Below are 124,182 nucleotides of genomic sequence, written 5' to 3'. Positions count from 1 at the left end.
TTTTGTGTACCTGGATCCATATACAAATTTTTTGTGGTTTATAGCATAAAAGCAGAACATTGTTTCTTTTCTTAGTTTTCAACCAGCTCTTTTTTCTTTTTTCTTTTTTTTGAGACGGAGTCTTGCTTTGTTGCCCAGGCTAGAGTGCAGTGGCACGATCTCAGCTTACTGCAACCTCTACCTCCTGGGTTCAAGTGATTCTCCTGCCTCATCCTCCCAAGTAGCTGGGACTACAGGCGCACACCACCATGCCCAGCTAATTTTTGTATTTTTAGTAGAGATGGGGTTTTACTATGTTGGCCAGGCTTAGGTGGGCAGATCTCGAACTCCTAACCTTGTGATCTACCCACCTAAGCCTCCCAGGGTGCTGGGATTACAGGCGTGAGCCACCATGCCCAGCCAATTTTCAACTGGCTCATACTTCTTTATAGTGCTTTCCAGCACATAAACTACATATAAATCATTAAATTGGGTGATAACTGTGATAATAGTGTTTCTTGCCTTCTAGAAAATTATTTTATTAACTACATTCAAAACCCAGCATTTCATATGTTCCATCATTAGAAACAGATAGTTCTAGTTAACATAATTGGAGAGTTTCAGGAGAAAGGTTTACATTTTCTGAAACTGTATTTGGTAAGTGACTCAATGTGGTATTTCAGTCTTGTTAGTCACTTAAATGACTGAAGTTTGCAAGGATTTATTGCCAAGTAAAATTTGACCAGAGTGCACTGAGAATAGCTACATAAAGGGAAATCTCTCAAAATTCCTTCTGTTCATTTAATTTGGAGCATATTGTTTAAATCATTTTAAACATATGTAAAAAGTTGGTGAAGCATCAAAAAATCTTCAAGAAACAATTAAAAAATAGAAATTAGCAAACAAGTTTCTTAATGCAAAATTAATAGGGAATAAAAGGTAGCCTGTATTAAAAGCCAGAGGCTTTGCTATAAATACAAGAGTTGAGGAAAACAGTGTGCTTCAATTAAGGACTAAATTATCAAAACTGCATGTTTGTTTGTTTGTTTTTGGAGACGAAGTCTCACTCTGTTGCCCAGGCTGGAGTACAGTGGTGCGATTTTGGCTTACTGCAACCTCTGCCTCCTGGGTTCAAGCGATTCTCGTGCCTCACCATCCTGAGTAGCTGGGACTACAGGTGCACCCCACATGCCCAGTTAATTTTTGTATTTTTAGTAGAGACAGGGTTTCATCATTCGGCCAGGCTGGTCTTGAGCTCCTGACCTCAAGTGATCCACCCGCCTCGGCCTCCCAAAGTGCTGGGATTATACGCATGAGCCACTGTGCCCAGGCTAAAACTACATGTTGATGCTTCTGGTCATTTCCATTATTATCCTTCTTTTGAAATTCAAGTTAGTGCTTTTTAACCAAATAAAAGAACCAGCTCTTGGGATATGTGACTCTGCCTCTGTGTAAAGTGACTGGAATTTTATTAAAACCATGTTTCCACTTCTGAACCCTATAACCATTCCCCTCACAAATTCCCACCCAACACCTGGATTTTAAAGATCCTCTAGTGTCAAGGGAAGCTACAGAGTCTATTAAAGATGCAGTTCTGAACCAATTAATTTTTGTCCTTATAATTTAGAGCATTAAATAGCTAATATATTTAATGGCACTAATTGTTGTTCACGGCTTTCATCATACTTTTAAACAGAATCCAAAGTAATCAAAGGAAAGTAAGTGAAGCTATCCAAAGCCAACTTTGTTTCAGGTGTGTCCCCTGCCCCAAATAGATTTTAGGGCAGAAATAGGAAACTGAGTTTAAAAGCTGCACTGGAGTAGATGGATTCTTCAGCATACTTTTTTTTTTTTTTTTTTTTTTTTTGAGATGGAGTCTCACTTTGTCGCCCAGGCTGGAGTGCAGCGGTGTGATTTCCACTCACTGCAACCTCCACCTCCCAGCTTCAAGTGATTCTTCCGCCTCAGCCTCCCAAGTAGCTGGGATTACAGCATCCACCACCACAGCTGGCTAATTTTTGTATTTTTAGTAGAGACGGGGTTTCACCATGTTGTCCAGGCTTGTCGAACTTCTGACCTCACGTGATCTGCCTGCCTCAGCCTCCCAAAGTGCTAGGATTACAGGTGTGAACCACTGCACCTGGTCAGCATGCATTTTAAATAGTGGCTTAGATTTAGTTTTAAATATTTTGGGGTGAAAGGCAGGAACAGTTCCATTTTTGACATACAGGTTTTCTTTGGGATTGTTTTCAAGTATAGATTCACGTCAGAATGGCTAACTTAACATGGGTTTCTATATTCCCTGGTGTTGCTCCTAACCTGAACTCATAATCAGTTGCCATACTGAGGCAAGAGCACTCAGGGTAAATGTAGTCAAGTTAATTTAAAAGTGATAAAAGTGTTTTTCCATGGTGAAGCCTTCAGTATTTGGCTGAATGTAAAGTATGTTGAAGTGGTAAATTGATGGTAAGTTGTTAATCACTAACCTTGTTTGCACTTTTGTACACTGCTGCTCGCACTAGGATCTTGGTGTGAATTTTCAACTGTTTCACAGTGTATACAGATTATCAAGGATAATTTATACGAAGATGTTTCTGTTTAACTTTGTGTGTTTTACAACAAAGAGCTATAATAGATGGTTAAACGTTTTTGAATTGTGTTTATATGTTATTTTGATTATGTTCTTTTATCTTTTCACCTCCCATGAATTTGAATGTCAGGAAGGGAAAAATAAAATACTAATCTGGTCTTGAAGAACTCTAGTGTCAAGTTCCATTTTTATTATCCAATTATAATTTTCATTTTGTTCATTAGAAATTTCTTGGACTTTGAAAATTACAAAGATTGTAGAACTTTTTCTTAGTGCAAGGATTCTAAGGTACCTTTGCTCAAGTACCAAGGCCTAATTTGTGCGGTAAAACTGAAAACAACTTATGGACAAACTGAAGTAGTACACAATGTGGACTCAGTTGAAATGTGAAAAATAAGACAACCATTTTATCTACATTAAGGTTCTCTAGTATGCACAGAATCTCCTGGAGAGCTTTAAACCACACACACACACACACACACACGCTTAAAAAAATCCTACCAGAGATTGTGATTCAGTAGATCTGGGGGTGGAAGTGGGAGGCAGGAATCTGACTCTTTAACAAGCTTCTCAGTTTTTTTCTTTTCTTTTTTATATACACTCTCTCTTTCTTCTTCCTTCTTTCTCTTTCTGTTTTTTTTTTTTTTTTTTTTTGAGATGAAGTTTTGCTCTTGTTGCCCAGGCTGGAGTACAGTGACACGATCTTGGCTTATTGCAACGTCCACTTCCCAGGTTCAAGTGATTCTCCTGCCTCAGCCTCCCGAGTAGCTGAGACTACAGGCACGTGCCACCACGCCCAGCTAATTTTTGTATTTTTAGCAGAGACGAGGTTTCACCATGTTGGTCAGGATGGTCTCTATCTCTTGACCTCGTGATCCACCCACCTTGGCCTCCCAAAGTGCTAGGATTACAGGTGTGAGCAATCGCATCCGGCCTGTTTTTTTTTTTTTTTTTTTTTTTTTTTTTTTTTTGAGATGGAGTTTTGCTCTTGTTGCCCAGACTGGACTGCAGTGGCGCAATCTCTGCTCACTGCAACCTCTGCCTCCCAGCTTCAAGTGATTCTCCTGTCTCAGCCTCCTGAGTAGCTGGGATTATAAGTGCGTGCCACCATGCTCAGCTAATTTTTTGTATTTTTGGTAGAGATGGGGGTTTCACCATGTTGGCCAGGCTGGTCTTGAACTCCTGACTTCAGGTGATCCACCCACCTCAGCCTCCCAAAGTGCTGGGATTACAGGCATGAGCCACCGCACCTGGACTTCTTTTCTTTCTTTTTCCTTTCCTTCCCTTTCCCTTTCTTCCCTTTCTTTCTTTCTTTTCTTTTTTTTTTTTTTTTTGTGGGGACAGGGTCTCATTATGTTGCCCTTTCCTTTTTTTTTTGAGACAGGGTCTCACTGTGTTGCCCAGGCTGGAGTGCAGTGGCACAATCACGGCTCACTGCAGCCTCGAACTCCGGGGCTCAAGCAGTCCTCCCACCTCAGCTTCTGAATAGGACTACAGGTATGTGCCACTATGCCCAGCTAATTTTTTAATAGAAGCAGGGTCTTGCTATGTTGCCAAGGCTGATCTTGAACTCCTGGCCTCAAGCAGTCCTCCTGCCTCAGCCTCCCAAAGTGCTGGGACTGCAGGTATGAGACATTGCTCCCAGCTTCTACTTGTTAGTTTCAACTCAACAACTGAACTCCTGGCTGAAGGTATCCTCCTACTACAGCCTCCCAAAGTGCTGGGATTACAGGCATCAGCCACCACACCTGGCCTCAGCTTTTTCTGAAGCTGAAGTCTAAATTTTTCATTTAGGAGAAATATTAATATAACAATATTGCTAATAATAAATGATCGTTAGTCAATCAGTGACACAAAAAAGGGTGTAATGATTTTTGGTAAGGATTATCAAGTTAGAGATTTAAATCCAAATATAAAACCTTCCTATAGCCATCCCTTTAACCTTCCCACTAACAATGTACAGCAATGACAACAAGCTTTGTGCTACCTCTTCAATATAATCCATCACAACTCTATTACAGTTGGGCCTATCAGAATATTTACCTATGGAACCAGGCGCAGTGGCTCATGCCTGTAATCCCAGCACTTTGGGAAGCCGAGGCGGGCAGATCAGCTGAGGTCAGGAGTTCAAGACCAGCCTGACCAACACGGAGAAACCCCATCTCTACTACAAATTCAAAATTAGCCGGGCATGGTGGTGCATGCCTGTAATCCCAGCTACTCGGGAGGCTGAGGCAGGAGAATTGATTGAACCCAGAAGGTGGAGGTTGCAGTGAGCCAAGATTGCGCCATTGCACTCCAGCCTGGGTAAAAATAATATTTACCTATGGACCTTTATGTTATTTGTTGAGTTGAAACTAACAAGTAGAAGCTGGGAGCAATGTCTCATACCTGCAGTCCCAGCACTTTGGGAGGCTGAGGCAGGAGGACTGCTTGAGGCCAGGAGTTCAAGATCAGCCTTGGCAACATAGCAAGACCCTGCTTCTATTAAAAAATTAGCTGGGCATAGTGGCACATACCTGTAGTCCTATTCAGAAGCTGAGGTGGAAGGACTGCTTGAGCCCCGGAGTTCGAGGCTGCAGTGAGCCGTGATTGTGCCACTGCACTCTAGCCTGGGCAACACAGTGAGACCTTGTCTCAAAAAAAAGGAAAAAAACTAACAAGTAGATAGAAAGAGTGAATGCACTGAAGGGACCAATGCTTAAAAAAAATCTCTGGGGGCCGGGCGCGGTGGCTCAAGCCTGTAATCCCAGCACTTTGGGAGGCCGAGATGGGCGGATCACAAGGTCAGGAGATCGAGACCATCCTGGCTAAAACGGTGAAACCCCGTCTCTACTAAAAAATACAAAAAACTAGCCGGGTGAGGCGGCGGGCGCCTGTAGTCCCAGCTACTCGGGAGGCTGAGGCAGGAGAATGGCCTGAACCCGGGAGGCAGAGCTTGCAGTGAGCTGAGATCCGGCTACTGCACTCCAGCCTGGGCAACAGAGCAAGACTCCATCTCAAAAAAAAAAAAAAAAAAAAAAAAACAACTCTAGGGCCAGGCGCGGTGGCTCGCGCCTGTAATCCTAGCACTTTGGGAGGCTGAGGCAGGTGGATCATCTGAAGTCAGGAGTTTGAGACCAGCCTGGCCAACATGGTGAAACCCCATCTCTACTAAAAATACAAAAATTAGCCAGGTGTGGTGGCACGCACCTGTAATCCCAGCTACTCGGGAGGCTGAGGCAGAAGAATCACTCAAACCCCCCCGGGTGGAGGTTGCAGTGAGCCAAGATTGGGCCACTGCACTCCAGCCTGGGTGACAGAGAGAAACTCTATCTCAAAGAAAAAAAAAAGGTCTCTGGGCATCGTGGCTCACACCTGTGATCCTAGCACTTTTAGGAGACCAAGACAGGTGGATCCTTGCTTGAGCCCAAGAGTTTGAGACCAGCCTGGGCAACATAGCAAGGTCTCATCTCTACAAAGAACACAAAAATTAGCTGGGCACAGTAACATGTACCTGTAGTCTTAGCTACTCTGGAGGCTGAGTTGGGAGGATCACTTGGGCCCAGGGAAGTCAAGGCCACAATGAACGGTGATTGTGCCATTGCACTCCAGCCTGGGAGACAGAGTGAGACCCTTTCTCAAAAAAATAATAAAGAAAGAAAAAGAAAAAAGAAAGAACAGAGAAAACGAAAAGAAGGTCCAGTTTATTTAGCTCATTTTATTGAATTTAGATACATACATAATTTCAACCAGACTGTCTGATGTTTGTATCAACTAGACTATCCAACATTTGTAACTAATAGTATACAAGTAATGCAGGTGTCACAGCTCCTAGCAGAATTGAAAGGCACTTTGTTGGGAATAGGGAAAATTCCTAGGAAACAATGGAAATGAAGCCCTCTGGGTGGTGACTGCCATCCTCTTAACTGAAAGGTGGGGACAAAAGTTGAGTAGCCTGTTGATTAAAAACAAAGATTCTAGGGCCGGGCGCGGTGGCTCAAGCCTGTAATCCCAGCACTTTGGGAGGCCGAGGCAGGCGGATCATGAGGTCAGGAGATCGAGACCATCCTGGCTGACACGGTGAAACCCCGTCTCTACTAAAAAATACAAAAAACTAGCCAGGCGAGGTGGCGGGCGCCTGTAGTCCCAGCTACTGGGGAGGCTGAGGCAGGAGAATTGCGTGAACCCGGGAGGCGGAGCCTGCAGTGAGCTGAGATCCCGCCACTGCACTCCAGCCTGGGCGGCAGAGCGAGACTCTGTCTCAAAAAAAAAAAAAAAACAAAGATTCTAAAACAAAACAGAGATCCTAAAATAGGCTCTATTTCTGCAGAGTCCCTTACTCACGGTTCAACTGGGGGTTTAGTTAATTGACAAAAGTCAAGGCCTATGTTTATAAAGCCTCTTAATTTATTTAAAATTAGACACCAAGGCTCAATACTTTTCTTGCTACTACTTAGTAAACAAATTAAGTCTTACCTTGGAATGTGGATTTTTATTCTGGGGGCATTATGGAGAACAATTCGAGATTTTTTTTTCCAAGACAGAGTCTCTGTCACCCAGGCTGGACTGCAGCTGCAATCATAGCTAACTGTAGCCTCAACCTCCTGGGGTAAAGGGATCAGCCCACCTCAACCTCCTAAGTAGCTGAGACTACAGGCACACACCACCACATCTGGTTTATATATATATATATATATATATATATATATATATATATATACACACACACACACACACATATATATATTTTTGTTGTTGTTGTTGTTGAGACAGGGTCTCGCTATGTTGCCCAGGCTGGTTTCAAACTCCTAGCCTCAAGCAATCCTCCTGCCTCGGCCTCCCACCCAAAGTGCTAGAATTACAGCATGAGCCATGGCACCTGGCCTAAGATGTGTACTAAGGTCACTGTGACTTCAGTGATGGCAATATGCTACTACAAATAAGCTGATAATGTTATAAAAAGAAACTGAATAGTTTTTTGGCTTGATTGTATTGAAGAGGTTTGGGATAGTGGGTAACAGATTCCTTTAGTCACAAAACTTTGCATGAAGCATGTCATGTGGATGTCATGAGGAAAGATCATTGGAGGTTAGGTAAGGATGGAAGAGAGAGAAGTACTTACTGGGGGATGGGGGGTGCGTAAAATGGAGAATTTTGTTTCTTGGGGGGGGTGTGTGTGTGTGTTGTTTTCGTTTTTTTGAGACAGAGTCTCACTCTGTCGCCCAGGCTGTAGTGTAGTGGTGGGATCTCGACTCCCCGTACCTCTGCTTCCCAGGCTCAAGTGATCCTCCTGCCTCAACCTCCTGAGTAGCTGAGACTATAGGCATACACCACCATGCCTGGCTAATTTTTATATTTTTAGTAGAGATGGGGTTTTGTCCTGTTGGCCAGGCTGGTCTTGAACTCCTGACCTTAAGTGATCCACCTGCCTTGGCCTCCCAGAGTGCTGGGATTACAGGTGTGAGCCACTGTGCCCCACCTATTCCCTGGTTTCTTGAGCTGAAAGGAACTTATTCATTTTTTGAGACAGTCTTGCTCTGTCACCTAGGCTGGAGTGCAGTGGTGCAACCTTGGCTTGCTGCATCCTAGGTCCAAGCAATTCTGTGCCTCAGCCTCCCAAGTAGCTGGCACTACGGGCGTGCACCACCACAACTGGCTAATTTTTGAATTTTTTTTTTTTTAGTAGAGATGGGGTTTCACTATGTTGGCCAAGCTGGTCTCGAACTCCTGACCTCAAGCAATCCACCTGCCTCAGCCTCCCAGAGTGCTGGGATTACAGGTGTGAGCCACCATGCCCAGCCTGTTCCCTGGTTTTTTGAGTTAAAAGGAATTTAATGTGAAATTTGATGGTATTATAGTCTTGTTTCATGTGCGATTAGTAACATCTCAGAAGCTGGAGAGATGGCAAACATTACAAAGTAACAGCACCATTCTTAGGGTTCTCTCCAAGCCCCTGGGTTTGAGTTGAAGTCACTAGACCCATTTCCTGATTTACTAATCAGAAACCAAACCAGATTGATTGTAGTCTGGAGAGAAGCAAGTTGACCTTCTTCCATTCCAGGGACTTCAGTTTTGAGAACTGAGAGTCCAGGAGCCCCTCTTTGGGTGATAGACAGAACAGGTGAGCTCTAGCCCTGTTCTGGGTCCCAGAGAGGGAAAGTAGGTGGGAGCTTGTTTGTGACTAGGGGCTCCATTGTATGAGAACACAACTCTTACAGCTCCTGAAGGAAACCATGTAATGATTTCTTTCCTGACTGCCTGGCAGCAGATGGCAAGGGCATGAAGCTATTTAGAGAACACTCTGAGTTTTTTCCCACCCCAACTTCTATTTAGGGCCAGGCTCAGAATCATGAGTCCCTTGAATCCTCTGGCAGTTGGGTGGCAGTGGAGCCCCTCTTGGATTTACTCAATCTGCCTTCCTCCTTGGAAAAGTGATACCTTGACCCTTCTGATGACCTGGGACTGGATGGCCTTTTTGCCCACTCCTTAGGACAGTGCTGGGCTGGGCAAAATCAAGGGCAAGGTTCCTACTCACAAGATTGTCTCTTTTCTCTGTTTCTCTCACACACAAAACCTTACATAAGGGAAATGATTGGTTATCACCAGGAACTTAACCAATTGTGTTGAAGTGTTGGATTCTGGCTTGGGTGCTTGGTCCCACTTTCTGTCTGCCTGCCTTTTAGTCAGCCACTCAGCAAGCACTTCCTGAACACCTGCCTGCTGGGGGCTGGCATGGCATAAAGAAAATGTGCAGAGATCTGGCCAAGACAGAATGGAAGGCAAAAGGAGAAGGCTTCCACACATTATGGAGGAGGTTTATAGAAAGGAGAACTAGAGCTGAATCTCGGGGTACAAACTGGTTTAGCGGAGAAGGAGCAAGAGGGGATATTCCAAGCAGAGAGATCAGCAAAGACAAAGGTGTGGAGGCAGGAAAGAGCACACAGCAATTTGGGAGCTGGTAGAGCTCAGTGCCTGAAGAGGTGCCACGTGGAGAGTGTCCTAGGAGGCAAGAGTGGAGGGTAAGACCACAGAGCATGAGGCCTGAACTATCTAACACCAATTCCAACACCAACAATTTTATGACATATGGCCATGTTTTCCAAGCCAAGGTAGAAGCCAGTGATCCCCCAGGATAGTCTGCTCATGGGGCCATCAGATTAGGACAGACTATTTGAAGTTGAGACCATCTGGACAGACATGTGTCCTCAAAATGCTGAAATGACTGTTGAGCATGTGTACCAAAATGTGTGGTACTGATGATGGGGAAGATTAAACACAAGATGAAGCTGTTGAAACAGCAGGCACTGCTGCCTACGCACCAAAAGCCTGGCTAGGCCCTGGGGGTGGAGATGGAGACTCACTGTAGAAGACAGCTAGGAGTGGGGAGCCCAGACAGCACCCCTCCCCTCTCTGACACTTCTCTGACACTCTGACCTCCGCCAGTTGCAGTGGTTCATGCCTGTATTCCCAGCACTTTGGGAAGCTGAAGCAGAAGGATCGCTCGAGTCCATGAGGTCACAGCTGCGGTGAGTTACGATTGCACCACTGCACTCCAGCCTGGACGACAGAGTGAGATCAGTCTCAAAAACAAAAAGAAAGAAGGCGGCGGCAGCCAGGCACAGTGGCTCATGCCTGTAATCCCAGCACTCTGGGAAGCCGAGGAGGGTGGATCACTTGAGGTGAGGAGTTCAAGACCAGCCTGGCCAACATGGTGAGACCCCGTCTCTACTAAAAATACAAAAATTAGCTGGGCTTGGTGTCATATGCCTGTAGTCCCAGTTACTTGGGAGGCTGAAGCAGGAGAATGGCTTGAACTCGGGAGGCAGAGGTTGCAGTGAGCTGAGATCATGCCATTGCTCTCCAGCCTGGGTGACAGGGCGAGACTCCGTCTCAAAAAAAAAAAAAAAAAAAGGGAAAAGAAGAAGGCTGGGTGCCGTGGCTCACACAGGTAACCCGAGCGCTTTGGGAGGCCAAAGTTGGGGGAGCACTTTAAGCCAGAAGTTCAAGACCAGCCTGGGCAACATAGCAAGACCTCATCTCTACCAAAAAAAAAAAAAATGCTGGGCATAGTGGTGCACACCTGTGGTCCCAGCTACTGAGGAGGCTGAGGCAGGAGGATTACTTGAGCCTGAGAGGTAGAGGCTGCAGTGAGCCATGATCATGCCACTTCACTCCAACCTAGGCAACAAAGCGAGATTTTGTCTCAAAAAAACAGAAAACAAAACAAAAAAACCTCTGACCTGGGACTGTCTTTGCCTGGACAATGGAGCAGTATGGTGGTTTCATCCATTAAGCTGGAGAAGTGTAATGGATGGAGGAGGGAGAATACCCTGTTTTAACCCCCTAGGAAAATACTGAACTTGAAAAATCAAGTGGGCAGAGTAGCTCAACTGTTACGAAATAGTCCAAAGACTGCCCAGTGAAAGTGAATTGGACTTCATCTATGACTCCAGGACTCAAGAAGACCTGTGAATAGAAATGTCAGGTGTCAAAGAGACATTACAATTGAATTTAAGAAAGACCTTTTTAACACAGCTGTGGGCTGCCTTTCAAATGATGGGCTGTCGTTGGAATTCAAACGGTCTCTCCTAGAGAGGGGAACTCCATGGAACAGTGGTTGGATGAAATGAGCTCTCACACTCTCCCCAAACTCAGAGGTCCTACAAACCACATGAGGCTTTTCAGATGAGGGCCATGAAGGAGTTAAAATTGATGGGGCAAGTTAGTTCCAATCCCATGCCCTTTCTTGATGGGATGGAGGCATTCCTGGAGGGGAGACGAGTCCCTAAGATTTACCCTTTTCTAGAGAGTCCCCTCTGATTCCCGATGCCTCTACAGGGGCATGTCCACTCCTCCTGTGACATTGGCTCACTTGAGACATTTTTTTTTTTGAGACAGGGTCTTACTCTGCTACCCAGGCTGGGGTACAGTGGTATGATCACAGCTCACTGCAGCCTCCTGGACTCAGGCAATCCTCCCACCTCAGCCTCCTGAGTAGCTGGGACTACAGATGCACGCCACCACACCCGGCAAACTTTTGTATCTTTTTGTAGAGATGGGGTTTCGCCAGGTTGCCCAGGCTTCACTTGTGACTCTTACCTGGATGTGGCAGAGATCAGGACCATCCATCAGACCTCCCTCCCAAGCCTCCTAGGATGCTACTTCAGTAAGGAATGGGCATGAATATTCCAGCTGGCATTTAGGGAGCAATGCTTTGATACAAAGCAACAGACACTACAACCAGGCAGGCTCCCAGAGTCCCAAAATAACAGTTCAGAGTATCCACAGGTGAAAGTTTATTTTGCTGAGTCACTTTTCCTCTTTGGCTTCTGCAAACCCTTGGCTGTTCTTCTGAGTTTCATGTTGATCACAACATTCAATCCCTAGCAATGGAAGGTTCCTTTTTTGCAAAAGGGGTAAGGTGAGGGCACAGGAGGGATCTCCTATCCAACTACCTCTAGCCTCTCGGGTTACAAGGTTTCAGGTGTGCAGGATGACCACAGAGCTGACAAGGGGCCTGAGTAACCCACAAGGCTGGGGAGCTGGGTGGTTTTCTCGCCCAGGCAGCTGACTGTCAGATACGTCGCTGGAGCGGCTTCTCTGACCATCAGCTGTTTGCAACCAGCCCCCATCTAGGGGCTGCACCTGGCCAGTCCCAACCCTGACCCCAGACCACAGTTGGGTTTAGGGAGGCCCGTGAAAACTTGTAAACAAACAGGGCTTACTGGCTCAGATTCTGGGAAGTGAGAGTTGGTAGACAAATCCCTCTGGCCTCCTTGCCTCTGGTCAGTCGGCAAGTCTGTGAGTGCTCTGCTGTACCACTGCATCCTGCCCTCCTCTAACACCTTTTGTGGCTCCTCATTTTGTCCACTTCATACCCATGTCCACTTTGAGCCTCTCAGCCACCCTGCATGGTGGGTCCAGCAGGAACTCTCATCCTTATTAGCAAATGAGGAAACTAAGGGACAGAAATACAGGTCAATAATTCTCCATTACCCCAAGGCCCACAAAATTCCATTTCTAGCGGCTTCCTCCTCCGTGGTGGATTCATGGACAAATTCTCTAGACTTGAATGGCCACATGTTGCTTACTGTTCATTGAGAATGGAGGGAAGTGGCCGGGAGCAGTGGCTCACGTCTATAATCCCAGCACTTTGGGAGGCTGAGGTGGGCGGATCACCTGAGGTCAGGAGTTCAAGAATGAAGGGAAGAATAAGGGGGACCACCCACTGAGTACAAACCTCTAGACGCGAGGCAACCCACTTGAGCATTATCCCAAAGACAGAGGCCTCCATCCCTACCAGGGAGGCCTAGCCCCCTTCCAAGCCTGAGGATGGGTGCCTCCTCTTCTCTGCCAGTGCCTCAAGGCCCTGCTCCATGTTTCACCCTGCCACTGTCCCAGCCCGACCTGGCACCTCACCCGATGACCACGCCCATGACTAATCCTGTGCTCCTAACGGCGCCCTCACCTGGTGACAGATGAGTCAGCCGCCACAGTGGTGTTCGGATTGTGCAAAGGTGCCAAGCCGAGTGGATAAAGCTTCTTCCTTTTCTCCTCTGCCCAAGTCTTGTCTGGAGGCTCACCCAGCCCCTTCTGCCAGCCAGCCCCACCTCACCCAGCTGGCTTCAAGTTAAAGGGCCCTGGTGAGACAGGAGAATAGGGAATTAGGGTCACCAAGGGTCAAGGAATAAGCAAAAGAACAGCAGGTGCAGCCAGTTGTAGGTAAGATTAGGCAGCAAACAGGCCACATCCTCACTCCTATGATAACAAGACAGAAATTTCCACTTCAGCCTCTGATTGACCACGGGCCAAGTATCCACTTCAGCTCTGATAAATTGCCGGTCAATCTGTCATAGGGTGTAACCAACTGGAGGCCTCTAAAGGGCAACTAGAGATGTTACCAAATTCTTTTTTTGTTTTTGAGACGGAATCTTGCCTTGTCACTCAGGCTGGATTGCAGTGGCTTGATCTCCACTCACTGCAAACTCTGCCTCCTAGGTTCAATCAATCCTCCCATCTCAGCCTCCAGAGTAGCTGGGACCACAGGCACACCACCATGCTCAACTTTTTCTTTCTTTCTTTTTTTTTTTAAGTAGAGACTGGGTTTCACCATGTTGACCAGACTGGTCTCGAACTCCTGGCCTCAAGTGATCCACCAGCCTGAGCGTCCCAAAGTGCTGGGATTACAGGCGTGAGCTCTAATCCACCAGCCACCAAATTCTTTTAGCTTAATAAAAACCCTAAAGAATATTGCAATGGGGCTCTGGAGCGGCTTGCTCAAGCCTGCTCCCACTCTGTGGAGTGTACTTCTACTTCAGTAAATCGCCTTCATTGCCTCTTTCGTTGCTTTGTTCTTTTGTTTCTTTGTGTGTTTTGTTCAATTCTTTGTTCAATGCATGAGAACCTGGACAACTCACAGTCAAGACCTTCCATCTGGTAACACTGGAAAGCTTTCCTTTGCCCTCTGACCACGGCCCATTCCCACAGGAGATGGACTTCAGAGGTGACAGATATGCTGCAACCTATTCTCCCATTGTACAGATACAGAAGTATCTCCCAAGTAGCTGGGTCCATCGAGTCAGTGGCGAAGAGAAGACTTCTCACCCCTGGGTCAGTCGTAATTTCCTAGAGCAGTGTACAAAAAGTCTTTTAGGGAAGGGTGTTGATTATAATTTCAAAAGAACTTTGAGTTTGAGTTTGAGTTGGGGGACTTAGGGGAGTCACAGATGGTGCTCTAGGAAAAGCAGAGGCCCAACATGAACTCTTTTTTAACAAAACTGTTTTAAAATGGTTTCTTCTGATGGCTGGGCGCGGTGGCTCACGCCTGTAATCCCAGCACTTTGGGAGGCTGAAGCGGGCGGATCACTTGAGGCCAGGAGTTTGAGACCAGCCTGGCCAATGTGGTGAAATCCCGTCTCTACTAAAAATACAAAAATTAGCCGGTTGTGAGTGCCATAATGCCAGCTACTTGTGGGGCTGAGGCATGAGAATCGCTTGAACCCAGGAGGTGGAGGTTACAGTGAGTCAAGGTCGTGCCACTGCACTCTAGCCTGGGTAACAGAGTGAAACTATCTTAAAAAAAAAAAAAAAATCCCCAAAAGTAAAATAAAATGGTTTCTTTTTTTTTTTTTTTTTTTGAGACGGAGTCTCGCTCTGTCACCCAGGCTGGAGTGCAGTGGCCGGATCTCGGCTCACTGCAAGCTCCGCCTCCCAGGTTCACGCCATTCTCCTGCCTCAGCCTCCCGAGTAGCTGGGACTATAGGCGCCCGCCACCTCGCCCGGCTAGTTTTTTGTATTTTTTAGTAGAGACGGGGTTTCACCGTGTTAGCCAGGATGGTCTCGATCTCCTGACCTCGTGATCCGCCCGTCTCAGCCTCCCAAAGTGCTGGGATTACAGGCATGAGCCACTGCACCCGGCCAAAATGGTTTCTTTTGCTTTACATTATGCTTGTTGCAACAAAGCAGTTGGGTGATATTGCATGTAGCAAGGTTTTTTGTTTTTTTATTTCCTATACAGTATTTTGTTTTCTTAAACTGCAGTAAAACAAACAAAAAACCCCCAAAACGCAAAATTCACTCTCCCAGGCCAGGCACTTGTAATCCAGCATTTTGGGATTGCTTGAGCTCAGGGGTTTGAGACCAGCTTGAGCAACATGGCTAGACCCTGGCTCTACTAAACAAAATACAAAAAAAAAAAAGCTGGGCGTGGTAGTGTGTGCCTGTAGTTCTAGCTATTCGGGAGGCTGAGGTGGGAGGAATGCTTGAGCCTGGGGGAGGGCAGAGGTTGCAGTAAACCAAGATCGTGCCACTGTACTCCAGCCTGGATGACAGAATGAGACCCTGTCTCAAAAATTAAAAAAATTTAAAAAAAATTCACCCTCCCAACAATTTCCAAGTGTAAAGTACAATATTGTCAACCACATGCCATTGATGGGCAGCAGAGCTCCGGAACCACCCTCCCATCCTGACTGTGTGCCTGCTAATCAATTCTCTTCCTCCTCCCCGCAGCCCCCGGCAACCACCTTTCTACTTTGTGCTCTATGATTTTGACTACTCTAAGTACCTCCTATAAGTGGAATCATACAGCATTTGTCTTTTTGTGACTGGCTTGTTTTGCTTAGCATTATTTCCTACAGGTTCATCCATGCTGTAGCACAGGACAGGATTTCCTTCTTTTTTAAGGCTGAATAATATTCCATTGTATGTGTATACATTTTCTTTATCCATTCATCTGTCAATGGATATTTAGGTTGCTCCAATCTCTTGGATATTGTGAACAGTGCTCCCACCAATCTGAACTCTTTAGATGTTGAGCTGAGACAGCAAATAAATGGGCTTGTGAGCTCTGGGGGGCAGAGGTCCTTCAAGGACACTATGGAGCTTCTGTTCAACGTTGGATTGGAATGTCAGGTATAAGGGAGGCTGTGGCTGAGTTAAGACAGGACCAGCTGTGTCCTGGGTCACTGGCTGCACCCCCTTTTCCATTGTTCTCGCACTGTAGCTGTGACCATGTTGGGGTTGTTGGGATAGTTTAGGATTTGCCACAGTGTATAAAATATGAAAAACCATGCCCCTGCCTCAGCCGCCTGCCTGGAACACAGTGGAAAGAGGTACCTGAGGCTTCCCACTAGGAATGCCAGGGAAAATACAGGATGCAATATTTGGAAAATGTACTGAGAAACTACTCTCTGAAATTTGAATGTAACTACATGTCCTATATTTTTATTTGCTAAATCTGACAGCCTCCCTCCTACCCACTGAAAGTCTCTCCAGCCAGCAACCAGGGACCCTGTATCCCTACCCACGTTTCCTCAGAATGGGCTGGCGTAGACACTTCTGAGCTCAGGCCTGGCTTGGAGCACTGGGGGCCAAGAAACACTCTGCTACAGTGAGCTTGCCCTTAAGCCACCTGCTTGACTGAACCCCCATCCTTTCTTCCCTCCCTCTGACTCTTGACAGGGGGTCCACCTGAACCCCAAAAGGCTGCCTTGAAGTCCATATTTTATTATCTCTTAAAAAAATTTTTCTTCAGGCAGGTGTGGTGGCTCATGCCTGTAATCCCAGCACTTTGAGAGACTGAGGGCTCAGGTGGGAGGATCACTTGAGCCCAGGAATTCAAGGCTACAGTGAGCTGTGACTGCACCACTGTGCTGTAGCCTAGGCAGTGGAGTGAGACCCTATCTCAAAGAGTGAGACCCTGTCTCTCTTTTTTTTCTGTTTTTTCAGTAGAGATGAGGTCTCACTATGTTGCTCAGGCTGGTCCTGAATTCATGGGCTCAAGCGATCTTCCTGATTCAGCTTCCCAAAGCACTGGTATTAAAACATGAGCCGCCACTCCTGGCCAATCTCCTTTGTATCTTTTTTTTTTTTTTTTTTTTGAGACGGAGTCTTGCTCTGTCTCAGGCTGGAATGTAATGGTGCTATCTCAGCTCACTGCAACCTCTGCTTCCTGGGTTCAAGCGATTCTCCTGCCTCAGCCTCCTGAGTAGCTGAGATTACAGGTGCATGCCACCATGCCCGGCTGATTTCTGTATTTTTAGTGGAGATGGCGTGTCACCACGTTGGCCAGGCTGGTTTCAAACTCTTGACCTTGTGATTCACTTGCCTCGGCTTCCCAAAGTGCTGGGATTACAGGCGTGAACCACCGCACCTGGCCCTCCTCTTTTTTATTCATTATTTTAATTTAATTTTTTTTTCTTTTCTTATCTTTTTGAGACAGGGTAGTTGTAAGGCCACTTGGAGCTACCTGCATTTCCAGCATGGGCCAGAGGTGCTTCTGTGAGTCCTGAAGCTTTCATCTCCAAGAAAAGGTGCCTTTGCTGCCTCCTCTGGACGCTCTTAACACGGTCAGAGGCTGCAAGGAGGACTGAGGCCAGCTCTAGAAGGACCAAGTGCTGTCTCTCTCCACTCTGCTGTGAACTTCCTTCTTTTCTTTGGCAGGGCCTGGGTCTCCTTGGCCACCCACCCAACCTGGGACTGGGCACCCAGCGGACCTCAGCCAATGCTTTATTCTCCCAAGAGGCGCCTCGTCCCTTAACAACCTCCCTGTCACTGAAGCCTAATAGAGAAGACTCTTCTCTGCCCTGGCTGGCAAGGGGGCATGGAGCAGGAGGTGCTGGGGTGCAGGAGCCTCAACAGGGACAGAGGAGGGGGAGGCTGGAGCTCTGCAACCAATGTGGGGTTGGCCCTGGCCCTGTGGGCCTTGCGACGTGCGGTGAGAGGTGCCAGTGCTAGGGCCTAGCGGGCAGCAGGGGGCGCCCCAGACCCTACCTTGCAGGAGTTTGGAGCGACTAAGGGAATTCAGAGAGGGCAATGGAGACCTTCCTCACCCCACAGATTAATACTCTCTCACTAGCAGCACAATCTCAGTGTGTCATTGCACACTGATTTGTGATTATCTACTTGAAGTCTGTCTCCCACTCTGGCCTGGTCTCTGTAAGGGGCATGTTGTCCCCACAGTGTCCTCAGGGCCCTGCAGCAGATGCTCAGTGAGTGCTGAATCAGTATCGCAATATTTGTATGAATGAAAGTGGTCCCCTAGCCTGGGCATGGTGGCTCACGCCTGTAATCCAGCACTTTGGGAGGCCGAGGCAGATGGATCATGAAGTCAGGAGATCGAGACCAGCCTGGCCAGCATGGTGAAACCCCATTTCTACTAAAAATACAAAAAATGAGCCAGGCATGGTGGTGAGCGCCTGTAGTCCCAGCTACTTGGGAGGCTGAGGCAGGAGAATCACTTGACCCCGGGAGGCGGAGGTTGTAGTAAGGAGAGATTGTGCTACTGCACTCCAGCCTGGCCAACAGAGTGAGACTCTGTCACAAAAACAAAAACAAACAAACAAAAATGGTGGTCCCCAAGACCACCCCCCAGCCTCCCATCAGATCCCTGTGCTGATGAGCTGTGAGTCCTGGTGGCAAGAGAACTGGCCCACCACGAGGGAGATGCGACCAGGTCAGTGCCATCCTCCTCCAGTCCTGTGCTCAGGGGCTCTCAGCAGGCAGGGACAGCCAACCTCAAGGGGGAAGCCTAGGAGTGCCAATCAAATGTGAGACTCCTGCCCTCAAGCAGCCACGTAGGCTGGTGCAGAGTCCCAGAGGGACCAGGGCTGGGAATGCAGGGCCAGGCCTGCTCCTCACCTCCTGCCTTCCCTTGGGGAAGTGGGCCAGGTGTTCCTCATGGCTATCTGTCTCTCACTCCATAGGAGCCTGGATGACTCCTGGGCAGCTCAAGGGAAGGCTGAGGGTCTCTAGGGCTCTGCTGCCCAATAGGGTAGCTACTAGCCACATGTGGCTTTGAGCACTTGAAATGTGGCTAGTCTGAATTAAGATGTGCTGTAAGCGTAAAATACACCCTGGATTGTGAAAAGAACGCAAAATCTCTCATTAATAGTTATTTTACATTGATTACATGTTTAAAGACATTTGGATGTAATGGGTTAAATAAAATAATTATTCAAATTCATTTTATCTGTTTTTATTTGTTTGTTCATTTTTTGAAACAGGGTCTTACTCTGTTGCCCAGGCTGTAGTGTAGTGGCGCTATCACGGCCCACTGCAGCCTCGACCTCCCAAACTCAAACAATCCTCCCACCTCAGCCACCTGAGTACCTAGGACTAAAAGTGTGCATCACCACCCCCAGCCAATTAAAAACAAATTTTTTGTAGAGATGGGGTCTTGCCATGTTGCCCAGGCTGGTCTCGAACTCCTGGGCTCAAGCAATCCTCCTGCCTCGGGCTCCCAAAGTGCTGGGATTACAGGCATTAGCCACTATACCTGGGCCTGTTTTTCACTTTTTAAAAATGTGGCTACTAGAATTACAAATGTGACTTGCACTATATTTCTAAAGAACAGTGTTGCCAGGCCAGGCGTGGTGGCTCACTCTTGTAATCCCAGCACTTTGGGAGGCCGAGGTGGGCGGATCATGAGGTCAGGAGTTTGAGACCAGCCTGGTCAATACAGTGAAACCCCGTCTCTACTAAAATTACAAAAATTAGCTGGGTGTGGTGGTGGGTGCCTGTAGTCCCAGCTACTCGGGAGGCTGAGGCAGGAGAATCGCTTGAACCCAGGAGGCGGAGGTTGCAGTGAGCCGAGATTTTGCCACTGCACTCCAGCCTGGGCAACAGAGCTAGACTCTGTCTCAAAAAAAAAAAAAAAGAAAAAGAACAGCATTGCCTCAGACCAACATGTACCCTGAATCCCCCTGCCCTACATTAATCAGCTGGGTTAGGTTCACAGGTGCGATTTTATTTATTTATTTATTTATTTTTTTATTTTTATTTTTTTTGGAGACGGAGTCTCTCTCTGTCGCCCAGGCTGGAGTGCAGTGGCCAGATCTCAGCTCACTGCAAGCTCCGCCTCCCGGGTTTACGCCATTCTCCTGCCTCAGCCTCCCGAGTAGCTGGGACTACAGGCGCCCGCCACCTCGCCCGGCTAGTTTTTTTTGTATTTTTTAGTAGAGACGGGGTTTCACCGTGTTAGCCAGGATGGTCTCGATCTCCTGACCTCGTGATCCGCCCGTCTCGGCCTCCCAAAGTGCTGGGATTACAGGCTTGAGCCACCGCGCCCGGCCTGTTTTTGTTTTTTTTTTGAAGACAAAGTCTTGCGCTGTCTCCTAGGCTGGAGTGCAGTGGCACGATCTTGGCTCACTGCAACCTCTGCCTCCCGGGTTCAAGCAATTCTCCTGCCTCAACCTCTCTATAGTCCCTGTAGCTGGGATTACAGGCATGCATCTCCACACCCGGCTAATTTTTTGTGTTTTTAGTAGAGATGAGGTTTCACCAGTTTGGCCAGGATAGTCTCAAACTCGTGACCTCAAATGATCCACCCACCTTGGCCTCCCAAAGTGCTGGGATTACAGGCATGAGCCACCTCGCCCAGCCGACACAGGTGTGGTTTTAGAGTGAGGGGCAAGCCTGAGTCATTCTTCTGGATCACTGTGGTCCTGCTTTGGGCTGGCTACAGGAGGAGAGAGAGACTGTGGTGCCAAGTCCAGGACAGCTGGGCCACAGGGCTGACAGTCCCTTCCCATGGCCAGGTGGGCTGGTCACCCAGATACCCCCTCAGTCCCAGGGCTGATTTCCTACCGGCATCCTGTGCTGATTCCACAGTTGAGGACGCTGAGCCCTTCCCATTCACAGCTGAGCTGCTGGAGCTGGAGCTGAGAACATCCACAGCCTGTTTGTCCAGGTTCCTGGGATCCCTAACAAGGAGACCTCCCTCCATGGGCATTTGGGGCACACACACACTCCACCCCAAATTTACTTCCAATACCTTGTGCATTGTGGACTCAGAACATTGGATCTGGAGGCACCCTTAGGAACCTACTATCTACTGCTCTGGAGAGGAAATGGGTTCATTCTCTGTGGCAAACAACTAAGTCAGTGGCCCCAGAAGCTAAGATTCTTTGAGTTTTTTTTTTTTTTTTTTTTTGAGACGGAGTCTCTCTCTGTCGCCCAGGCTGGAGTGCAGTGGCCGGATCTCAGCTCACTGCAAGCTCCGCCTCCCGGGTTCACGCCATTCTTCTGCCTCAGCCTCTCGAGTAGCTGGGACTACAGGCGCCTGCCACCTCGCCCGGCTAGTTTTTTGTATTTTTTAGTAGAGACGGGGGTTTCACCGTGTTAGCCAGGATGGTCTCGATCTCCTCACCTCGTGATCCGCCCGTCTCGGCCTCCCAAAGTGCTGGGATTACAGGCTTGAGCCACCGCGCCCGGCCGATTCTTTGAGTTTTAATGTAACCTCTGACCTACACAGCCTTGCTTTGAGCCCTCAGAGAAGGTTCAAGACCCTTCCCTGGTATAGCTTGATCCATCTTCGCATAGGCCAAGCCCTCTGTGAGGAATGACCATCAGCTTCCCTTGGGCTAGCAACAATTTTTTCATTAGGTCTGCATTGCCTGGAGGTTTTAGGGGGACAGGGGCCTGGTGACATGCAGAGTATGCAACCCAGCACACTGGCAGTGAGGTGTCCGGTCAAGACTACTTGTTAAATGAATGAATGAATCACTTCCTCAGAGAAACCCTTCCTGAACCCTCCTACCCCTAGACCAGCCCAGGCCTCTAGGAAAACTCCCAGCTCCCTCACTGCCTGTGTGAGCTACCCCCAGCAAGGACAGCAGCTACATTCCCCACACTCTTTTCAGAGCCTGACTTAGGGTAGGTACTCAGAAAATCATGAATAAAAAACAAACTCAAGCAAAAATCTTCGCCGACCTAGGGACACTCCCTTGAGGCTCCTCCCAAACTTTCCTGTGGTCCCAGACAGGTGGTTGTAGCGGGTGGGGCGTGCAGCAGTCCTGCCTTGGATGCGGAGCTTTACCTCTGAGCACATCTTTGACTTTGGGTGCATCCCTCATCCTCTCAATTCCACAGGAACATATTGAAGATCAAATGAAATACTGCCCTGAGGCTAGGTGCGATGGCTCATGCCTGTAGTATCAGGACTTCAGGAGGCCGAGGAGGATGGATCACTTGGGCCCAGCAATTTGAGACCAGCCTGGGCAACGTGGCGAAATCCCATCTCTACAAAATTACCAAAATCAACCGGGCATGGTGGCACGCACCTGTAGTCCCAGCTACTCAGGAGGCTGAGGTGGGAGGATCACTCGAGCCCAGGATGTCAAGGCTGCAGTGAGTCAAGATTGCACGACTGAACTCCAGCCTCGGCAACAGAGTGAAACCCTGTCTCAAAAAATAATAATAACAATCAAAAATAGAAATACTGCTCTGAAATTATAGCCCTTGGTGTGCACTGAGCATCTTTATTATGATTCCTTAGGAGGTGGCAGCAGATCCCTTGGAAAACTCAGGGATCTTGTGGTTTTGCTGAGCCCACTGTCAGGTGTGTGTGTGGGACTCCCAGGGTTCCCTACCCCATCCAATGCAATGGAGCCTCACACCAGCCAGCACAGAAAACATTGCTTTATTAACTGCGTTTGCCAACACACGAGGAGTGCAAAGGGCTCCCTATGACACAAGCCCTGGTGGGGCTGGGGTCTGGAAGCCCCCATGAGTGAGCAGGACAGGATGGGGCTGGGAACTATGCAGCAGCGGCAACACAGAATCATGCAGGGCACAGCGGGCATTGGCCACACCCAGGTGACCATACATTCTATTGCTCGTTAAGGGTTGCGAACATGGACAATGTACAAAAAGGAGAAATAGGTCTTTGCGTTAATGAAAAATACATTTTTTCTCTACAAAGGAATCTTTTCTAATACAAGAAAATAAATATTGCAACATAAGCCAAAAATAATTTAAAATTGCTCTTTTCAATATATTTTCAATATTTCTCTTGTATATTAACAAATGGCACATCACTTTCTTTGAAACAAAGACAGAAGGTGTCTCCTCCTGTGACATTCATATCATTCCCCCCACCGTCCCCTCAAACTCACGTGGAACACAAAGTGTTTGTGCCTCTGAGGGAGAACGTGGCAGGAGGTGCCTTAAAGAACAACCAAAGGTCTCAGACTCCAGCCCTGGCTCATTGGCCAATGTGGCCAGCGAGGCCAAGAGCATTGGAGAGTGCCCTCCCCAAGGGCTTTGCTACAGAAATCCAGATCATTTTTCAGTGGTTTGCACATGGGCAGAGGTTGGCCACATCTGGCAGTTAGCAAGGAAATGCCAAGTTCAGCCGCTGCCAATGTTTGTTAGAATTGGGCAGTTGAATCTCTAGGAATTGTCCCAGCTAGTCCCATAGTGTGCCATACACAGTACACACAGGCATGCCTGCACGTAGACACACGAGGCGTGGCCTGGCACACCCCCCACAAACAATTCAACATCTTTGTCTGGAAACCTGGGGTGGCTTCTCCAAGGAAGCTGAGGCCCTTACATTGCAAATGCTCACACACTGTCACAAAGTCAGGCTCATTTAATAAAATAAACCCTTCTACCTTTCTTCTTCTCATTTGTCTCAAAATACATTTATGATACATAAAAATACTTTTCTTGCACATTATCCTTTGTCACATGATGAGGGGGAAGGAGGTGGTGGGCGATCAGGTCAGTGAGAAGGGGGATGATAGCCAGAATGAGTTACAGAGCAGCTTCTCCCTCCCTGTGGAGGAGCAGTGCGAGTGGGGAGATGTGGTCAAGAGAAAGGTCCACCTCCGCCTCTGGCCTGGAAAAGGAACCTGCCTTGCTTGGTCTCAGGGGCAGCAAAGCCCTCTACACTGGGGACAGTAGACCGGAAAAAGAGAGAAGCAGCTGTGACTAACGGGGGAAAGGCTGGGAACTCAGGGAGGATGGGTGGCTGGCATCCTTCTCCTTGCAGCCTGGTGGACATCCTGGAGGTGGAGACAGCTACCTGGAGAAGACTGCTCCAGGGCTTGGCCTGGGAGTGAAAGGGCTCCCCAAGTGAAATGCCACCCTCATCTCCTCGCAGCAGCCAGCCAGCCTAACAGACATCCGGGTTCTGCAGGACACAGGCTCAGCGACAGTCCAGTCCAAAGCAATAGCCAATGAAGAAGGAACAGAATCCAGAGGCCAACAACATGAGCAGAGGCTCCTGGAAGAACACCAGCCACCCCGAGGCAAGGGGCCAGACTCGTTGCACCCTCTCCCTAATTCTCCGCCCACCCCTGCCACCAGGGAGGCCCAGTCCCTGCCCCAGGATGGTGTGAAGGGGCAAGGGGCCAAGTGCGGAGACTGCTAGACCCTGGGCTTTCCGGGACCCCTGGCAGTTTGGTTGTTCTTTAAGCTCACCTCTTTGCTTCCTGCAGGGTCAGACTGGGCCATCTGGCACAGACAGGGTTGCAGCCCGAGGTGACCCAAAGCATGGGGAAGGAAGAAGTTCTGTTCAAAGGCAGTAAACAGAGACTGGGGTTGGGACGCTGATGCTGACACTGACTGGTCACTACTACCAAGGCGGGCAGGCAGACTAAACTCTACGGGGTAGCTCATGCCATCCCAACGCCCAGAATCCTTGAAGCCCACCCCACTCCCTCCAAGTCCACCCGGACTAGACACATTTGTCCGATCCTCTGAACTGAGTCGTTATCTTTGTTTCCTGTTTTGCTAAAATTCACATGAAACTGAGTGTCGATGACAATGCCACTGTCGTACCTTGATAGTTTTGGAGTTAGGGGTGGATGAAGGTCAAGCTGTTCCCCATCCTGCTTATTTGCTTTATGTATTTGGGGAGGAGGGAACCACATGGTAAAGACATTTTCCATGCTGGTTTCACTGTCAGTATCTTTCCCCTCTGTGACTCTCAGAGTTTAGGAAAGCTCACAGTGGGCTCAGCCCAGGATCTGAAATCTAACACCCAGGTACACTTCAGCAGCAGAAAAGCATCCTCTTCCGAGCGCTTGGGCTCTTCTCCTTGGGTGTGTGCAATGAACATGTTTCTATACTTTGATGCTAGAGAACTCCATTTTAAAAAAAGTCCAAGTGACAAGTTGTCAGGTCCAGGCTGTGCTGTATTATGGTCAAAATATTCTTTGGCATCCACAGAATGATTCGACTGATTCACTGGACTTTTTGCAAGGTTCTTGTTGGAGAAGTTCTGGCTTTACCAGTGGCGGAAGTGACCCAGGAGTAATTCATCAAAGAAAAAAAAATGTTTTCACGGAATTCCTTTTTTGTTGTTCCCTGAGCTATCACCCTGGGGCCACTCTACTGAAACTCTTCAGAGCAACTACCTGGGACCTAAGGGGGGGGGCGGGAAAGGCAGGACACGGGGGATGGCTGGGCAAGGGGTTAAGGCTCAGGAACAGGGGAACATCCAGCAAGACTTACAACAGCCCCAGCGGCCAACACCGGCCCGCCCTGGGCCCCGGGATCCCACTGCTTGTTGGAAGGAGGAGTTTCCAAAAGGAAACCACGGAAGAAGCTCATCTCTTAGCAGGACTAGGAAACTTGAAAAGGCAAGCGGTCTGGTCTGGTCACCTCTGTCTGAGTGACCAGACTTCGGCCGAGACTGGCCCCAAAGGAAGGAAGGAAGTTGGAGCCCCAGAGTGATTCTCTACAGTGGGCTGGTCTGAGCCCCATGACCCTGTCTGGGCACTGGCCCTCCCTTACAGCCCTCCACCTGCACTGGCAGCTGGCTGTTTGGGAGTCCCCTGAGTAAATGGCACAGCTCAGGAGGGATTCTGGGAACCCCTTCCCAGAGCCGCTGGGCTGGGCACTGGCAGGGGCAGAGCAGCAAGGGAGGGGAGGGTGGCAGGGTGGGCAGGCAGGCCTCAGATGATACGGGCTGATCAGGAACAGCTTTCAGTTCCCCTGGAACCAGCGGGCCCTCTGCACCCCCTCAGTGCTTTCTCATATAAACTCGTTGTGCTTGTGACAGTGAGTAGACTCTGGCTGGGTATTGTTTATTATACTTCCTTGGGGATCGGTGGAGTGCAGCAGGACCCCCCAAATGGACCCCAGTGGAATCTGGGGGCAAGGCGGGGTAGGCCCTGGACTGGCCCAACTGCCATGAAATAATGCCCAAACGACAGTCTGTGTCACCCAGTGGCAGCGGGCTGGAGTCCTGAGCTCTTCTCCACCTTGCCCACTTCTAGCCAGGGGCCCAGCAATACCACGTGGGCAGGGCAGGGATGGTGCACGGGACCTGGCAGGGTCCTGGCGGCCGGAGCCGTGGAAGGAATCCTAACGTCCTAGGCCAGCACAGAGGAAAGACAACAGTGTAGAATTCAAAACTCTCTCTATATTAAAAATAAAACCACGACGGAGTGGCAGCCTCGAGGGTCTGGGACACTCGGCAGAGACTGGAAATGGCAGTTGTGACTGGGCTGAGGCCTTGTTGGGGGACCAGGGCAGGGCCCGGGACAGGGAAGGGGGTGAGTTAGGAGGCCAGTACTCCCATGCGGACCACTTCCTCTGCCCCTGCCTCCCGGGGACCCCGCTGCACCCCACCGTCCTCGGCCTCTACATCTGAGTCGCTCATCTCCCCATCAGAGAAGTAGCCATCAGTCTCAGTGTCAAAATGCAGGCTGACCTTGGGCCTCTCAGCCACAGCTGAAGGTGGTCCCATTCCAGCATCAGGCCTGGCACCCGGCAATCTCCGGGTTACCTTGCTCTCGCGGGGCGGCCGGAGCCGGCCCAAAGGCTTAGGGCTCGCTGCAGGGCCAGGCACTTGGACATCTGAGTCAGCAGCTACTGAGGCTGCCTCGTCCGGGGTCTCAGGGGCCAGTGGTGGGGGGCTTTCAGGGGTGGCTAGGATGGGACAGTCCCCGGCTGTAGGACTGGATGGCAAGTGAGAAGACGTCCGACGTGGTGGCTTCCTGGTAGGTGGCCCTTGACCCCCCTTGCCGCTGCCTGCATCCTGGCCCCAGGTCTTCTTGGGGGCTTTGTCTGGAGTCGTCCGTGAACCAGGCCCGTCCTGCGGCGGTGGTGGTGGTGGTTTCTTCTTGGCAGGCAGGCGGGTGCGGCCTCGGGCCTTCCTAGCAGGGTCGCCAGGTCGCAGCGAGGGGTCCCGCATGAAGCTGAGCAGTGTCTCCTCATCCTGCAGCAGCTCCTCTGACAGCAGCCCCGGAGCAGGGTCCTCGCGATGCCCATTGTTCAGCGGCCACTCGCTCATGGCCATGTTCTCTGCTGTGATCTGCACTGACTGTGCCAGCCAGCTGTTGAAGAAGGTGCCATCGATGGGGAATGAGGTGGACAGGCCTGCTGAGGGGAGAGAGGAGGCAAGTGAGATGCCAGCAGACGCGTGTCCCACCCTTTCAGGAAGCCCGCTGACGCTCCCAGCACACCACCATGCATCTTCTTCTCTCTGCCCCTCTGTGCCAGACCCAGGTGAGCTACCTTTGTCCATCCCTCCTGCCAACACCACCAAAGAGTTGGGACTACTTATACCCTTCTCTCCAGAAGGACGTGCTGCCCTCAAGATGGGCTTCATAATTTGTGGGATGGAGTATAAAATGAAAATATAGGCTCCTTGTTCAAATATTATTAAGAATTTCAAGGTGGAGTGTTATAGCTCTTTTCGTTTGTCTAGCAGGTTTTTTTGGATTTTACCAGAAAGCCTGCCATGGGGAAAAAAATTCAAGGTGGCAGCAGCAGAGCATTAAACCAAGATCAAGGACCCTGTGCAATGGCATAGGTTGCTACCCACGAAGTTGGCCCTGCCCACCACCCCCACTCTGGTGGGGTTGGGGAAGGAGGAATCTGGAGGAAAATGCCCTCAGGCCACCAGAGGGCACTCGGTCTTTATAAGCATTGACTCCCAGAGCTTGCAGCAAAGAGCTTGGATAAAGGGATCAGGCGCGAATAGGGGTAGCAAGCAGTATCCAGTCCCTCCTGGATGTCAGGGGAGAGAGGAGGCAAGTGAGATGCCAGCAGATGTGAGGGAGGCAGATCCTTCCTCCCTTACCGAGGTCTCGGGAAGGGACAGCTGGTGAGACGTGAGACTGGGTTTCCTGTTACACACCCAAGTTATCCCCTTCTTTTTGCGGGAGGGGTGTGAAATGAAGGAACATGGTCTTGCTCTGTCACCCAGGCTAGAGTGCAGTAGCATGATCATGGTGCACTGCAGCCTCAGCCTCATGGGATCAAGTGATCCTCCCAACTCAGCCTCCTGAGAACTGGGAATACAGGCATGCACCACCATGCCTGGGTTGTCCCCTTGTTGAGACAGAGGGACAGAAAGGATGACCTGGGGCCTCTGTCCCAGAGGCAAGGTCTGGAAGGGGACTCCATGATGCTCCCCGAGATCTCTGGAGGAAGCACATGAGGTCCATGAGTCACACTGCTCCCATTAGGCTGCTCTGCCTAACAGGAGGCCTGGGCAGTGGAGGTGATGGGCAGGGCCAGGGCCTGCAGCCACTCCTCTGGGTATCTCTGGGTAGCTCCAGGAAAGTCTGCTGCTGTTACAGGAAGGGCCTATTTAGAGGATTCTGGGAGAGTAAGACAAGGATGGGGCTTTCTGGTAGATCCGCCCCTCCCAGCATGGGGGCTGTCCTGGGGGACTCTGGGAAAATCCAGCCACCAGGATCCAGCCAGGGAAATGACTGGACAGTTCCTGAATGGGCGTGGCCCAGCCTCCATCCAGGTCTACATAAGGGGCATTTCCCAGGATGTCACACGGGGCTCTGAGATCTGTCTCCTTTGTGGGTGGAAGGTGTGTGCACCTGGGCAAGCAAGGGCCTGGTTACCGCTCTTGAGCCTCAGTCTCCTATTCTGTGCAGCTGGCCTTCTGCAGAGCAGAGCTGCAAGTGTGGTGATGGTCAAGCCTGCCCGTGTCTGCAGGCCAGCATGGCCCTCACTCACCCAGCTGCCCCAGGACTGAGTCAGGCCCCGCCTTCACTTTCTCTTTCTTCTCAGTGCTGCCCTTGGAGCCCTCGCAGCCCTTCCTCTTCGAGTCACTCTTCTTGCCCTTTGCTCTCCTCCCAGACCGCTCTGTGTCAGGGAAAGCGAGAGGAGGAGGGATATGGTTATCCTGAGTGGCCTCAGTCAGCACCAAGATCCCTGCGTGGCAGCCCAGGAGTCCTCCATCAGTCAGTGCTCACCCTCCACAGCAAAAAGGTTGGAGCCAGGGGACGGCTGGCATGGTGGGGTGAGCCAATTGTCCACTGTGCCCTGTGGGGGACTTGGGGTGGCCACAGGGCCACAAGGAGAGGCCCTTGCAGGACCTGGACTCTAGTCTGACCCGCACAACCTGCAGCCTTGGGAGAGAGTGTGGGTGGTGGGAAGAATGGCTGGAGGGGAGTCTGGACAGGTCAGGGCCTTGAATGCCAGGCTGAGGAGCTAGACATGTCAGTGGAAGGAACACTATCTGAGGGGTCGAGAGGCTTGGGGTCCATTCCTAACCCCAGGGTCAGCTCCCCTGAACCAGTCTCCTGCATTGGTCTCTTGGTTGGCTTTCAAAGTCAGGCAGTGAACTGGATGGGAGATTCAGGGTGCACCCCTGGCTCCTGTATCCTTTCAGTTCAGGCCAGGCCTCAGTCTCATCTATTTTGGTTTGTTTTGAGACAGAGTCTTGCTCTGTTGCCCATGATGGAGCACAGTAGTACAATCATAGTTTACTGCAGACTTGACCTCCCAGGCTCAAGTGATCCTTTACCCTCAGACTCCTGAGTAGTTGGGACTACAGGTGCACGCCACCACACCTGGCTAATTTTCAAATTTTGTAGAGACAGGATCTTACTATGTTGCCCGGACTGGTCTTGAACTCTTGGGCTCCAGTAATCCTTCCACCTTGGCCTCCCAAAGTGCTGGGATTACAGGTGTGAGCCACTGTGCCTGGCCACATCTGTTTGTTTATTTATTTTTTAGAGACAGAGCCTGGCTCTGTTACCCAGGCTGGAGTGCAGTGGTGTAATCATAGCTCACTTGCAGCCTCAAACTACTGGGCTCAAGCAATCCTCCTACTTTTGCTCCCCCAAGTAGCTAGGAATACAGGCATGTGTCACCATGCTCAGCTAATTTTTGTAATTTTTTTTTGTACAGACAGGTTGGTCTGGAACGCCTGCCTTCAAGGGATTTTCCCACTGTGGACTCCCAAAGTGCTGGGATTTTAGGCATGAGCCACCGTGCCTGGGCAATCTCATCTGTAACATGGCATGTAACCAATGCCCAGACACTCTGGAGGCAGGCTCCTGGAGAGGCTCCCCACTGCTCTCAGGACAGTGTAAGCTCCTCCCCCAGGCTACAAGAAGATCTTGCACATGTGACCCTGGTTACCCATCACCCCTACTTTAGGTGTCTTCCTTCTGCCCGGTGCAGCCATTCCAGCCTCCTTCCAGTTTCTCTGCCAAGACATGCTGTGGCCACTAAGTCTCCAAATACGTTGTTTTCTTGTCCTATCCTTCATCTGATTCAGCTCACAGCCCAAATATCATCTCCACTAGGAGGCCTTTTCTAGCCGCCAAGCCAGACAGCCTCACCAATATGCACACAGCCCATGACCCACCCCAAGCGTCAAGCCTCCCAACAGTGTGAGCAGCAGCTTTGGACAGGGCAAACCAGTCATCTCCAAATGCCCCGCCCTGCCCTGAACAAACAGCTGCCTGTTGTTGACACTCAAGACAAGGAGTTGCAAATGTCCCCAGAACCAATGCGGGGATGTGAACCCTCCAGGCTCTTGACCATGCTTCTGGAATCCTGTGCCTGAGGGCACTGCTCGTGGCTTGCCACCCTCTGCTTCCTCAACTGTGGGTGCCTTGCATGGGCTTCTCCTTCTGCAGCCGATATGTGGCCACAGCCAAGTGCTAGGAGGCCTGAGATGTTGTCGGAGCATCACTGCTTCTGGGAAGACATCCCTGATACTTCTATCCCTGCACTGGCAGCAACTGTAGCCTCTGCGATACCACGTTCCTTTCTCTCTCCAGATGGTGTGTTCCACAAGGGCAGGAACCCTATCCAATCCATGCTCAGCTAATGCTGGCTGAATGAATAAACAGAAGACAGGGGGCCTGGAAAGCTCCAGCAGCCAGGAAGCTGCCACAGTCTTTGGGTACATGGTGAGCTCTGCATGGCCACGACTAGCACCTGAACTTGGCAAGGCTAGATGTTGGGGCCAGAGCGGATGGTGATGCCAAAGCACAATCAGGTCAGCTCAGCTCTCAGGCAGAAGTAGGGGCAGCAGAGGTCCTCAGCCATTTGCTCCAATGGTGGCTCAGCAGCGTTCCTCCCTCCTCTCCACTCCAGGCCCAGCTCAGCTCTGAGGCTGAAGTGGCATTGGCAGACCCAGGCTCAAGGTCTCTCTCCACCCAGCTATTTCTGCTGCATGTAAACCAAACACTGGGGTACCGCTTTGGGGGCTAAGTGTTGCCCTTCTTAACATGTATACGCTCCAGGAAGGGTCCTGTGTCTGGCAATATCCACAATTAACAGATAAGATCAATGTCAGAGCTTCCTTCAGCCTTTGATTGCCAGACCCATTGAACACATGTGACGCCAAGAGAATACGAAGAATAAGAATAAAACAGCGGAAAACACTGCAGATGCAGTGCAAGAATCCTGTTAGGGTCAGACAGAAACAATAGCCAGGTCCTATCACATCTCTGGGGCAGCTGCCTTCTTCGAAACTGACTCCCAGGCACACCAGGGTTCAGGGAAGCTCACCAGCTTCTGGCCCTTCCTGCCTCAGCGCCAGCAGAAAGCCACTAGGCCTTCTTCTCTGTACCTGTTCACATGCAATCAGCTCCTGAACTGCTGTGGCCTAGTCAACCAGAAAGCTCCCTGAGGGCAGGCCTGATGCCCACATTCCAACCTCTGGCTCTTTGCCTAGTGACACACAACCCAGGACCCCGGCAGGCCCCCGTCTGGGCCGACTAATTGGATGGTGAAGGGTAGGGGTGGGGGCCAGTGGCCCCTGGCTCCACGCAGATACCCTACCAGGGTCCCAAGACACACCCTTCTTGGGACCCAGCCCCGCAAGAGAGGGCACACGGAGGTGGCGGTGGCAGGTGGGGAAGGCGCCTACCTCGACACAGATCCTGTTCAATAAGTTTCATCTGCAGGTGGAATATCTGCTCCTGGAGTTTGCAGATGGCGTGTTTCGTTCTCTCGCGCCTTGTCACCATGTAGCACAGATTTCTAACCTGAGAAAACAAGAGAGATTTTCCACCTTACTCACAGGCAACCACCCCAGACCTCCCAGCTCTGGGGACCTTGCTATGGGTAGAGGCAGCGCCGGGGGCACAGGTTACCACCATAGCCTATCCTGCCCAGAACATCTGCAAACCAATTTCCAGACCCTGAGCGCATCCTCAGCCCTGTGCTGCATGTCTCGGACACAAAACCTAAGGCCACACACAGCCTCGGCCCTGTGGTCCCTGGCTGAGCCAGAGCGGCCAGGGGAGGGCATCTGGTTAGATCAGCCCAGCATGCCCACCTTCCTCCTCGGAGTCTTACCTTCCTGGTAAGGTCAGCCACGCTGCCTCCCAAGGCCCTGCCAACATGGTTGCTCTCCTGTATAACCACAGTGCCCGCAGACTCATCAGGGTCTCACCAGGTCACCAACTTCATCCCTCTGCCTCCTGTCCAAGGCCTTTCTTTCCCAGTAAAGAAATTCTTCAGACACAAACGGCATGGCAAAAACTAACATGTGTCCTGAGCCACAAATGGCCCTGGTACTTGCAGCCCGAGAGAACGCCAGCAGAATAGCTTTGAGCAGAAAGGAAGTCCTAACCCAACTGTGCCCAGCCGGCAGCCAACCCATGTCTACCTGCTGCACTGGGACCTGAGCCAGGCTCATGCCATGCTGGCCAAGGCTTCCACATCCACACAGCCACCTTCACACTGCCAGTGACAGAACTCCTCAGCAGAGAGGGCAGAGGCCTCTCTGACTGCCTCAAGGCCAGCTGAGAAGAGCCCCCTGGGGCCTTAGACACCAGCTTCTAAGCTCATGGGACATGGACCCCTCCTACAGGTGGTCCCACAGGAAGCACCTGCAGGATGGACCATGCTGCTGCCTGCCCACCTGGCACCTTACCCTAGTGGGCCATCCCTCCCTGGCTGCTCTCAGGGCAGGCCACACTTCCGGAGCCAAGACCAAGCCCTCTTCCTTGAGACACTTCCTTGCTCTTCAGCACAGGATGGAGACTCCATTATCAGGGACAGTTGGCCAAAGCTGCTCAGCTTGAATTCTGGGTCCCACCAGGGTCTTTCCAGCTGGGACCAGGCTGTTTCTCGTTGGGTTCCATCTTCAAGGCTGAGTTCAGTCTTCATGTCTTTAAGCTAGGGTGACCTCTGGTTCCAGACCCCCTGCCTGTTGGCATAACCATCATTTCTCCCAGTCCGAGGGCAGCCAAGATCAGACCTCTCTTCTGGGTATGGGGATCCTCCTTTCTTTCCTGAGCCCGGCCGTGAAGGATATACCACAAAGGTGGCTCCAGCCTCAGGCCTCCACCCGATGCGCTCTGCACGGACTCTCTGTGGCCTTCCACGCTGGTGTGCGCGCCCTCAGCTCAGACCGTGAGCACCAGGCCATCCACCCCTGAGCCTCAGCTCCACCTATCCCTATGGCCAGTACCACTCCAGGGGGCCACCCTGGGCTGCAACCACCTGGATCCAGCCTGTGAGCCCCGGCTCTAGCCTACCGGGATGGCCCACCTTCCTGTCAAAACCTGGACCTCCTAAAACCACCCTCCAACCAGCCTCCTTCCCCCATACCCTTAAGCACTGGCTATAGCTCTGTGGACTTGCACTGTGTGGGGCCCTGGACTCAAGCGAGCAACGCCGCGGGAGCCCCTTTCTTCTCAGGGTAGGTAGGTGCTGACCAACTACTGACAGGACCAGGTGGCTCTGACCCACACTTAGGGGTGCTGAGCAAGGCGTCTTGGACACACCAGCAGCCAGTGGGAGTGGGAGTTGATCACACGGCGGGGGCAGAGCCTGGGAACGAGGAATCCAGGCTGGGGGGAGGCAGAGCAGAGCCTCATGGCAGGAGTCTGAAGGGAGGAGTGAGGAGTGGTGGGGCTGGCAAGAGAGGAGGGCAGGCGCTGAGGCTTGACTGAGCCAGGCCAAAGGAAGCCAAGGCTGGATTTTCTTTTTTTTTCTTTTGAGACAGGGTCTCGCTCTGTCACTTAGGCTGGAGTGCAGTGGCACGATCTTGGCTCACTGCAAACTCTGCCTCCCGGGTTCAAGCGATTCTCCTGCCTCCGCCTCCCGTGTAGCTGAGATTACAGGCGTCTGCCACCACACCTGGCTAATTTTTGTATTTTCAGTAGAGATGAGGTTTCACCATATTGGCCAGGCTGGTCTCGAACTCCTGACCTCCTGATCCGCCCGCTTTGGACTCCCAAAGTGCTGGGATTACAGGCGTGAGCCACTGAGCTCGGCCCAGGGGTGGATTTTCACAGAGTGGTGAGACACTTCCCTTCTCCCTTCTTCCCTTCTCCCACCTGCAGTGGCTTCTGTACGGGATTGAACAGTGTTCCCCCAAATTCATTTTTACTGGGACCCTCACAACGTGACCTTATTTGGAAATAGGGTCTCTGTAGATATAAATAGTTAAGATGATATCATACTATATTAGGGTGGGCCCTTGATCTACTATGAGTGGAGTCCTGACACAGGGGCCTATAGGGAGAAGGCCATGTGACCTGGCAGAGGCAGAGGCTAGACAGATGTCCGCAGACCAAGGAACAGCAAAGATTCCTGGCAACCACCAGAAGCTGGGAGCACGAAGAGACTCTCCCGCAGAGCCCCCGGCAGGAACTAATCCTGCTGACACCTCAACCTTGGGCTTCCAGCCTCCAGAACCGTGAGGATGAATCTCACCATCCAGCTGGTGGCAGGCAGGCAGGCCTAGGAAACTAACAGGGATGCTGGGCATGAGACGCTGGCAGCCTTTAGAAGGGACTTGGTGTGGAGCTCAAGAGGGAGGGGCAGCCAGCACCCCCACGTGGGGCAAAACTGTGGGCAGCCGTGAAAGACAGTGGAGCCTGAGGCCTCCAGCCCTCGGAGTGAACAGTCAGGGGAGAGCGGTGGATGACCATTGAGGCCAAGGAGCGGCCAGGGAGGGAGGGGGTAAACCGGGACCTCAGTGGGGACCTGGTCAGAGCATCACAGGAAAAGGACTCCAAGACTAAGGGCAGGTCTGATTGTGGCAGCCACTGCTGAGAGGGTCGGGGGATGCAGAGGTAGGCGGGGGAGGCTGCAGGCGGCCCAGGTGGCAGGCTCTGGGATGTGGCGGAAATCCGGCCAGAGTGGGCAGCAAGGATGCAAATACCATGAGGGACGACAGGAAAGGAGAGATGGGGGTGGCAGCAGAGGAACCCACGACTAGAGGGAAATAGGGAGGGAGGATTCGCTTTTGAAGATGAGAGAGGGTTGAACAGATTCAAATGTTGGTGGAAAAGGACCCACAGAAAGGAAGAAGAAAAGACAGACTTGTGAGCTGCAGGTGTGGGACAGAAAAAAGACCTCTGTGGGGGAAGGAAGACAGGAGGGAAGGGAAGAGAATGGACCGAGAGTCTGGGCTGGCAGAAGTTAGGGGCCCTGGTGTGAGGACAGAGGGGAGGCTGTCCTGAGGGAGGCAGGGCCCAGCACGTGGGCAGCAGGGATGAGGTGGGGTGTGCGGCAGGGATTGCCCTGCTCAGCGCTGTGGAATTTCTCCTCATGGAGGGAGTGGCTCTCAGTGGGTGAGGCTCTGCCAGGGGTCTGGCCTCAGCGAGGGACAAGGGTTGGGGCATAGCAGGCCAGTGCCAAACAGGGAGTGAGTGAAGAAAGCAGGACAGAGAAGGGTGGAGGGCCTGGGAGACAAGTGAGCAGGGAGAGCAGGAGACTGCAGGCAGGGAGGAGGAAGTGGCGATTTTTGGGTTACTGACCTGGGAACAGCTGGAGGTGGTGACTGGGCTTGGGTGAGGCAGGGGCACTAATGGGTTGGGGGAGCTCTGGAGATGGGAGGCACAGAGGCAGAAGAGCCAGATGTCTGGAGGCTGGAGCTGCCCAGGACAAGGATGGCTTTGGTGGGAGGCCAAGCGGGCCACCATCCAGGCACTGAGGCCAGGACCCACTTCCTGCTGAGTCTTTCCCTCCTTGGGAAGTTGTCCCATGTCATCCTCTGGGCAGGTGTGTGTCTTAGAGCTGCCTCCACCTCTCAGCCTCCTCCTCAGGCCAGGTCAGGCTCCCAAATAAACTCCTGGTGACCAGAGCCAGAGCTACAAGCAGCAAGTCCCTGCACAGCCTGCTTGTCAGCGTGGTTGCTAGGGGACACCAGCCGGCACTTGTCGGGCTGATTAACAGTGCTGCAATTTTTTTTTTTTGTCAGCTGTAAATAACTCTAGGAGGCTGCAGTGGCCATGCCTGCCGAGCGTCCGCTGGGGCCAAGGCCCAACGCTGAAATTTTAGGAAAGCACATCTGGTTGACCATAAAATGGGATTTCATGCTGGCCGCAGCCCCGGCTCCCGTTTCTCTCAGCAAAACCCCTGCCTGGCTGAGGAGGAACAAATCGATCTGGGAGGATGCTGGGTTCCCAGGCCCTAGCACTGGGCCTGCCCTGTGGGTCCTCTGTGGAGCCTACCCTCAGAGCGCATGGGCTGGCCTCCCTTCTTCTAAGAGCCAAATGCTGAGGGGCCAGGACAGTAGCAACAATCACGGCCAACAATGGAGGGCACTGTGCTAAGCTCTGTCCCCCACACGCACTGTGACACCAAGGTCAGTCTGATCCTTATTCCCATTTTACAGACAAAGAAACTGAAACTCAGAGAAGTAGAAACCGAAACAAAGAAGGCACAGAGCTGGGAGTGCAGGAACTGGATGCAAAGTCAGGCTACCAAGGCCTCGACCTCAAGCCCTGCCCCATCTTCCGATGATTCCTGCCCAGGCTGGCGTAGTGCTCAGTTACAGGCTGGGTACTCCCGGCGCTGCACTGGGCCATGGTCCGAGACTGGGCCTGCTGGCCAGGCCACCAACCACCACGGGCCTTTGCAGAAAGCCTCCCCCGTGGCAGGGTTCCTGTCGCTGTTCATTCACCCAAGTTGCAAATGTGTGACCTGGAGAGGCCTTGAGGCTGGGCCGCCGATGGGGGTCAGCCTGGCTCATGGTTGTCCCTCCTCGGCCCTGCCAGGGCTGTGCATGCCCCTGCCCTCATCGAAGCTGGTGCCCGCCAGTCCAGCTTGGTGGCTGCTCAAGAAGCAGCATTTGACAGGGTCCCCTGAGCCATAAGAGGCTGCACATACTTCAAAATTGGCCCTGCTTCCTCTTCCCAGAGGAGGAGTGGGATGGTTCACACCTGACTACTCTGGAGTGCTGTGGCCCCCACTGGAGGGGTCTGTGCAGCAGCTCTCATTTTCCGGAACCCCAGAGCCTGCCAACCTCAGCCCCAGGCCCCACCTGAACCAGCCGAGACTGGGGTGGGAAGATTAGGGAGCTGATAAGGGGAAGCTTTTGCCCAGGAAATTTACAGAATAGAGAATAAGCCAACAACTCCTTTTCTGCCCCTGACTGAGGTCCAAATTCAAGCTCAAAACCCCTGGGATGGAGTTTCTCTAAGGCTTCCTGTTGTTCGTCTCTCCGAGCCCGTTTCCTCATCTGCTCAGCAAGGCTGGGAGGATCTTCCTCAAGTCTCTTTTTCCAGGATGATGACTACATAAATGAGTCAGATCTTGACCTCCCTGGACAACCCAGCCAGGAACAGACACGGGGGCTGACCAGCACAGAACAGGGAGGTCAGTTCTGAGGGGATGTTTGGGAAACAGTAGGAGTAAAAGCAGGTGTTTCCGCTGGAGATCCAGCAGGTGGAGACGTGGTAGCCTGAAGAAGACTCTGGAAGCAGCTTCGGTCTCAGAAGGTCTTACACCTGATGCCCCTGCCACATGTGACAGGAGGCTGGGCTGGCCAGGAGGTGGTGGCTGCAATGTAGATGGCCTTGCCCTCTGTCCTGGCTAGAGCCAGGGACATCTGGTTCCTCCCACCCCCACCTCTTCCTTCTGGCCTGGTGGCAAGCTGGCTGCCAGGCAGTGAGTGCGCTCCGGGGCCAATAGGTCATTTCCCTCTTGAGCAGGCTCCAGGGCAGATGAGGAGGAAGGAGAGGAGTGAGGAAGTTGGATTCAGTGCCCCTTCCTTGACAGTACAACACCCCCGGAGATGTCCTACCCATTTTACAGCCTTGCCCACTGTGATGCAGATAAGAAAAGCAGCTGCTTCCGGTCACACAAAGCTCCCTGCGTGCTCCTGCCCAGAGCTGTTTCCTGACAGGACCCAGGGAGAGGGCGACCATGTGTGTCTGAACCCAGGGGAGACACTGTGACATGGTCCCATATGCTCTGGAACCCTAGAAATGTCCCAGAGAGGAGAGGCCAGAACAGCTTGTGGGGTTCAGAGGACTGGACAAGGATCCAGAAATCCTGCTTCATTTCACTCAGCCCCCTGGACCAAGGCACCATCATCTGTTCCCCAGCACACAGCTGGGGGCGGTTTTCAGCCAGCCCACCCGTTCCTCGGACTTCTCCTCCAGGGAGTGATGGGTGGAAGTTCCAGCCGCAATGTGTCAGTCCCTCCTTAGCACTTCTGCAGCTTCCAGACACACTGCGATCCACTAGCCCAGCCTCGTGCGATCCATCAGCCCCATTCACCTCCTCCTTCCACTCCACCGTTCCTTGAGTCCACCCTGTCTCCTTCGTGCCTCTGTTCTCTTTGCCCAGCTCCCCACGGAGCCACGTTTACCCATCTACCCTGCCCTGGCCCGGCACGTGCCTGTTTGGCTGCTCCTGGCTCTTGATGCTCCTGGCTTTCAGCATGGGTTACGGGGACAGCTTGGGAAGCCCTAGTTCCTCCTCTACCTCAGATTCTCGACGCAAGCTCATGTGTTAGGACCAGGCAGGGCCCACAGAGGCAAGCAAGTGCCAGAAGCCTGGGTCCTCGCCCTAGCTCTGGTGCTCCCAGCCTCCTGACCTTGGCAGGGCCCCCACCATTCACCAGGCCTGTGACAGGGCTGGCATAAGAGGGACTCAGAGACTCGAGAACTGGACTCTTCTCTGTTCTGTAAAGTGCCAGTTACCCCCATACTCTTTGGGACCTGAAGGCCCTCAGCCACTTGGCAGGCTCCTGCACAGGGCCGGTCCACCAGAGCTCACAGTTTGAATCCTGGTGAGTCCTGGCTGCTCCAGGGCAGTGCCTATGGCATGGAAAGGACTCCTGGACCCACCAGGCAGGTGGGTGGGCACGTGGCATGGGGACTCACCCTCTCTAGGTCCTGCCGCAGATGGGTGAAGAGCTTCAGGCGGCGGTACAGGACGTCCTGCTCCTGCTGGGCCAGGTTGTCCACCTCGTCAGTCTTGGGGGTCAGCAGCGGCTGGTTGGCATTGGCTTTCCTCTTCAGCTTCCAGTACTGGTAGATGAAATCGACCAGCGCCTCAGCCAGGTCCAGCCGCTCAGCCACCTCAGCAGGTTCCACCAGCTCATAGAAGTCCTCCTCTAGCTGCTGCAGCCGCTGCTTGCGCAAGGTCACCTTTTCCAGGTCCTCGCCAGCCTGGCTGGGCTCTGCAGGCTCAGATGTGGGCTCATTACGTGGGCCCCCATCACTGTGTTCCTGGCAGAATGACTTGAACTTGACCTCATCATTGTCTGCTAATATAGTCCGCATTTCCAGGCTGTGGTCAAAGGCGCATGTGACATGGAATGCCGTGACGCAGGAAGGCATGGAACACTGAGGGGAAAGGAGGGGCAGCATCAGACATGGAGGGAGCCTGGTGGGAGGGGAGAAGACAGAGGGGCTTCCTCCAGGGCTCTACTGAGAATGCACAACGCCTAAATAGAATGGCGTGGGCTCCCGACCTCCTGTGCAGGATGGGAGTTATGGCAGGGGAGGAGGAGCTCTGGGGCACCCGGAAAGGTAGCCCATTCAACACCATGTGCCCTGGGGGAGTCAATCAGAAGACAGTTGAGAAACACCTCTGGGGACAAGCTGCATTTTTTTTTTTTTTTTTGAGAGAGTCTCACTCTGTTGCCCAGGCTGGAGTGCAGTGGCTCCATCTCACTGCAATCTGCCGCTTCCCAGGTTCAAGAGATTCTCCTGCCTCAGCCTCCCAAGTAGCTAGGACTACAGGCATGCACCACCTAGTTTTTGTATTTTTAGAGATGAGGTTTCACCATGTTGGCCAGGCTGGTCTCAAACTCCTGACCTCAGGTGATCCACCTGCCTCAGCCTCCCAAAGTGTTGGGATTACAGGCGTGAGCCACCATGCCTGGCCTCACGCTGCATTTTTGTGTGGGCAAAATGACTTTGGCATCACAGAGCATCAAAAGAAAGGCTGATGATGGGTCACTGGCTCATCTAAGATGGGGATTGTGGTCCCCTTTTTGTCCTCTGGGAAGAGGGGCTGGACTTAGACCCTTTCCCTCTCCTTTCGTCCAGACAGCTTCAGGCCTGACCCTCTCTCTTAGCCTTGGATGATGGCTGTGGGCAGCTGATAACTGTGTCAGCAATCATGCACCCAACTATTACGACTGCTTATGCTGCACTCACAAATCCTTTTGAAGGTCCATGGATGAGTGGAGGCACAACTAACGTTTACAATGACAACTCTGTTCCTAAAAGATGAGGCGGACAAAGGATGACTCCCACCTGCACTCCCAAACTATAGACCCGAGGCATCAACATCCCCTGGGAGCTTGTTAGAAATGCAAGTTCTCGCCGGGCGCGGTGGCTCAAGCCTGTAATCCCAGCACTTTGGGAGGCCGAGGCGGGCGGATCACAAGGTCAGGAGATCGAGACCACAGTGAAACCCCGTCTCTACTAAAAATACAAAAAATTAGCCGGGCGCGGTGGCGGGCGCCTGTAGTCCCAGCTACTCAGGAGGCTGAGGCAGGAGAATGGCGGGAACCCGGGAGGCGGAGCTTGCAGTGAGCCGAGATCTCGCCACTGCACTCCAGTCTGGGCAACAGCGTGAGACTCCGTCTCAAAAAAAAAAAAAAAAAGAAATGCAAGTTCTCAGCTTCACTCCAGACCTACTGAGTCAGAGCCTCTCAGGAGTAGGCTCAGCAGTCTATGTTTACCGAGCCCTCCAGGTGATTCTCATGCACGCTAGACTTTGGGAATAGACTTTGCTAAAGACAGACTGGTATAGTCCTTCCAGTGTCAGGAGAGTCTATTAGCTTAGCTAGAGGAGAAGTTTGATTCCTAACCCCTAATGTGTCAAGTTCAATGTCAGAAGTGAGGCTAATGTATTCATCGAGCCCCAAGACACTTGCTTTCAGGGAAAGCCAGAATTCTCAGCACTCCAATAGCGTGGTGAGCCTTGGTTCCCCAGGTCTGTTCCCACTCCCTAAAAGACCAGGGGATGGAGAAATGCTCCCCATCAGGTGCGATTCTGACTCTGGCCCCAGTCCCACACCCCTCTGGGGCGCATCAGTCTGCAGCCCCATGGAGGGGAGAGGGTGGTGGCAGCTGCTGTCCGAGGCCCCAAGCATGCCTCTCTCTCAGCCGGCTCCTGGCAGCAGGAGGGTGAAGTAGTCCACATACCTGGATGCAGGTGCCTGTGCATTCCTTGCAGAGGCTGCAGGACAGAGCCCAGCGGCTGGCTGGGATATGCGAGATCTTGGTGATGGGCTCCATCTTCTCTGGGCAGCCGATGCTGACCTGGGCAGGACACAGGGGGCTGTATCATTCCTCTCATCCCCAGCCTGCCTCCAGGGATCTCCAAAATGGGGGTTTGTCTGCTGAAACTAGGTGGTGGGCAGACAGGGCAGTGGCTGAGCCCCTAAATCCCAAGTCCCTCCTGACACCAAACAAGCATGGCTCAAAGGCCGGAATTCCTAACTCTCCCAAGCTGACCACTGGATGAGTGTGTTAGTGTGTGCTCATCTGAGACTCATCTTAAATTGTCTGTGAATGTGTGAGTGTGCCATCAGTGTGTGTAGTTGACTGTGTGTGTGTGCTTGCGACTGTGTGGGCCTTGACAGAGAGGTGCTTTGGTGTGTGTGTGGGGAAAAGGAAGAGAGATCAGCCTGTTACTGTGTCTATATAGAAAGAAGTAGACATAAGAGACTCCATTTTGTTCTGTATTTGAGATGCTGTTAATCTGTGACCCTACCCCCAACCTTGTCCTTTGCAAGAGACATGTGTTGCGGTGACTCAAGGTTTAATGGATTTTGGGCTGTGCAGGATGTGTCTTTGTTAAACAAATGCCTGAAGGTAGCTTGCTGGTTAAAAGTTATCACCATTCTCTTAATTTCAACTACCCAGAGACACGTACATGGCCAAAGGTCGCAGGGACCTCTGCCTAGGAAAGCTAGGTATTGTCTAAGGTTTCTCCCCATGTGATAGACTGAAACTATGCTGCTAAAAGGTTTATGGAGATGTTTGCATATGCATCTCAAGGCACAGCATTTTCCTTTGAACTTATGTCACAGAGGTTTTTGTTCATATGTCTTACTGCCGATTTCCTCTTTTTTCTTTGATCCTATTGTCCTGCCACTCCCCTGTCTTTAAGATGGTAAAGATAATTATCAATAAATACTAAGGGAACTCAGAGACCGGGGCCAGCATGGGTCCTCTGTAAGCTGAGCGCCGGTCCCCTGGGCCCCGCTTTTCTTTCTCTATACTTTGTCTCTGTGTCTTATTTCTTTTCTCAAGTCTCTCGTTCCACCTTACGAGAAACACCCACAGGTGTGGAGGGGCAGGCCACCCCTTCAGTGTGTGCACAGGTACATGCAAGATCCCCCTCCTTTCTGCACTCAGGCCCTTGTTAATAACATCTTCAGAGTTCTTGTTACAATTTGTGTTTATATTACTTATTTTTCTAGGCACCAAGAAAAAGTCTCATGGTGGGACCTCCTCTTGAAGGTCTTTAGGGTTTTCCTGGGGATATGCCTTTGTTGAGCCCTTCCTATGGGGACAGGCCTACAACTATGCCCAAGTCTACTGGGCAGAGACCACCCCACAGCCCAGAGGCAGAGCACATTTGCCTCCCCTTTGCTGATGCCTGAGGATGGAAAAAGCAATTCTCTCCAAGGGTCCTGAGCCAAAGGGTCTTTATGATGGAGTCCCTGTTGGTTCTGTCTCTGCCATGCCCATGGTCCCAGTCTTCAACATGCTGATCCGCAAGCAAGTGCCTACCGCTGACACAAACAACTGTGATGACAGAAGCCTGCAGTGTGGGCTTCAGACTGGGAGCCCAGGAAGGAGAGCGCCACTTATGGACAGGGCCACCTGGCTTGCTCCTGGGCACAGGCAACACTGGAGTGGAGCCTCAATATGAGTCAGTCCACACAGCAGGGCTGGGGCTGAAACTCTGGTGCATTTTAACATTTCACATTTCAAATAAAATGGCTGGCCTTCCGGGCACCCAGGACCTCTGCTAACTCATTGACTCTGGACCCAGCCTGTTGCCTGTGGCACTCCCACCTGGACTTAGAAACACGCCCACCCTGCCATCCTAGCCACAGCCATAGCAGCAGGCCCACTAGCTAACGTCTCTTTAGGCTTACTGCCTGATTCACTCTCTCTTTTTTTTTTGAGACAGAGTCTCATTCTGTCACCCAGGCAGGAGTGCAGTGGCGTGATCTCAGCTCACTGCAATCTCTGTCTCTTGGGTTCAAGTGATTCTCGTGCCTCAGTCACCCAAGTAGCTGGGATTACAGGCATGTGCCAAGCCCAGCTAATTTTTTTTTGTATTTTTAGTAGAGACAGGATTTCACCATGTTGGCCAGGCTGCTCTTGAACTCCTCACCTCAAGTGATCCACCTGCCTTGGCCTCCCACCCAATTCTCTTTTAAGGTTAGTTGGCTTATCTCTGTTTTGAACATGTGGCTTGACTTTGATTGGAACCACTGCCTAGGTTTAGAGGGACCCCACAACCTGCTTTCCCCTCTAGTCAGCTGCCTGACTTCTGTCCAGACCTTATACCTATCTCCTGAATCTCCTAGCGGTCCGTAACTCCATTTTCTCATAGAACTCACCACCTGAGCTCTGTCCAAGTCCACAAGCAAAGCTCCCTATAGTTGTGGTCTGGATTCCTCGCTGGCCCATCACCTGAGATCCCAGTGTGTGTGTGTGTTTTTTTTTTTTTTTGAGACGGAGACTCGCTCTGTCACCCAGGCTGAAGTGCAGTGGTGCGATCTCGGTTCGCTGCAACCTGCACCTCCGGGTTCAAGTGATTCTCTTGCCTCTGCCTCCTGAGTAGCTGAGACTATAGGTGCCTGCCACCACGCACTCCTAATTTTTGTAGAGAGGGGGTTTTGCTATGTTGGCCAGGCTGGTCTTGAACGCCTGAACTCAGGTGATCCACCCACCTCGGCCTCCCAAAATGCTGGGATTACAGGCGTGAGCCACCGTGCCCAGCCGATGCCAGTGTTTTAATGTGAGTCCATCACCTTCCTTTCCCAGTGCTCTGCTACCTGAGTCCCACGCAGACCCACTTCCCCATGGGCTGTTCCTTGGGCTGCCTCACCTCCAGGCCCACCCACCTCAGGAATCCATAGGGCGCAGCTGACGTGCACCCACTTGGTCCCACTTCTGGTGGGCTTCAAGGCTCCTCCTCGCTTGGGGCAGAGCAGGCACTTTGGCTGGACACCCAAGGCACACGTCCGGCACAGCCAGCTGCCCGTGGGCACCTTGAGGATCCCGTAGCATGCCTAGGAGAGAGCAGGGTGGTCATGAGTCAGTGGAGTTGGCCAATCTGTGTCTGGTCAGCAGTCAGCTGCATTTGGTCCAGTGCTAGCCCCATGCTACACTGCTACACAGCCTCCAGCCTCTGGCACATACACCTTCTGAGGAGTTACAATGCAAGGAAGGAAGGGCTCCTGGAAAGCCCTCCTTGGCCTGTTTGTATGCCTGAAATGTCACCATTTCAGTCCTCTGTGAAAGGGTTCAGGTCTGCCCTCTGCTGGGAGGAAAGTCACTTTAGCCAGAGGTTCCTAACCAGCAATAGACTCAGGAGGGTTCAAGAATCCCCTTAAGTTGAATACAAAATTGGGTGTGTACTTCCTGGAAACAAGTCCCAGAGCCTTCATATTTCTTACACAGGGATCCATGAGGAGGGCTGCACCCCTCTATGGCTTGGGTGAGACACATGAGCCTAAGAGCTGCTGGGTATAAGGGATGTGTTTGTTTATATGAGACTTGCACTGCCCACCTACCTGCCAGTCCGGCGAAGTCCCTACCTCTGAGCTCCCCGGGGTCTATTCCAGTGATGGTGCATACGGGCAGCCTCAAAATCAGGGCCAGAGTGGGTCCACTAGGTCCCAGTCAGGTCTGCAGTCAAGGCCCAGAGATACTCAAGACCTACAGCCTCGGGCCCCAAACCAAGGGGAGCCTGGCCAGGCTGCACTGGCGCATAAATCCAGTAATGGTGACAAATACGTATAGCCTTTACTAGACTGTTCTAAGCAAAGACGCACAGTAAACAATTTAATCTGTGTAACAATCCACTCTTATTTATGCATAATCGAGAAAACACAGGCCCCGAGAGGTTACAAAACTTGCCTAAAGTTACATAGTTTGTGAACGGCAGAGCCACAATTTGAAATCTGGCAGCTTTGCTCTCGGTCACAGTGGGCTGCCTTTTAGTAAATTCAAGACATGAGGAGCAGAAGAGGAGGGGAAGGGACAGGGTGCAAGGAGGAGAGGGTCTGAGGGAGGCTGATGGGAGAGGGCAGAAAGCTAACGGGCTTTGGCTTGAGTCTGGCTGGCAGGTCTAAGCCAAGGGGCCCTGGGTGCACATGGCACCACAAAGCACCCTCGCCATTCCCTTCCTGCTCCTTCTTAAGGGCCTCTGCCCACAGTGCCTCTGGAAAGCCAAGTGGGGCCCTGCCAGGCAGTGTGCGTATACATGGCACGGGTGAGGGTGACTGGCGGGTCTGCCCACCTGATGCACACAGACGTTGCACTTGTCACAGAAGACCATCTCGTTGCCATCCTCGCCCTCGGGAGAGCGACACACGTCGCAGACAACATCCTCGTCGTACTCGATGCCCAGCCCCTCCTGCGTCTCGATGGCCCTGGCCATATTCTGGTGGCACAGGGTCTCCAGTTCCTCCAGCACACGCTCTAATGTCAGCTCATCCAGCTCCGGCCTCTCTGTGAGGAGGACAGCAGGGCGTGGTGGTGTTAAGAGCCCAGCCTCCTTTGAGCTTCGAAGAGGACTTGGCTCCTGGAGCTGCAGGAATTCAGGGCAGATGTCTGGGAGGGTTTCTGTCCATCCACTGTGGGACCTGGGAGAAGCAGCTCCATCCTCTGAAAACTGAATGGTCTGGACCATCCCATCTCAACGGCCCCTCACCTGTCCTGGTGTTCTGACTTTAGACAGCCTGCCTGTGACCACAGGGACACGTGTGTACAATTAACATGGAAGTGTCTCTGGGATGCGGCCAGCTCCATGGGAGAAGGCACTGCTTGTGCTGTATGTATGAGGGGACCTCTGAGTGTGGCTGAATAGGGAAGAGTCAGCCCTTCCTGGGACATTAGTGGGCTCCAGCCAGGTGGCCCACACCTCCTGACCCCAGCCCCATTTGCCATCCTGACCCCGGCCCCATTTGCCATCCTAGACTCCCCTGCATGCTCACTTACTCTTCCTGTAACATCCGTGCTTACCACAATAGTCCCAAGAGCCCTGCAACTGATGTGCTTATTATTGCCCCCACCTGACAGCTGCAGAAACTTCAGGAGGCACAGAGACACTAACCAGTCAGGTCACCATTCAGTAATGCAGTATGGACGCTCCCTCCAGATCCATGCCTGGGCCACTGCCCCTCTCGGGATGGGGAGAAAACCCTCCCTGCCCTGCCCTGATCCCATTCTTAATGCAGTGGTCACCTACCCATCTCCTTAAGCTCTGAGTTGATGAGCTCCAGCCAGTAGGCGTCAATCTCGTCCAGGTCATAGCGGCTGCCCCCTGGCCAATCAGGCTGGGAGCCCTCACCAAGCGTGGTGCTGCTTGGGGATGCCTGGACAGGGGGGCCTTCCAGCGGTGGGAGGATCCTAGAAAATCAAGACAAAATGTCATGAAGGGAGGGGCCCTCAGCCTGCTGCCCTAGGGGCTCCAGGGAGCTGACCAGTCCAGCTCAGGAGCTGATGGACAAGTGTGCTTTGATGCTACACAGGGCCCACCTCCTTCCACCCCCTCCTTCATTTCTTCCTCCACCATCTGCCCACCCTGCAGACTCAGATGAGTCTCTAAGGGTGACTCAGAGACTGAGTGGATGAACAGGCAGCACAGAGAAGACCCAAAGGGCAGTAGGGCACAGTGAGGGATGGGAGTCAGGGCTGATCCACAGCCTTGCTCACCCTATAAACATCCACCTGCCCAGGGTTCATCCACTTCCTCCCATCAGGGTGGCTGGGCCTTAGCTAAAGCCCCGTGGTCTGGATCTAACCCTGCTAGGGCCTGTAGGAGGTGTCCTATGTGCCGTCATGGGCAATGGCCTGTGTCAGCAACAAGTGAGGTAGTGCCAGCTGGACTCCAGGTCCTTCAGCATACCCCTCAAGGCTGCGGACAAGGCAGGGGTTGTCTACATACTCCCAGAAGCCCAAGCCCCCTTTTTACCAACAGCCTGAAAACCCCACTGACTTGAGTAGAACTGAGGCCAGCTCTCCTCTGAGATAAGGAGGAGCCCTACCTGGTTACACGGCTGTGGCCTAGGGTGACCCTTTCCAGACAAAAGGTCCACATGCCACCTTGCCCTTCTCCCAGACACAATGTCATGTGAGCAGTGAGTGTCCTGCTACACGGTGTTACCCGGCCCCATGACCAAGATGGAAGTCAAATCCCTTGGATACAAAGAATCCTGCCTGCTGCAGTCCCAGGATCCCTTCCCAGCTCAGCCCACATTTGCAGCCACAGCTCTGCTGCTGAGGCAGCTTGGAAAGGCCTGGCCGCAGGGTGTGGACTCAAAGCCCAGCTTCCCCACTTACTGTGTGACTCTGGGAGTCACTCAACTTCTCTGGGCCCCAGTGTTCCCATCCCCCAAAATGGGTCAATAATAATAGTACCAGGCTGGGCACAGTGGCTCACGCCTGTAATCCCAGCACTTTGGGAGGCCAAAGCAGGTGGATCACCTGAGGTCGGGAGTTCGAGACCAGCCTGATCAGCATGGAGAAACCCCATCTCTACTAAAACTACAAAATTACCCAGGTGTGGTGGCGTATGCCTGTAATTCCAGCTACTTAGAAGGCTGAGGCAGAAGAATCGCTTGAACCTGGGAGGTGGAGGCTATGGTGAGCAGAGATCGCGCCACTGCACTCCAGCCCGAGCAACAAGAGCGAAGCTCTGTCTCAAAAATAATAATAGTAATAATATCTACCTTATGTGGTTGGTGAGAGGATTAATGGATTAATGTTTGCAAAGCTCTTAGGAAAGTGTCTGGCACACAGTAACTACTGTGTGCGTGTGTGTGTGTGTGTGTGTGTGTGCTGTGTGATGTGTGTGTGTTGTGTGATGTGTGGTGTGTTTGTGTGTGTATGTGTGTGTTGAGACCTTGGGATGTTACCGCTCTCCTGAAATGGAATATAGGGGGCATTTTGCCTCAGGAGGGCATGGTTTCCTCTTGGCTCAGCTGTGTGCTGCCCCTCAGTTCCTGATGCCAGTTCAAAAAGCCAGCTCTTCCCATCCCCACTGGTTGCCATGGTTATTGCTTCGGAGCCTGGCCTCCATCTGGCCAGCTCTGCCAGGGTGGAGAGGCCCCTTACTTGAGAGGCATCCTGGGGTCGGGGGCAAGGCTGCCAGAAGCTGTGACTCAGCGCTGACAGGGAGGGAGGGGCAGGGCTTTAGATGGCACAGAGACATGGCAGAGCTGTGGCAAGGGCTCCTGGGCTTCCCCACCACCACACCCAGTGTCAGCAAAAAGGGCAGGAAGGATGAAGGAGACGGGGAGTCTCTCTCCTGAGAGAGAATGGCCTCCAAGCCAGGAGGAAGGTCTATGTAAGGTCGAAGGGGCATGGAGAAGGGGAAGGGGCTTGGCACCACCTTTGCCCACACAAGAGGCCCAAATGAAGGCAGGTCCTAGGTCATGATCATGGTATGGCCGCACCCCACACTAACAGGTGATTCCATATGGAAGCGATACTAATACCCTCGGTCCAACACAATTCTGCCTTTCCCCGTGAAACTGTTACTTGAATAAACACATTCTTTTAAAAATGCAGCCTGTAATTTGGTTGTGAACGGCTTTGATTGTGCCCTAAGCACATGCTGAGTGGGGGTGTCCGGATGCCCACCACTTCCTGGCATAACTACCCACATCTGCTTGCCTGGTCAGCGGCCACCTGGCCAAGCCTCTTGGGATCAGGATCACTGTGCTGCTTCTGTAGAGTCAGGGTGAAGGGACTCACACCACAAGGTATCTGCTGTGCTTCCTGGGTCTCTCCTCTTCATCTGTTTGCCCCCTTCTGGCTCTGGCTCTGAAGGAAGTTCTCCTACCAGGCGTGGACTGACCTGACCCTAGGCCAAGCCCTCACCCTCAGCTGTAGCCAGGAGGATGGAGGTCAGCTGAGAGGAGGGCAGCAGCTGGTTGGGATCTATGGGAGGGGAGGGGGTCTTTACCCCAGAAGACCAGATACACACCAGAGGTCGGTTCTGCCCTGGCTGAGACTTCTGGCCGCAGTGAGGGGCAGGACAGGCCCTCACTCAATTCAGTCTGGAGAAGGGCGAGACAAGTGCTCATTGTTCAGACAGATTTCAGACCATGAGGTGGGCAGACCCACCCAAAGGCCAGGGAGGAAGGGACAGAGGGGGCCTGGGGTGGCAGCTGGGGGAGGGCAGCCAGAAACAGCCTGCAGGGATGACGGGGGCACAGCGCTCTGTCTCTGGGCCTCACAGGGGCAGCCCAGGGCTTGTTCCCGGGGCCTCTGATTTCCTGGCCCAGCCCACTAGGCCTGGTGGCCCTGCAGGGAATTCCCCAGAATTTCCCAACTTCCTCATCTATAAAATGGGGACAGTCACATGTAGTTTGTAAAGCTAATATGATTGTTAAATGAAAAGATGAACACAGGCTCAGCACAGCCAGTCCTCAAGAACAGGGTTTCTCTAACAATTCTGACCCTGGCGGCTACCAGGCAGCCTTCCAGATGAGGGCTGCGCAGTGGGAGGTGCCGGAGGATGGAGTGGCTAGAGGCAGACAGCGGCAGAAGAGGCGTGGAGATGAATCTAAGAGAGCACCTCCCCACCCCCAGTCCGTCCTCTCCAAAGATCACGGACAGGCCAGGAGCTCCTGGCTCACATCAGCTTAGCACAGCCATGCCTATGCTGGGAATGCACCTAGTAAAGCCAAAGCAGCTGGAACACGTGCTCTCTTCTTGATGTCAACAGATAAAGCACCCTACAGGCAGACTGAAGCCAAGCTACTGGTATGGAAGCATCTGCAATTAATTACCCAGGCCAGGAGATGTTTCCGGAACCAACTGACACTGACATCAAGTAGAGAGGACAGACTGCTGGGCCAAGCCTAATCAAGACTGACCTCGCTCTGCCCACCTGGTGGCCTGCCCGTCCCCCATCACCCTGGGCACTGGTACTTGTGGCAGTGACCTGGCATACATATTCTCACTTCTGGAGAGGCCTGGGGCACCCCTGATTCTCAGAAGGCCCCAGACAAGTGTTAATAAACACTCAGCCATCAGGAGTCACTGGAACAGGATTGCCTGCCCCCTCCCCTTCCAATCCCCACAGAGCACCCTACTGGTGCTTCGAGTCTGCTGTGCCCGTGATCCAATCATAGCTGCAGCTGCCAGGAAACGAGGGTGCCAACGTCAAGGGAGGTAACAGCTGTGATCTTTGCCCCATGCATGGTCTACATGGGACCGAGCAAGAGCCACAAGGTTGCCAAGGCCAGGAGTAGACAGCCAAAAACCCAAGCTGCCCAGACCAGGCAGACTGGTGGGTGGGGGAGGCCAGGACACAAGACCCCTCTGCCCTGAGACATGACTTGGAGGGTTTCCCAGGTTGCATAAAGAAGCACTTGGCGGCCGGGCGCGGTGGCTCAAGCCTGTAATCCCAGCACTTTGGGAGGCCGAGACGGGTGGATCACAAGGTCAGGAGATCGAGACCATCCTGGCTAACACGGTGAAACCCCGTCTCTACTAAAAACACAAAAAATTAGCCGGGCGAGGTGGCGGCGCCTGTGGTCCCAGCTACTCGAGAGGCTGAGGCAGGAGAATGGCGGGAACCCGGGAGGCGGAGCTTGCAGTGAGCTGAGATCTGGCCACTGCACTCCAGCCTGGGCGACAGAGCGAGACTCCGTCTCAAAAAAAAAAAAAAAAAAAAAAAAAAAGCACTTGGCTGAACTCCGTAGCTGGAGGCAAGACCCAGGGCCACGTGGCTACCTCCTGACAAGAGCGGCCAGAAGTCTCTCCATCTCATGAGACCAGAAGGGTATAAAGCCCAGAGGACTCATCTCTGAACCAGCCCTGGCAGGGGAACCTACCCAGAGGCCTGTAATAGCAATGGCTTCCTGACCATCTGCTGTACGCCAGGCACTTGACTCCCCCACTAAGAACTCCCTTAAAAGGTTCAAGAAGTCAAAAGCATGGCTTAAGGCCAGGCGCGGTGGCTCACGCCTGTAATCCCAGCACTTTAGGAGGCCGAGGTGGGCGGATCACGAGGTCAGGAGATTAAGACCGTCCTGGCTAACATGGTGAAACCCCATCTCTACGAAAAATACAAAAAATTAGCTGGGCATGGTGGCACGCATCTGTAATCCCAGTTACTCGGGAGGCTGAGGCAGGAGAATCTCAAGAACCCAGGAGTCAGAGGTTGCAGTGAGCCAAGATTGCGCCACTGCACTCCAGCCTGGCGACAGAGTGAGACCCCGTCTCAAAAAAAAAAAAAAAAAAAAAAAAAGTATGCTTTATCTCTCTCTTAAAGACTAGTGAAAAGTCTGGAGATTTCCCTGATCAGAACTGCTTTGGCACCGGGCATGGTAGCCCATGCCTGTAATCCCAGCACTTTGGGAGGCTGAGGCAGGAGAGTTGCTTGAGCCCAGGAGTTAGAGACCAGCCTGAGCAACAGAGCAAGACCCTGTCTCTACCAACAATCAAAAAAATTAGCCACGTGTGGTGGCATGTGCCTATGGTGGGAAGATCACTTGAGGCTGGGAGGTCGAGGCTGCAGTGAGCTGAGATTGCACCACTGCACTCCAGCCTGGGTAACAGAGTGAGAACTTGTCTCAAAAAAAAGGCCAGACCCGGTGACTTACAGCTGCCTGCAGTCCCAGCACTTTGGGAGGCCGGCCAAGGTGGTGGACAGATCACTTGAGCCCAGGAGTTCAAGACTAGCCTGGGCAACATGGCAAATCCCCATCTCTACACAAAACATGATAATTAGCTGGGCGTGGTGGCCTGAGCTTGTAGTCCTAGCTACTTGGGAGGCTGAGGTGGGAGGATTGCTTGAACCTGGGAGGTCAAGGCTGCAGTGGGCCAAGATTGTACCACTGCACTCCAGCCTGGGGGACCGAGTAAGACCCTGTCTCTAAAGAAGAAAGAAAAAAGAACCGCTTTGGGGCCCAGTTTGGATTGACATTACGAAGTGCTTGCTGTGTGCCAGGCCTGGTGCCAAGTGCCTTCCATGCGTCATTTCATTCCATTATCTCAACATTACAACTGCATGAGTAGGTTAGTTATTGTTAGCATTCCAATTTCATGGATAAGGAAACTGAGGCCCAGAGAGATTACATTTATGGTCTAAGGCCACACTGAATATGAGTGGCTACATGAACGCAAGCATTCTGGCTCTACAGCCAAGCCCGAGCCCAACCCCCTAGCCTCTCAGGTAAACTGCCAGTATTTCTGGAACATTTCAATGGTTTGTTGGACAAGGGAATGGAATACAGAATAGAGACGGACTAGAAAGGAATTCCAGGACTGGTAGGTCACCTACCTGGAAAGCAGCCTCCCCTTCCTCCCCTGTTCCAACGGCCCCCTAGCCTGGGCTGCCTGGCTCACCTCACCACGGGCTCCGGGATGGCCTCTGCCCCGGCGGGCACCTGCACACCTTTCTCCCACTCCTGTCGCCATGGGTCTGCCAGGATGTAGTAGTCATCCGGGCTGAGCTGGTATGAGTCCGGGATCTTCATGGCTGTGATCAAGTCTGTCCGGAAAACCTGTGAGGGGCAAGAGGGGAAGAGAGTGACTTCAGACTGCCTCAGGGCAGTCTGCCCCACAGGCCAGAGGAAGACGCAGATACATGCAACTCAAGTGGGCATTCTGCCTGCGCACTTACAAATAAGATGACATAAAAGCAATCAGCACAATAAATAACACAGCTCTGATCCCTGCACATGCTTTGCACACAGTAGATGTTCCATAAATGTGATGAACTGAATTCACATTGCTCTGACCTATGAAAGGACAGAGTTTGAGGGATAGATGGGAGTGGACCTACGAGAGAAAGAGAAAGACTGGCAGAGAAAGGCAAAAATCAAAATAAAAAGAGGAAAACCTCAGAGGACAGAAAGGCTAATGTGAAAGCAATACTGATGGCCAGGCGTGGTGGCTCATGCCTGTAATCTCAACAGTTTGGGAGGCTGAGATGGGAGGATTGCTTGAGGCCAGGAGTTCAAGACAGCCTGGGCAACAAAGGAAGATCCTGCCTCTACAAAACATTTAAAAATTAAAGAATTTTTTTTAAAAAAAGGGCCAGGCAATGTGGCTCACACCTGTAATCCCAGCACTGTGGGAGGCTGAGGAGGGAGGGCTGCTTGAACCCAGGATTTTGAGACAAGTCTGGGCAACATGGTGAAACCTCATATTTATAAAAAATTAAAAAAGTAGCTGGGTGCGGTGGCACATGCCTGGGGTCCCAGCTACTCTGGAGGTTGAGATGGAAGGACTGCTTGAGCCCAGGAGGTTAAGCCTGCAGTGAGCCATCATTGCACCACTGCACTCCAGCCTGCGTGACAGTGAGTCCCTTTCTCAAAAAATAAAAACAAAATAAATAAATAAAATAAAATAAAAAATACTGCCATTATGTGACTGTTCAAGACATTTCCACTGGAGGTTCACAATCATGTTATCTTTCTGCACCCACAGACACAAGTGGAGGCGTAAAACACCACAGGGCGCCAACCCCAGGAAAGGCCTTCTGCAAACCTTATGCAAACAGCCGGGGGATGGCCGGGGCTTAGGGCAGCCTAGATAGCGGCTTCACATGAGCTGGGACTTCCAAAGTCCCTCAAGAACAAGGACACTCTCCTAACTCGACAGGGGCTTTGTGTGTCGGGGGCCGGGTAGGAAGGCAGGAAGGACAGGGTTGTCTTCCTTCTTAATCAAGCCCAAACTCCTCAGGGCAAAGCCACGAGTGGTCACACCCCGAGCACATGCTCACTTGGGGCAAACTGCTCTTCCCAGAGTTTAGTCCGTTGCTCCCACCTCCAACCCCAATTCCACCTCAGAACAAGCTCTAAACTCTGCCCCAGCTGGCACTGGCAACGCCTCCTGCCCCAGTCACCTGATCCCGCTGTGATCCCCCAACAAAGCGCTATTGTGGAATGTGGTGGCACCTCTAGACACCATGTGACTTGCTCAGGTACCAACTTTCCCAGTGATCATTGTCACTTGAGAATCACAAGTTAAAGAACTCACATCACTGAGACAAGAGACACCACTTCAAGGAGTACTCCAGGCCTCAGACCAAACTTCAACCCCACATTCATCCCTGGAAAAGTCAGCACCCACTGCTGTGCCCGGGGCTAAGTCAGTTCACTCAGCCTTCCGTAGCCTCATGACAGACGGATTCAGCGGTAACCTCTGCCTGCTATGTGCGCCTCATTTGTAACTAGGTCCACAACCACAAGGAGAACAGTGAAATGGGTGGACTGAGGGGCCTGGAAGCAGCATCTTGCAGAATCTAATTAACGTCTGCTTCATCTAGCTGGAGACGGCCCTGGCTTGAAAAAGGTCAAGTTTCTTGAAGACTCTACTTGCCAATATAATTTAATTGTTAGGACTAACACCCTAACATTTAATTAGGATGCCAGTGTGAAAAAATTAAAACCAGATTACAATTAAATGCTAATTAAACAGAAGATGGAATGTGGCTAAGATTTCACAGCCCTGGTAATTTGCATATCTTATTAGCAAGTAGTAAGAAAGCTAATGCAAGAGGGCACACTCAGGCACTGGGTGCTTTTAGGGGGCCCTTCAGTAGGGGCCCATGCCACCGAAGGCCTCTGGAGACTGCCGAGCTCAGCAGGGCTGGGGCTGGGTTATTTCCCTATGGGCCCCAGCACAGGACCTGGCAAGGAAGAACTGACCCCAAAGTGATTCATAACTGCCTCAAAGTTCTCCCCACCCAAGCAAGCCAAGTGCTGCATCATCCCAAGCCCTGATGCTCTGAAGCCATGGAGAACCACCCACTTGGGACAGTGCATCATTCTGCCCTAGAAATCAACCCTACAATAGCCCAGTGTCACTATGTGCCCTCTAAAGAGGCACAGGTGGGTTAGAAACCTTTTGCTCTTCTCTCATCCTGGGCTATAACTGTTTTTCTTTTTTTTTTTTTTTTGAGACAGAGTCTTGCTCTGTTGCCCAGGCTGGAGTGCAGGTGCACAATCTCGGTTCACTACAACCTCCGCCTCCTGGGTTCAAACGATTCTTCTGCCTCAGCCTCCCAAGTAGCTGGGATTACAGGTACCTGCCACCTCGCATGGCTAATTTTTGTATTTTTAATACGGGGTTTCACCATGTTGGCCAGGCTGGTCTCGAACTCCTGACCTCAAGTGATCCACCCACCTTGGCCTCCCAAAGTGCTGGGATTACAGGTGTGAGCCACCCGCACCTGGCTTAGTTTTTGTATTTTTAATAGAGACAGGGTTTCACCATGTTGGCCAGGCTGGTCTTGAACTCCTGACCTCAAGTGATCCACCTGCCTCAGCCTTCTAAAGTGTTGGGATTACAGGCATGAGCCACTGCGCCCGGCCCTGGGCTGTAACTTAACTGGCATCTCCTCGGGGATTCCTTCCTGATCACCAACTGAGGGAGTGCCGACTGCCTGACTGAGCCACTTTCCATCTCACCCCATTTTCTTTCCAGCACTACCTGGTCGACTCATGTTGCTGGTTTCTTGTCATCTCCCCTGCCATGCCTCATCCTGCTGTCGGCTATATTCTCAGTGCCTGGCACTGAATATGAGGGCCTCCCTGGGGGAATTATCTGATGAATCTGAGGCCCCTAACGGGCTCCTGGCAGTGCTTTCTGAATCCCCATGAACAGGGTGAGATACCGCATGGATAAACCCAGTGGCCAAAATCCCCAACCACATGGACCTGAACAAGCGCCTCTGAGCAACAGGCAGCCTTTGTTCTGCTGGGCTTTAAGCTCAAGGACAAGCATTCAGCCCAGGGTGGAGTGGGTGAGACCAGAGTGTCCCACCACACCAGCTGGGAAGACATGGTCCAGACCCAGAACCAGGCCTGGCACTGAGAACTCACAGCAGGAAGGGCTCCCAGGGTCAACTTCAGAGTCCCTTCCCACTACAGTTAGGGAGATTCAGGGAAGACAAAAGAGTCTCGTTCCAAGAGAGTTTCACATTTCATCCTGGGTCACGCAGGGAGCGGGTGGCAGACTGGGCACTAAGGGCTCTAGCAGGCGGGAATCATGGACGCACAGGGAGGGCAGCCCTGTCATAATGGTGTCAGCCCACACTTGGAGAGACTGTGTGCAGAGTGACAGTGTAAGGGCTGTTCCTGAATTAATCTATTATTAGCCCCTCCACCCACTCTGTGAGGTAAGTACTACCATCATCCCTATTTCACAGTTGAGAAACCTGGGTTAGTTAAATCACCCACCCAAGGTCTACGCACTGGAAGTGGCAAATGAACCCAGGCCAACACAACTCCTGAGCCATCCAGCTCTCCCTGCCCCTTTTGGCCATGTGCTCACTGCCTAATGCCCTTGAGTTAAACTGAAGCCAAATCAGGTGACTTCTCCAAGGGTTGAAATACGCAAATCCGATGGCGGTCTTTGCAAGTTCCGAGGCCTCCAGTGGCTCTCCACTGTCCTCCCACTGTGCCCAGACTGAACTGCAGAGCCAATGAGGCCCTGTGACCACATGGATGCACTTGCAGTCTCCCAAGCACTTTTAACCCTTTGCACACAAGAGAACGCTGCCTGGGACACTACTCCCTTGCCAGAGTAAAGCTGGCACACTTCATCCTTAAGGTCTCAGTCCAGCCCACATCTGCTCTAGGAAGCCTTCCCCAATCCTAGGCTGGGTTGTGGGCTTTGTCTGAAGTTCTACAGCCCCTGTATTAGAATCTCCTGGTTTTTTTTTTTTGCCATGTCTTCCCCACCAGAAGGGGAGCTCAGTGAGGTCTGGCTGAGCCGCAGGGCTGGAGCCCAGCAGTGCAAGCAGGGCCTGGCACATGCTAGGTGCTGAGAAATCTTGAATGACTCAAGATCCTTCCATGAGCCAGCCACCTCCTTCTTTGGTTGCTGTCCAAGACTACAGCTGGGTACTCCATGCCTTCCAAAGGAGCCTCTGTGCATTTATATAAAAACTGCCCACAAATATGGCAGCCAGTTGTAACCTAAACATCATTTTGTGCTGAATTTCCAGGAGGTAGGCCTGAAAAAGGCTTAAACATTCTCCTAAAACTCCTTTGAATGATTTATGAAAACTAAATAAAGAATAAAATGGACACTGATGAACGAGAAGCCTTGCTGTGGCAAGAAAGTTGGAAGCTGGAAAACAAGCAATTTTCTTAGAATGTGAATGTTTACTACTTTTCTCTCTTTTGGCAGAAATTGACAAATTGTCTTTAAAGGTCTGCTGCCTAGCAACCAAGTTCTGCTGAGCTGCTTGGGAGATGTTAATTGTAGCTTCTTCAAACAGTGCTAGGGGTGCCAATGTAGCCCTGGAGGGGGCCAAAGACTGCTCTGCCCAGATGCAGGGACACTGCTCCAGAAACACGTCACATGGTTTTGCCTTCACGTCTTTTTCTGAGACTGCAGATCACAACCATTCAAAAGTCTAGCTTTCTGTACATATTTCCCTAGGAAGAACTCTGCAAGAAGGCAGAGCGTGAGTGACCTCCAAAAGCAAATAAAGATAATGACAAAAGGCAACTTTCCCTGTGCACTAACCATATGGCCAGTAGACACCAGGCTACAAGGTTTAATATACAATCTCAAGATTTGTAGCTATGATTTGGACATTTCATCCTGGGACCTTGGTTCTCTGCTTCCTTTTCTCAAGGGGGGAATTACTGTATCACAGAGTATTTCAAACTAAGAGGTACCAAGAGGAAATTTAGTTACTGAAGAGAAAAGCTCCAGCAGTTATCACGCTACAAAATATAATTACTTGTGTAATTATATATATATATATATATGTGTGTATGTATGTATATATATATGTGCATATATATATATTTTTTGAGACAGAGTCTCGTTCTGTCACTCAGGCTGGAGTGCAGTGGTACGATCTCGGCTCACTGCAACCTCTGCCTCCCAGGTTCAAGCAATTCTCCTGCCTCAGCCTCCTGAGTAGCTGGGATTACAGGCACCTGCCACCACGCCCAGCTAATTTTTATATTTTTAGTAGAGACGGTTTTCACCACCATGTTGGCCAGGCTGGTATCAAACTCCTGACCTCAAGTGATCTGCCCACCTCAGCCTCCCAAAGTGCTGGGATTACAGGCGTGAGCCACCATGCCCGGCCTATTTGTGTAACTATATTTTTAATGTCCATCTCTCCTAATAGTCAAGCTGCAAGAAGATAGGGACTCCATGTGTCCTGTTTATCACTGTGCCTGCTTTTGGCACAGTGTTTGACACACAGCAGGTACTCAAAAATGCTTGTGGAACAAAAATTAGCCAGTTATGGTGGCTTGCCTGTAGTCCCAACTACTTGGGGAGCTCAAGCGAGAGGACTGCCTGAGCCCAGGAGGCAGAGGTTGCAGTGAGCCGAGATCATGCCACTGCACTCCAGCCTGGGTGACAGGGTGAGACCCTGTCTCAAAAAACAAAACAAAACAAAACAAAAACGAAATGCTTGTGGAAAGAGTCAGTGAATGAATGAATGAATCCCAGGATTTGTATGAAGTACAACTAAAGTATAAAACTTCCTGCCCTGTCTTAGCAGGGAGAGAAGAGGCAGGAGGCTGGCAGGATTCTTCCAGGTGAAACTGAGAAACTGGTCTTGGTCACTGTCCCAAAGCCAATCACAATGGCTTTGGCCAGGACAATCTCTCCTGGATGTCTGTCTACACTAAAAGTCCCAACGTAGAGCTAGAAGTGGCCTTAGAGTTAGAAGTGGTCGCTTCCTCCTCACCCCTCAAGGAACGTTTGAAGTTCTGTACTTAAAGAGCCAACCTCATCACAATTGTTTTCTGAGCACCTCATCTCATTAGAAACAACAGCTAATAGAGAAAGGTAATTGCCGTGTTAAGGCATGTCAAGTATTATGTTAAAGTTTTACATACATTGTGGCCCCTAATTCCTATTACCCGTCTTACAGATGTGGAAACTGAGATTCAGAAAGGTGAAACCACTTGCGTGAAGTCCCCGCTGTCTAACCACAGCAATACTGCCTGCAAGACACGGAGAGCTCTTCTTTTAAAACGTCTCTTCTGGGTCGGAACCTGATAAAGAGTGTCTTAGCCAAGAGCAAACTTATGCAGCTAAATTCAGTATAAATATGAGAGAAGGGCTGTAAGAATAGCTACCCCCTGCCCAGTCATGTTTCAAGCTACCACTAGGCTAAGTTCATAAGATACTTTAAAAAAAAAACCCACTCAACATGTCTTTCTTTTATTTTCATGAGGATAGCAGCACTTCCTGCTCTTAAAGAGAATTTATTACACACATTTCTTTTGCAAGACAAGTCCCAGAGGCCAAGAGGCCCTTCCAGCTGGCGGGAGCAGCGATGTTTCCAACTATAGAAGTGGATCCTGCCCCCCACCCCGGAGGAAGGCAGTGTGAGTCTCAGAAAGCAGGCGCTTAGCCTAGCGGAAGGGCTCGCCCCAACCCGCCTGCCTCACAAGGTAGCAAAGGAACTGCTGGTGGGCTGGAAACTTGGCTCAAAACCACAAGGGCAAGCACAAAACCTTTTTTTGGATTCTCCTGTTTTATCTATCAAATTATGGGCATTTTGCATTTTCCTGTACCATACACCTTCATTGTTTTACTATAGAACGGCATTTCTTTTTTTTTTTTTTTTTGAGACGGAGTCTTACTCTGTCGCCCAGGCTGGAGTGCAGTGGCCGGATCTCAGCTCACTGCAAGCTCCGCCTCCCGGGTTTATGCCATTCTCCTGCCTCAGCCTCCCGAGTAGCTGGGACTACAGGCGCCCACCACCTCGCCCGGCTAGTTTTTTGTATTTTTTAGTAGAGACGGGGTTTCACCGTGTTAGCCAGGATGGTCTCGATCTCCTGACCTCGTGATCCGCCCGTCTCGGCCTCCCAAAGTGCTGGGATTACAGGCTTGAGCCACCGCACCCGGCTAGAACGGCATTTCAAACATCTGGATAACACCTCCGGCTCCTCAGGAAGGCATCTTATTTACCCTGTGGTTTGGAACCCCAACGCAGTCTGGCTACCCTTGTCTTTACCCTTCACGCAGGGTAGGAGAAGGATTCCATTTTTAAAAGCAAGGGTTAAGCTGAGAAGCTGCATCTCCACTCACAGTGTTTTCTTGGGGAGTGGGGGTGGCATTCCTTATAGAGGGACTTTCAAGTTGAGACACTGGGTCTGGGGGACACCCCCTTGCTGGTAGCAGAGGCTTCTCCCGGGCCCCTTCCCCAGGGACTAGGCACTAGGCATTGGTGAAGGGCCTCAGTGGTACACGCAACTAGGGACGTAGTAATTTGTCACCAGAGCCTATAGAGGAGCTAACAGCTGAATCCCCACTCCCACCATCCAGGCTTCCAGCTCAGGGTGGCCTGCTTTACCCGACACTCCCCACCTCCTGCCCCACTCACCTCTGGGGCTCCCTTCACCCCCCATGGCTCCATGAGCCGCAGAAGGAGTCACATCTACAGATCATCAACTCCCTGGGAGGGCCCAAGGCAGAACTCTACGATAAGGTCTCTGAGGCTCACTTGCCTGGGGTCACAGATGTCCTGGGGCAAAGCCTGGGCGTTTTGGCAAAGCCAGGCTGCACCTCCCATAACAGACCCCTTCCTGTGTAGCACCTGCATCCTGCTGACAGAGGACAAGTTCCCCAGGGACAGGGCCTGTGCTTTCTGTCCCCAGCAATGAGCTAGGCCCACTAGGTACTCTTGAGCACTTGCTGATTTTGATCAGCATCAGCAGCTCCCAGTCCAGAGACCCAGGCCTCTGCCCACTGGCTGACTTCTGGGGACTCTGACTTCCTGAAAATGCAGCTTTCTACCTCAAGACAGCCTGCCTGGGGAAACCCCCACCGCTTGCCCTGCCCTTCCGCCTGTGTCTCTGCCCAGGTCAGAGGAGGACACCACCTCAAACAGTAGCCCCCCAAAACATGCGGTTGGCCTCCAGGTCTCTCCCAGAACTGTCCTTCACACCTCTGGCAAGTCCGGGGCGGGGCAGAAATTTGTTAATCCCCCATCCCCTCTGTGAAGTTGATGGAGTGGTGGACTGCCCCCACCCACACTCCCTGACGTTGCTTAGATCTTTGAACCAGGCTGGAGAGCCTCCCTCCCTCTCCTTCAACCTAGCCATAGCTTCCACTCCCTACCCCCTCAAAAATACTCAAAGAAGCTTCCAGGGAACAACCAAGCCAGGAACTCCTGTCTTAGGCAAAGGGAAGGGAAAAGTCTATGGCAGTTGTCTTTTGTTTGTTTTGCTTTTTTTTTGTTTTTGAGACACAGTCTCACTTTGTAGCCTAGGCTGGAGTGCAGTGGTGCAATCTCGGCTCACTGCAACCTCCGCCTCCTGGTCTCAAGTGATCCTCCTGCCTTAGCCTTCTGAGTAGCTGGGATTACAGGTGTGCATCACCATGATCAGCTAAGTTTTTGTATTTTTTTGTAGAGACAGGGTTTCACCATGTTGGCCAGGCTGGTCTTGAACTCCTGACCTATGGTGATCTGCCCGCCTCGGACTCCCTATGGCAGTTGTTCTTAACCCTGGATCCCAACAGGAGTGCTTGTTTAAAAAGTACAGGTACTAGGGGGCACAGTGGCTCATGCCTGTAATCCCAACACTTTGGGAGGCCGAGGTGGGCGGATCACGAGGGCAGGAGTTCAAGACTAGCCTGACCAACAGGGTGAAACCCAGTCTCTAACAAAAATACAAAAATTAGCCAGGCATGGTAGCATGCACCTGTAATTCCAGCTACTTGGGAGGCTGAGGCAGGGAAATTGCTTGAACCCAGGAGGTGGAGGTTGCAGTGAGCCGAGATCATACCACCGCACTCCAACCTGGGTGACAGAGTGAGACTCAATCTCAAAAAAAAAAAAAGAGTACAGGTACTGGCCAGGTGCAGTGGCTAGCCGATGCCTGTAATCCTAGCACTTCCTGAGGCAGGCAGATCACTTGAGGTCAGGAGTTTGAGACCAGCCTGGCCAACATGGCAAAACCCCATCTCTACTAAAAATACAAAAATTAGCCCAGCGTGGTGGCAGATGCCTGTAGTCCCAGCTACTCGGGAAGCTGAGGCAAGAGAATCTCTTCAACGTGGGAGGTGGAGGTTTCAGTGAGCTGAGATCACACCACTGCACTCCAGCCTGGGGAACCAAGTGAGACTCCATCTCAAAAAAAAAAAAAAGGGGCCAGGCATGGTGGCTCACGCCTGTAATCCCAGCACTCTGGGAGGCCGAGGCAGGCAGATCACCTGAGGTTGGGAGTTCAAGACCACCCTGACCAACATGGAGAAACCCAATCTCCACTAAAAAATACAAAAATTAGCTGGATGTGGTGGCACATGCCTATAATCCCAGCTACTCGGGAAGGCTGAGGCAGGAGAATTGCTTGAACCCAGGAGGCAGAGGTTGCGGTGAGCTGAGATCGCAACACTGCACTCTAGTCTGGACAACAAGAGCAAAACTCTGTCTCAAAAAAAAAAAAAAAAAAGTACAGGTACCTAGGGTGCTCCTCCAGACCATGTAAGTCAGAATACCTGGGGTGGGGTGGTATTAAAACAATAGTCTCTGCTCTCTGACTTCCATCAGATTCTGAGATGTGTCCCACAAAGGGTTAAGCACTAACAACACTAACAATGGCTACACCATTTAGCGAACCAGGCAAGTCCAGCAACTCATTGTGCAAATTATTATACTAGCTCCCTAGGCCAGGCTCAGGACTTCAGGGCCAAAGGATAGACAGCTCTGCTGGGATGCCATAGGCAACAGAAGGCAGTAGGCTGAGTTCTCAGGGGCAGCTCCACCTTTTCCTTCTACTGCTTTAAGGAGATCCCAGCGCAGACTTCAGGCTTTGCGCACTTCCACCAAAAATCCTAGCCCAGCCTCCCAAGAATCCCGGGGCCCATGCCTTCAGCTCTCAGCTCAGAGGCCGGCACTCACTCCCCTTTCACTCTGGCTGAGGGAGGGGCCAGCCACTGGGCAAGGGCCAGATGGGAAGCTGGGCCTCCAGGCCTTAGCCCTGTCCAGGGTCCTGACTCCTGGTCAAGCACTTTCTTCAGCCCTGAGGCACCTCACTTGGTGTAGAGTGCCCCTTGACTTGTGCCCTTAGGGTGCACTGGGAAAGGGCAGCTCCTGAGAGGTCATCACAGGGCATCCCTGCCTATCTCACCCAAACCCAACCCCAGCCCTTTCATAGGTTAGATTCATTGTGCCCACTGCCTGTGCTACGCTAAGCACTCCTGGTCCTCAAACCCCCACCCCATCACTGCCCACATTTAGAGATGAGGAGACAAGTGAACCACGGGTTCCATGGCTCTGCAGTCACCAAGAAGGGGGTTTCCACAGCACACACATCACTCCATAAGTGTTCCCGCTGGGGACTCCTGCCACACTAAGCAAACCATGTGACCAACCTGACAGCCACCCCACAGGCTTCATACTCTAGGGGACTGAGTAGATGGGGACCCCCTTCACCAGGGTATCCAAAGCCCAGGCTCAGCAGACCATAAAGGCCCCACCCAAGCCATTCACAGAAAGAGAAGAGAGCAGCCCGTGAGGAGATTTAGTGCAAACATTCTCTGCCGCCAAATCCTCGCTTTCATCTCCGCCCTCTCATGAGCCAAATAACTTGGAAGCTTTCCTTGATGGTTTCCTCTCTGCCCCAAGATAACATGGAATTTATGCCGGCCACGGCTCAACCTCGTCACTTAGGGGACCAGGAAAACCTCTCAGGCTGCTCTCCAGCCTACTGTAGGAGGAAAAGCTTGTGCTCGGCAACAGTTCAAGGGTTCTGGGCAGGGAGGACCTCATTGGCCCTTCTAGAGCCCAGGACTTGAGGTGGGGAGGTGTCTCCTAGGCAGACCTCAGAGCCTGTGGAGGCTCCTGGGCTTGGACCCAGGGCCATGTGGAGCCAGTCCCCAGCAGGGTTGGGCATCGATACTTGTACCATGGGTTTGACTATTTTTAGGTGTGGAAAGGTACAAAGGCTCTGGGCTGGAAAACCCAAGAGGCAGGGGAATTTTCTGCCCCATGCAAATTGCTCTTTCTTCTCAGCCTCCGCTGACACCTGTTTCCTCCCAGGCAGGCCCAATCCTGGGTGCAGATGGCAGCCTTGTGCCTGGGAGGTGGCCCCTCCTCCCACTGGAGATTGGAGGAAGCAGAGCAGGGGCAGAAGACTGGCTTAAGCTCCCCGTGGAGTCAAAGAGATAAGCCAGCCCTAGGAGCTCCCCAAAACTTCCCCATCCCACTTCAACTTGAACAGCTATGGTAAACAGGAGATAGGTGGGATTCTCGAAAGGCAGGTTCCTCATGTCTGAAATGGGAATGACAATTCTTGCCTTCCAGGACCAGGAAGGCACATAAAGGTAGCTACTGTTTTACTACTTCAACCACAGCAACTGGGGAGTCCCTGTAGTTCTCAAGACTGGGGTGAGGCTAGGCGCAGTGGCTCACCCCTGTAATCCTGACACTTTGGGAGACCAAGGCGGGAGGATTGCCTGAACTCAGGAATTTGAGACCAGCCTGAGCAACATAGTGAGACCTTGTCTCTACTGAAAAAAAAAAGACAAAAAAAAAAAAATTAGCTGGGCATGGTGGTATGCACCTGTAGTTCTAGCTACTCGGGAAGCTGAGATGGGAGGATCATTTGAGCCTGAAAGTTTGAGGCTGTAGTGAGCCATGATTGCACCACTGCACTCCATCCTGAGTGACAGAGGGAGACCCTGTCTCAAAAGAAAAAAGGAAAAAAAAAAAGACCAGGGGTGGGGAAGGTCCCAAACAACCAAGAGCCAGCAAGGCTCCCCAAGGCCCCACTTGCCTTTTGCTTCCTTGGCTGTACTTAAGTACATCCCATCCCCCTACCAAGCAGGGCTACCCCAGGAGGGCAGTCAGAGATTCAATATTGTCCCACCCCACCTCCACCTCACCCCCAGCACTGCATTCCCCTCCTCTAATGGTATTCCCAGAGAAAACACTGTCTATACCCTACCCACCATGGGGCCATGGAGGTCAGGCTTGGGGGATGGGGCATCAGGTCTCAAAGAATCCCACTCCCACCTCCCCAGGGGAGAGTCCTTAGGGAGGGCAGCTCCTGGAGGAGGCAAGGCAGAGTCCTTTTTCAGATGCAAGGATCTGCAGAAGCCCCCCTCTAAGGGCTGGCTAAAGACAGTGGAGCCAGGACTGCACCTGTGGTGAGGGAGCACAGAGGAGAGGCCAGCATGGAGCAAAGACATCCTCCCCGACCCATGCCGAGGGCCCTGCCACCAAACTCTGGGCCTTTCTGCCCTTGGCACTGTGAGCCCCAAGGATTTAAGGTCTTGGCTAAATGGCCTTGGCATCCTCACTTTCCTTATTTACAAGAGGACTGAGAAATTCTGGGCTAGTTTTAATGATTAAAAAGGAGCATCCAGCCCCAGTGTCTGGCTACTTCTTGGCTGTAGTACAGTGTCCTACTTAAGAGCCAGGATTAGCCGGGCGCAGTGGCTCAGGCCTGTGATCCCAACACTTTGGGAGGCCGAGGCAGGCAGATCACCTGAGGTCAGGAGCTCAAGACCAGCCTGGCCAACATGGTGAAACCCTGTCTCTACTAAAAATACAAAAATTAGCAGGGTGTGGTGTGCGCACCTGTAATCCCAGCTACTCGGGAGGCTGAGGCAGGAGAAGCATTTGAACCCAGGAGGCTGAGGTTGCAGTGAGCTGAGATTGCACCACTGCACTCCAGGCTGGGAACAGAGCGAGCCTCAGTCTCCAAAAAAAAAAAAAAAAAAAAAAAGAACCAGGATTAAGACCCTCCATCTCTCCATGCCCCTGCAGCCCCATCTGTGCCAAAGGCTTCTTCTGTGGTCAGTGCAATGAATGCCTCGTGGCATTAGCACTGAAGACCTAAAAGAAGGAGCAATAAGGCCCTAGGGTGGGAGTTTTCAGGAACCTCAGGAAGGAGGGTCCAGGTGTCCAGGAGTCTACCCACCCCCAGTGCTCTTCTCAGTTCCAGAGGCCATAAACCTCTACCTGCTGTAACAAACATCTCAGGTCAAAGTAAGGAAGGCTTCAAATGCAGATGCCTGTGAAATGGGTACAAGGAACCTATGACTAACTGGATGGCTCTGAGGACCCCATCCCTTATCCATGCGCCAGCAAATCCTTACCACTCTTGGCTTAGCCTACAAAATGTCACAAACCCTACTGCTTCTCATTCCACTGCTACCACCCAACTCTAAGCCACCACTGTTTCCCTGCTGGATGACTGCAACTCTCCCTTCTCTCACAGCAGCCAGGGAGAACTTTCACTAAAACATCAGGCTGTGTCATTACCCTGTCTGAGATCCCTGAAAGGCTTCTCCCCTTGCTCAGATCAATTGGAACACCTTCACAACAACCTGGAAGGCTGAGGGAAACTGGCCCCTACTCCCCTTCATTCCACTCGGCCACACTGGCTTCCTCTGCACTGCCCGTGCCCTCTGCGAAGAGTGCTCTGCCCCTGTCTCCGCAGGGCAGCTCACTCTCATTCCCCACGGATCTCTGGGAAGCTCGTCACTACCCACCTCGGAGGGCTTCTTTTCGTTCTGTCGGGGCCAGCCCGACTTGGTGCTGCTGGGCAGTTTGGAGCATCTTGATGCGGATGTAGATGTCGCATGACCTGCAGAGAGAGAACAGTCCATTAGGGGTCCTGGAGGGCCAGGAGCACCACCCACTCATGCCCAAGAATAGGAAGCTTCTAAGCAAAGCCCCGGCTAGAATGTTCAGGAGGGAGAAACCTCAGTGAGCACCTAGTGGACTATCCTTGCTCTGGGCCTCAGTCTCCCCACTGATGAATGGGGACATGAAGCCTCCTCTACTCGCCAACCAGAAGGGCTGCAGAAATCAAAGGCTGTTACTGGGGCTCAGTATTAGCATAATGTGTGACCCCAGACAAGTCCCTGGCCCTCTTTGGGACTGTGCTCAAAGAGAGCTGGAATAAGCCTTTCATGCCCACTCTTCACCCTGCCCCAGGTTAGGTACTGTCCCAACACTCTGGGATGATGCCGTGGGTATCCAGAGGCAGAGCAGGGCAATGGGAAGAGAGATACTCTGAAGCAGATCCAGGCTACCAGCGGAGTCCTGACCCGGCCACTTACTAGCTTGTCACCCCAGGCAAATGATTCCATCTTGCTGAGCCTTTGTTCTGTAAAATGGGGGCAAGAGAACACCTATCTTCAAAGGGCTGTTGTGAGGAATACGTGATATCATGCCTGTAAAGTCTTAGCACAGTCCCAGGCACACAGTGATTCCTTAGTAAACATTAACTATAATTATTAGGGTCTAAGGCCCTTGCTGGATGACAGGGCTGTGGCCTCCACCCCTATGAATCAAAGGAGCAGCAAGATATAGGGAGACACTATGGTTTTGGCTGAATAGGAGTAGCAGCCATGGGTGGGCACAGTGGAGGGGGCTGGTGGGGAGCCTTGCAAGTACCTGGCCCTCTCAAAGGGTTCCTCTGCCTGCAATAAAGTTAGAAATGGAGGATGTGGTTTTTGGTTCTACTGAGCCAAGCCACAGGCAGCATGTTGTAGCCACAAAAGGCCAGATGCTGTGATCTCCTGCTGTAGGGAAGAAGGGCTGGCCAGGTGGGATGCCAGAGCCAAGCTGAGCAAACAGAGCCTAAAGGACAACAGATGAGACCTGGAGGTAGGGACAGGGCTGAGACCTCCTTGGTCATCCTAGTGGATCTACCCTTAGGCTTAGGCTTTTGGGGGGCTGTGGAACTCTGGGAGCTAGGAGGGGCCTTGGCAAGCCCCCTAATCTCACTTGCTCCTAAGTGTGAAGAAACAGGTCTAAAGTTGCACAGCTCCAAGCCCAGCCTCCTTGGCAGGTCAGCCTCTTCCTTAGCCTGGGCCTCCAGCAAGGCAATCATTGCTAGATGAGATCTTCCCGGCAGCACAACCCTCCTACCCACAGCAGATGGAACTCCTTACTCCAACAGGCACAGGCAGGCCTGGCTTTCTGGGCACCTGGGAAGAGCTGCCTTATGACCTAGTACCAGAGCCCTCACTTTGCATAAACCTCCCTTCTCTTCTCCAAATTTCAGGGGAGGCTCCCTAAACTTCTTCTGCTGCTTGATAATGCATTCCACACACCCCTACCCGCAACCATCACATCCAACTGACACGCCAATCCACACACAAGTCTACCTCTGGGATTCTATTGCCAAGATTCTATGAAGGTTGGGTATCTTCATTGATTTGTTCAGCAAACATTTACTGAGCATCTACTATATGCCAGACCATAGCTGGGGATATAGTGGTAAGCAAGACAAGAGACCTCTTATCAAGGAGCTTACCACTGATTGGGAAATGGTACTTATCCAGTAAGTATGATAAAAGGTGACTGGGTTTGTATCTGTTGTATACAGACTTTCTATACGGGCCTTGACTTACTATATAGAGAAGCCCAGAGGGGAGCCGATCTGTTCCAACCAGAGCAAAACAAATGGAGCTGGCACCTAGAGGGTAAGGGGGAGTACAGCTGGGAGAACAAGGCCCTGGAGGTCACGGAAGGTGCAGGGACTTTTTTAGAAGTGGAGGGGCAGGAGTGGAGAAACCTGACTTGATTTATGCTTTCATCAACATGCCTCTTAGTGAAATTAAGACCATAGGGCAGCCTCCTCCCACCTGGGCCTGTGGGCCTGATCACTATTCAAATGCTTTCGCTGTAGGAGCCCAAATTGGAAGGCCTTACTGTCAGTGGTGTCAGAGTTGTCACTGCTGATGGAGTATTTTCGCCTCTTCTCTTCCATCTGCAACAAAAGGAAAGCCCATTATACTCACGGATGGCTTGGGAAATCCTCAGCCTCTCAGAAAATCACCCCATAACCTACCTCCCCCACTTATTCCACTGCAGAAAGATCAGAATAAAGCCCTGCCCTAGCCGCCTTCTCTGCCAGCACCACCCTCTTCCACCCATCCACAGAGGCCCTGGGATTCTAAAAGGCTGCATCTCCCATCTCCTGAGCCCAGAGCCCTCGGTTAAGCAAGGGTCTAACCAAAGCTGTTGTAGAGGGAGAGGACATGGGGGTGTCAGCAAGCACAAGCTGAATAGTGACCATGACCTGCCCAGTCCCAGCTGCCACCCAAGGACACTCAGGCCCACCACTGCAAAGGCCTCCTGAGCCACAAGTCCTCTAGGGATGGAAGAGGGTAGAGGACAGGAAACAAGACTGATTCTTCCAGGAGGACCGTGCTATCGGAAGTTAGGGACAAGCCAACGCAGACAAAACTGAGGGCCTAGTCCTGTGAGTGGTGGTCAGCAGTGTACAGAAGCGGGGAGAGGTGGGGGACACTCCAGGATGGGTCCCCGAGACACATCAGGCCCAGGGTGACTGGTCCTGGGTTGGACTACCCTGCCCTCCTACTCCCCATCACCCTTCCCAGATAAAAGTACAAATAAACTCTACCTCAACTGCAACATCTAACTTCACAGTATTAAGGACAGCTCTCACATAGGGGCCTCATACTGAGCTCACACGGAGTCTTCCCTTATCCACACCATCTCCTGTTCCTAACCAGGTGAGCTGTGAGCTCCATTTATAAGTGAGGCCAGCACCCTGTCCTGCTGGTAAGTGGCTGAGATGGGACTGAATCCATAAGGTCTGATCCCCAGGCGCATGCTGAGCTGCCTTTGTACCCTCCATCAGCTCCTGGCTGCTGGAAGTGTTTTCCCACCACTGTTTCCTATAATCCTCATGGGTCCCAGGTGGCAGAGCCTGCTCTCATCCCCTCAGAGGGGAGCACAGCAGGTGGTGCGTTAACCTGCTCTGGGTCTTACAGCTCGCCTGTGGCTGAGTCCTAATGTGAGAACACGTCGGGGGCTCAGGGTTCAGAGCACGCTCCCCTATGTTCCCTGACTGACTCCCCACAGCAAAGGATAGGGAGGAGTCTGTGTCAGTAGAGAGAAAGCCCCATTGCCCAGCCCATCTGCACCTAACTCCCGCTGCCCCCAACCCCAGTCCATTCCTGCTGAGCCTTGGGATGCCACCACCTTACGGCAGCCCTGCAGAGACTAGGGAGCATCTGCTCTCGAAGGTGGGTTTGAACACCCACATCTCTCAGCTGACCAGGATGGCCCTCCTGCCTTGGACTTGATCTTAGCCGGGCGTTTCTCTCTACCCCAGTGCCCACCACCAGCAGGATCAGGATGGCAGGAAGACTCACTGAGGTGGCTGCTTGCCACCCAGCTTCAAAGGTGCCAGTAAAGGGCCCTCCAGAGGCCGAGGTTCCAAGGGACACTGGTGGTTCAAGCAGCACAAGGGCAGGAACAAGGATGACTAAGACTGCTAAGCACTCATGGTAGCAGGAGGGGGTCCACAGGGACCTCAATGAGTCCTTAGAGCAGCCCTTCGTTACACGCATATACCATGGCTGCTTCCCTTTCGCAGAGGAGGAAACTGAAGCTCAGAGGTTAAGTGACCTGCCCAAGATGTCAATGACTGTATTTGATTCAGGAGACCGTGCTCTTGACCTTCTGACTACTCTGCCTCTGTGCAGTAGAGTACAGACAGCCCAGCAACCCACAGCTGCCACCCTCACTGCCTTCCAGAGTCTGCGTGTCAAGGGCATGACACCTGTAATCCCAGCTCTTTGGGAGGCCAGGGCTGGAGGATCTCTTGAGCCCAGGAGATCGAGACCAGCCTGGGCAACGTAGTGGGACCCGTCTCTACAAAAAATTTAAAAATTAGCCAGTTGTGGTGGCACATACCTAAGGACCTAGCTATGCAAGAGGCTGAGTTGAGAGGATAGCTTGAGTCAGGGAGGTCAAGGCTGAGGTGAGCCATGATCGTGCCACTGCACTCCAGCCTTGGTGACAGAGCGAGACCCTATCTCAAAAAAAAAAAAAAAAGAGAGTGTGACAAAAGCTGACTGGCAGAATCCTGACTCCTGATACTAGCCTACGTCTTCCTCAGCTCAGCCCAGCTCAGTGCAACCCAGCTTTGTCCTGACATTGGTGGGTGGAGTGGGGGGGAGGTGCTAAAAGTGCACCCACCCATTTTCTCTTATAATCCTGTATGCGAATTCCATTTCTCTTCATTTCCTGCAAAGAAGGCACTTCCGAGCCAGCATCTCCCACAGCATTAAAAGCAGGAGTTGTAGATTCAGGGGTGATGGGTTCAAATCCTAGCTCCTCTCCTCATAGACCAGGGACCTTGGGAAAGACTTTCCTCCCAGAGGACATAAACTGGAACTGGCTTTTTACACAAATGTCCTGAATTTAAAATGTTGGCAACTGAGTCAGAATTTTTACAACACTTTGAAAAGGCCAAACTAAACACATCTGTGGGCCAGAATCAGCTGGTGGGAATAAATAAGAACAGCATAAAGCCCTCAGCACAGTGGCTAGTTATCCATATGGGTGCCAGTTAGTAACACCATGGCAGCCTTGGACCAGGTCGGAGAGTCCTGGAGGAAAGGCTCCTAGAAAAGAGGCAGTGACCCTACACAGTAAGGAAGGTGCCCTAGAAAGGACTCCTTGACTGCCCAGGGACCAACAGGTGAATGTCAGCATGCGGACCTACACCCCGCACCGAGCCAATTCCCCATCCAACCCTGTCCTCCACGAAACACCCCAGAGTGCCTAGGGATTATTCTGGGTCAGGGTTGTCCCATGGGAGGCTATTATTAGGGAGCAGATTCTGTGGTGGCTTAATTGTTGTAATAACTAGGCTTGAGAGGGAAGCCACTGTTTTGTGAGTGCAGCTTCTTTCCTTTAAACCAAGTCTTCCAAAGGCCTCCTTGCTCCAGCGAGCTCCCACTGTCACAGTGGCTAACGAGGCCTGGGACCGCACTGTGCCAGTTTTTTGCCCCGTGGATCACCCTCCTTGCAAACTCAGCAAGAGGGACAGGGAAGACTCCTTTCCCAAAGCTGAAATCCAGGACTGCAAACACACGTGGGGGTGGAGGTGCTGAGATGTGATCTTGACCTCTGGTTTTTCCTCTCCCACCGGCTTCCCCCATCTCCCCCAAAGCAAGGTCTGCTGTGGGAGATTTCAGTGTCACCAGGCACTTGCTTTCGAGGACAGAAAGTGCTCCTGAAATCCTATCTATAAAGGAGACTCTAGGAAAGAAAGGATCTCCTTTTCCTGCCATTTGCACTAGTCTATTGGCACCTCTCATGCAACCCCCAGCATGGAGACACATGTAGGAAGCTCCCCTTCAAAGTGTGGGTGTCGCAGAGTCCCCTCAATGAAGCAGAAGCCCACAGCCCCCCTGTGCATCCTCGGCCCCACCAAGTCCGCTAGGCTCTGCCTCCAGAACACAGCCGCTTTCTTCCTACTGTCACCACACTGGTCCAAACCCATCTCATCTCTTGCCTGAACCACTTGTTCATCTCCCAGCTTCCACTCTCAATTCACCCATGTCCAGGCTCCACACAGCTGCCAGAGTGATGTTTAAAAAGCGTAAATCAGTCCGGGTGTGGTGACTCACACCTGTAATCCCAGCACTTAGGGAGGCCAAAGCAGGCGGATCACTTGAGCCTAGGAGTTCAAGATCAGTCTGGGCAATATGGCAAATCCCCGACTCTACAAAAAATACAAAAGTTAGCTGGGCATGGTGGCGTGTGCCTGTGATCCCAGCTACTGAAGGGGCTGAAGTGGAAGCCAGGAGGTTGAGGTTGCAGTGAGCTGTGATTATGCTACTGCACTCCAGCCTGGGTGACAGAGTGACACCCTGTCTCAAAAAAAAAAAAAAACAGAAAAAAAAAAAAAGAAAAAAGCTGGGCGCGGTGGCTCATCCTTGTATTCCCAGCACTTTGGGAGACCGAAGCGGGCGGATCACTTGAGAGGTCAGGAGTTCAAGACCAGCCTGGCCAATGTCTCTACTAAACATTGTAGAAACCCCGTCTCTACTAAAAATACAAAAATTAACCAGGCATAGTGGCGGGAGCCTGTAATCTCAGCTACTCTGGAGGCTGAGGCAAGAGAATTGCTTGAACCTGGGAGACAGAGGTTGCAATGAGCTGAGATTGTGCCATTGCCCTCCAGCCTGGACAACAGAGTGGGACTCTGTCTCAAAAAAAAAGGTATAAATCAGAAGCTGGGCATGGTGATATGCGCCTATAATTCCAGCTACTTGGGAGGTGGAGGCAGGAGGATCACTTGGGCCCAGGAGTTCAAGGCAAGCCCAGGCAACACAGCAAGACCCCATCTCTAAAAAAAATTAGAACAAAATAAAAATTTTAGAAGGTATAAATCAGATCACATCATGCCCCTACTGAAAATCTTTCAAAGGCTTCATAGGTCAAAGGACAAATCCTAAGCTCCTGACCACAAGATCCTACACAGTCTGGCCCCCGCCAGCTGGACAACTTCATATTCACCACCATCCCTTTCCTCACCACCTTGTAGCCATGCTGGGCTCCTTTCATTCCCTTGAAGAAGCCAAAGATTCCATACTTCGAGACCTGTGCACATGCTGTACTCCACTCTGCCTGGAATATTCTACTATGTGGTCTATGCACGTCTGACTTTTCAACCTTCAGGTTTAAGCTTCAGTGTGGCCCATGTCAGTCTATGCTCATCAGAGTATCTGAAGAAATTCACCACCCAGTTTCCACGGAACACCCATCCCAGCTGTGCTTGTTGAGCTACTTGTTGCATGTCATTCTCCTTGGGAATGTATATTCCATGAAGAGTAAGGAGCATTCCATCTAGACTCCGGCCAGGACCCCAGAGACATACTAGGGAGTGCTGAGTGTGCTCTCGCTCCCTCCCCCAAGAAGTGTTGGGACCACACAGTCCAGCTGGCCTGCCTGTGGCTTGCAGGAACAAACACCCTAGCCCAAGATTTCGCCCTTGTTTTCACAGCCTGCCTTCCCCGTCTTAACCTCACACATTTTCCAGGAGGCTTTATTTGGTTGGGCTCCTGGCTAATGATCAATGTCAACTCAGTAATAGGGCAGCAATTTGGTGGCAGATGTTTTCTTGGCAGCACTAGTGATTGGTCTTAGTGGGGGCCTCAGGTCTGGACTTAAAACACCAATGCCCAATGCCAGCCCCCTTTAAAGACCTCTCTGCAAATAAACTCAAATAAACACCCTGGGCCTCCATTAACGCCCTTCCAGCTGACCCTGGGAACAGTGGGCCTTTCAGGCCTGCCACTACAGCCACTCCCTGGGCAGTTAAAACACCCCAACCTGGCCTCCAGCCTCTCCTCTCCAGGGGCCACCAGGCCTGGCCTGCCCGCCACCACACAGCAGGATTTCGTCCTCCTCCTTAAAAAAAGGGGAAAAAAGGGCTTTCAAGCAGGCAATTTACCATTCCAGACACAATCTTTCAAAGAGAAACAAAAACTCTCCCTGTCTGAGGCAGACCACTAAGGCGTGTGTGTAATAAGATGCTAATACAATTTAATGATATTTCGGCTGGAAAACCTGTCCTCAGAGCCTCCTTGTGTTGCGAAGGCCAGACATTCAGAAAACAAGAGCTGCACACTCTTAAACCGCTTTAAACAGGGGTCACAGCCCCACTCTTTCCTATCTCTCATTAACTTTAATGCCTTCTCAGGGACAGTAATTGCAGTTACAAAAATGATTTTGTACACAGAGTAGAGGGCTGCTGCCTGGGATCCTCCAGTCGGCTTCCTGGACCTGCTTCTCCAAGTCTAGAGGAGCCTGAACCCTCCTCCAACACCCGCCACTGCCTGTCTGCAACTTCAAGTGTCCCAGAGGGGCCCAGCTCCCCTTGAAGACGCTGCCCACACCCACCCTCCAGACCAGTTCTGGGGACGTACCGAGGGGACAGGATGGTGGGAGAATGAAAAGGCTCTGTCTACTTTGTTCTTCAGAACCTTCTCACCCTACTCTTTGCCCCAGAAAGGGCAGAGCTCTGTCCACTCGCTCCCATATCGGCTGCACATTGGCACCTGCAGGATCCTTCTGATCCCTTCTGCAGAGAAGGGAGCTGGTTCTCTGGCCTAGCCTAAAGGTGAGAGATCAAAGGTCAAAGCTGCATCAGGGCCCTCCCCAGGTATAATAAGGATGACTAATACTAATCACATGCTTATCGCATGCCTGCTTTGGGCTTAGTCTTTTTTAGGTAATCACTTATTCTATACATCCACCATAAGATAGGTACTGTTATTAATCTCATTTGCAGAAAGTGCTCCTTGTAACAGAAGGAACCGAGGTATAGAGCCATTATGATAGTTGGTAACTGTCCTGCACAGCCAGGATTCAAATCTAGGCTGTCTGACTCCAGAATGTGTACCCCATCCCCAGTGGGCTAAAGTGCACAGGCCTACAAGTTCCAGGGTGTGGGTATTCCAGATTCCTATGGGCTGTCTGAAAGGAGCTTTGAGCGGACCTATAATTGTAAGCTTTTGAGCCACATGGTAAGGGTCCTATCTGGAGGACAGGGCAAGCCAAGGGTATCCCGCTCCCCAACTCTGACCTAAAGGGAGAACTGGGAGGTCCCAAAGAGCCTGCTGCATGTGCTATGAAGAATTTGGACTAGAAGCCTCTCACCTGTGTGGTGAGCATAAGACAAGTGCCTTCCTGTTAAGAGGAACACTAGGTTAGAGCCAGAATACGCTGCCTCCCACCCTCAGCGATTTGGGGGTCAGTGTCCAAGGCCCAACTTCAATATTCTGTGGTGCATCTAGGACCTGGGGACTGACAGTCCCACCTCACCAGTCAATGAAAGCTAAGTGGAGATTTCTGACAACCTCTTGGACTACTCTTACTGGCTCTTTAGCCAGGCAATTTAGGGAAAGGAAAAGCATTTTGGATGGGAAAACATTCTGGAAACATTTGCTGCATCCTGAGCCCAAACAACTCTATCCTTAAACACTTCATCTCCAAAAGTGCTGGGGGGACCCTTGGCCAAACAGTTTCAAAACCAACATTCACTGCAAGTCCTGCTGCCTGGGGCGAGGACTTCCCTCTGTGAGGCATTTGCTGCAGAACCAAATGCTTTTCCACTCAAAACAACAGCCAACAGCACTTGGGACAACCTAGTGGGCTCCAGATCAAACAAACATCCCTTTTTTCCCCTACCATGCAAACTTGCTCAATAAATTATTCGCCCACTTCGGATCAAAGCCTGTTTTTGCAGCCTGTGACCCAAAAAGCAAATAGCATCTCTTAAACATGAAAGCCCTCCTCCCTGCCTGGGTCAGCTTTATTACTCATTCCTTCCCCCTTACAGTTATTCTGTTGTTATTTTCCTCCTCTGCTTGTTAGATGGCTCTGCGAGTCCCAACCCGTCTAAGGAAGATGGGACAAGACGGATGGTGCGTTCATCTGGGGCCCTAAGGTGAGAAAGAAAGTCAGAGTAGGGGAGAAGCCTGGGAACCCAGGAAACAAAGCCAGGCCCGGTTGGCAGCTCCATGCTCAGTCCTTTTGCCAAATGTCCTACTGGGAATTTTACCAGTGAAGGCAGGGAGTTAATGCCACTCCGAGAGGAGGGGCCAGGCGGCTCTACCACCTCCCAGACCCAGGACTCAGTTTGCAGACATAAATGTTCAGGGGGCGTCCGGACGGCTTGTCTGGGATCAGAGCTCAAGGGTCCTCCTTCCAACAAAGGCATGGCAGCAGGTCCCACTCAGCCCCTTCCTAGCTGCTTTGGAACCGCTCTGAATGGAAACATGACACCTCTCGATGACCCCCTACAAACTCTGACCAGGGATAAAACTTTGTGCCTCAGGATCCTGCAGAAGATGAGCCAGGGGTGCTAGACGCAGTGGCGAGGTTTGGAAATCTGCAGACCAGAATCGCCGGCCGCAGTGTGCCTTCGGCATAGGGCAAAGACACCCAGTGACCCTTCACCTCCCCCAGCCTCCAGCAAGAGGCCAGCAGCCAAGCTGGTAAAAAAGTGCCCAGGCCAGCGGCAGCGGCTGAGGGGATTGGGAGGAGAGTTGCGCGCGCCTCCAGCCCGCCCCTGGAGGCAGTCCGCGGGACCGCAGGCTGGAGGCGCGCCGGCGTGATTCCGACCGCGGGAGCCGGGAGGAGGAGCCGGAGGAGGCTGCGGGGGGCTCCGGCCCAGGCGAAGGAAGGGCAAGAGGCTGTTCGGACCGGGGGCGGCGCCGGGAGGTGGGTGGGCTTGACACCCAGGTCGGGGGAGGGGTTTAAGAGACGCCGGGAAGGGCAGCCGAGCCCTGGGGCGGGTGGGGTGGTAGCTGTGTGTAGTAGGGGACAGGGCTGGGCCTCTGGAAGCTACAGTGAAGCCTTCCTGGCTGTCTCGCAGGCATCCCCATCCTCCGGCAGAACAGCTGCGAATCGCCAAGTTGACCCCTCATCCCTTCGCCGAGAGGAGAGGGTGTCTCAGGACCCAGGGATGGGCGGGAAGAAACCATGGGGAGCCACAAGTCTGCACCCAGGCGGGGAAGAGGCGGGCGGGCGCCGCTCCGCAGGCGCAGGCGAGTGGGTGGGAAGAAGGGAGGGAGAGGGAGGAAGGAGGTGAGGCCGGGAAGATGCCACTGCCGGGGGCGGGGCGGGGCCGGGGATCCGGCAGAGGGACTGCAGCAGCGCTTGGTGGGGGCGGGGGCTGCAATGTCACTCATTTGAGAGTCAGGTGTATGCGTCCCAAACGGGGTCCGCCACAAGCCGGCATCTTCCTGGTACCACCCAGGGTGCAGGGCCCGAGGCAGAGGGCAGGGGACTGCGGATCCGTCCCTGAAGCGGGACGCGAACCGGCAGAGTTGGGAGAAGGTAAACAAGGGCCACGCCCCCTGCCGTCGCCCCGCGGGCGCGCACCCGCCGCTCCGGCCGCCGCCGGTACATTTCCACTCTCCCAGCGCCTCTCCCCAGCTGGACTCCCGCGCGGCCCCGGAGGTGGAGGCTGCCCCCGACCCCAGTCCTCACCCCTGGCGCCGAGGCTCCGCACCCTCCACACTCACCTGTAAAGGGTGTCCCCCGCCCCTCCAAAAAAAACTGTCTAATTTGTGCAGAGCCTCCAACCCCAGGAGCCGAGCATGCTGCCCCCGCGTGCAGCACCCGCGTGCACCGGGCCCGGAGAGGGGGCGACAGGGCGGAGGCGGTGGCCCCCGGAAGGTGCCTGGGACCGGACCGGCTGCACGTGAGCCCAGCGCGAGGTCATGTGCACCGGCTCAGCCCGGTTCGGCGCCCGGACGTGCTGCGTATCAACAAAATGAAACTCGGGGAGACAGGAGGGCAGAGAGCTCCAGGTTCTCAGAGCCCCCGCCCCGGCTGCTCGACCTCCCCACCGTACCCATCTCCCGCCGCAGCCCCTACGCCCGACCGGAGCCCGCGGGGCAAGTTGCAGCCCTGACGCGCCCCCGCCCGCCCGCGCCCCCTCGCCGGCCCGGGGGCGCTTTGCCGCAGTCATTAATAAAGAAGGTCGCCAAGCTCACCCTTCCAAAAGTTGTTGTTGCATGCGCCCCTCTCAGCCTCCCCGCACTGTACTCTTTAAAACACGACTGACCAACATGCGCAATCTCTCTCCCCTGTGCTGTGCATCCCCCCCCCCCCTCCGCGCTGGCTTCCTAGAACAGGCAGCCAGCAGGAGAGAGAGGGAGCGAGCGAGCAAGAGAGAGCGAGGGAGCGAAGAGCGCTGGCAGATCTGTTGCAAAAACACCAAATAACGTCGTGGAGATGCGCAGGGCCCATCCGCCGGGGGCTGGATCTTACCTTGCTTCGCGGTGCCCCCCTGACTGGCGCTGCCCTCGGCTACGCGCCGCTGCAGGGACCGGCGCGGGAAGGATGCTCCCGAAGCCGGGAGCTCCTGGGGCCGGCGCGGGAGGGCGGGGGGCGCGCATCCATCCGGGGTCGCGGCGAGGGAGGCGGCCGGGCCCGCGGCGTCCCCGGCCCCACGCCCCCCGCCGGGGACTGTCGGCCCGCCGGACCTGAGCCGGTGCCGCTAGGAGTGGGCGCAAAGTAACTCCATGGACGCTACTCACCCCCCCAAAAAATAGCCTCCAACTGCGATGGCCGCGGTCGGCACCATTCACCAACCCCCTGTGTATGTTTCTGTTTCTTTTTAAACCAAGACTTCCTTGTGATCTCTTTAGAAAAAAAAAAAATGTGTTGGGGTGGGGGTGGGGTGGGGGCGGGCAGGAGGAGCGAGGGAGGGGGAGTAGCCACTTTTTTCTTATTCACTCGGATCTCCGTTCCCGACACCCCCGTCGCCGCCCCCCACCCCCCCGCCCAGTTGTTTGGCTCCGGCGGGGAGTCCAGGTAGCGTTGCGGGCCCCGTGGGGGGAGGGTGCCCTGCCTCACCGCCCCCACCACCACGCCTGGCGGCACCCTGGGCCCGGACTCCCTATGGACTCTGGGGCGCCCCCAGCCCGCCCTGTCCCCAGGGCCGGGCCCGAGCGGCGGCTGCGCCCGTGCAAGTCCCATCAGGTCTGCTCACACTTCACACACTCACACACATACCCCGCCCCTCCACTCTTTCACTCACACTTTCTGCTCACACCCCGCCCCCTACGCGCCCCAGACCCGGGCGGCGCCCCCCGCAACCTTAAAAAAAAAAAAAAAAAAAAGCAAGCTTATACTTAAAAAAATCTTTTGGCGCCATATTAATGACGTACTTAAAATTTGCCATTTCTCCCTGCGTCAAAAAGACGTTTCTTTGCAAATAACAGCCTGGAGGCGACACTCGCGGAGGGAACGAGGTTTGCACTGAGCACCCCGCCCCCCGGGGCCCTCCAGCGCTGGAAGACCCTCGCCCTAGGCCCTGCTTCTGAATCGCTGGTTTTAAAATGCGAATCGAATAAATCGCGTGGCGTTTTGCAGCGCCAGAAGTGAGCAGAAAGTGCTGGCAGGAGGGGAGTGGAGGGGCGCACGCGAGTCTTGGGGAGGGGGCGCGGCCCTCCTCCCCGCACCCACTCCAAATGGAAAACTAACATTCCGGGCGGGGTAACTTGAAATTGTAGGCGACCTCAAGAAAAGAGGGGCGGTCCGTAGAGAGGGTCCCCATTGGGCTCGTCGCCCCCTCCCCCCTCCCGACTGCCTCCTGGCGCCTAGCGCTGCCCCGCATTTCCGGGGGGTGGAGAAGGCAGTGATGGGTGGGTGGGTGGCTGGTTGCACATCCTGGCCCCAGTAGGATTTTGCCCCGGGGCGACCCCTTCCTCCTTGCTCTTCCTTCCCATTACCCCGAAAGGGTTAAAAACCGAGGGGTAACTTCCAAAGGCTGGCACATGGCGAGGAAGCGGGGCGCCCCTCTCCCCACCCTTCGTCTCCTCGCCCCTCCTCCTCCGGCTCCACTTCCCGACTTGACCTTGTGGTGCACAAACAGTGCGCTCGGATCCTCGCAGTTTCTGGAAGAAGAGCCTGCGCTCGCCAGGCGGGCGGGCTCTCGGGCTGCTAGCCGGCGGTGGCGGGGCCTTGGGTCTGTTCCCGGAGCCGCGGGCCACACCCACCCAACCCGCTGCGCCCGCCGAGTTCACCTTCTCTCGAGGAAGGAGAAGGACTGGCCTCCTGGTCGGGGAGGAATCGGGGGTCAGGCTTCAACCTCCTCGGAATGCCTCTGACTGGGGAGGGGGTGGTGTGGCCTCGGGAGGAGGTTGTGGGGAGCCTGGCCCAACATCCCCAAAGCATCGTGGCCAACTTTTTCTTCCCCCTCATGCTCGGCTGCCCCTCAAAGATTATCCAATAATTTTTCAGCTCACCTTTGGCTTTGAAGGCATGTGGGTGAGTTTTGAATGGACACCAGACTTGCCTTCCCTCTCCAAGACTGAAGATTGTTTATTCTTCCTTACCCCTCCACCCCCTTCCATGGGAAGATAAATATTCAATTTACATAAGATGACATTTATGTGACAATTAAGAAGATTCCCCGATGGAATGTTGTGAACACATTTGCTTATAGGAGAAATAAATCTAATAATAAACAAACTCATAATAACAGCACAAATCCTTTGACAGGGCGGATTGTCTACCCAACAAAGAGGGAGATGATGGATGCTGAAATAAGCAGTTTTTGCAACAAGAAAGAAATATGAGCTCAGAGTCACTGCAACATTTCCTCTTCCTTGGCCTTCATTCACAAAGTCTGAGGATAATTGTCTGGCAAGGGGATGGTCTGGGTATTACCTCCCAAGTAGACCTGGCTGTGGCTCTCAGTGGTCAATTGGTGGGATTTTTCCCTAGCCAAGTTCAGAGCCTGGAAACAGGTGTTGCAGACTTGGAGTGTGCAACAAAATGGTTAAATACTTAGGTTCTAATCCTGGCTTTGCATTTTGGAAGTTGTGTGATGTGGGCAAGTGAATTCATCTCCCTGAATCTCTTTTTCCTTTTGGGTAGAATGGGGTGGTTGGAGGGTTGCTGAGGCCATGTGTGCACATATACATATATGTATGTATGTACATATACATGTGGTATGTGTAAAGCAGCAGCTGGCACAGGGTGCATAGTGCTCATTAGCACTTTGCCTGGTACCTAAGTGGGGTTTTTCTTGGAAGGGTGAAATTGTTCTCTGAAGCTTGATGGTCAAGGTCCAGGTGTCCATTCTGGGGTGGGAGTGAGGGTACCAGTTTACAGTGGTGCAGTCTAAAGAGATGACCTCCAGAGATGAATGAGGAAGGGGTGACCATTTAAAGTGCACCTGCCGTGTACTGGTGATTTTGTAAGCTATTCCATCTCATCCTCCCGCAAACCCCTTCTTACCTGTTCAGAAAGGTTTAGTAACTTACCGCAGCCATACGGCTAGTAAGTGCTGGCAGAATTGGCTCCTAGGTCTAGCTGACCTTGAGACCTACGTGGTTTCTATTTTACCACACTGCCAGAAAGAAAAAGTATTACTATTATTGGTTTGATTGGGGATGGGGGGATCTGACTGCTGTCTTGGCAAGAAGAATTTTATGAGCGGCACTTTGCTTCTGAGGTGGTTCCCTGACTTGGGGTGAGACCCAGGCCTTCTAATGAGCCCTTGAAAATACCTCTTGCTTAGGACTATCAAAACCCTTGGATTCCCACAGCTCTGTGCTGCTGTTTAAGGTTAACCTTGGAAGCTTTAACAGAATGATAACGATAAAGCTAATTGTAACTCCTTAATCTTTATTAAAAGTCTCACAAATCATTCATTAACTTTTTTTTTCCCCCTTTTTCCACAATCTCTACTTTGGATGTAATCATTCATTAACTTTTTACAGGAAAGAAATGAGAAGAAACAGAGTTCTTGAGATGTAATCCTTCGTTTTTCTCAACAAGCCTCCCGTATGCCAGGCACCATTCTTGGTGTTGGGGACACAGCACACACACACACACAAATAAGTAAATAAATAAAATAAACAAATGAGGGGTGGGGCAGGGAGAGCATCAGAAAAAATAGCTAATGCATGCTGGGCTTAATACCCAGGTGATGGGATGATCTGTGCAGCAAAACCACCACGGCACATGCTTACCTATGTAACAAACCTGCACATCCTGCACATGTATCCCAGAACTTAAAAAAAAAAAAAGAAAGGTAAAAATGTTAGCTGCTAGAGTGAGCAGGTTATTAAAATTGGACATGATTTTATTCTAAACTCCAAAATATAAAAATATATATTATGCTTGAAAGTGATTAAGTGCTGTGGAGAAACTCTTAAGTAGGAAAGGGTGATACACAATGTGGGAGTGCAGTTTTAAATAAAATAGGGAAGTTCTCACCGAGAAGACAGTCTTTGAGAAAAGGAGGTAAAGAAGTGAACTGTATGTGGGAGTATGTGTGTATGTACATGGGGGAAGAGAAGCCAGCTGTTCTTAACCTGGAGACCACAGACTTTCCTCTCCATGGGTCTGTGGATAGAATTCAGAGAATCCTTGACCTTAGATGAGAAAAAAATTACAACTTTATTTTCACTAATTAAAATGTAGCATGTTCGTCAATTATGAATACAGATAACAAGTCAGTGATATTACCAACACCTGTGACATTATTGCTGGTAGAAATCACAGATATTTTCATATCACTAGAATTGTTGCAAATATCTTAAAATACTACACTTCATGAGTAATTTATTGAAAAAAATATCATTTTACTCATCACTACTCCAAAATCATGGTGCTAGCTCTTGTAATTTAATGAATTAATAGAGAAGCACATATATACGTTTGAATATTTTGAGAGTTGTATTTCAATACAATTGGTTTTCTTTATAATTTGTGGAACTTATTTTATGGATTTAAAGATACTCTACTCGGAAGGAGTCCACAGGTGTCACAGACTGCCAAAATAGTCCATGGCACATGCACAAAAAAGGTTAAGAACCAAGGTCTCTAGAGACCAGCAAGTGCAATGCCTCTGAGGCAGGAATGTGCTTAATATGTAAATGAAAGAGATTATATAGGGCCTTGTAGGTTGTTGTTAGGAAGTTGCCTTTTGCTGGAGTGATAAGGAGAGTTTTGAGCATCACTGACATGATCTGACCCTGGGTTTAACAGGTCTCTTGGCTGTTACATGGAGAACAGATTAAAGAGGCAAAGCTGAAGCAGGAAGGCCAATTAGGAGACCACCTGAATAAACCAGGTGAGAGATGATTGGACCAGAGCGGTAGCAATTGAAGTGGTGGAAAGCGGTCATCTATGTTTTGAAGGTAGCTCTGACAGAATTTGCTGATGGTGTGAGAGAAAAAGAAAGAAATCAAGGACAGTGATAAGTGTTTTACCTTGAACCAATGGAAAGATGGAGTTGTCATTAACTGAGATGGAGGAAACTGGAAGGAGTAGGTTTTAGGGGATTAGGAGCTCAGTGTTGGACATATGAAGCTTGAGATGCCTATTAGACATTCAAGTGCAGCCATTGACAGGCAGCTAGACATGAAGCCTCAGCTCAGGGGTGAGGTCTGGGCTGAAGATGTCATTTGAGAGTGGTCAGTGAGCATATGGATGGTATTTAAATTTGAGATCATCAACTAAGTGAACATAGAAAGAGAAGGGGCTCAAGGATGGTGCCCTTCAGCACTGCAGGGTGAAGAGGTCTGGAAGATGAGGAGGAATCAGCAAAAGTGTTGTTGGCCGGGCGCGGTGGCTCAAGCCTGTAATCCCAGCACTTTGGGAGGCCGAGATGGGCGGATCACGAGGTCAGGAGATCGAGACCATCCTGGCTAACACGGTGAAACCCCGTCTCTATTAAGAAATACAAAAAACTAGCTGGGCGAGGTGGCGGGCGCCTGTAGTCCCAGCTACTCGGGAGGCTGAGGCCGGAGAATGGCGTAAACCCGGGAGGCGGAGCTTGCAGTGAGCTGAGATCCGGCCACTGTACTCCAGCCTGGGTGACAGAGCGAGACTCCGTCTCAAAAAAAAAAAAAAAAGTGTTGTTAATGTTGTTTAAAAAAAAAAAAAAAAGCATTCAAAGAGGTAGGAGGAATATCCTGGAAGCCAAAGGAAGTGAGAGAGAGTTTCAGGAGGGAGGAAAGCCTTATGTCCAAAGCTGTGGAGGGGTCAGACAAGCTGGAGGCTGAGAATTGATCATTGGATTCATCAACATGGAGGTTACTGGTGTCCTTGACAAGAGCCATGTCAATGGAGTAATGCTAGCAAAAGCTTGATTGAAATAGTTCGAGATAGAGAGGGAAGATTTCTAGTTGTCACAACTTGTTCTCAGATGCTAGCTGAAAATGAGATGTCCTCTGTATAGATTTATCTGTGAATGTGTATAGAGATGAATAACTATGTACCTGTAGAAATTTAATTCAAACAGCTTTTGTTGAGGATCTTCTATGTACTAGGCATGGTAATGGATGCTACAAATACTGAGAGAAATAAAACACATTAATTGCCTTCCAGGGGTCACAGTCTAGCAAACTTTGTTGGCACACGAAATACACACAAATCAATATACATGACTAAATACACATAGTCACTCTAGACATCAGTTTTTCATGTGTAATAGACAATATGATTAAAACTATGGATTCCGGAGTCAGGCAATCCTTTGTTTGAGTCCTGCCTCCACCATTCTCCAGCTCTGTTACTTTGCACAAGTCAATCAACTTCTCTGTGCCTCAGTCTCCTCCTCTGTAAACTAGGGATGCAATGAACTTTAGTGTGGATGGAGTGTATGGGAAGCGTGTTAAAAATGCAGATTTTTTTTTTTTTTGAGACAGTTTCTTGCTCTGTCGCCCAGGCTGGAACGCAGTGGCACGATCTGGGCTCACTGCAACCTCCGCCTCCCAGGTTCAAACGATTCTCCTGCCTGAGCCTCCCAAGTAGCTGGTATTACAGGCACACATCACCGTGCCCAGCTAATTTTTGTATATTTAGTAGAGACAGGGTTTCTCCATGTTAGCCAGGCTGGTCTCAAACTCCCGACCTCAGGTGGTCCACCCGCCTTGGCCTCCCAAAGTGCTGGGATTATAGGCGTGAGCCACTGTGCCTGGCCCCAGCCAGGGGACTCAAGTGATTCTCGAGTCCGGGACTCAAGTGATTCTCCTGCCTCAGCCTCCTAAGTAGCTGGGATTATAGGCGCCACCACCATACCCAAGTACTTTTTGTATTTTTAGTAGAGATGGGGTTTCACCATGTTGGCCAGGCTGGTCTCAAACTCCTAACCTCAAATTATCCGCCCACGTTGGCCTCCCAAAGTGCTGGGATTACAGGCGTGAGCCACCGTGCCTGGCCAAAAATTGCAGATATCTGAGCCTTATCCCCAAAGGTTCTCAGTAGGCAGGTCTGGAGCAGCACCTGCAACTTCTTTTTTCAATTAAAAAAAAAAATCTGCAGCTTTTTATTTTTTTGAGATTACAGGAGCCTGCCACCATGCCTGGCAAATCTTTTAGTAGAGATGGGTTTTCACCATGTTGGCCAGGCTGGTACTGAACTCCTGACCTCAAGTGATCCACCCACCTTGGCCTCCCAAAGTGCTGAGATTACAGGTATGAGCCACTGCACCCAGCCAACACCTGCAGCTCTTAACGAGCGATTGGTCATTCATGATGTACATGGCATTCAACCACACTTTGTGAAACACTTTGTGAAACACTGAGAGCATGTCCACATGCTTCCATGCACTGGCCTGGCACTCAGTCATTGCTCATTAGACAATAGCTATTCTTCCAGGGGTCCTGATTCAGAACAAAAATTCTTTTATTTTAGTTTTGTAGAGACAGGGTCTTGCTATGTTGCCCAGGCTGGTCTTGATCTCTTGGGCTCAAGCAACCCTCCCGCCTTGGCCTCCCAGAATGTTGGAATTACAGGTGTGAGTCACTCCACCTGGCTAAAAAAAAATACATATATATATATATATATATATTTTTTTTTTTTTTTTCTTTAAGACACAGTTTCACTCTGTTGCCTAGACTGTAGTGCAGTGGCGCCATCTTGGCTCACTGCAACCTCCACCTCCTGGGTTCAAGTGATTCCCTTGTCTCAGCCTCCGGATTAGCTGGGATTACAAGTGTGCACCACCACACCCAGCTAATTTTCTTTTTCTTTTTGAGTTGGAGCTTCGCCCTTGTTGCCCAGGCTGGAGTGCAATGGCACGATCTTGGCTCACTGCAACCTCCGCCTCCTGGGTTCAACTGATTCTCCTGCCTCAGCCTCTCGAGTAGCTGGGATTACAGGCACCCACCACCACGCCAGGCTAATTTTTTGTATTTTTAGTAGAGACGGGGTTTCACCATGTTGGCTAGGCCGGTCGTGAATGCCTGAACTCAAGGGATCCACCCGCCTCGGCCTCCCAAAGTGCTGGGATTACAGGCGTGAACCACTGTGCCCTGCCTAACTTTTGTATTTTTTTTTAGAGATACGGTTTCACCATGTTGGTCAGGCTGGTCTTGAACTCCTGACCTCTAGTGATCCACGTGCATTGGCATCCCAAAGTGCTGAGATTACAGGCGCGTGCCACTGCACCCAGACTAAAAATCCTTTCAAATAACTTGCAGTATATGTCCAGATGCAGAAGTCCAGCATACCCTAAAAACCCTAAATTGAGAGAATAGTATAAGATTGGTTCAACATTCATTCCCTGAATATTTATTGCCTGCTATGTTCTGACCTGGGTCGGTTCACCCCTCCTTAGGCAACCTGGTGGTCCCCTGCTCCTGAGAGGTCACCATACTGATGCTGAACTTAGTGCGGACACCCAATCCACATAACGAACTACCACACAGAACTCCTGGGCTCAAGCAGTCCTCCCGCCTCAGCCTCCAGAGACTACAGGCACGTGCCACCACACCCAGCACTTACTATGTTCAAGGTGGTATACAAGGGTTGGAAAGAGACAGAAAGTATCTGACTCAACAATTTGTCTGAGTCATCAAGGTAGGCAGAAACCCCAGATGTAGTTAGCCATCTCCCCAGCAGCCCACCTCTGTGTCAGGTGAGAAGTCCTCATTTGGGTTTTAGACCTGTATTCACACACTCACTGCTTAGGGCAATGCTTGTCCAACTACACTAGGCACACAAATCACCTGAGATCTTGTTCAGATGCAAATTCTGATTCATTAAGTCTGGGAGATCTAAAAGTCTGCATTTTTTAAAGTTTATTTTTTAATTATTTTATTTTATTTCAAGCGATTCTCCTGCCTCAGCCTCCCGAGTAGCTGGGATTACATGCACACGCCGCCATGCCCAGCTAATTTTTTGTATTTGAGTAGAGACGGGGTTTCACTGTGTTGCCTAGCCTGGTCTCGAACTCCTGAGCTCAGGCAATCCACCTGCCTCGGCCTCCCGAAGTGCTAGGATTACGGGTGCAAGCCACTGCGCCTGGCCTTTTTTTTTTTTTTTTTTTTTTTTTTGAGACAGGGTCTCACTCTGCCACCCAGACTGGAGTGCAATGGTGCAATCACAGCTCACTGCAACCTCGACCCACCTCCTAGGTGCAAGAGATCCTCATGCCTCAGCCTCCCGAGTAGCTAGGACAGCAGGCATATGCCACCATGCCTGGCTAATTTTTAGAAGTTTTTGTAGAGACAGAGATCTTGCTGTGTTGCCCAGGCTGGTCTTGAACTCCTGGTCTCAAGTGATCCTCCCATTTGGGCCTCTCAAAGTGCTGGGTTTATAGGCATGAACCACTGCACCCAGCCAAGAGTCTGTATTTTTATTATTATTGTTATTATTGTTGTTGTTATTTTTTGAGACTGAGACTCTCTGTCATCCAGGCTGGAGTGCAATGGCATGATCTCAGCTCACTGCAACCTTCACCTCCCAGATTCAAGTGACTCCCCATCTCAGCCTCCCGAGTAGCTGGGATTACAGGCACCCGCCACCAAGCCTGGCTATTTTTTTATTTTTATTTTTAGTAGAGACAGGGTTTTGCCATGTTGGCCAGGCTTATCTTGAACTCCTGCCCCCCTTGGACTCCCAAGTGCTGGGATTACAGGCATGAGCCACTGTGCCCTGCCAAGTCTGCATATTTAACAAGCTTCAAGATGATGCTCATGCTGCTGGTCCACAGATCACACTTGAAATAGCCCAGGTTTAGAGATTAGAAAAATTGGGTCACAATACCTGCCCTATAACCTTAGGGTTCCTGGAGATTTCCCGGGAATCCTAAAGGGAAAGAATGGAGTGGGAAGACTTGCTAATTGCACAGATCCAAGTAAGGTTTGCTTACACTTCCTTCTGTTTCTTCTGTTTCTGTCATCCCATCTTTACTCTGCCACGTTTATCCAGTGGGATGAGGTGGCCTCCTCTAAAGGAGGATGAGCATTCATTCAGTAAATATTTCCTCTGTGCCTACTATGTGCCAAACTCTGTGGAAAACATATTATTTGGCATTCAGGAGAGGACAAAACCAGTAGCTTCTGCCTCCTGGGCTCCAGGAAGAAATTGCAGCTTGGGTTTGGAACAGAGGGAAAGTCTACCCAGGTTTGTGTTCATGGCTGAAGACACTGCCCTGGAAAGATCCAGACTTGGCTCTTCCTGGGGTGCACTACAAATGCATGACTGGGAGAGGCACCCCTCTGGAGCCTTAGCCAGCCAGTTTGGAGACGGTACTGCCCAGTCCCAGGAGATGTGTGGATAATGTGCCAGCCAGGCCACCTGTCCCTCTTAGACTCTCAGATCCAGCCTGGTGGCTACAGATGGCAAAAGGAAATGAAGATCCCTGGGGCCTCCAAACGCTTCCCCGGAAACTGGCAGCAGCCAGTAACTCCAGCCAAATCAAGGGCCAGCCCAACCAGAGTCAAAGTGTGAGACTCCCCATCCTGAGCTGAGGAGCCTGGGCCAATCCAAGGACCACCAAGAGCGGAAGGTGTTGGCTCTAAGTCAAGTTGAACAGTATAAACAAAACCCTTTCTTTCACCTTTCCCAGGGTTTCTGATCAATCAAAGCAAATCTCCCCACATCTGATAGTCTTACAAAGACCCTTTCCTTGTATTTAATGATTTATTTTTATTATTTATTTATTTATTTTTTAGACACGGGGTCTTACTCTGTTACCTAAGCTGGAATGCAGTGATGCAATCAATCATAGCTCACTGTGGTCTCAAACTCATCTTGGGCTCTAGTGATCCTCCTGCCTCAGCCTCCTGAGTAGCTGGGATGGCAGGCACGAGCCACCATGTCCAGCTAATTTTTTTATTTTTTATAGAGATGGGGTCTTACTATGTTGTTCAGTCTGGTCTTGACCTCCTGGTCTCAAGTGATACTCCTACCTCAGCCTCCCAAAGTGCTGAGATAACAGGTGTGAGCCACCATGCCTGGTCTCATGTATTTTTACTGATTCACAGTCAGCCTGGAGGTAACTTGGCTTCTATTAGAAATAGCATACATTGGGGCAGGGTATGGTGGCTCATGCCTGTAATTCCAATATGTTGGGAGGCTGAGGCAGAAGGATTGCATGAGCCCAGGAATTCGAGGCTGCAGTGAGCTAGAATTGCTCTACTGCACTACAGCTTGGGTGACAGAGCAATACCCTGTCTCTAATAATAATAATTTTAGAAAGTAGCATACATTTACAAACACACGATCAAGGCTCTATGCTAAGGCAGTGAGGTTCAGATCCAGATCTCCCTTCATTGGACTTAGGCCCATTTAGGAAGACAGGTCCTTAAGCATATGCAGGATGATCAAGGTACAACAAGCCATCTGAGGACCCTGGAGGTTGAAATGGGCAAGAGAGTTTCTTGAGAAAGGCCTGGAGGTGGACCTGCATAGTGACGGTGATTCATATGAGATGGGGTTGGGGGTGGGGGAGAAGTGGAGGTAGGAGGATATGGGAGGAGTCAAACATATTCAGACGGATGGTGTCTGCCTGGTTTACAGCATGCAGTGGGGTATGGAACGTGATGCTAAACCCTGAGGGCTCCTTCTGAGGAGGGAACTGCCCTTTGTTCCAGAAACTACATTTGTCAGCTGCTTGAAGTGAAGGTGAGACCCTGCAGTTGCCTCACATTGGAAGGAGGAGATGTGAGCGTGCAGCTCTAAATCCAGGAACCCTTGCCCACTGCCCGCTGTGAGACCCTCTGATGTGGGCACAAGGACGGCAGTTTAAGAAGAGCCATTACAGCATTGTTTGTAACAGTGAAAACGTGGAAACAGCCTGAATGTCCATTCACTAAAGGACTAACTAAATAATGCACAGTGCAAATAGAACAAAGCAGCCAGCTGGGCGTGGTGGCTCACGCCTGTAATCCCAGCACTTAGGGCCGAGGTGGATGGATCACCTGCGCCCAGGAGTTTGAGACCAGCCTGGGCAACGTAATGAAACCCTGGTTCCATAAAAAAATATAAAAATTAGGCCAGGTGCAGTGGCTCATGCCTGTAATCCCAGCACTTTGGGAGGCCGAGGTGGGCGGATCACCTGAGGTCAGGAGTTAAAGATCAGCCTGACCAACATGGTGAAACTCCATCTCTACTAAAAATACAAAATCAGCCGGGCATGGTGGCACATGCCTGTAATCCCAGCTACTCAGGAGGCTGAGGCAGGAGAATTGCTTGAATCCCGGAGGCAGAGGTTGCAGTGAGCCAAGATTGCACCATTACACTCCAGCCTGGGCAAGAAGAGCGAAACCCTGTCTCAAAAAAAAAAAAAAAAAAAAAAAAAAAACACCAGGCACGGTGGCTCACACCTGTAATCCTAGCACTTTGGGGGGCTGAGGCGGGTGGATCACAAGGTCAGGAGATCGAGACCATCCTGGCTAACGCGGTGAAACCCCGTCTCTACTAAAAATACGAAAAACTAGCTGGGCATGGTGGTGGGCGCCTGTGGTCCCAGCTACTTGGGAAGCTGAGGCAGGAGAATGGCATGAACCCAGGAGGCAGAGCTTGCAGTGAGCCAAGATTGCACCATCGCACTCCAGCCTGGGCAACAGAGCGAGACTCCATCTCAAAAAAAAAAAAAAAAAAATTATCTGGACCTGGTGGTGTGCACCTGCAGTCTTAGCTACTTGGGAGGCTGAAGTGGGAGGATTACTTGAGCCAAAGACTGCAGTGAGCTGTGATTGTACCACTACACTCTGGCCTGTGCAACAGAGTGAGACCCTGTTTCAAAAAAAAAAAAAAGAAAAAAAAGAAAAAAGAACAAGATAGCCAAAGAAGTGGCATCGTGCAGTTTTGTATGCCTGGAATAAAAATAACTTTAAGAAAAGTGTTGGCTGGGCACGGTGGCTCACACCTGTAATCCCAGCACTTCGGGAGGCCGAGGCAGGCAGATCATGAGGTCAGGAGATCGAGACCATCCTGGCTAACACAGTGGAACCCCGTCTCTACTAAAAATACGAAAAATTAGCTGGGCGTGGTGGCAGGCACCTGTAGTCCCAGCTACTTGGGAGGCTGAGGCAGGAGAATGGTGTGAACCCGTGAGGCGGAGCTTGCAGTGAGCCGAGATTGGGCCACTGCATTTAAGCCTGGGCGACAGAGCGAGAATCCGTCTCAAAAAAAAAAAAAAAGAAAAAGAAAGAAAAGTGTTAAGTGACAGACAACTTTCAGGGTAATATGTGCAGTATGATCCCACTCACAGTAAAAAAAAAAAAAAAAAAAAAAAAAGCAAACAAAACAAAAACAAATCAAGAAAACCCCCATAAAATGAAAGTCTACATTTTTATCTGAACACACACAGAGACACAAACATATGCACTTTTGTAGGGGAAAAAAAGGTCTGGAAATGTATGTACCGAATTCATGACTTTGCTTGTACTGGAGTATGTAGGGAGCAAGACTGGGAAGGGGTGAAGGGCAGGGGCAGGAGCTGTGGAGCTGGAGGGGAGGAGTCGACCTTATGGTTATTGGAGGAACCCAAGAAGCCCTCTGCATTTGGGTAGTGCTGGTTCCTCGCAGGTGCTTGGAATCCTCCCAGGGACAGAAACATCATTGGTGTGGGGAGGACACACTTCTCCTGGCAGGAAGGGGCAAGAAACCTGCCCTCTAGGCTAGCCTCAGGGCTGCCCTCTGTGTGGCCTGGGGCCTGTTTGGCTCTCTCTGGGCCTCAGGGTTAGGATCTCTGTGGGCTGTTCCAGCTGGACCAGTCTCAGATCCTAAATGCATTCCAGAGCCTTCTCATGGACATTGGGCTGCAGCAGGGGCTCAGAAAAGCCTCACCAGGCCTTTGGTCTGCTGAGACCTGGGTGGGCGGCCTGGGGCTGGAGCTGTGTGGGAAGAAAGTTTCTGAGTGGCATGGCCTCCGGGAGGTGCTCCGTCCTCCAGCAGGTGGAGTGCCCTTTCTTCCCAACGAATTCAGTCTGAGAACACCTGGCCCAGCCTGGCTCCTGAGACAGCAGAGTGGGAACAATTCATTACCTGGTGGATTCTAAACAGTTCATGAGAACTCACTGAGTTGGGGCTCTGGGCTGGCCTCAAGAGAAGCGGAGACTGCCTGAGGCCAGGGCTTGGGCTCTAGGCCTGCAGGGAAGCTGGTGCAAGCTGTGCTGCAGACACGGTAGCTCTGGGCCAAGCCCTGGGCTGGCTTCAGGCTACAGGGATGTGTTACATGAGGTCCCTCCCCTGAGGATTCCACAGGATGGGGGAAGGGCAGACACTGGATTCTAACAGGGTCAAGTATGTGAACAGATCAAGGCTCAGAGTGGGGTGAGAAGCAGCAAGGCCAGCTGGCCCTGAGATGCCTCACCCCAGTGAAGGCTTCATTAATGGTGTCCTGGCCTTGATCTGCCTCCCGCTGCTGGGAATGTCTCTAGGGTACAAAGTGGCTGCCTTGGGAGCCTCCTTCAGGCACTAGTGAGCAAGCTGTTCTTCCGTCAGGGCCTTGGGCACAGTGACTTGTGAGGCTGGGGTGGCCCTGGGTACTGTGACTGCTGGATATTCTAGGACCTGTGGCTCTGACACACAGTGAGCTGCCTCCAAATATGCTGGATCTCCATCCCGCGCACCGGGGAGACACTTGGACACAAATTGGCACTGGATGCCCATGTGAGGGAGATGCTTGGAAACAAGGGAATTCTTGTTGAGTTGATCCCCAGCTAGGCCAGCTCTAGGCAGATTATCGACCTAACACAGCTCCTCTAAGAGACTGCTACAGAAAGAGGAAACATGCATTACCTGGCATCCAGCTTGGGCAGGAGAGGCAGATTCCTGGGGGGGGAAAGGGGACTGTGTTGGGCTGTGGGGGCTGCCCTGGAGAACGTCTACCACTCGACATCTAACTCCCTTGCCTCCCTGATCCTCAACTGCCCTCGGAGTTCAAGGAAAGGCAAGCAGCTCCTAGGTGTCCAGTCCTCTGGCTGGTCAGACTAGGAGGTCACACCTAAGGAGAAGCAGACACCATCTTTGCCCCAGAAGACCTCACAGCCCAGGTGGGGAGGTGAGATTCCTAGGCTGGAAACAAGATGAGGTAGGACATGACTCAGTGCTGAAGTGTTTGCTTTGGCCCTTTGTGTGAGTGAGGGGCGGAGGAAGCCAGGAAGGAGCTGCTAGTGTGGGGGCAGAAGGAAGAGAGAAGGTGCATTTGTGTGTACCCACATGAGTGTGTGTGTGTGTATGTGTGTGTATGTGTGGTGTGTCGTGTGTCTGCATGTGTCACATCTGAGGTCATATCTCCAGATTCCCCCACCTTCTGTGCTATTTGCCCAGACAACCTAAAAATAATTTCCATTTAACTTTAGGATTTGTTATTTGATGCACTAGATGCTTGCCCAGCAGATATACTTTTCCACCCACACTTTATGTAAGATCAACATCAAGTTAAAATGAGTCTACATTATTTATGCACATACAAGGAGGCTAGTAGGCAAAAGGCAGACTACAGCAGCCTGGATTTCACTAGAAAGTTTATATAAAAATGGTCCCTGGCCAGGGCCAGTGGCTCTTGCCTATAATCCTAACACTTTGGGAGGCCAAGGGAGGAGGATTGCTTGAGTCTAGGTGTTTGAGACCAACGTGGGCAACATAGCGAGACCCTGTGTCTTAAAAATACAAAAATTAGCTGGGCATGGTGGCACTCGCTTATAGTCCTAGATACTCTGGAAGCTGAAGTGGGAGGATCGCTTGAGCCTGGGAGACTGAGGCTGCAGTGAGCTGCGATCACACCGCTGCACTCCAGCCTGTGTGACAGAGTAAGACCCTCATCTCAAGAAAAAAAGGTTCCAAAAACTGGACAGTGTGCATGGATTGGTGATCATAGCATTGATGGGGATGATAATAAAATAAAAAAGACCCTCTATGGCTACGGGGGGTGTCAGCCCCTTATTTCACCCACACATGACATAGCAATGGGCACATGGCCAGCACTCAGTGGATATTTACTGAACTTATATCTATCGATCTTCTCAATAGACATTGAGAAAAAATGTCCACATATGTACAACATCTGCAAAGATGGAGCTAGATGATTGATAATTCATCATGGACAGAGGACAACTAAATGATAGATTGAGTTTAACGTTTAGTTTATTAGAAAGATGGCTGAGGGGTGATGCTGTTATCAGAGTAAAAGATCAAAGCCACTGAGGAATGATAGATTGATAAATAACTTATTGAAGCTTGATAAAGGGGTAGGAAGAGAGATAAATTGTGGTCAATAGATCCATAGTCAGGTTCAAATAAATAGGTAGATAGGTAAACAGAAATGTAGCAGTAGAGCAAGAGAGACAGACAAGAGGGTGAGAGAGATACTGTGGTAGGCACAATAATGCCTATCCCTAAAGATGTCTGCACTGCACTCCCCAGAGCCTGTGAATACGTTCCCTGACATGGCAGAAGGCACTTTGCAGATATGATTAAATTAAGGGCCTTGAGAGGGAGGGATTATCCTGGGATTGTCCAGTGGGCCCCGTCTAATCCCATGTCCTATCACTGACCTCTCTTTCACTGTGTTGCAACCTCCCCTGTGCTCTTTTCAGTTCTTGATCATGCCAAGCTCATTTCTGCCTCAGGGCCTTTGTACTCGCTGTTGTCTGTCTGCTCCTTTTCATCACTCAAATCTCACTCAGTTTGTCTCCTTGCTTCTAGATTTTTGTCCTGAAGCCTTGAGTATACTCTGTTCCTGGGGACTGGGTTGGGGTAACGGGATGTCCAAGTTCCTCGCCTGTGCCGGCTGGCACTGTCCCCAGCCCCAAGTCCTGCCCAAGGTTGTGGGATGGAGCAGTGTGCATGAGTCATCAAGCCACAGACACAGTCCCCTTGTTGGAGGGACCTGAGCAATTACATTGTGGCTAACTCCAAGGGCTAATGGCTCAATTGAAAGGCAAGGTTAGGAATTTCCCCAAGTTCCTCAGACTCATATGGCACCAAGAGGGAATTGGAGAGTGGCAGAGCTGAGAATGGTCTGTGTGGAAGATGCTGTAACCTCTCTGAGCACTGCCATGTCCCTAGCCCGAGATGAGCCAGGCTGTGAAGGAGCAGATGGCACATCCCAGTCTCATAGGGGCCCATTACCCTTCAAGCATTCCTTTATTCACCCCACATCTAAGGAGCACCTATTCTGTACCAGACATCACACTGCCCTAGCACAGGTCAGGCCTGCCCTGAAGGAGCCTGCAGTCTAGCCAGGGAGACAGGCTGGCCAGCAAACCTTACAGGTGTACTGAATAAGCACCCAGAATTGGGGGCACACAGAGTGGGGGCCCGAGCAGCTGACGGGGCTCAAACGCAGTGAGAGACCAGCTGGAGGGATGAGGGAAGGGCATGCTGGGCAGCAGGAGCAGCCTGGCTGGGTCAGGATCCTGGGGCTGCTGTAGCAAAGTGCCACAGGCGGGGCGGCTTACAGCAGCAGACACTTATTCCCACAGTTCCGGAGAACAGACATCCCAAATTGAGGTGTTGTTAAAGCAGTGCTCCCTCCAAGGCCTTTAGTGGGGGATCCTGCCTTGCCTCTTCCAGCTTCTGGTAGTCCCTCGCATTCCTTGGCTTTTGGACGCATAACTCTGGTCTCTGCCTTCATTTTCACCTGGCCGTCTTCCCTATAGGGTCTTGCTGTGTGGTCCAGGCTCAAGTGCACTGGCATGATCATGGCTCACTGCAGCCTCAACCTTCTGGGCTCAAGTTGATCCTCCTGCCTCAGTCTCCCAAGGAGCTGGGACTATAGGCACAGGCCACCATGCCCAGCAAATTTTTAAAAATTTTTTTGTGGAGACGGGATCTCGCTATGTTGCCCGGGCTGGTAATGAACTCCTGGGCTCAAGCAATCCTCATGCCTCAGCCTCCCAAGGTGCTGGGATTATAGGTGTGAGCCACTGCACTTGGCCCTCTTTTTAAAAAAGTAAAAATAAAAATGTTTTATTGCTACATAATAGTTGTACCTATTTGGGGGTACAGGTGATATTTGGACACATGTATACAATGTATAAAACCAAATCAAGATAGTTGGGATATCCATCACCCCAACAACTTTCCCTCTTCTTATAAGGACACCAGACATACCAGAGTAGGGCCCACTCTGATGACCTTATTTTAACACTATTAAATCTGCAAAGACTCTGTTTCCAAATACAGTCACCTTTACAGGTACAGGAGGTTAGGATTTCAACATATGTATATGTGTGTGTGTGTGTGTGTGTGTGTGTGTATATATATATATATATATATATACACACACTTTTTTTTTTTTTTTTTGAGATGGAGTTTTGCTCTTGTTGCCCAGGCTGGAGTGCAATGGCACAATCTCGGCTCACCACAATCTCCGCCTCCTGGGTTCAAGCGATTCTCCTGCCTCAGCCTCCTGAGGAGGTGGGATTACAGGCATGTGCCACCACTCCCAGCTAATTTTATTTTTAGTAGAGACGGGGTTTCTCCATGTTGGTCAGGCTGGTTTCGAACTCCCAACCTCAGGTGATCCACCTGCCTTGGCCTCCCAAAGTGCTGGGATTACAGGCATGAGCCACCGTGCCCAGCCCAATGTATATCTTTGTGTGCATGGCATGGAGACACAATTCAACCATAAGCATGGGCAAAGGCTTGGAAGGGCATGGAGCTCAGGGTAGAGCTCTCCACCATTTACCACCTCATCACCCACAGCCTTTCTACACATTTCCCCTGGTGACTCACCAGTCCTTACACCTGCCCGGCATGCTCCCACCTCCAGACTCTTGCTCCCACAGCCCCCCTGTGTCTGTCTCAACTGCTTTCTTTCTCAATTACGAGGCCCACCTCTTCAGGGAGCTCTCTCTGACTTGGAAGTGCCGGTCCCTTCTTCTGTTTTGTTTTTTCTTTTTTGAGACAGGGTCTCTTTCTGTCACTCAGGCTGGAGTGCATTGGCGTGATTATGGGTCATTCCAGCCTCAACCTCCTGGGCGCAAGCGATCCTCCTACCTCAGCCTCCCAAAGTGTTAGGATTACAGGTGCAAGCCACCACACCAGGCCTCTTTCTCTGATTTCTGAGACTTCCACAGTCTGAGGGCTCATTTAGTCTACAACACAGTGCCCAGGTAGGCATCTTTTTACCTGTCCCCTTCAGCCTCCTCCCTGCTTCATGCCAAGCCCAGGATCAGGGAACAAGAGACCTCAAGTCCAGCCGGATGCCGTGGCTCACGACTGTAATCCCAGCACTTTGGGAGGCTGAAGTAGGTGGATTGCTTGAGCTCAGTTCAAGCCCAAAAGACCTTGAGTCCAGCCTCTCAGCCATTTCCAAATTTCCTCTGCACCCTCCCTGCACAAGTTTCTCACCTGTGCTTGGATGTCCCCATGCCCAGGGCATCTGGGCCACACTGTGTCTCCCAGGAGCTCCTTCCCACCACTTGGAGCCCCATGGAGTCCACTTGGCTTCCCAGTGATCATGGCTGCAGTGGAGCATTAGGCCATCTGAGGGACTTGCAAATGGCTCCGTAGCCCAGGGGTCTCCTTTACCCACCTGCCACATGCCAGAAATTCCACCATTAGCAAGTCTGACAGCATCCCCCCTGATAAGGACAGATGCCCCAAGGAGAGACTCTGCTGTTGAGTCGCTGGGCCAGGACTTGCTGCCAAGAGCCTGACAGCCTGTCGCTTGGTGACATCTCACTCAAGTCCTTCAGGAGACTTGCACCCCAAAGGCAGGAGGGGGCTGAAGGAGATGGGGCTCCTCTGCAGAGCTTTGTCCAAAGGCAGCAGGCTGAGAGGTGGGGGAATCTAAGGCAGCCCAATGGCCCCGCCCTGCCCAGGGGAGAGGCTCTCAGGCCCCACAAGCTCAGCCTCTTCCTCTCTCCCCACACCCCCTTTATTCCTGCACCTCCCCGCCTGGAGAACTGCCCCCTCCACACACTCCCAGCCTTTGGGCAGTTAGTGACCTTTGGACTGGGAAAGCACTGGAGCCTCCTGGGCCCCACACCCTAGCTGGCATTTACGGGGAGCAGGGAGAGGCCCAGAACTGTCACTCTTAGGCAGGCCCAGTCCCCAGTGTCCTCAACTAGCCAGTCCTGTTCTCCCCTTTCTTCCATGGGGAGGAGCTGGGGGCAGGGAAGAGGGCTGGGCCAGTCCTGGCCAGAGGCACTGTGCTACCACTTGCCCTCAGCCCCACAGGTGCCCCTGGAGTCTGTGCAGAGGCCTAGGCAGAAGCGCTGGGGTGCTCCTACTTTCCTGCCGGCGGGACTGGAGGATAGGATGAGGAAGTGTGCTCAGTGCCAGACCCCGAGGGTCCCAACAAGACTCATTTGGGAGGGTGAGCTAGCCCTGTCTAATAAGGAACTATTTCAGGTTTGCAGTAATCAAGTCTAGCTCGGGGCTGCCCCACATAGTCGGATAATGGAAGCCACATGTCTGCAAGCATGATTTGGCTCCTGGGCCTAGTTGTCCAGTGCAGACCCAGTGAGAGGCCTCAGCCCTGCACCCAGCTTCCAGGCCCCCACCTCCACCTCAAGACATCAGTGCAGGCCCGGTCCTAGTAGGTTCTCTGGCTAATGAAGCCTCCTGGAGCCCATAGCCCTACCAATTCTGGTTAGAGCCCACATAGCAGACACAACAAGATGCTTTTTTTTTTTTTTGAAATGGAGTTTCCCTCTGTTGCCCAGGCTGGAGTACAATGGTGTGATCTCAGCTCAGTGCAACCTCCGCCTTCTGGGTTCAAGTGATTCTCCTGCCTCAGCCTCCCAAGTAGCTGGGATTACAGGTGCCTGCCACCACACCTGGCTAATTTTTTTTTTTTTTTTTTTTTTTTAAGTAGTGATGAGGTTTCACCATGTTGGCCAGGTTGGTTTCAAACTCCTGACCTCAAGTGATCTGCCTGCCTCGGCCTCCCAAAGTGCTGGGATTGCATTTTTTTTTTTTTTTTTTAGCCAGTATGTCTTGCACTGTCACCCAGGCTGGAATGCAATGGCACGATCTCGGTTCACTTCAACCTCTGCCTCCCAGGTTCAAGCAATTCTCCTGCCTCAGCCTCCCAAGTAGCTGGGATTACAGGCACGTGCCACCACGCCCAGCTAGTTTCTTGTATTTTTAGTAGAGAAGGGGTTTCACTATGTTGGCCAGGGTTGTCTCAAACTCCTGACCTCGTGATCCGCCCGCCTCGGCCTCCCAAAGTGCTGCTGGGATTACAGGCGTGAGCCACCACGCCCAGCCTACAAGATGCTTTTTTTTTTTTTTTTTTTTTTTGAGACGGAGTCTTGCTCTGTCGCCCAGGCTGGAGTGCAGTGGCGCGATCTCGGCTCACTGCAAGCTCCGCCTCCCGGGTTCACGCCATTCTCCTGCCTCAGCCTCCCGAGTAGCTGGGACTACAGGCGCCCACAACCGCGCCCGGCTAATTTTTTGTATTTTTAGTAGAGATGGGATTTCACCGTGGTCTCGATCTCCTGACCTTGTGATCCGCCCGCCTCGGCCTCCCAAAGTGCTGGGATTACGGGCGTGAGCCACCGCGCCCGGCCCGATGCTTTTTAAATTAACAGCTTCATGAAGAATTGTGTGGTTCCCCAGAGAGTGTAAGAAATGTTTAGGGTCTAGCTAAGGCTGGCTCTGAACCTGATGCTAACAGGGGAGAAGGGATCTTTAGACCTGACCTGAGCCCAAGTTAGGGGTCCAGTCAGTTGCCTGGCACAGCTGGGTTGGCCTCTTTTCTCAGAGACATCTATTGGCTGTGTTACTGAGGACAGCAAGTTGGGGGTTGCCCCCATCCCAGGAGCACAGCCCATCAGTGGCCCTATTGGTCCTTCATAGGTGCGGTCCTCTACTAAGGGTGGTCAAACTCTGCCAAGCTCCCATTGTCCCCTGCCTATAAGGGGAAGAGGGACATTATGCATGGTGCAGCACCGGGCTTGTGGTCCTCTGTCTGAACCTTGAGCATGGCACCCATGCTGGGTTGGGGAGGTACATAAACAGACACCCAGGGGCATCCTTGGAGCAGGGCTGTCTTTGCTCAGAAAGTAAATGCTCGTTTCTGCTCTGTAGCAAAATCCTGCTATGTATCCAATTTCCTTCTCAAGCCCTCGATAGATTCTCCAAATGGTCTCGAGGGGTTCAGGGTTCAGACTGTGGGTAGTCTGGCGTTTGCTGGCCTTAGGGACTGTGTCCTCATGATCCCTGGTCTGGGAACACGGTCTCCAAGCCTACCAAACCCCAGACTTCTTCGTATTCTCTGGATGTCTCTATGCAGCACCAGGAAGAAAGAACACTTTCTCCCCCAGCCCTACTCTAGACTTTTCTGCTAATCTCATCCCTCCTTTGCTACCTGTGGGCTTCCTGAGCCCTCAACCCTCAAAGCCACAGTCTAACACAGTTAGGGTTAATGCCAGCTGCACCACATGATAGCTGTGTGACCTTGGGCAAGGTACTTATCCTCTCTGGGCTTCATTTGCCTTTCCTATAAAATGGAAATGATGATAATTCTTAAATGAAAGAGTCATTGTGAGGATCAAATGAGATCATTCAAGGGCTGGCACATCATGAGTGCTTAATAGACAACAGGTGGTATGGTTGTAGTTGTTACCTGTGGATAACCGTCTTCATCCTGGACCTCCTTTTCTGCCCCTCTCCTCCATCTCCCTAAATCCAGACTTGTCACCTTCCTAAAGCCCCTGTGGCCAGAACTGGGGTGGCTGGTCAGGTCCTTCTCCCAGGCAGGCAGGAGGCAGGGAAGTGTGTCTGAGCAGCCTGCATCCCTGGTAGTGAAGATAAAATGAGTCTTCGGAACCCGGGGTGCTCCCACTTTGGTCATCATGCATACTCTTAATTTAAGAGGATTTCAAGAATCAGCATTTCTGTGGTAGAAGCCAAAGCCAAAATACAGAGAGGGCGAGAGAGTCATTGAAGGCCACAAAGCAAGTCCAGGCCAGAGCGGGGTGAGAGTCTTGGTCATCCTGACATTCAGCGCTCCTCCCCATCTGATTCAACAGCTCTCATTTCTCTAGAAGCCTCATTCTGAAGCTTTCCTGTTCAGAGAAAGCAGCAAACAAAGCGCAGAGCCAGCCCCCTGGGCCTGGAGCCCTGAGCTCCCCGGGCAGACCCACAGGCTGACGGAGACGTTACCGGAGTTGATGATTCAACTTCCTGCCTTTTGAGAGCTCCCAGACCACAGAGGTTTTCTTGCATGGAGGAGGGGGCATCTCCGTGCAGAGGGCCAGCCCCTATAGGACAAGGCCCTACCACAAACCCCAAGGACAAGGCAGTGCCTGGAGCAGGCCCCGGGGGCCACACCTGAACCCGAGCCAGCTGGTTCCTGAAGCCTGGCCCTCTCTGGGTTAATGATTACTATCTAGGGTGACCAACTGTTCTGTCCTGGTTTGCCTGGGACTGTACTGGTTTTAGCACCAAAAAATCTAAAGCCTAGGAAACCCCTATTCCTGAGCAAACCAAACAGTTCGCCATTCATACCACCCATATGGTAGGACAGGACTTACAGCCTCAGTGACTATGGGGAGTCTGAGCCCCCGGATGGCATAATCTAGAACAGGGAATTGGCCAACTGTGGCCTGGCCCACTACCCATTTTTGTACAGCCCATGAGCTAAGAAGAGTTTTTACTTTTTTTGTGTGTGATGGAGTCTCACTCTATCACCCAGGTTGGAATGCAGTGGCACAATCTTGGCTCACTGCAGCCTCCGCCTCCCTGATTCAAGCAATTCTCCTGTCTCAGCCTCCTGAATAGCTGGGATTACAGGCATGGACCAAGATGCCTGGCTAATTTTTGTATTTTTAGTAGAGATGGGGTTTCACCATGTTGGCCAGGCTGGTCTCGAACTCCTGACCTCAAGTGATCCGCCTGCCTCGGCCTCCCAAAATGCTGGGATTTCAGGCGTGAGCCACTGCACTCAGCCAGATGTGTAAAAATTCTGTGAAATTCAAATTTCAGCGTCCTTAAATAAAGGAATACAGCCATGCCTGTTCATTTACATGTCTCTGCTGGCAGCTTTCACATGATAAGGCAGAGCTGAGGAGCTGCAGCAGAGATTCTATGGGCCTATGGACTTCAAAGCCAAAAAGATCTACCATCTGACCCTTTACAGAAACAGTCTGCTGACCCCTACTCTAGAGGCACGCAAAGGGTGGGTGGGTGCGAGTAGACAGTGATGCTTTTGTGAAGAAACTCAGGACTGGGGAAGGAGAGGGAGATAGAGGAGTGGGCGTGACAGCACAGCACTAATCCAAGATTTAGCAGATTAGCTGTGAGGCAGGGACTAGGCATCTATGTCTTCTAAGACTCAGTTTGCGCATCTGTACGTGGGGAGAAGGTGGGGCAATAGGAAGATAATCTGCTTCTCTCCGACTTCATGGACTAGTTTTTCTAGCTGCCACTGTCCTCTCCAAGAACTCAGCCACCACCAGGGACTTCTGTGTGGCCTGGGGCAGGTCCTGCCTTCTCTGGGCCTAACCTTGAGGCTTCTCCACCCCACAGAGGAGGTGCTTATCCGGCTTTAAGGCAGACCCAGGACTGGAAACTTCATTCCATCTAGACTTTCAACAAGGGTGCGGAAGCACCTATTGTGTGCAAGGCACTCTTAGGGCTCCCTGGCATTAAATGGTCCAGTGAATCCCTTTTTGCCTTTCATCCAGACATTTGGGTGAGGAGCTCTCCTCCCTGAGACATGGTGCAGGTGGGGCCATTAACTCCTGCCTTCCCCTGCCCCACTCAGGTGAACATCACTGGAAACTTCTGAAGTGCCAAGCCATGCCCCGAGGGTTGTAGAGCTTGGCCAGCAGGGAGCTGACAATCTGGGAGAGCTCAAACAATGTAGAAAGACTCTGGTGAAACTGGGACCAAATGCCCAGCCTAAAGTGGGTCCAATTCAGCTCCTCTACCCACCCCTGCCTACAGCCTATGATAAGATGCTCTCTCCTTTTTATTGTAGAGGGCTAAGGAAGGGGTTTATCTGAGCAGATCAAGGTTCTTGGAAGGCTTGTGGGGAGCCGACCTCAGCTCAATATAGACAGTGGTCTCTCTGGTCTGCTCAGGCAGGGCTAGGGCCAGCCCTTTGTAGGGCTTCTGTGTGCCCAGTGACACTCTCAGCCTCTCCTGGATACACTCATCCTACTAAGTCACCTCCCTCTTTTCCTCTGTCCCCACAGCTCTGGTTGCTGACATCGGGTTTTAGGACTTTAGAAAACCTAGCAACAAAGGATCAGCAAAAGATACCACAGGAAGAGATGCTCAGTTTCCAGGCTCTCCCTGGAATTCGCTCATGCAGTAGCTTCAGCAGGGCTAGCTACTTACTTATTTAATTATTTATTTATTAGACCGAGTCTCACTCTGTCTACCAGGCCGGAGTGCAATGGTGCAATCTTGGCTCACTGCAACCTCCGCTTTCCAGGTTCAAGCAATTCTCCTGCCTCTGCCTCCTGAGTAGCTGGGATTCCAGGCACGCCCACCACGCCCGGTTAATTTTTTCTATTTTTAGTAGAGACAGAGTTACGCCATGTTGGCCAGGCTAGTCTCGAACTCCTCACCTCAGTTGATCCGCTCACCTTGGCCTCTCAAAGTGCTGTGATTACAGATGTAAGCCACCACACCCAGCCGCTATTTATTTTTTTAAGTAAACTTTTGTGTTGAAGTATAATATACAGTCATGTGCTTCATAATGATGTTGCAGTCAACAACAGACCAGATTATAATGGAATTGAAAATTTTATATTGTCTAGTGACATCATAGCTGTGGTAACGTCATAGTGCAACACATTACTCAGATAGTTGTAGTGATGCTGGTCTAAACAAACGTACTACACTGCCAGTCATGTAAAAGTACAGCACATACAATCATGTACAGTACATAATACTTGATAATAAGCGACTACGGCCGGGCACAGTGACTCACGCCTGTAATCCCAGCACTTTGGGAGGCCAAGGCGGGAGGATCACAAGGTCAGGAGATCAAGATCATCCTGGCTAACACCACACCGTCTCTACTAAAAAATACAAAAAATTAGCCGGGCATGGTGGCAGGCGCCTGTAGTCCCAGCTACTCGGGAGGCTGAGGCGGGAGAATGGTGTGAACCCAGGAGGCGGAGCTTGCAGTGAGCCGAGATTGCGCCACTGCACTCCGGCCTGGGCGACAGAGTGAGACCCTGTCTCAAAAAAAAAAAAAAAAAAAAAGATAATAAGGGACTACGTTACTGGTTTATGTATTTGTTATACCATACTTTTTATCATTATTTTAGCGTATACTCCTACTTATTAAAAAAGTTTATTGGCTGGGTGCGGAGGCTCATGCCTGTAATCTCAGCACTTCGGGAGGCCGAGGCAGGCAGATCACAAGGTCAGGAGTTCGAGACCAGCTGGACCAACATGGTGAAACCCTGTCTCTACTAAAAATACAAAAATTAGGCGGGCATGGTGGCGCGTGCCTGTAGTCCCAGCTACTCAGGAGGCTGAGGCAGGAGAATCGCTTGAACCCAGGAGGCGGAGGTTGCAGTGAGCTTAGATCGCACCATTTCACTTCAGCCTGGGCGATAGAGCAAGAGCGAGACTCTGTCTCAAAAATAAATAAATAAATAAATAAAGTTAACTGTAAAATGGCCTCAAGCAGATTCTGCAGGAGGGATTCCAGAAGAAGCCATTGTTATCATAGGAAATGAGACTCTATGTGTGTTATTGCCCCTGAAGGCCTTCCAGTGAGACAAGATGTGGAGGTGGAAGACAATGATAGTGACAATCCTGACCCCGTGTAGGCCTAGGCTAACATGTATTTGTTTCAGTTTTTAACAAAAAAAAAAAATTTTAAGTAAAATATAAAAAATTTTAGGGGCCGGGCGCGGTGGCTCAAGCCTGTAATCCCAGCACTTTGGGAGGCCGAGACGGGCGGATCACGAGGTCAGGAGATCGAGACCATCCTGGCTAACACAATGAAACCCCGTCTCTACTAAAAAATACAAAAAACTAGCCAGGCGAAGTGGCGGGCGCCTGTAGTCCCAGCTACTCGGGAGGCTGAGGCAGGAAAATGGCGTGAACCTGGGAGGCGGAGCTTGCAGTGAGCTGAGATCCGGCCACTGCACTCCAGCCTGGGCAAGAGAGCCAGACTCCGCCTCAAAAAAAAAAAAAAAAAAAATTTAAAAAATAGAAAAAAACGTATAGAATAAAGAGAGAAAGAAAGAAAATTGTTGGACATGGTGGCTCATGCCTATAATCAAGTGGATCACTTGAGCCCAGGTGTTTGAGACCAGCCTGGGCAACATGGTGAAACCCCATCTCCACAAAAAATACAAAAATTAGCTGGGTGTGGTGGCATGTGCCTGTGGTTCCAGGCACTTGGGAGGCTGAGGTGGAGGGATCGCTGGGAAGTTGAGGCTACAGTGACCTATGAAGTAAGCCGAGATTGTGCCATTTTGGGCGACACAGCGAGCCCCTGTCTTAAAAAAAGAAGAAAAAAGAAAAAAAAAAAGGAAAGTATTTTTGTACAGCTATATAATGTGTGTTTTAAGTGGTTTTACAAACGTCAAAAAATTAAAATGCTCACTTCAGCAGCACATATACTAAAATTGGAGCAATACAGAGAAAATTAGCATGGACCCTGTGCTAGGATGACACACAAATTCATGAAGCATTCCATAGTTTTCTAAATGCCCATCAATGATAGACTGGATAAAGAAAATGTGGTACATATACGCCATGAAATACTATGCAGCCATAAAAAGGAACAGGATCATGTCCTCTGCAGGTGCATGGATGGAATTGGAAGCCATTATCCTCAGCAAACTAACACAGGAACAGAAAACCAAACACTGCATGTTCTCACTTACAAGTGGACGCTGAATGATGAGAACACATGGACATATGGAGTGGGGAACAACACACACTGAGGCCTGTTGGGGGGCGGTGGAGGGAGGGAGAGCATCAGGAATAATAGCTAGTGGATACTGGGCTTAATACCTAAGTGATGGGATGATGTGTGCAGGAAACCACCGTGGCATATGTTTACCTATGTAGCAAACCTGCATGTCCTGCACCTATACCCCTGAACTTACAATTAAGTTGAAGAAGGAAAAAAAAAAAAAAGTTGAAACAGAATTTAAAAGATTACAGTAAGCTAAAATTAATTTATTATTGAAGAAAGAAAAATATGTTTTTTGAGACAGGGTCTCGCTCTGCTGCCTAGGCTGACACAGTCATTGCTCACTGCAGCCTCAAACTCCTGGGCTCAGGCTCCCACCTCAGCCTCCCGAGTAGCTGAGCATACTGAGCTATTATTTTTTTATTTTTTGTAGTGACAGGGTCTTGCTATGTTTCCCAGGCAGGTCTTGAACTCCTGGCCTCAAGTGATCCTCCCACCTGGATCTCCCAATGTGCTAGAATTTACAGATGTGAGTCACTGCGCCCAGCCTGAAAGAAAAATTTATTTTATTTTTCTTTTTTATCGAGTATGTGGTTTTTGTTTGTTTTTGATACAGGGTCTCACTTTGTTGCCCAGGCTGGAGTGCAGTGGTGTGATCACAGCTCACTGCATCCTCAACCTTCCAGGCTCAATCCTCCCACCTCCCAGCAGTCCTCCCACCTCAGCCTCCTGAGCAGCTGGGACTACAGGCACGCACCACCAGGCCTGACTAATTTTGGTGTTTTTTTGTAGAGACAGGGTTTTGCTATGTTGCCCACACTGATCTCAAACTCCTGGGGTCAAGCAGTCCTCCTTCCTCAGCCTCCTAAAGTGCTAGGATTACATCATAAGCCACCATACTTAGCCTAAGAAAAAATTTTTAAATAAATTTATTGTAGCCTAAGTGTACAGTTTATAAAATCTATGGTAGTGTACAGCAGTGTCGTAGGCCTTCACACTCACTCACTGCTCACTCACTCACCCGGAGCAACCTGCAGTCCTGCAAGCTCCATTCATGGTGAGTGTCCTATATCTTTCACACTCTTTTTTTGGAGACAGAGTCTCACTCTGTCACCTAGGCTGGAGTGCAATGGCACCATCTTGGCTCACCACAACCTCCGCCTCCCGGGTTCAAGCAATTCTCCTGCCTCAGCCTCCCGAGTTGCTGGGATTACAGGCACCTGCCATCATGCCCAGCTAATTTTTGTATTTTTGTAGAGACGGACTTTCACCATGTTGGCCAGGCTGGTCTTGAACTCCTGACCTTAGGTTATCCGCCCGCCTTGGCCTTCCAAAGTGCTGGGATTACAGGTGTGAGCCACCGTGCCTGGCCTACACTGTATTTTTACAGTACCTTTTCTGTGTTTAGATACACAAATATTTACCATTGTGTTACAATTGCCTACAGTATTCAGTACACAAGTTACACGTTTGGAGTGTAGGAGCAATAGGCCATACATTACAGCCTAGGTGCATAGTAGGCTGTACCATTGAGGGTTGTGTGAGTATACTCTATGATGTTCCCACAATGATAAAATCACCCCACAATACGTTTCTCAGAATGTATTCCCATCACTGAGCAATGCAAGGATTGTACGTACAGAAAAGTGCACCAATCATTAGTTAAATACACAGCTCCTGTGATCACACCTGAGTGACCATCACCTGTGTAATCAGAAACAGAATATCAAAGCCCCCTTTGCCCTCTCCAAGTCACTGCCCCCCCGCAAGATAACCAGTATTGTGGCCTCTAACAGCACAGATTAATTTTGCCTATTTGTGAACTTTATGTCAATGGAATCAGATAGTATATACTATTTTTATGTCTGGCTTCTCTTGCTCAATGAGATTTATCCATGTTGTGGAGCATAAAATACTTTTCTCAGTCTCAGAGCTATATTTTATGACTATACCACAATTTATTCATTCCACTGTTGATAGAAATTTGGGTTGTTTCCAGCTTTGACTATTACAAATTGTGCATGTCTTTTGGGACACATATGTATGCCTTTCTGCTGAGAATATGTATTTAAGAATGGAATTGTTAGGCCATACGGTATGCCTATGTTTAACTTTAGAGGTTACTGCTGAACAGTTTTCAGGTTATTTTACCAGGGGGTTAATTTTTTTTTAACAGCACGGGCTGAAACTTCAGGTGATGTTTTTAGAACTACTTATATTGGTGGTGAAAGGCAACATCTCAACCTATTTCTCAGGCTGCAAATACTTGCCATGCCAACTCTAAAAGAGGTCCAGAAATGCTGCCCATGGAGCCTCTTCTCAGCCCTATTCTTTTTTTTTTTTTTTAGAGACAGAGTCTCACTCTGTTGCCCAGGCTGGAGTGCAGTGGCGCAATCTCAGCTCACTGCAACCTCCGCCTCCCAGGTTCAAAGTGATTCTCCTGCCCCAGCCTCCCGAGTAGCTGGGATTACAGGCATGCACCACCACACCTGGCTAATTTTTGTATTTTTTTTTTCCCGAGACGGAGTCTCGCTCTGTCGCCCAGGCTGAAGTGCAGTGGCGCGATCTCGGCTCACTGCAAACTCTGCCTCCCAGGTTTACGCCATTCTCCTGCCTCAGCCTCCCGAGTAGCTGGGACTACAGGCGCCCGCCACCTCGCCTGGCTAGTTTTTTTTGTATTTTTTAGTAGAGACGGGGTTTCACCGTGTTAGCCAGGATGGTCTCCATCTCCTGACCTCGTGATCCACCCGTCTCGGCCTCCCAAAGTGCTGGGATTACAGGCTTGAGCCACCGTGCCCGGCCAATTTTTGTATTTTTAGTAGAGACGGGGTTTCACCATGTTGGCTAGGCTGGTCTCTAAATCCTGACCTCAGGTGATCCACCGCCTTGGCCTCCCAAAGTGCTGGGATTACAGGCATGAGCCACCACGCCCAGCCTTTCTGAGCCCTACTCTTAATCTGCTCATCAACTCTGCTGAGCTCTGGCTTATTGAGCATGTGTGGGGCCTGCAGAGCACATGCAATACTAGGTCCTTAGCCTGTCCTCAGTGGTGCCTGCGATTTCACAGCCCAAATCAGAACATGGAGTCTGACAACTGAGCAGGATATTTGAAGCTGGGACCATCCTGGGAAGCCAATTTTTCTCTCTCTCTCTCTCTTTTTTTTTTGTTTTGTTTTGTTTTGTTTTTGTTTGTTGAGACAGAGTCTCACTCTATAGCCCAGGCTGGAGTGCAGTGGTGCAATCTCGGCTCACTGCAGCCTCTGCCTCCTGGGTTCAAGTGATCTTCTTGCCTCAGCCTCCCAAATAGTTGGGACTGGTCAAGCTGATCTTGAACTCATGAACTCAAGCCCACCTCAGCCTCCTAAGGTGCTGGGATTACAGGCATGAGCCACCTCACCTGGCCAAAAAGCCTATTTCTCTCTCTCTTTTTTTTTTTTTTTTGAGACCAAGTCTTGCTCTGGTGCCCAGGCTGGAGTGCAACGGCATGATCTCGGCTCACTGCAACCTCCGCCTCCTGGGTTCAAGCTATTCTGCTGTCTCAGCCTCCTAAGTAGCTGGGATTACAGGCATGTGCCACCACACCTGGCTAATTTTTTTGTAGAGACAGGGTTTCACCATATTGCCCAGGCTGGTCTTGAACTCCTGGACTCAAGCGATCTGCCCACCTCGGCCTCCCAAAGTGCTGGGATTACAGGCATGAGCCACCTCGCCTGGTCAGGAAGACTATTTTTCTAATAATGGAGGAGAATATTGAGGCTCCAATATGATGCTAACATTATCACATGGTGCTGCAAATATAACCAGTGCTTGGGAAAGCATAGGCACAGAGAAAACAACAACAACAACATAACCCAGCACCCCTGTGCCTGAACAGATCTCTCTACTTGTGCCAAATTCATTCCACCTGTGCAACTGACTTAGCTCAGAACTGCTGGGGGATTGGCAGGCTGTTTTCGGAGAGTGCAGGGAAAATCCCCATCTGGTCCCTTTCTGAGATGCTTCTAATTCGTGGGACCTCATGTCAGTCTCCCTGTCCTAGGTCTTCAACCCCTAGAAGGGACGGAGCTGACTGCATCTCTAATAGAAACTCGCCTCTGTATTTTCCTTGGGAAAGAGAGTGGCTCCCTTAAGGTTTGGGTAATTATTTCCATCAGTTTGAAGGGCGGGACATTAAGGGCAAGAATCATGGTTAGTTTGCTATTCACTGGTGTGAGCGATGAAGGTCAACCAGTACCCATGGCCCCCTTGGGTTCTGGATCGTTGTTGTGAGGGACTGGTTTCCCTGGAGACTGTCTTTGAGGAGTCCTGGGCCAAGAATGGGTAGGGGCTCTCAGCTTCAGTATCACCATGATGCCAGGAAATAGTTATTTATTTCTTTTTTGCTGGGCCTATGCTTACCCAGGAAATATTTCATAATAGACCCAGGTTAGTTTCTTCAGCTCCACGTAGACAACAAATGTACTTGACCAGACATCCCTATCAACCGTTGCCCCAGCCATATGATCAGGCTGTTTCCAGGCTGAACCTCCCCAGACTGGCTTCCATGGGCTTATTCCTGAGCTTTGGTGAGGTTGGGGAATGGTAGCAGAGTTCCTTCATCCAGAGACCTGGTCTCTAGATTGCTGCTGAATAGCCCTGGCCATTGGTCAGTTGACCCTCTGTCTTCTCATTTGTATAGTGGGAGGATAGTGGGGGACTTGCCTTACTGCGGGGCTCTGAAGAACTACTGGACCAGAGAGAAGACCCTCTGGTGATTTCATTGTGGACATTCCCAAAGACTTGGCTCTGGGCTGGTGCTTTGACAGGGTGTGTGGGTGAGAACCAATTAGAACATTTTTAGCTGCAAGTGATATAAAACTTATCCAAATTGGTTTAAGCAAAAGAGACCTATTTATGTGTTTGTTTACATAATGGAATTATTCTGGGGCTTCAGGCATAGTTTGATCCAGGGGCTCAAAAATGTCACTGGACCAGGCCATTTTTCACTTCTGCTTTCTTTAGAGTTGCCTTGTTCTCAGACCCTGGTGGCAAGACAGCTGCTGGCAGCTGCTGACGCTCTCACATCTCCAAGTCCAGGAGAAAAAAGAGCATCTTTTTCTGTCCACTTGGATATCTGATATTAGCTCTGCTTGGACCTCATGGCTTGGCTTGGGTCCCATTCCCATCCCTAAACCAACCACCATGCAACTCTGCATGGTGCATAATGCACTATAAAACTCTGATTGACCAGGCTTGATTCATCTGCGATTCTCACGCCAGGGTATTAATTCCACCTGAAGTACATGAGCTGAAAGTGCAATCCTCCAGCAGTTCTGAGCTAAGTCAGTTACACGGGTGGAATGAATTTGGCACAAGTAGAGAGATCTGTTCAGGCACAAGAGTAGTTCCCCAGGTAAAATTGGGGTGCTATTACCAGAAGAGGGGGAATGGGTACTAAGCAGAGAAACGACAACAGCTATCAACAGGGAACAGTCATGTATGGGCAGGATTCCTCTGGTCTGGGTCTATACAGGACATCAGTGTACTGATGCACAGGATACAGAGAACATAGGACTTACCACCCAACTCCAAGAAAATGTCGAGCTGTCCCAGAAGCCTCCAGATACTGCCCACCCCTCTGAGACCTGGTATTTCATAGTTAATCACCATGTAATCTGGGCACTCTGAATCCACAAGAGTCATCACCCTCTGCCTGGAACAGGGGTCATCTGACCCATGCCTTCTTACTCCCTGAATGTACTGTGTTTTCTTTGAGGGCAAGGACCACAACTTTGTTCTCTTCATATCTGCAGAAACACTTATGAATGAATAAGAATAATCTTTGGCAGGTGTGTAGAGCTTGATATTCTCTCTCTCTCTCTCTTTTTTTTTTAAGGTATGTAGAGCTTGACATTTTCTTTCTCTCCTTCCTTCCTTCCTTCCTTCCTTCCTTCCTTCCTTCCTTCCTTCCTTCCTTCCAGACAGGGTCTTGCTCTGTTACCCAGGCTGGAGTGCAGTAGCATGATCATTGCTCACTGCAACCTTCAATTCCTGGCCTCAGGTGATCCTCCTGCCTCAGCCTCCCAAAGTGCTGGGATTCCAGGTGTGAGCCATGGCTTCCAGCCCCCAAGCTTAATATATTTTAAAACCTCTTTAACATGTATATCTTATTTGATTCTTCGTTCTTTCTTTTGGCTACCCAGCCCTCTTCCTGTGTTAGGAAATTACCCTCACTCTGAGACAGAGCCCATTTCCCTCTATAGAGGCTGAAAGTGCCATGTATACTCTTTTGCCAGCCTCCCAGTGGCTGGGTAAGGGCACAAGACCTAGGCTCTCACAATCAACCGCACAGGCTCCAGACTAACCCAGGAGCTAGCGACCCCAGGAAGCAAAGAACACAGAGAACCCTCCTTGATGGTTACTGTGGGTGTAGCAGGCTAACCTGCAGAGTCTAGAGCATGGTGTTTGTGATGACCGTGATGGCAGCAAGGCCCTGACTAAACCAGTTCTTCAGTGTGATCTGGGGCCTTGCTCATTGCTGTGTAGTCCCTGGGTCTGCTTTTCTGCTCTGTCCAGAGATTCTCTGAGCTGCCCAATATCTTTATTATTTTTCTCCTTAAGTCAGTTAGTCAGTCTACTTAAGTTAAAAGTCATCTTCTGAGGCCGGGCGCGGTGGTTCAAGCCTGTAATCCCAGCACTTTGGGAGGCCAAGGCGGGCGGATCACAAGGTCAGGAGATCGAGACCACAGTGAAACCCCGTCTCTACTAAAAATACAAAAAATTAGCCGGGCGCGGTGGCGGGCGCCTGTAGTCCTAGCTACTCAGGAGGCTGAGGCAGGAGAATGGCGTGAACCCAGGAGGCGGAGCTTGCAGTGAGCGGAGATCGCGCCACTGCACTCCAGCCTGGGCAACAGCGTGAGACTCCGTCTCAAAAAAAAAAAAAAAAAAAAAAAAGTCATCTTCTGTTACTTGCAGTTAGAAATCCTTGAGGTAGGACAACTTTTTTTTCAGATGAATAAGCTGAGGCTTAGAGACTGGCCCAAGCTCATGCAATGTGATAATTTCTGAGTTAAGACCAGAACCCTGGACTAGGTGGGACAGACTTACAACAGGCAAGTGGGAGCCCAGGCAAGGAAGAACTTTCTCAGAAGGGGAGCTGCCTCACCAGGTGGGAAGCCCCCTCTTACTGGAGGTGTGCCAGCAGGATCTGGGGAGATTTAAGGGAGAGGCCACACAGGGTAACTCCAGTTCTCTTCTTCCTCATGGATTACACATGTCACCATTTGCCCAACCCAGATGACTCTTGGTGAACACAGGACTGTAAAGATGACAACACAACCACTGGTGCTGCAACTTCAAGTTCCCACAATCTCTTTGCCAGCGCTCTATCCCTGGCCCGTGACATAACCGCTGCAAGTCCTGTGTCCCAGAGCAAAGTCATGGTGTTTATGGGCCTCCGTCACTTTAATGAAAAAGCCCCTACACCAAACAAATACAAGCACAGACATTTGCAACTAATTATGGTATTGCTGATCAGTCAAATTTCATTGCAAATTGCATGTTGAAATTGATAGTGGGCGAGTCATGAATAAACCGGTTGTCTGGAAAAGTGACACGGGCACACAGGACGAGATTAATAATTCAATTTAGACCTAGCCAGACACTGAAGAAGAGGAAAAAGCAGATTAACATTGCCCCAAGGTTGCTTGTTTACCCAGGTACTTCTGCCAATATGCCTGGCTTCTAAGGGAAGCCTGTCCTGCTTTAGGATCCTCCCACTTTGGGAGACCGCAGGACACTGAGTATTCCAGGCTTTAATTCTTGGTTTGTAAAATTGCAGTTTTGAGTGGTGTGGGGAGGGGAAGGCTGCCCTTCGTTCCCATCCACTGCTGAGAAGCCCACTCAGAAGACTTTTTGGAGCACAGACACCTCCAGCTGCAGCACACAGCACTCCTGACCTCCCATTTGTAGTTCCTGGGCTTGGGGGAATGTAACCCACCTTAAAAACGCAGGGTGGGTTGCTTAGGTCAGCTATGACTTCAGAAGAGTGAGCCTGGAGAAAGCAGGTGAGGAGCCAGAGTGGCCTTACAAAGCTCTCCACTTGACTGTTCTCCCCAGTGCGGTCTCAGAAGGCTATGAAGTCCAGAAGAGAGAGAATCACAGCTTGGTGTGGAGTCTCCGAGATTGATGGCCAGTGTCCTCACAATTGGGGCCCTCAGTGATGTCCTCCTGGAATGCATTACTGTGCCACTTCACCTGTGGAGGAAGCCAGGAAGAAGACACAGGGCAGGCAGACTACACAGGTGCCAAGGGGCAGGCATTCGTACACTTGTGAGGTACGGAGATGCAGCCACAGTGACCACACCAGGCTGGCTCAGCCAGCCCAGAGTGGAGCATGAACCACCCAGCCCAGTGTCCACTGACCCACTGCCCTCACCCTATAGGCCTGTACGGAGGAAAGGTCTTAATTTTTACCCTCTGGATTGGGGTTCAGAATTCAAATGTCTACCTGAAAGCAGGCCAGTTATGGACAGCGGGGAGTTGGCCAGCTGAAACTGATTGGAAGGGGGCGGCCATGACTCAGCTTCAAGAGACTGGCTAGAAACAAAAGGAGTTGGAATTTAGAAGAAGGTTTAGGCCAGGGATATCCAGGTGGAAATTGTCAGCAACTGAATGGCCTTTAAAGCCAGGACTCTGCAGGAGATGATGAAGGGAGTGAGTGTAGATGAGAGACAAGAGGAGGTCCAAGGATTGAGGCTTGGGGGTGAGGGGGTGTCAGCGAGGAGACAGAGAAGAGGCAACTAGAGACGTAGGAGGGAAACTGGAGACAGAGATGCGAGCCTGACACCAGGGAGGAGCGGCCTCTTCCACGCTACGGAGGTGCAAGGAAGGTGAGGTCCGATGATTGCCCGCTGCATCTAACGTGGAGAGTCCTTGAAAGGGCAGTTCTGCTGTAGTGGTGGCGCCCTGATGGGAGCGGGGGGAGAAAAAGAAGCAAGGGAAGAGAGGAGTTGAAGGCAGCAAAGAGTGAATTCTTTCTAGGAGTTATGCCGTAAAGAAGAGAAAAGAAATAGGGTCAAGAGGAGGGCTTTCTTTGAGAAGAATTGCAGCTTTTTTGTGTGCTGACGAAAATGATCCTGGAGAGAGGGAAATTTGACGCTGTGGGTGAGAAGGGGGCTAGGTGTTGGCATGAAGTCTTTGAGTAGGTGGGAGGGGATGGCATCTGGTGCAGGAAAAGGGGCTGCCCTGAAATAGGAGCATGGACGGCTCGTCCGTGTCAGTGGGATGGCAGGCAGAGTGGAGGGCACAGATGCAGGTGGGTGGGGGAGTAGTGGTGGGGCCTGTGGAACTTCTCTTCTGTGCTTCTATTTTCTTAGCAAAATCGGAAGAGGTTGTCAGCTGAGAATGAGGTGGAAGAGGAGGTGTGAAGCAGTCGTCTGGGAGAGGGGGTGTGAATAGGCTTGGAGATGTAGTAGGATTGCTGGGCAGCTGTTAGGGCTCACTCAGGGAGGGTTGTGGTCATTAATTTAAAGTGAGACTGGTCAGCCCAGTTATGAGATTTTCTTCCGTTCTGGTCAGCCTAGGGGTGCACAGGTGGAGGGGGCATAGGGTTGAATTTAACTGAGGTTGTGATTTTGCCAAGTGACTACTGTGGCCACGGGGAGAGTGTAGTATTGGATCATGAACTCTAGGCTGGGTAAGGAGGGAAGGGAGGCACTATGAGGATGAGGAACGGTGAATATTTGCTTGAAGCAGTAGGTTCCAGGAGGAATTGCTGGACTTGGGGTCCTGCGGGTAGTGAGCTGGAGAGCAAGGCAGTGTTTATTGGAGTGTGAGATGCATGAAATTGAGATGATGAAGGGATTACATTGACAGATAATGAGGGGTTCAAAATCTGGCTATGGGAGCAAGAGGCTGAGGTACTGGGGAAGCCAAGATCATGGAGAGGAGGTCTAGGGCCTGAGAGGCAGGTTCATCTACATGAATGCTCACATCAAAAACTGCAGCAAGAGTAGGATGGGAGACAGGGACTGGGAGCCAGGAGCAAACATCCTCAAGGAATGAGGGAAGTGACCCAGGGCTTTGTAAATTACATTACTACAAAAAGGAGGAATAACAGTGATCTTGTCTGACAGCATGACATTCAAATGTGGGTGTTTCTAAAGAGGGTGGCAAACTGTCTAGAAGTGGCACTGAGGAGCAAAATGGGCACCTCCTCACCCCTAGACCCAGGGCCACAAGGGTCACAGAGGGAAAATAGCCACCTCTTAAGAGGCTGCAGAGGGAACAGAATCCACACAAGAGAGGCAGTTTCCATTAAAGCAAGAAAGTGAAGGGGACATTAAGAAATGGGACTGAGAATATGGGACCATACTGGTGAGTTTCAGAGAGTCCCGTGAAAGGATTTCTAGAGATGGGGTAGGGAGATGAGGTCAGAAAAGCAAAATAGAGCATCCAGTAGGGCTTCAAGTCCTGGGGTGCAGGCTACCTGAGTGTTCTGGGCCTCCTGTGGGGACTGATGTGAACAGAGATAAAGGGTCTGAGGGGCCCAAGGCTGGGCTTGTTGGCAAGTGGAGGGGTTTTTCTTTTTTTTTTTTTTTTTTTTTTTTTTTTTTTGAGACGGAGTCTTGCTGTGTCACCCAGGCTGGAGTGCAATGGCCAGATCTCGGCTCACTGCAAGCTCCGCCTCCCGGGTTCACGCCATTCTCCTGCCTCAGCCTCACCTCGCCTTGCTAGTTTTTTTTTTGTATTTTTTATTAGAGACGGGGTTTCACCGTGTTAGCCAGGATGGTCTCGATCTCCTGACCTCGTGATCCGCCCGTCTCGGCCTCCCAAAGTGCTGGGATTACAGGCTTGAGCCACCGCGCCCGGCCAAGTGGAGGGGTTTTTCACTCCTGCTGATGATGGTGCTGTGAAGGTCTGAGGAGGGGCAGTCTTTTTAGAGCAGGTGGGGCTCTGGCTCCCTCCTTATTCCCAGATAGATATGCTGAAACTCAGGCCAGGCTCAGCGGCTCACGCCTGTAATCCCAGCACTCTGGGAGGTCAGGAGATCACCTGAGGTCAGGAGTTCAAGACCAACCTGGCCAACATGGTGAAACCCCGTCTGTTCTAAAAATACAAAATTTAGTCAGGCATCGTAGCACATGCCTGTAATCCCAGTTACTTGGGAGGCTGAGACATGAGAATTACTAGTACCCGGGAGGTGAAGGCTGCAGTGAGCCAAGATTATGCCACTGCACTCCAGCCTGGGTGACAAAGCAAGACTTTGACCCTTGCCCCCACCAAAAAAAAACTCTCTTCACAGAACTAATACTAAGCCACAGACACATCAATGAAAAATAATTGTCCAGAAATAGACTCTCATATGGCATAATAAATCTGTAGTAAACTTGGGCCTCAAAACAGTAGGGATAAGAAACATGCCTTTTTTTTTTTTTTTTTTTTTTTTTTTTTTTTTTTTTTTTTAAGTTTTGCAGGGACAATTGGTTAACTAATGGGGACAAAATCAATCCAGATCTTTACTTCAGATCTCATACTAAATGAATTCATGCGAATTAAAAACTGTAAAAATGTAGTGTTGGTGTAAAGATAGAACACTCATATATATGGTCAATAGATTTTCAACAAATGCTACCAATGCAATTCAATGGGGAGTGAACAATCTTTCTCCAACAAATAGTGCTGGAACAATTGTATAGCCATATGCAACATAATGAACCTTGACTCTTATGCCAGATACAAAACACTAACTTGATATGGATCATAGGCCTACATGTATGAGCTAAAACTATCAAACTTCTAGAAGGAAACAGCAGAAAATCTTAGTGATCTTGGATTTGGCAAAGACTTCTTAAATAGGCTACAAAGAGCACAAACTATAAAAATCGATAAATTGGGTGTCATCAAAATTAAGAGCTATTATGAAAGGCAAGCCACAGACTGGAAAAAAAAAAAAGTTTGTAAAACATATATCTTAAAACTCAATAAAAAGATAACCCAACTGAAAAATGGGCAAAAGACTTGAATATGCACCTCATCAATGAAATATATTTAGATGGCAAATAAATACATGCTCAACACAGTTTGTCATTAGGGAACTACAAATTAAAACTACATGCCCCCTAGAAGGGCTAGAATTTAAAATAACTGACCAGGTTAGGCATGGTGGCTCACGCCTGTAATACCAGCACTTTGGGAGGCCAAGGTGGGTGGATCGCCTAAGGTCAGGAGTTTGAGACAAGCCTGGCCAATATGGTGAAACCCTGTCTCTGCTAAAAATACAAAAATTAGCAGGGTGTGGTGGCATGCACCTGTAATCCCAGCTACTTGGGAGACTGAGGCAGGAGAATCGCTTGAACCCAGGAGGCGGAGGTTTCAGTGAGCCAAGATCATGCCGCTGCACTCCAGGCTGGGCGACAGGGCGAGACTCCATCTCAAAACAAAACAAAAAAAACAATAAAATAACTGACCAAATCAAGTACTGGCAAAGATGGAGTCCAGCAAGGGTACAACAGGAACTCTCTCATATACTGCCCATGAGAATGCAAAATGGAACGACCACTTCGGAAAACAGTTAGGTCATTTCTTAAAAAGATAAATATATACCTATCATACGACCCAGACATTCCATTCCTAGGTATTTACCAAAGAGAAATGAAATCATGTGTCCACACAAAGATTCGTACACAGTGTTCATAGTAACTTTATTTATAACAGCCCCAAACTGGGAATAATCCAAATGTCTATCAACAAGATAGTGGAAAAACAAACTACCATATATCCAGATAATGGAATACTGTTCAACAACAAAAAGGAATGAACTGCTGTTACATACAACAACATAGATGAGCCTCAAAATAATTAGTATATACTATATAGTTCCATTAATATATGATTCTAGAAAAAAGACCAACCTATAGTGACTGATCAGGTGGCACAAGGAGACACTAGGGGATTATGAGTATATTATGTGAACACAGCAGAATTTAACCTTTCTTCACTTGATAGACATTTATGTTGTTTCCAGTTTGGGCCCTGTGGTAGACACGGAGATGTGTCACCTAGATCCCTCTTCAAGGAAGGATTTGCTGTCCAGTTGTAGGGGGTGTGATCAGCAGAAACCTTCAGATGACAGCTTCTTTGGGGTCCACCTAAGCTGCAGAGAGCTGCCTTGCCCAAATTCATATCCTTTCCAGTGCACCTTGCATCTAGTATCTAATGAAAGCAAATGAATGGAGGCTGGGCCATTTTCATCCAACACAGGACAACTCAGATGCACACTATTTGTGCCAGAGTTCCCTGCCAGCTTGACTTGGGCTTCATTAGGCCTGCATCACAGTTTTAACTTCTGCCCAATCCTGCTTTTTCTCCCTTCCCTTCGTAGATGTTTGTATTAGTCTGTTTGTGTTACTATAAAGGAATCCCTGAGACTGGGTAATTTATTAAGAAAAAGATATAATCCTGAGACCGGATGCTGTGGCTCACACCTGTAATCCCAGCACTTTGCGAGGCCTAGGTGGTCAGATCACCTGAGGTTAGGAGTTCGAGACCAACCTTGCCAACACTGTGAAACTCTGTCTCTACTAAATATGCAAAAATTAGCCCAGCGTGGTGGTGGGTGCCTGTAATCCCAGCTATTCGGGAGGTTGAGGCAGGAGAATCGCTTGAACCCAGGAGAAGGAGTTTGCAGTGAGCTGAGATTGCACCATTGCACTCTAGCCTGGGCAACAAGAGCAAAACTCCGTCTCAAAAAAAAAAAAAAAAAGAAAAGAAAAGAAAAGAAAAAAGAAAGAAAAGAGGCAGAGGGAAAGGAGCAGGAAAAAAAAAGGAAAAAAAAAAAAGTAGGCTTATTTGGCTCACCATTCTGCAGGCTGTACATGAAGCATGATGCTGCCAGCATCTACTTTATGGAAGGCCCTCTGGAAGCTTCCACTCATGGCGGAAGGCAAAGGGGGAGCAGGTGTGTCACATGGCAAGAGACGGAGCAGGGGAGGAGGAAGTAACAGGTTCCTTTAAGCAACCAGCTTTCCTGTGAACTCATCACCACTCATTACTGCAGTGAGGGCACCAAACCATTCATGAGGGATCAGCCCTGTGACCCGATGCCTCCCACTAGGCCCACCTCCAGCATTGGGGGTCACATTTCAACACGATATTTGAAGGAGACAAATATCCAAACCATATCAATGTTGATCCTTAATAAATATCTTAGGCTGGGCGCGGTGGCTCATGCCTGTAATCCCAGCACTTTGGGAGGCCGAGGCAGGCAGATCACCTGAGGTCAGGAGTTCAAGACCAGCCTGACCAACATGGAGAAACCCCATCTCTACTAAAAATACAAAATTAGCTGGGCGTGGTGGCACATGCCTGTAATCCCAGCTACTAGGGAGGTTGAGGCAGGAGAATCCCTTGAACCTGGGAGGTGGAGGTTGCAGTGAGCCAGGAGCATGCCATTCCACTCTAGCCTGGGCAACAAGGGAAACTCCATCTCAAAAATAAATAAATAAATAAATTAATAAAAATAAATAAATCAATAAATATCTGGTACCCCAAACTCTATCCCAGCATGTTTCCTGAGAGCCTGACCTATGACAGGACTACTACGAACAATGCTTCTTTTTTTTTTTTTTTTTTTTTTTTTTTTTTTGAGACAGAGTCTCGCTCTGTCGCCCAGGCTGGAGTGCAGTGGCGCAATCTCGGCTCACTGCAAGCTCCACCTCCCGGGTTCACGCCATTCTCCTGCCTCAGCCTCCTGAGTAGCTGGGACTACAGGCGCCCGCCACCGCGCCCGGCTAATTTTTTGTATTTTTAGTAGAAACGGGGTTTCACCGTGGTCTCGATCTCCTGACCTTGTGATCCGCCCGCCTCAGCCTCCCAAAGTGCTGGGATTACAGGCGTGAGCCACCGCGCCCGGCTACGAACAATGCTTCTATGAACATTCTTGTCCATGTTTCCTGATGCACGTAAGCTCACTTTTCTGTAGGATATTTATCTAAGAGCGGAATTGCTGGGGCATAGAGTATGTTATTTTCAGCTTAATCGGATAATGCTGAACTGTATTCTAAAGTAGTTGTACAAGTTTGTATAAATTTACATGAATGAGTGTTTTTGCTAAAACTTGGAATTGTCAAAATTTTAAATTTTGGTCAGTTTGGTAAGTGTGTAGTAGTACTTCAATATGCTTTTATTTTACCTTTCCCACATTACTAAAGAAGTCGATCACATTTTTATGTTACTGACTTTTGGATTTCTTTTTTGCAAAGTTCCTATCTTTTGCCCATTTTTCTGCTGGATTGCCTGTCTTTTATCATGACTGATATGAATTCTGTGTATATTGTAGCAACTAGACTTTTGTCAGTTTTATCTGTTACAATTATCTTCTACTACTCTGTGGCTGGCCTTTCACTCAATGTTGTCTTTTTTTTTTTTTTTTTTTTTTTTTTGAGACGGAGTCTCGCTCTGTCGCCCAGACTGGAGTGCAGTGGCGCGATCTCCACTCACTGCAAGCTCCGCCTTCCCGGGTTCCCGCCATTCTCCTGCCTCAGCCTCCCGAGTAGCTGGGACTACAGGCGCCCGCCACCGCGCCCGGCTAATTTTTGTATTTTTAGTAGAGACGGGGTTTCACCGTGTTAGTCAGGATGGTCTCGATCTCCTGACCTCGTGATCCGCCCGTCTCGGCCTCCCAAAGTGCTGGGATTACAGGCGTGAGCCACCGCGCCCGGCCTACACTCAATGTTGTCTTTTGATTATCAGATATTCCTAATTTTATCCATCTTTCCTTTGTGATATTATTTTTTGTACCTTGCTTAAGAAAACTTTTAAAATCCAAGACTATGAAAAGATTCTTCTACATTATTACTTTAAAGCTTTGTGATTTTGTCTTTTATATTTAGGGCCATATGACACTGGAGTTGATTTTGAGGTATGGTGTGAGGTAGGGTTCCAATTTCATTATTTTCACATATGGGTACTCAGAGGTACCAGCAAAGTTTATTGAGAGTCTTTTTGCCACTGCTATATAGTGCTATCTCTGTCGTACATCAAGTATCTAAATATGTGGGTCTATTTCTGTGATCTCATCTCTTTTCCATTGGGCTTATTGCCCATCCCCAAATCAATGCCATGCCCTCTTAATTACAACAGCTTTATAGTAATTTAATAGAGCAATTTCTTTAATTTCATTCTTCCTCTGTAGTGACCTAGCTCTTCTTGGCCTTTTGCATGTCCATGTAAATGTAAAAATTATCTTACCAAGTTCTACAAAAAAATCCATCTTGCTCTGTCACTCAGGCTGGAGTACAGTGGCATGATCATAACTCATTACAGCCTTGAACTCTTGGGCTCAGGTGATCCTTCTACTTTATCCTCCTGAGTACCTGGAACTTCAGGTGTGTGCCACCATGCCCAGATAATTTTTATATGTTTTTGTAGAGATGTGAGATGTGATTTCATCATGTTGCTCAGCTGGTCTCAAATTCCTGGGCTCAAGCGATCCTCCCACCTCAGCCTCCCAAAGTGCTGGGATTACAGACTTATGTGAGCCACTGTGCCTAGCTACATGGGTTTTTATTAGAAATCACATTGAGTCTGTATATCACTTTGAGAAGAACTGACAATGTTTGTAATATTGAGTTTTCAAATCCATGAACATCATATATTACACTATTTACTGAGATCTTCTTTGGTTTCTGTCAATAATATATATTTTTCTGCATTAGAGACTTATTCAACTTTTACTAAATTCCAAATAATTTGGTATTTTAAAATTATATTATGAAGGCTATCCTTTTAAAAGATAATTTTCCCTTTGTTGCTGTTAAATATATTGATTTTTGTATATTGATTTTTTTGAAGTCCAGGAAACTTGATGAATTATAGATTAATTCTAATTGTAGATTTAAAAATTCCTTCAGTATACAATCATAACATCTATAATTTTTGTTTTCTTTTCTTTCTTTTTTTTTTTTTACAACCTTATTCCTTTTATTTATTTATTTATTTATGAGACAGAATCTTATTCTGTCGCCCAGGTTGGAGTGCAGTGGTGTGATCCCGGCTCACTGCAACCTCTGCCTCCTGGGTTCAAGTGATTCTCCTGCTTCAGCCTCCCAAGTAGCTGGGATTACAGGCACCTGCCACCATACCCAGCTAATTTTTGTATTTTTAGTAGAGGTGGGGTTTCAACATGCTGGCCAGGCTGGTCTCCAACTCCTGATCTCAAGTGATCCGCCTGCCTTGACCTCCCGAAGTGCTGGGATTATGCGCAGGAGCCACCGCACCCAGCCCCTCTTTTCTTTCTTTCTTTCTTTTTTTTTTTTTTTTTTACTGCGATGGCCAGAACCGCTAGCATAATGTTAAATAAAAGTGGTAGTAATGAGGCCAGGCGCGGTGGCTCATGACTGTAATCCCAGCATTTTGGGAGGCCGAG

The 124,182-nt window shown here is 50.7% G+C and overlaps 2 protein-coding genes and 2 non-coding genes across 26 annotated transcripts; 3 read left to right on the top strand and 1 right to left on the bottom strand.

Moving 5' to 3' along the window:
• Positions 1-22,452: 22,452 nt before the first annotated feature.
• JADE2 (jade family PHD finger 2) lies at positions 22,453-80,953 on the bottom strand. 23 transcript variants are annotated; one of them, XM_015140936.3, is made up of 12 exons: positions 80,580-80,953; positions 69,089-69,146; positions 66,916-67,010; positions 52,822-52,979; positions 46,706-46,866; positions 45,755-45,966; positions 44,355-44,522; positions 41,410-41,526; positions 39,130-39,594; positions 31,923-32,040; positions 28,766-28,894; positions 22,453-27,166 (listed from the first exon to the last, which is right to left on the bottom strand). In XM_015140936.3, exons 2-12 carry the CDS (start codon positions 69,144-69,146, stop codon positions 26,343-26,345), a joined length of 2,505 nt encoding a protein of 834 aa, XP_014996422.1. In that variant the 5' UTR covers positions 80,580-80,953; the 3' UTR covers positions 22,453-26,342. The 23 variants fall into 23 exon arrangements, with proteins under 23 accessions (XP_014996422.1, XP_077861322.1, XP_014996421.1 ...); XM_078005196.1 differs by having other exon boundaries at positions 22,453-27,163; positions 80,580-80,952; XM_015140935.3 differs by lacking the exon at positions 80,580-80,953 and adding an exon at positions 78,989-79,329.
• LOC114679134 (U7 small nuclear RNA) lies at positions 27,466-27,526 on the top strand. The gene has a single exon (XR_003730813.1). It is a non-coding gene; the product is annotated as a U7 small nuclear RNA (small nuclear RNA).
• On the top strand, positions 71,907-78,721 carry LOC144341290 (uncharacterized). Its single transcript, XM_078004368.1, has 5 exons — positions 71,907-71,973; positions 75,668-75,732; positions 77,255-77,431; positions 77,586-77,757; positions 78,289-78,721. The coding sequence occupies exons 1-5, from the start codon at positions 71,907-71,909 to the stop codon at positions 78,627-78,629; spliced, it is 822 nt and encodes a 273-aa protein (XP_077860494.1). The 3' UTR covers positions 78,630-78,721.
• A 25,499-nt stretch (positions 80,954-106,452) lies between the features above and the next one.
• Positions 106,453-106,559, top strand: LOC114679070 (U6 spliceosomal RNA). Its single transcript, XR_003730758.1, has one exon. It is a non-coding gene; the product is annotated as a U6 spliceosomal RNA (small nuclear RNA).
• The last annotated feature ends 17,623 nt before the right edge of the window (positions 106,560-124,182 follow it).

Source organism: Macaca mulatta, chromosome 6, assembly GCF_049350105.2.
Source record: "Macaca mulatta isolate MMU2019108-1 chromosome 6, T2T-MMU8v2.0, whole genome shotgun sequence".
NCBI lineage: Eukaryota > Metazoa > Chordata > Mammalia > Primates > Cercopithecidae > Macaca > Macaca mulatta.
Note: the sequence above shows the minus strand (reverse complement) of the source record. Positions and strands in the feature narration are given on the sequence as shown.

Bases quoted from the DNA above. Each gene is read 5' to 3' on its own strand.
- JADE2 (XM_015140936.3), bottom strand. From the start codon at position 69,146: ATGGAAGAGAAGAGGCGAAAATACTCCATCAGCAGTGACAACTCTGAC. The intron at 52,980-66,915 runs GTGGGTAGTGAC...TGCCCCTCACAG, and splicing joins ACGAAAAGAAGCCCTCCGAG to GTTTTCCGGACAGACTTGAT. The intron at 39,595-41,409 runs GTATGTGGACTA...CTTTCCCCTCAG, and splicing joins GCACAGGCACCTGCATCCAG to TGTTCCATGCCTTCCTGCGT.
- LOC144341290 (XM_078004368.1), top strand. From the start codon at position 71,907: ATGCGGACCTACACCCCGCACCGAGCCAATTCCCCATCCAACCCTGTC. The intron at 71,974-75,667 runs GTGCCTAGGGAT...TGGGTATTCCAG, and splicing joins CCTCCACGAAACACCCCAGA to ATTCCTATGGGCTGTCTGAA. The intron at 77,432-77,585 runs GTGGGTGGGCTT...GCTGTCTCGCAG, and splicing joins ACCGGGGGCGGCGCCGGGAG to GCATCCCCATCCTCCGGCAG.